General features: G+C 40.2%; 2 protein-coding genes across 6 annotated transcripts; one reads left to right on the forward strand and one right to left on the reverse strand.

Moving 5' to 3' along the window:
• The first annotated feature begins 359 nt into the window (after window positions 1-359).
• Window positions 360-63,143, forward strand: LOC126161420 (KICSTOR subunit 2-like). 5 transcript variants are annotated; one of them, XM_049917217.1, is made up of 10 exons: window positions 412-546; window positions 1,598-1,833; window positions 3,585-3,731; window positions 9,291-9,439; window positions 25,994-26,131; window positions 32,812-32,950; window positions 34,035-34,216; window positions 44,449-44,611; window positions 53,923-54,024; window positions 62,348-63,143. In XM_049917217.1, the coding sequence occupies exons 3-10, from the start codon at window positions 3,633-3,635 to the stop codon at window positions 62,516-62,518; spliced, it is 1,143 nt and encodes a 380-aa protein (XP_049773174.1). In that variant the 5' UTR covers window positions 412-546; window positions 1,598-1,833; window positions 3,585-3,632; the 3' UTR covers window positions 62,519-63,143. The 5 variants fall into 5 exon arrangements, with proteins under 5 accessions (XP_049773172.1, XP_049773173.1, XP_049773175.1 ...); XM_049917219.1 differs by lacking the exons at window positions 412-546; window positions 1,598-1,833 and adding exons at window positions 4,769-4,862; window positions 5,015-5,290 and having other exon boundaries at window positions 3,595-3,731; XM_049917215.1 differs by lacking the exon at window positions 1,598-1,833 and having other exon boundaries at window positions 360-546.
• An 11,692-nt stretch (window positions 63,144-74,835) lies between these two features.
• Window positions 74,836-76,925, reverse strand: LOC126144202 (uncharacterized). The gene is made up of 3 exons (XM_049915477.1): window positions 76,659-76,925; window positions 76,325-76,498; window positions 74,836-75,413 (listed from the first exon to the last, which is right to left on the reverse strand). The coding sequence occupies exons 1-3, from the start codon at window positions 76,896-76,898 to the stop codon at window positions 75,006-75,008; spliced, it is 822 nt and encodes a 273-aa protein (XP_049771434.1). The 5' UTR covers window positions 76,899-76,925; the 3' UTR covers window positions 74,836-75,005.
• Window positions 76,926-127,587: the final 50,662 nt, after the last annotated feature.

Below are 127,587 nucleotides of genomic sequence, written 5' to 3' on the forward strand. Positions count from 1 at the left end.
TCTTATGTACCTATAAATTTTAATCTATAATACATTTATACATGTGAATATATTGTACATTTCATGTGTAGCATGTTGTACAATTGTGTAGACAATAATGATCTTAAGTATCTTTAACAATATGGATGTACTTGTATTGTGTATGAACGCAAAGGATGATATCGATTGCATTTTTAATGCTTAAATATGGATAATAAATAATAGTAAACGGCACCATATGATATCGAAGTCAGCCTCTATTCGTTGTGCGAAAATTTTGTGTAATACGTATTGCTGATGGAAACGTATATTATAAAATACATAGGTTTCGCCCAAATGCTTAATAAACCGTCAGTTGACTATGTCAGGGGGAGGAGTATCTGTGCCTATATTTCACTGATTGTGTTTACTTGAATCAAGTGTCAATGTTGTGTTTATTGTTATGGACGTGTAGATGTGCATGTGTGTGATATTTTTTCCGCGATGACAGACCACCAGGAAGAGTTCTTAAATGACTTTTTTAATAATGTGTCGCAGCTTAATTTTGAAAAGGCCAGGGAGCTAGCGGTGGGCATTATCTTCGCTTTAAGACTCTAGCAAACAAACGTACAGATCAGACGATTTTGTTGCGCAAAATATTTTCCCCGTCTGTGGGTCCCTATGACAAAACGATATGTTCGGCTTTGTTACTCTATACGTCTGATGTAATGTTATTAATATTTGGTTCAAAAATTTGTAATTCTAGGGGTGGCAAATATGATTTCTGTGAGAAAACAGTGTTTCAGTGGTACACTGCATCGAAGATCTCACCAAAAAGCGTCATTTTAGTACGAATTGTTGTGCTGAAGTGTTGAGAACGTGATGTTGACACGTAAAAACTTTACAGATATGTATATGGAGAATTGTTATGAGAGTCAGAAATATAAATCGTAGAAAACCTGCATCTCGGAGATTCGTTAGTTTCATTATCATTCGCTAATCGTAATAACATCCCCATCCTCTTGTTTCGAAACTTGTAGACCCTTTGCTCTTTCCGTTCTTAGACGAAAGTTACACGATAGAAGACTAAAGTATGTTATTATTATAATTCGTTTGGTGTGGCATTGAAAATTTGTAGTAGACCAGATGACAGATATCATGTTTAAGAGTACTTTCCGGCCACCAATATCACACCAGCATAAACTTTCAATAGCACTCAAATTTTTTCCCTATTACTTCCAAATATTGCAAGTAGAGATTCGTCCACAGGGTAAATACGAATAGTCCTACTAGGCAGATAGGTAAAGTGTCCGTCAGATGCAACCAAAATCAGTGATGTCATCCATAAGTGACCATTGAAGATTTTTAAACTACCGTGTCGCTATGTTTATTCATTCGATAACATTTTAATGTTGCTTCTATGTATGTTCCTTGACCCAATATTGATATTTTATGCATAACTGAAACCAGTTAAATACAGAACAGATTAATTCAAGTATCTTTTGTAGATTCAGTCTTTTCAGTATTTACTGTTGAATAGTAGATGTATTGTGACAGCTATTTTGGAAAAGGTTACGTAAAATCCCAGTAGTAGATGAATCTCAAAACGTTTTACACTTTAGTCAGTGTTACATTTCAGGGGCATGGCTTAGCTACTCTTCCAGTTTGAACTTATATTGTCGACACAACTACCGCTCATTGCTTTCCATTGTGTATGGAGTTTTGGACTCTGGAGGACAAGATGCTTGCAGGACATGTCCACATCTCGGAAGCTGGATTTTCGTATTTTTCTGTCTAATGAGAGCCATGCAAGATTGTTGCCATATTATATTGTTGGAGGCAATCACCTGGGGACATACACATTTCCTAGTATAGGTATGTCATTCAGTGGCTGCTGCTGTTATCCAACATTTGTGCCATCCAGAGTTCAGGATGGATGTGTCTCTTATGTATCTCAGGTTTCAAATGTGTTGGGACTTTGGTAAGCTCTTACCGAGCAGCTAGATTACCTTGATTCTCACTGATTTGCCACTGATATCACTGCCACACTTTCTAAATGCCACTAATATGTATACCTTCCTTAGACATCACCTTTCAGTTTGGAGTATTCCGTAATCAGAAACTTGATTCCAAGTAGCCTGTTTTGTGATAATCAGAGTCCAACATGATCACAATCATGTGGTGCCTATACTTGTTGCTGGAATGTTAGTCTTACGAATGCAACAATCATGACATCATCAGTGCAGAAGAAGACCTCATGGAATAGTGTCCATGACTATAATGAACAACAGCCGTTGCAGCACCCCCACACCTGATGCAGAGCACTGTTAACTTGTTGGATAGGACAGCTTCGAAGCGAATGCCACTTTTCATGCTCTTGTACACCCGTTTGACACAGTCAGGGATATCTCATGAAATTCCGTAAAACTTAGAGAGAGTTCTGAAAGTTTCTATGAGGAAGTGAATTGTTCAGTGATGGAAAGAAATATTATGAATTGTTTTGTTACAACTTACCCTGAGATTCTGCTCTGGAAAAAATCAGTTGTGGAATAGCACGAGGAAAAGTGGAAAATGCCATTGAATGATTTTAGTATTTGTTACTTGACAATAGGCTATCTCTAGTGCATGAACTGTCCTCATGAATCATGTTATGAGGGGAAAAAAAGCCTACAGCCTGAGAACCCACAGACAGTAACAATTGTCCATGGGTACTCAGCCTCCTGGTCTGTTTCTCTTTGCATGGTTGTGAGTGCAGTGGAGTGTAACTGTGAATTCATCATTCACACAAAAAGCAAGCTTTTTTTCTAATTTTGTAAAAAAAATACATACAGATCCATATTAGATAACACACATTTTGTAGACCTTGATGGCTGGTTAGTTTAAGTTTTTCACTGGTTTCAATATAAAGTAGCACTTTGCAGAATTTCTTGGACTGTCATGTTTCAAGTCATTTTACTTCCAATATGATGTGTCACTACGAAAGTCTATTGATATTACATTCTAGTGATAATAGTTTGAGGCATGTTCCTGTATGGATTTCTCATGTACTAGAAGTTATTGCCAAATGATAAGACACAGCATTAAATGGATTGATAACCACCAATGACAGTAATAAAGGAAGAGTTTATCATTTTCAGTATCATTTCCAAAGTTTCAAAGTGTAGCTGAGCTTGAAAACAAGGCCATGATGTCATTGTATGGTGGAATTACAGATCATACATGTAATTCTTGTGTAACTTTGAGTTTACTGGTCTACATATAATTTTAGTATCTTTCCCACAGTTAACTGTTTTATGTAATCTCGGCTTCATGAGATATTTACAATCCTACATCTTGTTTCTTCAGGGAATAAACTGGAATAGTGTTTATGTCATTCATAATCTCACTTAACAGCATTGGAAATGATCAACCTATATCTGTGATGACAGTTTATGTAATTAAGCTGTTAACATTGTTTGTGCCCTGTCATTACACTTAAAGGCAATAGTTCTGCAAATAGAAACTTCTTGTTTCTTTGATTTGTTATTCACTATAAGTCTGTTCTCATAATTTCATGTGTTTTCAATATTTCTTTATGATCTTCTTTTTCATGCATTTTCCTCGGCCATTTGTGTTCTTTGATACAGGAAAAAGAACGAGAGATTTCGCGACTTGGGCTAACAGGACCATGGGGAATGCTGCTAACACATTTGTCTCAGGTAGCACTTGCTGAACGTTCCTATGTTGATTTAGGGTTTTTTGTAACAAAAAATAAAGGCTTCCTACGCAAAGATGTAAGTATTTTTGTTAAGGATATCTATTAATGACAAGTAAAATGCAATGTACATATCATTAATATAGATCTCTATTCACCATATAGAAGAGATGTTAGTGCAGACAAGCACAACAGAAAGACTGCTATACATTTGAGATTTCAGCCAAAAGGCCTTCTTGTGAAATAGAACACACACACACACACACACACACACACACACACACACACACACACACACACACACACACACACACACACACACACATTCTTGCAAGCACAACTCACATGGACCTGATCACTTTGTGTGGACACTTATGCTGGGTTTGGTGTCCAGAGACAGTGCTCATGCATGTGCAAGTTGTGCTTGCATGAATATGTGTGTGTTTACTACTTTAGAAGAAGGCCATTTGGCTGAAAAGCTCAAATGTGTAGCTGTCATTCTGTTGTGCCTGTCTGCAACTCAACATCTCCCCTATATGGCGAGAAGCAGTCTATTCTTACATTATTATCATTACTCTATCCTGGATTTTCCATTGTTTGTCAGTGTACAGATCTCTTTACATGAGTAAACACACTTTCATGGCACAGGACTGACTATTGTACAAACATATATACTCACTGTTGAGGGCCCTCTTTAAACTCTCAGTGCTATCGTTACAAATGTACTACATTCCAACACTTTTTTTTTTACATATTTAACTTTACTGGAAAAATACCCAGGAAGTCATTAGTGTATGACATGTGTAAATCAAAGTAATTGCATGTTCTTTTTTTGTTAAAAAGGGACAGAGTTTAAGAAAATTGGAAAGTAATGTAGGTGGTGCATTTTGAAATGAATGTTATAATTAATATTGCCTATATCGAGAAACTGTAGAGGAGATCTAATTTTTTTACAATTTTACGCTGCTACATTATCTGATCCAAAGTTCTATGCGAGTTGTTCAAAAAGTATCTGAGGTTATTTTTTATTGTTGAAACCAACAATGTTATTGGGGTGCTTGTGCACTATTTGTAGGCATACACAGTGGACAAGCCTAATTTTTTTCATGACTGCAGAAACAACCAGTTGCTGGCTAACTGTTGACAAGGGAACACTTGAAGTCAGATTTTGTGTTGTGGGCAAAATCAGTGAAGAGTGGCACACATTCAGGTAGGCTCTCAAAATCCACTGATGAATTCTTATTGACCATATAAATACTCTGGTGATGCAGACAGACAGATCATGACTGGAGTATTTGCAGATGTGGCTAAAATTAGTATTGGATCCATTCATTCCATTTTAACAGAACATTTTGTCCTCAGGAGGATCTTGGCAACATTTATTCTAATGTTGCTAAGAACTGAGCAAAAGCAACTCCGAGCAAGACGTCACTCAGGACCTAACTGAATACTGTGAACAGTGATTCCAAGTTTCTTAATACAGTGATAACTGGTGAAGAGTTCTCGGTTTATGGGTATGATCCAGAAAGAAAGAACTAGTCATTGCAGTGGAAACATCCATCATCCTCGAGACCCAAAAAAGCAACACTGTGAAAATTGTGCTGACCATCTTTTTTGACTACAGTGGTGGGGTTTGTAGTGAGTATGCTCCAGAAAGTACTAATGCCTTCATGAAACAATGAGACACAAACGATCAGGCGCGTGAGCAATGGGCAGTTGGCACCTTTACCACAATAATGCACCCACTCATCGTTCCCAATTAATTCAGAGTCTTTTGACCAAACGCAGCATGGCTGTGGTTAGTCAACCTCCCTATTCCCCACGACCTAGCACCAAGTGACTTCTGGCTTTTCCCTAAACTGGAAAAGTCTTTGAAAGTGACCAGATTTCAGAAAAACGAAGGCATTATCCAAAATTTGATTTGGCAGCTGCACACTATACCAAAAGGGATTTTCCAGTGATGCTTGTAGGTGAATAGTGTCAAATAGTTGTATCTGAATAAAGATAGACTTTATAAATAAAAATAGGATGACCAAATTATGCAATAAATGGCAGAGAACTGTCAAAGTTGCTGTATTAATTTCCTCTATTAGTTGATGACTAGTTTTGAGCCTAAGCTCATTATCAAATCATACAATGAACTATGCAATATCATACATTACAAGAGCCACATGAATTTTCATTGTAGTTACACACACATTTATTATAAAGCATTAAAGTGCTGAACTTCATTCACTTAATGAAAGTTCATGTAGCTGTTGTAATGTATGTTATTGCATAGTTTATTGGATGATTTGATAATGAACTTAGGCTCAAAACTCGTCCTCAAACAATAAAAGAAATTAATATAGCAACTTTGATGGTTCTGTGTAATTTATTGCATAGGTTGGTTAGCCAGAATAGTTGCAGACATCATGCCTTCCAGAATTCTGGAAATTAGTAAAAAGTTGGATAGTTTTTGAACAGCCCTCATTCTAGGCGATTATTTCCACTTATTGTTGGTACCAATGAATGTTGACAGTTATTATAAACACATCTTTTTTGAATATGCAGTTAATAATTGTATGTTTGTGACCTTTTTATTTAGGTTTGGTTTGGTTATAAACTAAAACATTTTAAGAAGTAACTAGGAAGTTCTTCAGATGCACATTTTTCCTCCCAAAAGAACAATCTATAACTGATTTTGGAACTGTTATGTGGAATAATAACACTGTGAGGTGAAAAATGAACATACATTAAGAACAGTGTGTCTGAGCAACATTTTTGTTAATTGGTGAAAACCACCATTGTTTGTAATGATTCAAGATTGATCCCATTAACTTTCATATTTTTGTACAAGCATGGTAGCTTCAAATCAGTTAGACAGAGTACAACCTTAGGTTGTAAAAATGTTATGGATGTCTTGTTCTGTGACCATGCAGCTGTCAAAAAAACATACGAGAAAGTTCATTCAGACAGCACCGTATAATTCAGGTTCCAAGTCTCCAGATGGTGCTGCCTCCAGAAATGAGCCTCAGCAGAACTCCAAATGACAAATTTGTCACTTACTCCCCAAGTGAACAATTGTCTACCTTGATAGTGATTAGCAAATCCTTAACTAGCTGCTCCTTTGTGGCTTCAGTATTGTGATTGGGACTGTGCCATATTATCCTGGTAACAGTCCTGGTTCTATTTTTGCGTGATCAGAAAGGCGGTAAATCTATGGAATGAGGAATCAGCAGTCATTAGGGCTGGAAGAACAAAGAGGCAAGAGTTTTGTCAATGAAGAAAAGTGAAATTAATTAAGGAACAATGAAAGTAATTTAATTTATTTAAAGTTGTGTGGTAAAGGATATTGTACTTGGCATTTACAAAATGATTTCAGTACTGTACAGAGTAAAGGTGTTGAATCTCCAAATAGTGAGACACTGATTGGTCAGTAGGCACATAAACAAAACTGAAAATGTTGTTAAGCATTCAGATGATGTCCTTTTCAGAGCTATGTTGTACTAGCATAGCAGCTTATGTAGGGAAGGAGGTTCTATTGGATGCAGTGGATCAGAGGAGAAAGGAGTTGGAGGGAGGATTGGAGAGAAGGATGACTGACAGCTGGGAGGAAAAGGCAGCAAATGCATGAGATAGAAATGTGGCACCAGTGAACTCATTATAGTGCAGGCAGCAGGAGATACTTATGGTGCACAGTGATGTATATATAGGAGTGGACTGAGGAGAGGCGAGAAAACAGAGGAAGGGGGTAGCTGCTAAGGGAGGAGGGTGGGAATGTAGAACAAGTGAAATGGGCACCATTTGGGCAATGGTGGAGGAGAATGTGAGACATGGGCTAGCAAAGATTGAGACCAGAAGGATTGTGGGTTCAAAGGACATGTTGTAGAGACCATTCCTGTATACATATTTCAGATAAGCTGGTAATTGGGGGGAGGGTGTCCAGATTGTATGGGTCATGAAGTAGTCATTGAAACCAAGCATGTTGTATTGAGTAACTTATTCTGCCTCTGGGTGATCAAATCTGTTTTTGGACACAGTTTGGAAGTGGTCATTTATTCAGGGGAACAGCTATGTCAACATAGAAGACTGCCAAAGTTGCAATATGCTTGGTTGGTGCATAAGAGCAGTCCTGTTTATGTGCCTACCAATCACTTGGCACCTCAACTACCTATATTCCTTTCATTCTTTACATTCTGCTAAGGACTTCCCATTGTCATTTGAAAATGGTTTAGAATCTGAAACCTATGTTGTGTTCTCTTTGTCAGAAAAATTCCTCAGTTTGCAATACTAAAAAGGAACAAATATTGTTTTTATATTACCTGGTATGTGTGTGTCCTTGAAATTCCTTAGCAAACTCACCAGATGGCAGGGCTGTGCTTATGAACACTCAGTGTGCGTTTCTGGCATGTTATTTACGGTTACACAATGGGTACTGATTGTGAGCAAAGAGTGAGCATTAAGTTCTATGTTAACCTTGGGAAAACTCCCAGTGAAATGTGGCTGATGATTAAGCAAGCACTTTCAGAAAGTTGTGTTTTTGAGTGGCACAAAAAGACTCTTGTAGGCAGAGATTCAGTGCAAGATGATCCCAGAGCTGATCTCCCAATCTACCGCACATACCTGTGCAAATGTTGAGCATGTAAGGCAGTTATTGCTAGAAGATCATTAAGTAACTGTGCTTGTGATATCAGAAGAACTTAATTTGAATTGTGATGTGTCTCATAAGATTTTATACAAGGATTTAGGAAAGGGAAACTTAGGATTTAGGAAAGGGAAACTTGATGCAGAACTCGTCCCTCAAGCACTAACAGACAAACAGAAAGAGGAAAGATGAATTTCTTCTGAACTACTGTATAGAGCTAGATGTGACCCCACATTTCTGTCAAAGACTATTCTGGGTATGAAACTTGGTGCCACCTGTATAACTCTCACATAAAGCATCAAAGTGCTTAATGGCGGAGTCCTGGATCACCAGGCTCGGAAAAAGTTGAACAACAACCTTTGAGAATAAAGACAATCTTAATCGTATTCTTTGATTGTAAAGGATTAGTTCACCGCGAGTATGTTCCTCCAGATGAAACAGAGCACCAAACTCTGTACATCAAAGTGTTGAGACATTTGCAACAAGAAATTCGATACTGCCGCCCTGATGTGTGGCATACTCAGGACTGGTTCTTACTGCATGACAATGCAAGAACCCATACTGCTTTATCTGTTACAAAGTATCTGGCCAGAAATTCTGTTATTGCAGTCTCACATCCACCATATTTGCCCAACCTGTTGCCATGCAATTTTCTCTTTTTTCCAAGAGTGAAAAGGCGACTGAAAGGAAAGCTTCATCAAGATATCGCAGAAATCCAATTATCTGTGACAAACGAGCTTACCAGCATCACAGTTGAAAATTCCCTTGCTTCCAAGATCCCCAGAAACGTTGGCAGTTGTGTATAGGTAGCCTAGGACTACTGTGATAGGAGCTAAGATCATTACGTAGTAAGTGCAGTTTTTAATTGTCCTGGAGCTCTTCTGACAAAGAGAGTATTTATTTAGTTTAACATACATCCTAAATGTGGTAGGAAATAAAAAAGCAGATGAAGCAATTTATCATAGAATTGTTCAGTCTTGCATTCTGTCATAACTTTTATTTATTTTTCAGAACTCCCTCAAATCAATGTATGACGGTTTACGTACAGATCTGAGCCGTTTGGAAGAGTTGACGAGATCAAGTGGGCTTGATAAAACTGTGAATACTGTTGCAAATCAGCTGACACAATTTTTAACTGCTCGCATTGAACTAATAGACTTGTATCCTTTTGTTAGACGCTAATTCTAATGAATTTGATGTTTTCTCAGAAGAGAAAAAATGCAACATGATGTTGGTTATTAAGTATGTAAAAGTTAGGAACAATGGAGTGAATGTGATTCACTGCACATGTATTTCTTGTTTCATGTAGAAAGCTGTGGAAACGTTTCACACCTGCTGTTAGTATAATTAACTCTATGCATAAACACCTAAAAAATTCTGAGGTCTTTATTGTAGTCTGATACAACTGTAAGTCAGAAAGTGTAGTGAGAAATGTTAATGTTCACCATTGAGTTATGCTATCTTAAACAATATCTATGACAGATGGGTATCTACTCAACTCTGCTTGCCAATCACCGAAACAGGAACTGGAGTACAGTGGACAGGAACACAAAAGATGTAAATGATTCAGTGGATACTGTCAGCAATACAAAAGATTTCAAGTGCCTAGTGTACTTTGCTTGTGAAAAGGAAACATAAATATTTGTACATTTTGTGAGCTCTATGTCTGTATGTGAGAAATTAGTTTGCTTATCAGTCATGAGAACTTCTTATTAGGCTGTATGTGGTGGCAGTGATAGGTAAGAGTTTATTGGCCTATTGATAGGATAAGAACTGTTGATCATTGTCTCTAATACCTTTTGTCCTGTACTGTGCTACCTATTTTTTTTATTAATTAAACAACATTTTTCTATATGATTGCCTTGTAAAGCCCAGAATCGTGGTACAAAGCAACTTCAGGCAATGTTAAACTGTTTGAACAGACTGTCATAGCAAATACCAATCTAGTAAAAGAAAATCATTCCATCCTCCGTTTCTTAGGTATAACATATGTGGCTACATCATGCAAGTACAGCAAAGAAATATTGGAACTGCAAGAGAGAAGTAAACTACCAGGAACAAAGTCCAATCCTTGGCATTTGACACAAATGTTTACCATTAGCGAATTTCTATTTTCATTAATGTCAAACTTATAAAAGCAGTTCTAAACATTTAGAAGATATAATGCAATAGGTATTAAAAGAGTGACTGACAGGTTATATGCTGTGGTAGTCTATATGAAGACAACAGAAGAAGTTGTATTCAGCAGTTGCTGACCACACTGCTAGGGCACTTTATTAGCCACAGTCACTCAACAGTTTAGCAGTGTGGGTCTAGCAGAAGTCACATCAACCGCACGTTGTCTCTGTTGTTCAGCATAGCTGTGGGTCACTTTATGTGACTGCCAGGAATTTTGATTTTACATACACTATGCTCTGCAGACGATAGTCTTCAGCATTACTCCAAGGACTTGCATTCTTGAGTGTAACTGTTCACACCAGAACCACACATTTCATATTTTGTACATACTGTAAGTCCCCAAAAATGAAATGATTTTCTTAGAAAAATGTTGCCTGTGAATTAATTAGTTGAGGATATGACATACTGGTAATACAGATTGTCATATAGAGCATTAGTAGTCTTTTCCTAGTTATATTTGTTATTGAAAAATTAGGTTAATTTGAGAAATAGACTATAAGTGCTGTCAAAAACAGCAGCAGCTACTGCCAGTCCTCCAGAAGCGAGAAGAAAGGGTATTACATCTCCAGAAGTAACAAGAGTGATAGGTGTTAGAGGCACAAAACAACAACAAAGATATATGCTACAGGTCGAGCAAATTTAATAACAGAGGTTATTACTGTGTGCTCATGTTTCACCACCCCCAGCGCAGCTCACACTTGTCCCATTTCTGCCATTTGACAGCAGCCATTGAGACTGGTTTGGGCGTGTGATGCATATGTTCCACCAGTTCAAAGCAGAAAGCAGTACACATTTTGATCATTGCTGTGATTATTCTTAGTGTTATGTGGTTCTGCTGTTTTTTGGCTGTTGTGGGAGCAGAAGGAGCCCGCCCTCCACTTTCACCCTGGATGAGCTCCAGTGCCGCGCTCACTCAGTTGTGCAGGATATGGTGGCCAATGTACAGTGGTCAGTTTTCGTTCAAAGAGCAGGGCGCATTCATTCTTTTGTTTACAAGGGGAGGACGACAAGCGTTTGCGACCTTTCGGCCGGTCAGAAATGACAGAATTGACGCGCATGCCATGCAGTCTTTCTCAAACAATTTTACAGAAACTGTTCAAAAAAAGAAAAAAAGGGCATTTTTGCTTTACTTGTAGATTTATATGTCAGGTTCATTATGATGTGTCCATTATTTCTTTAACGTCCATAGTTATTGGGATATTTATGTGGAAGTAAGATTCTGCTTGAAATTTGAAAAAGTTTGCAAAGAAAAATAGGTAGCTAACATAGTCTTTCCGCTCCCGGGATTGGAATGACTCCTTACCCTCTCCCTTAAAACCCACATCCTTTCGTCTTTCCCTCTCCTTCCCTCTTTCCTGATGAAGCAATCTTGGGTTTCGAAAGCTTGAAATTTGTGTGTATGTTTGTGTGTTTTTTATTGTGTCTATCTACCAACGCTTTCTCGTTTGGTAAGTCACAGAATCTTTGTTTTTTATATATATTGAATTTTTATTTAGACTTGGTTGGACGTCTCTATCTGTCACCAATCTCAGCAAAACTGATCTGACATAGCACACTCATTTGTGATTGCACCACACCAGTGGTAAAGCCAGAGTGAAATATCCACAGCATTCCTCATATTTCATAAATGGTTTGAGATATGAAAATGAGATTTTGCCAAGTGATAGCACACAAAGAGGAGAATATTTTGCTGTGTGGTTATTATGCATAACTTCTTTATCTACTGTATTATTCCAGTAACTACAGACTTTCCTGATGAAAGAATGTAATTTTTAAGGACCATCGATAGCAGGTGAAATGAGAAATTCTGTGGGTTTGGAACAACATAAGTGAAGTCATTACACATTTATTTTGTACTGAGAATGTGCTTTTTGATAAGATGCTGACATTACTTTTCCTCAGTTCCTCACTTAATAAACCACTGTTTCAGAATTCTCTCTCAATTGCATCTGCACAACACGTTAGTGAGGTGAGACTGTTTAAACTGCTGAGTTTTGGCAAAAGAAGCAAATTTTAAAATGGCAACAATAGTAAAGTGTAGGTTTTACTCAAAATTCCCCACTTGTGACTCTTCTCTGAAAGTTACAAATGCTTTACAAGCAAGGCAAAAATAAATCAGTGCATTTTTGGCAGAATTCTTTTTAGATACTAACCAAAGAAGTAGTGACAAGTCTTTTTGAATGGTCACCATGCAAGTGTGAGTGTGGAGGAGCCACGATTAATATTTACCAAAAATTTGAGTGTAGGTTTCAGTTTAGAATGGCACTTGGCGTTCCAGCACTAGGCATTTCCATCACAGCGATTGTGAGTGACTCCCCACCACTGCTGCTCTCCCCATGCTTCCTCAGCTGACTACACATCTAGCAACCATGGCATTTTGCGTGCACTATACTATATCACTGCATGCAAGTCACGTCCATATGGCTGCAGTTTTCTTCAGTGCTTGAAACATAATCAGGCCAGTTATTTTTTCAGTTTCAGTATACCAAAGCTTGACCCTAGTTTCCCAATTTGCATTTACTGGCTCTGAATATTTCAAATTACATGCTGACACTTTCATATGGAATGGTCTGATATGAGATAAGATGAGCCAGATCAACCGGGTTTGGCTGATATTGCCTACTTGTCGAACCCTTATCTCAGTGAAGCGTGATTTGTTGCAAAAATTTTTTAACTGACAGAAGCAGCTGAGTTTTCACCCACAGATCCAGAAGACATTGTTTTTAAAACATCCTAACCTTATCAATTCCAAATGGTGCCTAGACCCAGCTTGCTCACTCTGGCAGTGCCATCAGATATTACTATCCTGCACAAACTTCTTCCAGTGTCACAATTGTGTAGTGTGCCATTAATGCTGGGCTATCTGTGATGCCTTTGGTTACCAGGACAGCCTTGAAGTTGTCTGTCAAATCATAACAGGGCCCCTTCACTAATGCTGATTGAAGTGGCCACACGGTGGACCTGTTGTAAGCCAGGCCATTATCCACAGTGATACATCACAGTATGTATGCCCCAGGAAAACCGGGAAATCTGAAAAAGGGAATTTTTTCATCTGCAAAAAACCTGAATTTTTTTTAGAATTGCAGTAATTTTCATTGTTTTATTTTTCTGTTAAATTTTTGTTATTTTGAGTGGCAAGAACTGATACTCTAATAAAGAATTTACTTTAGCCCCCATACTGTAGATTAATACTGCTGCAGCAAAACATAAAAGAGAGAACAACGCCAAAATAAAATTTTATTTGCAGAGAAAATGCGCAGTTTACAACAACATAGTGCTCACACAAGCATCTGCCACCAGCAAATTGTGTCAAAAGATTTAGACAAAGACTATGCAGTACCATAACAACAAACTGCTTTCGATGAATGTGGCATCACAGTGTTTACATTTCTAACAGGGTCGTGGCAAAATATTGTGAATGGTGGTTTGAAAAGTGTTACTTCCAAAGTAAATTTCCTTTTATGCAAGATGAATTATGTTACATGTGAGAATGTATGATCAATTTTTTAAATCATTGAGCATTTGATGCCATATTTAAAATTTACTGGCAAATTTGTGTCTGCTGTATCATAAAGGGTAACACACACCAAAAAAAGATCAGGCTTCAAAGATAGTTTTTCATATTTACTTTAACAACATAAGGAGAAGATAGATTGTTACTTAACTGTAAAGATGACACATTAAGTTGCAGACAGGTACAACTAAAAGACACCTACACATTAGATTTTGGCCACAGCCTTCATCAGAAAAGGAACCACACACACACATTCATTCACACAAGGAAGCACACCTCACGCACACATGATTGCCATATCCAGCAGCTCGGACCGGAATGCATTGGTAGGTGATTTGTAAGGGATTCATTGTTTTGTGCATCAATAAGCAGTATGTGATAAATTTGCAGGCATGGAGCACATGGTGAAATTGGTGGTACTAATAGTAAATTTTTGTAGGTCGCATACATTATTATAGTGTTAGTTGCCACAGTTTTTTATGGAAGAGTATGGGTACATTATACACTACAGCAAAGTATGGTGCTTAAGTCAAATAGCACTTCTGGAATGATTTTTGAAATTAAGACTTGTAATTGTTGAATTTGTGAAGGAAAAAGGAAAGCAGGCGTGAAAATTAGAACATTTGTAATGGATTGCAGGCTGCACATTCTCAGTGGACTTGACTGCACATTACCCATAGTAAGATATTGCAAGGTGGGAAACAACTTATTTTTGATTTGGTCCAAATGCATTTAAAAAGCAAATTGGATTGTGGAAGGACAGTTTCTGGGGTGAAACATCGTCCACTTCTCTAAGCCGCTATCATGAAAGAAATGTGAATTTTGAATAATTCAGTGTGGTGTTGAAAGAATTTCAAGAATAGGTTCTTAAAACATTTTGAAGGCACTGGGTGTCTCACATCTTTTGGGCTGTTTTCAGGGTTATTTGCTGTTTTAGTTTACAGCACTCTTGTGTTTGTACAGTTGGAACTGACCTATTTGCAGTGTCATAGCCATTTAAAAAACAAATTCTTTTACGTTAAACCTGTTCAGGGATTCTACATTGTTTTTTGCAGGAAGAACTTCCAAGTCTCCATAATTAGTTTACAAACGTCATACAATGTTTTGGTCGACATATGTGTGTGAACGACTTTTTTTCTATTACGAAGCTAAATAAGTCACCATTATGTGGCAACCTGAATGTTGAAAATCTGCAAAATTCTCTGCGCCCATCTGTATGCCAACAGCTTGTACTAGATATAAATATTTTACTGTGCCTTCAGCGCAACAAAATAATTAAACAATACTGAAAATTGTGACTTGTTCCAGTTTCCCCTGTGCCTCGAACTTTGCAAAATTGACATTGTGATGCAGCTTCCACACCTATGTCTGTACTCTCCAAGCCACCTTGTGGTATGTGGTGGAGGGTACTTCTGTTCCTCCCTTCAGTGTTCCATTTACAAATGTCGTTTGGGAAGAATGATTGTTGGTAAACATCTATATCAGCTCTAATAGCTAAGGTTTTCCTATGGTCATTTCTTGAGATGTATGTGGGAGGAAGTAATGTGTTGCTCGATTCTCCCCTTAACTTATTGTCTCAGAATTTCAATAGTAAACCCATCTGTGATCCACCGTGTGTCTTTTGTAGCATATGGCACTGTAGTTTTTGAGCATCTCTGTAATGCCGTCATACCAACTAAATGATCCCTTTATGACTTGCACCGTTCTTCGTTGGATCTTGTCTACTTCTTCTTTTAATACAATATGGTAAGGGTCTCAGACTGATGAGTAAAGCTCTAGAATCAGTTAAAAAAGTGTTTTGTAAGTGTCCTAACCACAAGAACACATCTAGTAATAATTTGTTACAAAAATACACTTTCCACCGAGTGGCTACATTACTAGTTCAATGATCCTAGTCAAAATGTCAACATGTAGCTCTGGGCTAGGCTGGCTAGGGCTGACTATATAAGTTTGGACCACCCGGTAGAGTGCATGGAGGAGGGGTGGTGTGCGCATCCGTGAATGGTGGCCTGTGATGGTTCTGGTGTCTGCTGACTTCTGTGGCACGCCAGAGACCTTAGAATATGGACAAAAGTGGCCAGAGCGAGGAACGCCCCCCCCGCCCCCTCCCTCCTCCCTCCTTTCCATTAGAGCTTGAGACCACAGGACTCGTGACAGGCACGGTGATGTCCAGCGGTGGTGTGGAAGGTGGAGATGACTCCGCCACAGGCTGAGGCTGTGCAAGAGACGTTGAACTGGTGAGGGGTATGTCAACCAGCTGGAGGGCCACTGGAGCTACTGCTGGGGGCTGCGAAGTTGTAGGCTCATCAGGCGGACACACTGATGTGGGTGGAAGAGGAGGCTGGAACACTGGCAGACAGGTGGCCGACTTAGTGACTGCAGCACCCAACGAAGGTCGTGATGTGGGTGGGATCGACACCCATCCGGACTTGGAGCTGATTTCAATGGCTCTGGATGTCCTAGTCTCCAGTCCAGAGGGTGGAGATGTGGCTGCCATTCTGATGCACGACGACTGCTGGTAACCAGTGGGGGCACTTACAAGAACGACACCCTCCAGGCTTCTGTCCTGGGCAGAAAACTCAGTACAGGGGAATACGATGATGTGCAAGATCCTGTATGGAGCAGGTGGAGCAGCATCCTCAGCTGGCACCATGGAGAATCTCCGTGAGGCAGTGAGAACCGTAGGAGTCATCCAGTAGGCTGTCAGAAGAAACCGTAATGCATCCTTGGCAGAGAAGTCCTGCAGATATTTTTTTTTTTATTTTGGTCTTAAAGGTGTGAACCATGCAGTTGGCTATCCGGTTAGATTTGGGGTGAAAGGGAGGGGAGCAAACATGGCGAATGCCTGACTGTCAGAAAAAAAGAGTAAGTGGGAGACCTTCTACAGAAAAAAAAAAAAAAATTGAGAGCGCCTGAATAGCGACTTCAGTAGCTTCTGAGAAGCTCCGGACCACATATGAGAAACGCGAAAATGCATCAGTGACAATCAGTCAAAACATATTCAGAAGTGGACCCACAAAATCCACATGGATCTGTTCCCAGGGCTGGGTTCGCTGGAAGCCATGGGGAGAGTGGAGCCTTGGGAGCCACCTTTTGACAAGCGCACTGGAGACATGCAGCACTTAAATGCTCCAGCTACCAGTCAACACAGGGCCAGTACACACGTCTCCAAGTCAAGCCTTTGGTGTGGAAAATACCCCAGTTACCCTCACATAACGTCTTTAAGACCTCTGCAGCAAACTTCTGGGAGTAAGCATCCTGGAAGACGCATAGTACATGAATAGGCGTAGGACTCTGTCTAAGACCTAGAGACGATGACGCAAGACAGAGTACAACATATATTTCAAAATTAAGGTCTGTTTGTTCATAAAAAAATAAACTCAGAAAAGGTTTTTATTGATTGTAACATTTTACTACACATCTACTTTACTTTTCCACATAATCGCTATTCACATCTATATATGTTTTGTAACGCTGCACCAGCTTCATTAATCCTTCTGCATAGGAGCCTACCACCTGGGAACTGAACCAGTTGAAAGTACCAGTCTTGAGTTCATTGGCATTTTGGAATTGTTGTCCACCCAACCACTTTTTCGAATGCGAGAAGAGGGAATAGTAGATTAGATTAGATTAGTACTTGTTCCATAGATCATGAGTACGACACTTTGTAATGGTGTGGAACGTGTCAGGTTAATAAAAGGTGTCTATACATGATATTACATCACACAAAATATTACATGACACTTAATATTTTTTTTTTTGAGGGGGGGGGGGGGGGGTTGGGGAAATTACCCACCTACTATATCCAAAAATTCATCTAATGAGTAGAAGGAGTTGCCATTAAGAAATTCTTTTAATTTCCTTTTAAATACTATATGGCTATCTGTCAGACTTCTTTTGATGCTATTAGGTAAGTGACCAAAGACTTTTTTGGCAGCGTAATTTACCCCCTTCTGAGCCAAAGTTAGATTTAACCTTGAGTAGTGAAGATCATCCTTTCTCCTAGTGTTGTAGCCATGTACACTGCTATTACTTTTGAATTCGTTCGGATTGTTAATAACAAATTTCATAAGTGAATATATATATTGTGAGGCTATAGTGAAGATCCCTAGCTCTTTAAATAAGTGTCTGCAGGATGATCTTGGATGAGCTCCAGCAATTATTCTGATTACACGCCTTTGTGCAATGAACACTCTTTTACTCAATGATGAGTTACCCCAGAATATGATGCCATACGAAAGCAGAGAATGAAAATAGGCATGGTAAGCTAATTTACTGAGATGTATATCGCCAAAATTTGCAAAGATCCTAATAGCATAAGTAGGTGAACTCAAACGTTTCTACAGATCCTCAGTGTGTTTTTTCCAGTTCAACCCCTCATCAGTGCACACACCTAGAAATTTTGAGTATTCTACCTTAGCTACCGATTTCTGATCGAAGTCTATATTTATTAATGGTGTCATTCCATTTGCTGTGTGGAACTGTATATACTGCGTTTTGTCAAAGTTTAATGAGAGCCCATTTGCAGAAAACCACTTAATGACTTTCTGAAAAACATCGTTTACAATTTCACCAGTTATTTCTTGTCTGTTCGGTGTGATACCTATACTTGTATCATCGGCAAAAAGTACCAGCTTTGCATCTTCGTGAATATAGAATGGCAAGTCATTAATATATATTAAGAACAGCAGAGGACCCAAGACCGAACCTTGCGGCACCCCGTACTTGATTGTTCCCCAGTTTGAGAAATCACCAGTTTTTTTTGCATATTATGTGAACTGCTTATTTCAACTTTCTGCACTCTTCTAGTTAGGTATGGTTTAAACCATTTGAGCACTGTCCCATTCATACCACAGTACTTGAGCTTATCTAGAAGTATTCCTTGATTTACACAATCAAAAGCCTTTGATAGATCACAAAAAAATCCCAACGGGTGACTTCCGGTTACTCAGAGCATTTAATACACTCCTGGAAATTGAAATAAGTACACCGTGAATTCATTGTCCTAGGAAGGGGAAACTTTATTGACACATTCTTGGGGTCAGATACATCACATGATCACACTGACAGAACCACAGGCACATAGACACAGGCAACAGAGCATGCACAATGTCGGCACTAGTACAGTGTATATCCACCTTTCGCAGCAATGCAGGCTGCTATTCTCCCATGGAGACGATCGTAGAGATGCTGGATGTAGTCCTGTGGAACGGCTTGCCATGCCATTTCCACCTGGCGCCTCAGTTGGACCAGCGTTCGTGCTGGACGTGCAGACCGCGTGAGACGACGCTTCATCCAGTCCCAAACATGCTCAATGGGGGACAGATCCGGAGATCTTGCTGGCCGGGGTAGTTGACTTACACCTTCTAGAGCACGTTGGGTGGCACGGGATACATGCGGACGTGCATTGTCCTGTTGGAACAGCAAGTTCCCTTGCCGGTCTAGGAATGGTAGAACGATGGGTTCGATGACGGTTTGGATGTACCGTGCACTATTCAGTGTCCCCTCGGCGATCACCAGTGGTGTACGGCCAGTGTAGGAGATCGCTCCCCACACCATGATGCCAGGTGTTGGCCCTGTGTGCCTCGGTCGTATGCAGTCCTGATTGTGGCGCTCACCTGCACGGCACCAAACACGCATACGACCATCATTGGCACCAAGGCAGAAGCGACTCTCATCGCTGAAGACGACACGTCTCCATTCGTCCCTCCATTCACGCCTGTCGCGACACCACTGGAGGCGGGCTGCACGATGTTGGGGCGTGAGCGGAAGACGGCCTGACGGTGTGCGGGACCGTAGCCCAGCTTCATGGAGACGGTTGCGAATGGTCCTCGCCGATACCCCAGGAGCAACAGTGTCCCTAATTTGCTGGGAAGTGGCGGTGCGGTTCCTTACGGCACTGCGTAGGATCCTACGGTCTTGGCGTGCATCCGTGCGTCGCTGCGGTCCAGTCCCAGGTCGACGGGCACGTGCACCTTCCGCCGACCACTGGCGACAACATCGATGTACTGTGGAGACCTCACGCCCCACGTGTTGAGCAATTCGGCGGTACGTCCACCCGGCCTCCCGCATGCCCACTATACGCCCTTGCTCAAGTCCGTCAACTGCACATACGGTTCACGTCCACACTGTCGCGGCATGCTACCAGTGTTAAAGACTGCGATGGAGCTCCGTATGCCACGGCAAACTGGCTGACACTGACGGCGGCGGTGCACAAATGCTGCGCAGCTAGCGCCATTCGACGGCCAACACCGCGGTTCCTGGTGTGTCCGCTGTGCCGTGCGTGTGACCATTGCTTGTACAGCCCTCTCGCAGTGTCCGGATCAAGTATGGTGGGTCTGACACACCGGTGTCAATGTGTTCTTTTTTCCATTTCCAGGAGTGTATTTCTTTAGTGAAAGTATATATAGCATACTTAGTGCATGGTCGGCACTGTATGAAGGGTGGTAAAGGTTCCGATTGAAAATCGTCTCCTTGTTTTTGCCCAGCTGTGTGAGGGCATGCATTGTCGTGGAGGAGGATTATGTCAGACGACAGTTTCCCGCAGTGCCAATTTTGGATCATTTGAGTAGCATTTCATGGTATATGTCAGCTGTAATTGCCCCACGGTTCATGAAATCAATCAAAAGGACACCCTTTTCATCCCAAACAATGGTGGCCATTATTTTTTGATTTGAGAATGGAGATAGCTTAAACTTTTTTGGTTTGGATGAACTTGAATAGTGCCACAGCTTTGACTGTTGTTTCAGTTCTGCGTTGGTTATGATATCCATGTCTCGTTGCCCATAACAGTGAGGGAAAACAAATCATCTCCATCTTGTCTATAGTACTTTGAGAGCCGTCATGCATTATGCATTCTTTGCTCTTTGTGCTGATCAGTTAGCATTTTTGGAACCCGCGTCGCGTTCAGTTTATGATATCCTAGATATTCATTCAGGGTGTATACGGCCCGGGACATCCGGGAGATCCGGGAAAAACCCGGGAATTTTTTTATCTGGGACGAATCCGGGAAAAACCCGGGAATTTTTTAGAATTCCGGGATTTTTCATTGTTTTAGATTTCAGTTAAAGTTTTGTAGGTTTGACGTGTAAGATCTGATACGCTGACAAAGAACTTTAGTCCACTACTGCTGAAGAATACGGCAGCAATGAAACATAAATCAGAGAATAACATCAAAATAAAAGTTTAGTTGTATAGAAATGGGCAATTTACACAATGCACAGACCAGCTTGCTGACACCGAAAAGTGTCAAAGGCTTTAGGTCGAAGATTATGCAGTACGTCCGTAACAACTAATGTGCATTCGATGTGCATCACGTCACAGTTCCTTACATTTCTAACAGATCACCAGAAAATATTACGAGTAGTGGCTTGAGATGCGTTACTTACAAAGTAAATTTCCACGCAAGATGATTTATGTTACGTGTGAGAATGTGCAGTGAATTTCTTAAATCACAGGGCGTTATAACTCTCATTCAAAACGTAACACTTTGAGGATCAGCCATTTGAAAAACTGTAGGGTCCAGAAGATAAGTCATTTATGCCACTATTTAAAATTTTACCGGCACATTTGTATTTGATGTGAATTAACGTGTAACACACACTAAAAAAAAAGACCGAGCTTCAAGTTAGTTTTCATACTTAATGTTCTTCTTTCATAGATAAAAAATTATGCAATCGATGGGAAAAAGTGTAATTGACCTTCAAAAAAATGTGCATAATGTGTTACTGAGCAATTTCACAAGTCTCTTCATGCCAGAACACCTCGACTTTTCTACGCAACTGATAATCATTTTGGCACGATTTTAATTGCCAAATTAGAGCCTGTTAGTAGGCGTACGGACTTCCTATCATTGTAGGACTAATAACAGTGGATGCAATTCTCGTTCGTACATACACATCTACTTACGAGTTAACCAGTGTAGAAACGCACTTTGCTGATTTGAGCGAGCTCGGCCTACCTTCGTAACGTACGCGCCGCGGCCTTTCTCGTAGGCCTCGTGCTCTGAATAACTGCCGTCATTCGCTAGCGAGATCACGTGACATGAGCTATGACTGGCTGACAAAAGTGTATCGCTCAACGCAATCTCGATTTTAGAGTTTCGCAAGCTACCGCGCTGTAATTTGTGGAATTTGTGTATATACTTTCGCAATACGAAAATAAACTTTGTGCATATTGTCTCGCATCAAACAACTTTCCAAACGCATTGTTTTTCCTGGATTTCGTTTCCTAAAGTGCTGGTACATCCTCCGCCGGTATAAGACCTTTACGATTCAAAGGACTGATAGGTTTTACAGCTCCGAGGGAAAGCATACTTTTACTTAACACGGATGTATTTTCACCCGCTTTATACGTAATTTCATCCGGGAGAAATTGTGTTTTTAACCGGGAAATCCGGGAAAAATCCGGGAATTTTTTTTCTTGTCCACGTAGACACCCTGTCATTGACAATACAGTAAATTGAGGTTCAAGCAATATTTTGAAATTATCATCCAGAACACAGGTTGTCAGTATTTGGTTCACTTATCAACAGTGTCATCGGTCTGAGTACTTGGCCTGCCACTCTGTGTTCGTTGTGAACATTTGTGCAACAATTTTGAAATTCACATCATCATTTATGAATTTGTTTGTCATTATTATTTCAGGTCCATACACTAGGGATAACTCACTATGGATTTCAACAGCGGAAGATCCTTGTGCCAGCAAAAATGTAATCATGCCGTGCACTTCACTACTGGCAGGATCTGCGATTATTTCAGCCATTGCGATATGCTCTGACCAACTGGCAAATGTCTACTGAATTAAACCAACAATACAGTAGTTTCCTAAAGAATCGGTAGACAGTGCTACATGCATGAAATTTCATTCAGGCATTATATTTTTATTATTTTGAGCTTTTCCTCATTACAGAGGCTTATCTCCGACATAATAATTACTCGGAAATTACTATACAAAGAATAAACTTTCTTAAACTACATTTTCAAAATATTCCTCCAGATGTTTTGATCTTGTGTGTGTCCTCTTCCTCTGCACCCAGTCTCCTCATAGTGTACTGTACATTTTGGAGCCAGGTGGTCATAGGTCGTCGTCTTCTCCTTCTCCCGTCTGGTTCCCACTCCAGTATCAATTTCTGGCTTCCTCCATTCGTCGTACATGCCCGTACCATTGTAATTTCTTGCTATCCATTACGTCTTATATTCTTTCTTTTATTTCCATTCTCCTTATTATTTCAGTGTTCCTTATCTTCTCTTTCCTGGAGAGTCTTGCCGATCTTCTCCAGAAGTCCATTTCTAGAGCCTGTAATTTTTTGATATGCTTCAGGTTAATTGCCAGGTCTCTGTTCCATACAGAACCACACTCTCGAATATAGATTTGTATATTAATTTTTTAGTTCTGCTCATTACATTCTTGCTCCATAAGACTGAGTTAAGCATCCCAATGACCTTCCGTCCGCTACTAATTCTTTTATTGATTTTTGACTCTGATTTTCCTTCAATTTCTAAAATTGATCTCAAATAACAGGAAGTATTTATTTTCTTGATTTTCTTTTCTTCAACGTATAGCTCATCTGAATCATTAGCCAAGTATTCTGTATTTTAGTAATTAATCTTCAAACCCCAAGTTTTGCATGCTACTGCTAGTTGATTGCACATGTAGTTAGCATCCTCCCCATCTTGTGCTACGACTACTTGATCATCAGCAAACAATAAATGATGTAGGTAAACTCCATCTCTTATTTCTAATCCCATACTATTACATTTATGAGACCATGCTCTAAGGCTAATATCTCTATAGGTTTTAAATACTGATGGTGACATGGGACAGGTCTGTAAAAGGCCTTTGCTTGTTTTAAATTTCTGTGAAAGTTTATTACCAACTTTCACTTGGCAAATGGCATTCAGGCATACCAACAGTTAAATATTGGTGGTTGATTCCCAGGGCATCCACCATTGCATACCCCCTCTACCTTCTTCTCCGCAAGGTGTGCGACCAGGTCTTCCCACTGAAGGAACGTCTCAAGTCAACATCATATCTAGCTACTTCATTCCTTGCAGATGCAGATGGCTCGGACAGCCACAGGGGTTTGCACCCAAAACTTTCATTCCAGTACACTCCTTTACTCTTAGGTCAATGAATCTCTGCTTGGCATCTGCTGTTTCTACAGTTTGCTTTATGGCCTCTTGTTGCACATTAGGCTGCTACAGACTGTCATTTCTAAGTATTTTATGGTATTTGCTGTTTCAAGAACTTGGCATTTATAGAGTAATCTTATAGTAGTGGATTTCTTCACGTATTACTGCACACTATGTTACATTTATGAATGTCCAGGTTCAACTGCCTGTCCCTGCACCACTCATCAGTCCTTTTCAGGGCTTCCTGCAATACACTACAGTTTTCTGGGGTTGGTACTTCCTTATAGGCAGCCACATTATCTGCGAATAGCTCTATGGAGCTTCTTATGTTATCTACTAGTTTGTTTATATATATTGTAAATGGTAACAGTGGTATTACACTTTCTTGACAACATTCTTATATTCGTACTACACAATCCCAATCAATCCAGAGAGTCCAGCAGAACTACTCCATGAGCAATAGACAGAAACAGCAATTAGTCTTTTGTGACCAAATGACCACTTGAGTGTCTTATACCATCAGCTGATTCCTTGACACAACTACAGGTCTTGGAACACCTGGTGGGCGATGTTAAAAACCATTCCTCTAGATGTGCCCCTGCTGATTATCTGCACAAATTGAGCCAGTTTCACAGCTAGCAGCAGGAGCTGCATTACCATTGAGAACACATCCAACATTGGTTGCTAGCCCACAACCATTACCAGCCTAGGAGTACTGCCCACCGATCTGGATTGTTGGGAAGGAATCACTGTCCAAGACACCTACAGCTTGTAGGCAAGTATTCTGCTACCTCAACCAACTTTGCCAGTGGAGTGTGCTACTAATGAGGATCTAGTGCCACCATCAAAAGTAGCACCACACCATCCAGTACACCAGCCATACATGACATTCTTTTATCTCTGCCTACTGTGAATATACACACGTTGGCCATGAACTGCATAAGTTTTGTGGCTCCTCGAGTATGGTGGCCAAAGCAGAACAACAGAACCAGTTGCTCTCCACTGCCAATGGCCATGCTACAAGGCCACTTTATAAATGACAGCTGCAGCCAAGTTCAGCAGTTTCGAAGTATCTTGTTATGAAGTTTCCAAGCAATGCCAGAAGTATCAACAACAAAAATATCAAGTCACTGTTTGTATCTCCGACTTATTTTTCAGTTCTGGACATGTGTGTCTGCCTGCAATGTGCAATGCAGCTAAGAGCGTCAGCATTACTCCACAAACTTGAGACTCTGAATTATAACCAACAAAACTGATACTATCAGTGGCTGTATTTTGTAATGCCACAAGTGTTACAAAATTAAGTAGTTATTTGTTGTGTCTCAATTAGTTGGCTTCTTGAAACATCATCAGCCAGAATTGATCATGATTGTGGTGGTCATAATGTTAAGATTTTTTTGAAGATGATGTGAGATTATGGTATCCCACAATGTATTCGACAAAAGCAAAGATCAAAGCAAGTCGTGATTGTTGATCAGTTACAGTTGCAGTATGATTGCAGAAAAAGGATCACGGTTCATGATATATGCATAATGGATGTTCAAAGTATGTTGACAGGTAAGGACAATTCTCTCTTTTATCATTTGTTATGTATCTTTCAATGAGTGGTGTAGTTTTGTGAGCCCAGATGAACAGAAGTGAAGAAAGAGACGCCCAGTTCAAGCTCATTCCCACCAACTCCCTGACCCCCCCCCCCTCTCTCTCTCTCTTTGTGTGTGTGTGTGTGTGTGTGTGTGTGTGTGTGTGTGTGTGTGTGTGGGTGGGTGGGGGGGGGGGTGGCTGGGCGGGCGCACGCGTGCGCATGTGTGTTTTCCGTAGTGGCCTTTATCAGCTTGTGTAGATGAGAACTGTGTTGCTAAGGACACTTTGTTTTCCTTTACGACATGCAGATATGAGAAAATGCAAGTAATGGGAACTGGAAAGCAAATGCAGTATGAAGAGCTTGTCTCCCATATTGAATGTATTGTTGAAAAACATTCTTTGTCATTTCCACATATGGCTCTAACTTCCATCAAAGCTGCTCTCAGGTAAATCTAAGAAAACTTCCCTGGTGAATTGTATCGTAAAGGAGGTTTTAAATTAATTTATATACAGAGCAGATATTGCACCATGATGTCCAAAGGAAACAGTTTTTATTTTTAATACTGTGCTGGTACTTCATGTGACAGTGTAATGTTGTATAAGAAAACAGTTACAACTAAAAGTAAGAGATTAAGCCTTGCAGAATTTGTGAAGTTACCTATGTTAAGAATTTTGTATGAGAAAAAGTCAGTTTCAGGAAGATAGAGACAGATTTATTTTTGTTTCAGTTAATTACAAACTTCCAAATTGTATTTTCTTTTATATTATTTTATTTACTGTAAGCTAGACCTTAAATAGAGAGTAGAAGATCATAGTTAAGTACAGAAGTGAAAACACCATAGACAAAATTAAGTAAGATTTAAAATATGTAGAACTACTCTGCAAATTGCTGTGTTAAAGTGATAAAATATCCAAATCCTAGGGTCAGTGTTCATCTGATAGTATAGTGGATAGTAACGCTTAAGCCATAAGAATCAAAAATGTATTCCTGAAGACCCACACAGATGTTAGAACGAGAATCAGTGCAAGGGGACTGGAGAAATTATAAGATATAAGAGTACGAGGTTTGTCTAAAAAGTATCCAACCTTTGATGTTCCTGTGCCAAATACAGACAATAGTGCAGCGCCACTGTACACAGTAAAGGAACAGACCTTTATGCAGATTACCGATTCTCTCAAAATGACTGAACGTGTTGAACAAAGATACAGCATCAAATTTTGTCAAAAGCTTGGTGATTCTCAAAGTGAAGCAATTTTTAAGATTCAACAGGTGTTTGGAGAAGATGCGATGGGTGTGGTTCAACTGATTCAAAAGTGGCCGCACATCAGCGGAGAGTCACCAGCGTTCTGGCAGGTCCCAAACTGCTCGGAGTGCAGCTGTTATTGAGAGGGTGCAAAATTTGGTGATGGCAGATTGTTGTTTTACCGTGCGGGAGATTGGCCAAGAGGTTGGAGTGAGTAAAGATTCTACACATGCAATTTTGCGTGATGATTTGAACATGCACCGAGTGGCTGCAAAATTCGTGCCCAAGTTATTGTCGCTGGAACAAAAAGACCTCAGTTTTGACGTTGCACAGGACCTTCTGGACATGACCAACACTGATCCTGGGTTGCTGAACACCATGATAACTGGAGATGAGTTATGGGTATACAGGTACGACCCAGAAACGAAAAGACAGTAGTCACAATGGAAGCATCCCGAGTCTCCAAGGCCGAAGGAAGTGCGACAAGTGTGAAGCAAAATCAAGGTGATGCTGACTGTCTTCTTTGATGCCCCTGGGATTGTGCATCACAACTACGCACCGGAAGGAAAAACAGTGACAAAGGAGTACTATCAAGATGTTCTCCGGCGACTACATGACACAGTTCTATGCAAAAGACCAGACATGTGGACGGCGAAAAACTTGCAACTGCATCACAACAACGCCCCCGCACATTCACCCCATTTGATCCAAAATTTCTTGGCCACATATGGAATTAAATCCTTTTGCCAACCTCCCTACTCTCCAAACATGGCTCCTTGCGACTTCTGGTTGTTTCCAAAACTGAAGGCATCACTGAAAGGATCCCGTTTTGAGAGTAGAGAAGAGATAAAAGGGAATGTGATGATGTAGCTAAACACCATTCCAAAAGAAGACTCCAGAGGTATTTCCAGCAGTGGAAGGATCGGTGGGCTAAGTGTGTGCAGGCACAAGGGGCCTACTTTGAAGGGGATTAGGGTCCCAACCCCATCAGGTATTCGAAATATTTTTTCTGGCCAAAGGTCAGATCCTTTTTAGACAGGTCTTGTTTTGGAGATGAATACAGGCAAGAGCAGTTCTGCATATGGTAAATGGCACAGGAGGTTGTTAAGCTGGAACCACCTAACAAAGTAGTGTGCAAGGGAGTAACTGATTTCAATAGCAATACAATGCTAAAATAAAATTTGGTCCATAGTTGACTTACTTTATTTAATTGCTGGGGAACTTACAGTTCATCTCTGTCTTTGGCCACTTCCTTCAATTTTGACCAGTTCATGTCATTTCTACTTGCTTCCCCTTCCACCGGCTTCGTCTGTGTATCTCTGGGCCTGCCTCTCTCCCTTATTCCCTGGGGTTCCATTCCAAAGCCTTCTTCTTGACTGCTCTGCCAGGTTTTCTCGCTGTGGGCCCCATCCATTTTTACTTTCCCTCACTTATTTGGTCTTCTGTACATATCTAGTTGTTTTCCTCTGGAGCTCCTTGTTACTTATTTTTTTGTGGCCTACAGATATTTGTGATGTGCAGGAGACACCTATTTATGAAGTTCTGTAACTGTGTTGTTATATTCTCATCTACTTTCCAACTTTCACTGGTGTATGCAAGAGTAGCCTTCACATTTGTATTAAAAATACAAATTTTTGTTTTGCATGTGATGTTTCTGCTTGACCATGTTGGGTACAATTATATGAAGGCAATATTTGCCCTCATTACGCAGTTCTTCACACCTTCTGTCGTCATACTATCCAGATATAAGAATGAGTTTACTGTCTTCACCTGCTGGTCCCCTCCATATAGAGGCTCTTCCATGTTTCCAGAACTTACTCTCATTTCCTTTGTTTTACCTATATTTATCTTGAAGCCAGCAATCTCTTCTTTTTTCAGAGAACTTAATTTATTTCTCGTATGTGTCAACCCTTGAGTGGTTAAAACTGTCATCTGTGAAGTCCAATTCCTTGACATTTGTGGATTCCCCATTGGATTCCTCTTAGCCTTCATTCTGTGACTTTTCTCATAACTGAGTCAAGCAGAAGTAGAAAAAATGTTTGTGGCAAAATACATAAAACTGTCAGTACCCAGTTGCTACCTCATTTGACTCTGCGAGCTCTGGTGCTATGTTGTATTACTGTGGAACTTTTGCGTGACATATACTGAATGTGACAAAATAAAGGCGTTCTAGAAAGAATTAATTCATTACTTTAGTCTCAAATTATTTCTGAACTGTGTTTCGCACATGCGTGGCCTTTGTCTTGGTCGTCGATAACTGACACTGGTTTCTTCCCTCTCTATAGACAGATGTTCCTTATTGTATGCATATGTTCCTCTTCACTGTCATAAGTCTGACCTGAATTATTATTTGTTACCATTTTTTACTTATGCTTCTTTAGCATAGCTTGAGCTGGGCTAAAATTACAAAAATTCGTGGAAAGGAAGAAAGTTAAAGTAGGATTTAACATTCTGTTGATGACTGGGTTACTAGAGATGGAGCACAAGCTCTGCGGGAAGGGAAATTGGTGATGCCCTTTCAAGGGAACCATCCTGGCATTTGCCTTAAGCAGCTTAGGGAAATTAACCTGAATGGGTATTTGAAACACTGTACTGTCAAATGTGACTAAACTTGGCAGAACATAAATAATGTACCTGAGCTGTCTTGTTGACAAACATACACAGTAAGAGACACACAAATTTAAGGAACACTTTTCCTACTGGCATAGCTCTCTGTTTTCACTCACGTGGTTTCTGTCAGTAAAAGCCTGAAATTGTGTTACATCTTCTTGTCTACATTGCTGGCTATAACAATTTCAATCCAAGGAAGGATAGCAAACAAGCAAATTCTGCTTATTGTGTGTATCAGAACAGTAAGCCGGTGAACCACAGATGATCATGCAGTGTACCCAGTGGCACTCCATACTGTCAAACCAAATGCTGGGCAGCTCTATGATGACGATGAATGCAGCATCGCAACATTCATTCTCCTGAGAGCCTCTGCACACAGATATGTCCAGTAATATCATTGGACCCAAAACTATCAGCACACCTTTTTGCTGTTAACATGCTGACAGTTTGCTTGATTTATTATGTTTTTTCCCTTAATTGCAGTAACTTACACTAAGTATGTTCATTGTTGGTCTCTCCCCTTCACTTCATAAAGAATTTATGTTTACTGTCTGGTGCTTTCATGATGTTGCAATTGAACTGACAACATTGTATTTCCATATACTGCATAGTAAAGCTTAGGATCTCCATTTACTTTTCAGCGTCTTATTCAGGCTCAATAATAAAGCTAAAAATCTTCCACCTCATCTATGTTCACAGCCTGATTTGGTGCTAATTTTACGATCTTTCTTATTCTTTTAACAAGGTAGAACTTGCAGAAGACCAGTCTTAAATTTTTGTTGGCTTGCATTTAATTTCAATTGATACTATATTTCAAGGTGATATAACTGAGCACATTATAGTAAGTATCATATTTTTCAAAATAAATTACAACATTTTCAAGATTTTGAAATGACTGGACTTCAGCAATTGTGCATACAAGAGCTTCAGTGGATTAGATATAACAGCCAGTCAGTGGTCTGAGTTTGAGTTTTGTCAGTTTTTGTGACGAGAATTGCTATTTCTTAATCAAGTAGCTCTTCAATGGGCTTCACAGGGGCTGAGTGCACCCTGCTTTGCCAACACCACTGGCAGACCTAGACAGTCACCCATCCAAATGGTAGCCAAATCCAGCAGTGCTTAACTTCAGTGATCTGATGGGTCTTTATCTGTTGACAACATTCAAGTATCATAAATTCTCCATTGCACTGCTTTTTTAATTAATGGTGGTTTATAATAGCAGGCATGTTTTAGTCAAAATATTAGTGCCTAGCTTATTGTTCACATGTAAATGTTAAATAATTCCTGCACTGTTGTCAACTCCTTAGTTAAAATTGTTATAATCATGAACATTTCCTTCTACTTTTAGCATAATGTCTGTAAATGGTGCTTGCAGTGTACACACTATCCACAGACGACATTTTGAAACATTGTTTTGTAATTTATGAAAACACAGATTTCCTGAAGAAATTTAAACTACCATGCCAATTTCAGAATGTAGTTATAGAATGCATATTCACTTCTGGAGTAGGCTGTGATCTGATCTCCTGTATGCAGAAAAATGGAATGATCCTCTGGATTTTATTCAAATGATCTTTTAACAACTAAAAATGATAAAATTTTGATCTCATATTGATGAATTTAGAAGCAAACATTAATAATAGATAAATAAGTGGATGGATATGTTACGAAAAGGATAGATTGCTACCCACCAAATGGAGGAGATGCTGATTCACAGACAGGCACAACAAATACACTTCTTTACATTTGAGATTTCCACCAAAATCTGTCCTTTTCATAATATAGTCCTTATTCCATCCTGAATTTTTCATTGTTTATATGGATAAAAATGTATATTTTGAAATGAATGTATATGAAAAGGTACATTTTGTCCTAGCATTGAACGAATGAGTAACTGTACTTGTAGTTTGTCTGTAGAAAAACACTAATAAGGTAAAATAAATTTTTGAAGCTGATATAGACCTGTGTACAGTGCCTGCCTAGTTCAGTGAAGTATTGTTGGCTTGCAGGAAACATCAATATTAAACTGCTGTCTGTGCCTCAGCTAAGGCCCCTGGCATACAGTCATGTTCCATTACATAAAATCCATAACAACATTCAAGATAATTTTGAATATTGAAAAAAATACTGACCAACATACCCAACTATGGCGAAATCACATAAAAAATTACACAAACTGAACACAGCAGTACAGCGTTCAGTTCAGATTTCACAGTTGTGTAACAACTGTGAAATTCAAGGTAAGATTAAATGCATTCAGATGAACAGTACACCCTAGTGCCAACAGTATCTGATTGCAGAGCCATAGAGGGCCTCTGAAAGTATGTGTTTCCCTGATTAGGGTGTCTGATTGGGAGTGCCTCACTGCTTTAAGAATAGAAATCCTCTGCCACACATACTTGGCTCTTACTACAAACCTAAATTTTACTGTAGAGAATCTCATGTTTATGTTCCATGTCATCAATCATTCTTAAGCAGTGAGTTAATCTACTTTGGTAGCTGACATCCTCAAACGTGTTAAGCCAGTGTAATAATATTTGAACCTTAGGATTTTGTCTGTGAGTTTTTAGTGTAACACTAGTTTCATTCTCACAATTCCCAGTAGTTATCTTTAGCCTACCAAATCACAGATCATTAAAATTCCGTATTTGTTGTTTGTTCTAGCCATTTTTTTTGTGTAAACCATTCATTAAAATTAACAAAATTGTGCTGTGTAAGTAATAGAAGCAGTAATGGTAACTATTCACCATCTAATTGAGGTATTATTTGCTAACAAAGGCATAAACAAGAGAAAGACATTGATGAGCTTTCGAACAATGTCCTTCCTCAAAGTTAACTAACAAAAAGTGCACACACAAATCTACATTGTCCTGGCTGTCTACACTGTCCAACCATTGAAGCCTGACTGCTGTCAGGGCTTGTAATGGGAAGAACAGATGAGAGGAGTAAGGAGGCAGAGAGGAAAAGGAAGGATAGAGGGAAGGAAGTTGATGGCTGGAAGGAAGAGGCAGCAAGAGATTGGGATATCTATCCCATTCCTTTGTTATCTCTCTCTCCCAGCTGTCGGGTTCGCATCACGGAGCACATTAACTACAGTGCCAAAAAGCTGAACAGTGTTTTAAACCTTGTTTTTGTGCCTGTTATATATGGAGAGCGGTTATCTTAACAACTTCTATTATTGCATCCCACCCAGGACTCTGATATATGTACCAGTACTGTCTACTGCTTTACATTCAACAAGTTTCTTCTGTTCCATATCTGATTATTTACAGTTTGGAGTGTGAAATTCTCGACCATTTGTTGCGTGCCCAAGTTGAAATGCAAATGTGGAGGTTTCTTCAGTCCCTAATGCTACTTCATGGTGCTAATACTCGATTGTTGGCATGGGAAAATAAACTCCAAAACAGAGAGGTGAGTTCCTGGTCACATACCTTAGACCTGCTCAATTCTTTTCTAATGCAGATGAATACTCTGATGTTAAGAATGGAAGAATAAGATATTCACCAATCAAGTGTCGATATTCTTACTATTTTTGTAAAACACAATGCCCAACAGTGTCACCACTCTAAAAGTCTGTCACATATATTAATCACCGTCTCCTCCTCCTCCCCCCCCCCCCCCCCCCCCCTCCTCTCTCTCTCTCACTTTTCATTCTACATATCTGTATAGTTTTGACAACTGCAACAGTATGATACTTCTGAAAATTTGCAAGTTAATATGTAAATATCAGTGCATACTGTACGTTACTTGAAATTTAAGTAAATTCTGGTAAAATTAGGGTGAAATGATAGTGGCTAAATCCATTTGTTTGGGGGAGGAATGTAATGTGACATTGAACACAAAATTTTTCTAAACAATTATCAAATTGCTGCAGAAGGGAATGTGTGTTATGTACCATGCATGGAGGGGATGGTAAATTTGGAGAAAGCTTATTCAATGTATTGCCTTTTTGTTAGCAGTTGTCTGTGAGACAGGAGACAAAAGTGTGCTGTATTTGTTTTAATTTTGATCACATCTATCCCTCTCCCATCCAATTAATTGCTTCCTGATCATAAGCTAAATCTTCATCTTTTGGCATATCACATTTGCTTGTATTCTTTTTATAAACATGTACTGTTTGAATAGTAGTTTCCTTTTCTTTTACATTTAGTTGGTTGGTTGGTTTGGGGGAAGGGACGAAACTGCGAGTTCATCAGTCCCATTGGATTAGGGAAGGATGGGGAAGGAAGCTGTGCCCTTTCAAAGGAATCATCCCGGTATTTGCCTGAAGTGATTTAGACAAATCATGGAAAACTTAAATCAAGGTGGCCGGATGTGGGTTTGAACCGTCATCCTCCCGAATTACATTTGGTGTTCTGTCTTGATTTCTCTCATCGTCAGATTATTTAGTACTATTTCTTGACTTGGTCTTTTAAGTTCAGTTACTTTGGTGTTTGAGATTTTCTCACATTTTGGTGTATACATGTAATAATGAAATGCATTTATTCTTTTTCAGTCAAGGAAACTAGGATTTCTGAAGGCAAATCAACTTCCTGCAGTGTTCCAATGGTGTTTAAAACTGAAAGCTGCTTTTGTATCCAAATTCACTTTATATTTTTTTACAACATTGGTTAAACAGACGTCATTTGCTGACATGAGACAACAGTGTGGTAAACTGTCCTGTGACTATTATCAAAAGTAAGTGCACCTTATGTTTATTTTTATTACTGAAGTATTTTGCAAGCACAAGACCTGATGTATGACTGATAGGTCAGGGTGTATCCTTGTTGTGAGGCCTGCCTGAAACAGGCCAATGAAAGCATGCCCTCACCATGATGTCAGTCATATGATAACCACAAGTAATGCAGGCTTGTAAATGGAACAGAGATTTAATGGCACACACTCACCTCTGTTATGTGAAATTCTGTATTTAATATGAAATATAATAATATGGAACAATGTACAGGGTGATCCAAAAAGACCTTTACAACTTTGGAATTATATAGAAATTTGTTGAGATAACTTACAGAATCAGTAGATGTGTCATTTGTAACAAACAACCTCAAGTGTCAAGGGGCACTTTGGTTCAGTATGAATACCATTTGTGATGCGGTAAACATCCCACTGGTACTCAATTTCTTCCCACACTCAATGCAGCAAATTGGGCACTACCTATGCGTTAGCAGCTCAAATACAATTTTTCAGGTCAGCTAAATTGTTTAGTTGATGAGCAACATACAGTAGAGTTTATTTCATGAAACCAAATCACACAGCAAGCACGCTCCGCAACAGTGAAAGTAATCATTTTGACTGTGCGCTACGCTGGCACTCCTGATAGCAGAGTGGGGCTACTGATGCACTATGTGAATGAAACTTAAGGTTGTTTCATACAAAATGACACATCTACCAAATCTGTAAATTAGCTCAATAAATTTCTATATCATTCCAAAGTTGTACTTTTTGACTCACATTGTGTAAGTCACAATATATCAGTCAACAGAAATGTGTATTTCTAACTTCGCCAGTGCCGGTCCAAAGCCCGGATCCAAAAGAAGGATGGGAAATATGTACTTTATTTCATCCAGTTATGCATGGCACATTATTTCCGCATACAACAGAGCTCACTCCTACAGATGATTCTATATTGTGTGAAGTCACACTGTGCAGGTATCACTGCCATTAAATGGTTTATAAGGAATGCTGTACTTAATTCAAGGGAGCAGTTTAGCAACATAGAGAGAAGCACATGGATTGAAACTATTAAATGATATTATAATTTCAAAAGGAAGAAAGTAAATACGAAAGATGGATTTAGTTTGGACAGAAGTAGAGTAAATTCTCAGGCAAGAAAAATACAAATCCAGTTTATGGAAAGAGCTGTTTGTAGAGCTCAGAAATTTAAATTCTCACACTACACTCTGTGATTAATCATCTCCCATTTGACATCCATCGCTGGATAAAGGCTGTATCAAGACTTCATCTTGCACTACAGGCTTCAGCTACCTGCATCCATGATGCACCTGCAAATTTCAGTCTCATCTGCCCACCTTCCATTAGGTTGTCATTTGAGTCTTTTCTTATCTTGTGGAGTCCACTATAGTTCAGTCAATAAACACCAAAATGGGTTCACAGAATGAAATTTTCACTCTGCAGTGGAGTGTGCACCATACGAAACTTGCTAGCAGATTCAAACTGTGTGCCGGACCGAGACTCGTAATCGGGACCTGTGCCTTTCGCAGGCAAGTGCTCGTACAGCACTCGTCTTCAAAAGGCAAGGGTCTCGAGTTCGAGCCTCGATCCAGCACACAGTTTTAATCTGCCAGGAAGTTTCACCAAAATGGATTGACAGGGGGAAAAATCGTGTAGTCACCAATTTCTGTACAGTGGTAGGGGAGAGAGTCATGAACAGCACACTAAAAATCTGAACCAGCAGAGTGTGAGTGTGGGGGGGTTATGGCAGTGGTGGGTACTTAAAGATCACTTTTTTTATGTTTTTCTCGAATATCGTGAAAACCGTGGCTTCTAGTGAAAATATTTCCCCGTACAAAATTAAAACTGCATTATTCTTTATTCTCTAGGACTAATAGTGTCCACATTGCTAGGGATTGAAAAATCACAGAGTATTAAAAGTAAGTTTTGTTAGTATAAAATTGATGTTTATCATTCAGTGAAGTGTAACAGAACAGATATTAAATATATAATACATCTAAGTGCAGGAGAATGGTATTAAGGATAAACTGTTTTCTAAGGATGTGACTGGTTGGGGGGCTCTTTGGGGAGGAGAGCAGATATGTGAGGAAAGGTTGTGTTTCACACTTCCTTCCTTTGTAAGTCTGCAAACTGGAGAGCAAGCTGGCAATTCCCCACTCTCTCTATCCCACTATATCATAAAAGCCATTACAGGGTGTTTCACCCTTCTGCAACTCACCTTGTGAATCACTGACAATAGTGTGTACAGAGACTACAGGAGGTGGTGTTTATTTTTTACATAGTTTGTTAACCATATATTGAGTGCAGATATATACAGAGTTATAATACTAAAGCAAGGAGAGCATACGGACAGAATCTACATAAATTTATGCAGTCTGTTCCATACTGCTAGAGGGAAGACTGATTCTTAGCCATCCTGTATGGCAGCTGTAGGCAACTTCCCCACCACAAACCCTACTCACTTGTCACTTTACAGACAGACTGTACCTTAGTGGCGTTTCCTGTACAGTTTTCTTATGTAAGAAGGTGAAACTGCTTCACTGAGCTTGTATTTATATAGTGGAGCTATTTTCAGTTTATTAATGTGTAGCTATTTGCAGTTGTTACGTGAGATTTTATGTAAAATATCTTCCTATAAACAATAACAGAGAAGTGCTTAATTTGTAAGTGTAATGTTGTCAGTGACCTGTGTGTAGTGTCGTCGGGAAAGAGACTGGGTAAATGGTAAATGAGGCACCTTGCTACCGTCTGTTGTTGACAACGTATTGCGAAGCCGAGTATCGTGTTGTAGTCACTTAATGATGAATTAATGAGTGACCAGAAAGTTACTATACTTCTATGGTTTTACTACTAGATTGCACAAATCTCCTCAATTCGAGAACAGAGTATTTGACTGTTTTCTGGAGATTGTCTTAAATGGTTAATTATGTCATTTTATGCTCCTAACATGGTCTGTTTTCCTCTTGAATTTCCATATTCTTTTATAAAAATGGAATTTGAATGCCCAGTAAATGCTCCTTTCAGATCACTGGATGCCGGTGGCATCAGTGGCTAGTTCACTGCTCGTACTGTCATAAAGATAATTCACAGTAATGTCTTGTTTAGGAATTTATGTTTCAGAAAATTGGTTACGAATGGTGTGTAGTACAATGCTGCACAAATATATCCATAAAAACTCCTGAAAAAGTGTTCTCGAGTGTTTCAGAGGATGAGAAGATGTGTAAAATGTTACTGTATTGTACTGTCAAATTGCTACCACATCGATGCACAACTTCACTGACTTCATTAAAAATGTGTAGCACTGTGAAGTTAACATTACTTTACCTCCAGATATGCTTTCCCATTGTTACAAGAAAGGATAGCGTCATTTAATGAAATTAAACTGTTAGTGAAAATTGTTGTTTTACCCAGCTTCACATAAATTATTCGGTAGCTCAGTTGTTTGAGTGGTAAACCATCGAATTTTACAAGACGGTGTCCATAAATCACTGTTTTGAATCCAACCTGAAAGAGTATTTTAACTTATTTGTGAAACGACTTTACAGTCCTCTCATTTGAAAACCAAATCACAATTACATAACTTTACTACACCAACCAAAACAGAATATTTTTGTGTTTTTCAAGCTGTTTACATAAGCTTACATTTGCAGTCACTGTTCACACACGTCACATTCAAAAAGATATTTTGTATTTCATGTGATCACATGCTTTTTACTTTATTAGAAACAATGTTTTTTTATCTTTGTAATGTCCAGCTGAGATCCCAATTGTTTAAACTTCATCATCTTGCATAAAGATTTCATCATCTTGCTTCAAACACTAGCGTTAGTTTACACTCACAAACATCAGAGACCTTATGTTGCTGTGCTGTGCTTGCTTTACATCTCTTTGTGTAGAAAACCTCATCATTATACATCTCATTGTATTGTGGGCGTATGATGATATCTTCACTATTAGTAATGCTTTCCAAAAAAGTGAGTTGTTTGTTTGGGAAGTAAATGCATTTATCTTCTGTTGTCCATTTCCCAGACTAAGATTAACGTGAAGTTATATATAATACAACTTGCCATCGAAACAGCTACTACAGACTGTTCTTGCTAACTCCATTTTCGTGTTTCATGTAAAACTTTTAAAAAGGTACGACCCTTTCAGGATTCAAACATTTGACCTCATTATCTGTCGTTAGATGCACCACCCATTGCATCACTGAATACCTTGTCAGACCAGTATTTCTGCTGAGTGTCTTCTATGTAAAAAATCAGAACTGAGGTTTGCCAAGAATAATTTTATTGTACTTTGGGTCATAGCTCATGACTGATAGTTGACAATATAGTTATAATATAGTGACCCATTTGCAAAAGTTCTACAATTCCATGGTTTCTAGTGAGTTTAATGATGTTGCAGGGAACAGGGAAAAGAATGTCTGTCATTGCACATGTTGCCACTCTAAATAGGTGGAGCATAAACACATCAATTTTTGCGAGGTTTCCACACTCAGCATTCACAAAATTCCTTTATGTTATTACTTAAAAATTGTAATTGTGTTTTCCATCACAAAATAGCTGAACTGTTTGCTGAAAAGTAATAAATACCTTGTAACTTCGGCAAACAATCCTATAACGTTTGTATGGCTTCGTCTTACTCCTAGTCATTGACATCACCAGAGCATCAGCCAATAACAGAGCATTTTTAATCATGTGATCAAAGCTTGATATTTAATGATTTGTAAGCTTTAATTACATAAAAATAACATATTTTGTGAGAATATTGATTGTAAATGCCATTTGGATGCTATAATAATTGGAATAACAGCAGTCAGAACCATATTTTTAACACAGGAAAATAACCTATCATTGCACTTGTAAAGTGGACTGCACTGAGTGGGGCCGCTTACCATACGTCCACAGTACGTCTCGCAAGCAGTAATCTGCTGCAATGCATAGCTTGACATATGTTGAAATATCTGAAGAAGTTCCATTTCAGTAAATAACCTACTTCTGTTACAGAGGCAGCCAGTTTAAGACTACGGGCCTCCTCAGATATTGGGTGAGCTGAGGATGGGGGTGATGTATTTTATACATGCCGTGAAAAGTGTTCCAGCCATTGATAGTTGTTGTTGTTGTTGTTGTTGTTGTCATTGTCTTCAGTCCTGAGACGGGTTTGATGCAGCTCTCCATGCTACTCTATCCTGTTCAAGCTTCTTCATCTCCCAGCACTTACTGCAACATACATCCTTCTGAATCTGCTTAGTGTATTCATCTCTTGGTCTCTCTCTACGATTTTTACCCTCCACGCTGCCCTCCAATGCTAAATTTGTGATCCCTTGATGCCTCAGAACATGTCCTACCAACCGGTCCCTTCTTCTTGTCAAGTTGTGCCACAAACTCTTCGTCTCCCCAATTCTATTCAATACCTCCTCATTAGTTATGTGATCTACCCATCTAATCTTCAACATTCTTCTGTAGCACCACATTTCAAAAGCTTCTATTCTCTTCTTGTCCAAACTATTTATTGTCCACGTTTCACTTCCATACATGGCTACACTCCATACAAATACTTTCAGAAACGACTTCCTGACACTTAAATCTATATTCGATGTTAACAAATTTCTTTTCTTCAGAAACGCTTTCCTTCCCATTGCCAGTCTACATTTTATATCCTCTCTACTTTGACCATCATCAGTTATTTTGCTCCTCAAATAGCAAAACTCCTCTACTACTTTAAGTGTCTCATTTCCTAATCTAATTCCCTCAGCATCACCCGACTTAATTCGACTACATTCCATTATCCTCGTTTTGCTTTTGTTGATGTTCATCTTATATCCTCCCTTCAAGACACCATCCATTCCGTTCAACTGCTCTTCCAAGTCCTTTGCTGTCTCTGACAGAATTACAATGTCATCGGCGAACCTGAAAGTTTTTATTTCTTCTCCATGGATTTTAATACCTACTCCGAATTTTTCTTTTGTTTCCTTTACTGCTTGCTCAATATACAGATTGAATAACATTGGGGAGAGGCTACAATCCTGTTTCACTCCCTTCCCAACCTCTGCTTCCCTTTCATGCCCCTCAACTCTTATAACTGCCATCTGGTTTCTGTACAAATTTTAAATAGCCTTTCGCTCCCTGTATTTTACCCGTGCCACCTTCAGAATTTGAAAGAGAGTAGTCAAGTCAACATTGTCAAAAGCTTTCTCTAAGTCTACAAATGCCAGAAACGTAGGTTTGCCTATCCTTAATCTTTCTTCTAAGATAAGTCGTAGGGTCAGTATTGCCTCTCGTGTTCCAAAATATCTACGGAATCCAAACTGATCTTCCCTAAGGTCGGCTTCTACCAGTTTTTCCATTCGTCTGTAAAGAATTCGCGTTAGTATTATGCAGCCGTTACTTATTAAACTGTCAACACCTGCTTTCTTTGGGATTGGAATTATTATATTCTTCTTGAAGTCTTAGGGTATTTCGCCTGTCTCATATATTTTGCTCACCTGGTGGTAGAGTTTTGTCAGGACTGGCTCTCCCAAGGCTGTCAGTAGTTCTAATGGAATGTTGGCTACTCCCAGGGCCTTGTTTCGACTTAGGTCTTTCACTGTTTGGTCAAACTCTTCACACAGTATCATATCTCCCATTTCATCTTCATCTACATCCTCTTCCATTTCCATAATATTGTCCTCAAGTACATCACCCTTGTATAGACCCTCTATATACTCTTTCCACCTTTCTGCTTTCCCTTCTTTGCTTAGAACTGGGTTTCCATCTGAGCTCTTGATATTCATACAAGTGGCTCTCTTTTCTCGAAAGGTCTCTTTAATTTTCTTATAGGCAGTATCTATCTTACCCCTAGTGGGATAAGCCTCTACAGCCTTACATTTGTCCTCTAGCCATCCCTGCTTAGCCATTTTGCACTTCCTGTCAATCTCATTTTTGAGACGTTTGTATTCCTTTTTGCCTGCTTCATTTACTGTGTTTTTACATTTTCTCCTTTCATCAATTAAATTCAATATTTCTTCTGTTACCCAAGGATTTGTACTAGCTCTCTTCTTTTTACCTACTTGATCCTCTGCTGCCTTCACTACTTAATCCCTCAGAGCTACTCATTCTTCTTCTACTGTATATCTTTCCCCCATTCCTGTCAATTGTTCCCTTATGCTCTCCCTGAAACTCTGTACAACTTCTGGTTTAGTCAGCTTATCCAGGTCCCATCTCCTTAAATTCCCTCCTTTTTGCAGTTTCTTCAGTTTTAATCCACAGTTCATAACCAATAGATTGTGGTCAGAGTCCACATCTTCCCCTGGAAATATCTTTTGATTAAGTTATGCTCTGTGCAAAATTCTACCAGGTGGCATCCTCTTTCATTTCTTACCCCCAATCCATATTCACCTACTACATTTCCTTCTCTTCCTTTTCCTACTATCGAATTCCAGTCACCCATGACTATTAAATTTTCATCTCCCTTCACTATCTGAATAATTTCTTTTATCTCATCATACATTTCATCAATTTCTTCATCATCTGCAGAGCTAAGGAGGGAGGTGAATGACCACAATCCAGTGACCCACCTTGCTTCATACTTCTACCCCCCTCCCCCCAATTCCCCTATTAGTGTGAAGCAGTCATTGAAGTGAAACACATTTTGTTGAGCAGCATGTCCAGCAGCTGGGTGGTCCAACTGTCTCTTCGCCACAGTTTGTTGGCGGCAATTCATGCAGACATAAAGCGTGTTGGTTGTCATACCCACATGTTTCTGTTGAACACATCAGACCAGTAACTTAATGATGTAAATTTTCTTTGCATTGATCATTTGTAGGGATGAAATGTTTCATAGGAAGCAGCCTGAAATTAGCTGATGTAATTGTATCCGTTTGCTTAGCGAGTCATTCTTCGTGTTTCTTCGTATGTTAGCTCTCTGAAAAATGACTTTGCTAATGCTTGTTTTATGTAATGAATAGTGTTAATGCTTCTTTTATGTGTATTTTTGTGTTCGTTTGTGTGTCTGTCGACCTGCCAGCACTTTCATACAAAGATGATGTGACTTACCAAATGAAAGTGCTGGCAGGTCGACAGACACACAAACGAACACAAACATACACACAAAATTCAAGCTTTCGCAACGAACTGTTGCCTCATCAGGAAAGAGGGAAGGAGAGGGAAAGACGAAAGGATGTGGGTTTTAAGGGAGAGGGTAAGGAGTCATTCCAGTCCCGGGAGCGGAAAGACTTACCTTAGGGGGAAAAAAGGACGGGTATACACTCGCACACACACACATATCCATCCACACATATACAGACAAAGAGTGTGAACATGCACACCCCCAGGCTGTGGCTAAGCCATATCACCATATCATTTCTTTCAGGGGTGCTAGTTTTGCAGGAGAACTTGTGTGAAGTTTGGAAGGTAGGGGATGTGGTACTGGTAGAAGTAAAGCTGTGATGACGAGTTGTGACGTGTGTTTGGGTAGTTCAGTTGATAGAGCACACTTGCCAATGAAAGGCAAAGGTCCCGATTTCGAGTCTTAGTCAAGCACACAGTTTTAATCTGCCAGGAAGTTTCATATCGGCACACACTCTGTTGCAGAGTGAGAATCTTATTCTGAAACAGTATACATGTTTCCTTTGTACTGATTTAATGTCACAAAAAAGACTGGAAAATCCATGTTTGTAATCAGATTTACTTACTGTGGCACCTCATACTAAGTTAATTATAGCCATACTCAGCTTTTTGCATGTAGATATGCACTAGGGTACGTTATCAGTCAGGTGCTTGTGGCTTTCGTGATGTAGTAGGAGTTAGCTGTGTGTTAATGTTCAGATGTGTGTGAAATCTTATGGGACTTCACTGCTAAGGTCATCAGTCCCTAACATTACTTAAACTAAATTATCCTAAGGACAAACACACACAGCCATGCCCGAGGGAGGACTCGAACCTCCGCCAGGACCAGCCGCACAGTCCTTGACTGCAGCACCTTAGACAGCTCTGCTAATCTCGTGCAGCTGTGGGTTAATGGCGAGTGTCTTGTATGGATAGTACCTTATAAACTTCATTTTGAATAAGTCACTATAGAAGGCACTCCATGGTTTAGTGATTAGAGAAACCAACTGCAGTTGATACTCTGGCCAGTCCTGTCACTCTGTTTCCCATCTATTCATGCCTGTTCATCTCAGTAATGACATACCGGGAGATAGCAGTGACCCAGAGTAGACATATGACTTACATCAAAGTATCACTTTAGTTCTGATTTTCTGAGTGCTCCTCAAACTATATGACAAATCTGAGTACCGGAGAAAGTTGTTTAAAGCAACGAAAGCATCTTTTTCTTCCTACAAAAGCATCATAGGGGCAGATTCATAAAATTCCCAGGTAAAACAGCACAACAGCCAATTAAGTTCTGTTCTGCATACTCATTGAGGTAACAACTTCCTCCACCCCTAGGAGGGGACATTTATATGTACTATGTTGTCATTCACAGTGAGCTGCTTTGCTTGGATTCATTTATTTTGCAGTTTGCAGGTGATAAGGTATGCTTTGTCCACAACTGGTAAGTGGGAAGTAATTCTAAATGCAAGAGAAATTGTGAATGGCTTGATATCCAACTCATTGTAAATGGTGAGGCCCCATCATCAAAATTTTAGAATTGTCTCACTAATTTCTGTGCTGACACTAAGCAAGGGCTCATCCTATAAACACTCCAATGCAAATACAATGGCTTCGTGGTGTAATGCATTCATTATTTGCAAATAAGTAAAGTTAAGTCACTTCAGAGATGATACAGCCATAATCAAGTCAGGACCAAATGAGTACTCTATAAAATTGTGATAGACATGACCTGTCTGTCTTCACTTTTTTTCCAGGCACTACAAGCTCTTCATGACCTTCTGTACTCTTATCTTAAGGTTCCTTAGATGTTACAGCCAGCAGAATTTTGAATTTAAATTGGCACGTGAATCTCACTGAGATGACAGAACTGAGATTGATGCCCTTCACTTACAACTGAAGTCGATATTCACATAGACAGTTTTCTCTCTGAAAACTGCAAAGCTTGTTATTGTAGGTCACTCCTTGAACTTCTGAAGCATTGTTTATATTTGGCAAGTTCTGCATGCTACTCTGTGAGACAACATTTTCTTGTGGAATCCACCAAATAATATCTTCTATAAAAGATCCTAGTTTATGTTATATTTTTCTGTTTTAGTTAAAGCATTAATCATTTTTTATTGAATGTTTCAGAATTCATAATTTCCAGAGGCGTTATGATGCAGCTGCTGTCACACTGTTGTTTGATGCTACAGGTGTGGAAGATTTCAAAGGCTCAGGCTACCATCATCCAAATAAACCTCTTGATCCTCCAACTGGTATTGACTGCTACCAAATAATTTTCAGTCATCCGGCTGTAAGTTAATTGTTTTTTTCTGATATGTTATTTATAATACAGTAGAACATGATTTTTGTCATAGTGTATATTTTTCCTCGCAAATGATTCAGATCCTTGCTATCAAGAACAGCAAATGAGAACTTTTCTGAGCAGCGTGGCTTTCTTACTGTCCTTATACTGACCTCGGTTTACGTAGATTGTATCATTGCTTACTGTCCTTCCTATCCTATCCTGTCTCTGTTTCCCTCTCAATTCACTTATTTTTTTGTTTAGTCTCACTTCTATATATTGCAGCTTTTTTTGCCATCTTACCTTCTCTTGGGTGCTTCTCCTCCATTTACTTCTTCTTTTCCTTTCTTCCACTGCCTTGTCAAAAATTGACACAGTAAGGCGGCTCCTGTGAGCAAATATTCCTTTGTAAAATTAAAACAGCAACAAACCACTGCAGTAGTAAGAATGCAGCATGTTGCAATAGTAATTTTCCATATAAAATCTTCTCATGCTTCCTGTTAATTGTTTAAAATGTCACAAGTTTTCTACCAAATACTCCTGACAGCTGCAGTGCCTCCGGATACACTGAAACTGCAGCTTTGACATTACTGGTGTCCCAGCATCATCATATGTAGCATATGTTGCTTCCACGACCACCCCACCCTCGAAACAAAAAATTTCCTTGACTTTGTGACGGTCACATTATAATCATCTTTGATGATACGATGGCATTCTTTATGAATGTACCTATCTAAGGTTCTTTGGACTCGGTGTTCCATTTCTTTGCAAGTGATTGGTCAAGCTACTTAGGCACTATTTTATATCTTCTTCTTCCCTTTTAACCCTCCAGTGCCCAGTTTCATGATCATTTTGATGGCATTGCAGTGGGTATCCTGTTACGTTAGAGATTAGATGTTCTTTTCGTTCAAATTTCTCCGTAGTGAGTAGATCCTCTGCAATGTGGAATATGTAAGAAAACAAGAATACATAAAAAATATTTACAAAATAAGAACAGATATGCTAACGTGCCTTCCACAGGTCCCAAATGAAATTGCCCTTGTGGATGTGGGAAAAACGACAACAACAACAACTTAAGGAAATTTACATTTAAAAGGATATAAAACTTGTCACCAAATATGGCTTCAGCAGTCACAAACCAGTTTATGGAGAAATGCAAAGATATTGCCTTAGACAGAAATGTGAGAAGTTCCTGGAACATCTTTGTAGCATCAACAGTCACATCCAATTCTCTAGGAAGATAGAAAAAGATGGTACTTGCTCTTCCTCAGTGTCCTCATCTACCTCAAATGCGTGATGCACGCCTTGGTCACAGCAAGTACAGATAGCCATTGCACACTATTCTGTTCTTGCATACTCTCAACCATCATCACCCAGCACAGAAGTGCACTGTGGTATAGATCATGGTACATGTGCAAGAACCAGATCCCAGCACGGAAGTGCACTGTGATATAGATTAGGATACACCATGCAAGAATCAGATCAGCCACTGAAAACTTCCCATTTAGCTGATCTGCTTACACAGTGTCTTCAGGATCAGTGCTACAACAGTCACAAAATTAATTCTGTTCTTGTATCATGGTTCTGACAAGGTGGCAAGGAAAGCACATAATAATGTTGACCCACAAGTGCAGTGAAAGAAACACTGTATTGGTAAACACACAAAAACACACACATATTGGTAAAAACGGTTCATAGCTGAGATGTGAAACAAGAAGTAAGATCCATTTCCGGTAGAATGAAAATGCCCCTCACTGTTGTCCAGCTCTATGTCCTCAGTCGGTGTGCATTCAGTTAGTATACCAGAGGCTAGTCGAGGTTAGTGTCTATCTCGGTCAGTTTCAGGATGGTTGGTGTCTTCGTTGTAGTCATGGGTTGAAGCCTGATCTATGATCTTGGTGGCACTGAAGACTGCTGCTGAAGATGCAACCTATAGATCAGCTGCAGGGGACAGCTGGAGTTGAGCCTGGAGGCATGAATGATGTCAGCTAGTAGCTGTGAGCATCTTAAGTGATCTGATGGAGGGATTTACTTGCGGTGTCATGTGGACGCATGAAACGTAATGTCTTGTGGAGCCTGCTGGAGTCTGGCATGTACACAGAGTGATGAGTTGCTGTTGTCTGATGTGTACATAGAGAGGTGTGTTGCTGTTGTCATCTACCACTCTTTGTAAGCCAGCAGTGTGTATGACCAGAATTGAGATTGTTGTTTGTGTTTGGCTTAGGTGGAGGATGCCTATGGATATGGCAACCTACCAGCCACGGATGTGTCCTTTGGTGGTACTGGTCAGACAACTGTATGGATACTACAGATATCAAGTAGTAAAAATAATAATGACCCCAATGAGAAGCAGTAGCAGAATTTTACATTTCTGCCATTGTATGGCTACATTGGATAAAATTAACCCCCTTCTGAAGGGAGACAAAATTTAATCAGTCTTCATCCATCCATCAAAATTCTGCAAGCTACTGAAATGAGTAAAAGGTGCAACATGTATCAAAATGTGTGGGTAGAAAATCTTACATCAGACAAACAGTGGGAACGATGAAACAGCATCAAAAGGACCGTGAGAACTGTGATCACCTGCACTATCGTAAAAAAATACTATTGTTGAGCATGTTTTGGAAAACATTCACAGGATCAAATTTGATGAGCAGTATTGTGGTCTGCATTAACTGCTTTTGGTATATTGCATCTCTTCTGGCCTGTTTGCATGCCATGACAGATGAGCATTGTCCTGTTTAGAAGTGGCACGACTATTCCGTTGCGTGAGAAGTAACTCCTGAAGATACAGGATGTTAGTGATGTACGATTGTGACATCAGAGTTCCATCAATTGCTACCAGCTATGACCTGAAATCATACCTGATGGCTCCCACCCATGATGCCAGCAGTGACATCATCTCTCTCCAAAACTTTGGAAGGCTGGGATGTCTCCCCAGACTCCACCATACTAACAAATGACAGTCATCTGGGGTAGTACAGAATTGTAAGTCACCACTGAACAGAGTGCAGTACCATTCATCAGCAATCCATGCTTCCCAGTCACTGCACCACTACAAATGTAGCCACTTGTATCGTGGTGTTAATGGCAGACTACATGTGGGACAATAATTCCCTGGCCTGGCTGCTGCTAATCACATACCAGTGGTATGGGATACATGTTGCAGAGAGTCCATTTCTTGTTTCCAGATGGCATGCACAAATTGTAAGGGGTTGCAGTGAGCTTGGTGCACAATATGGCAATCTTCCCTTGTGGTGGCCAGACACACTCGATAGTAACTTTGACGATGAGTATGCCTGTGCGCATGCTTCCATGCACTCCAGCATCAGACCACTGTCACATACGAAGGCCCCACAAATCTGGATAGTGCAAGATTCCACCATATGACCACATGAAGACCCACAGTGTGGCCTCTATCAAGCTGTCAGGTGCTGGTCATGTTGTACTACATGAATAGGTGGCACCTCTGTGTCCTTCACAATGATCACTCAACATTTAACATTGTTCTTACCCCTTCTGTGCCCTACCAGCCTGCTAACAGCACTAAACATGAACAAGACTAATGTGCTCTGGTAAGTGTTCCATTGGCAGAGAGGATTGCAACTCTAATCTTATACATACCTGCCAATGGTGTATACGTGTACAAAGCCAGACAATGGAAAGTACAGGTTGGAATATCAACACTTATCAAAAGGATAGATTGCTACTCACTGTGAAAATGGTATATTGAGTTGCAGATAGGCGCAATGAAAAGACTGTTACATACTGAGCTTTGGGCTGTAGCCTTTGTCAGAAAAGAAAGGAAGACACAAATACATTCACACAAGCAGGTACACCACACGCACTCATGACCACTACTTCTGGCTAGGCTGGCACTGTTGTGTTGAAAGGAAATAGCAGCCCAGAATGAGGCAGGAAGGGGGGAGGGAAAGCAGAGTACTGGTGGGGGGAGAGAAGGGTGCAGTCTGGTCGAGCCAGGGGCCAGAAAGCGGCACCAGGACAGGCCTGTAAGGCACAGCATCGGGAGGCTGTATGAGCGGGGGGGGGGGGGGGGGGGGGGGGGGGACCTGGTAGAGCTGGGAAAGGCTATTGGTTGCATTGGCAGGGAGCAGTGCTCAGTGAGGGTGATAGGATGTGAATTGACAGGAGGTGATAGAACAGAGGGGGTGGAAACTGTCGGGTGAAGCAGGTGGGCACAGTAGGTTAAATGTGAAGCAGTTGTTGGCATGACTGTTTTCACAGGTGGCATGGCCTCTAATGGGATAGGATAAGCCTGTGACCGGACTGGAATAGGAAATGCTGGGTAGCTAAATTGGGCAGGTCTTTCACCTGGGTCTCCTATAGGATATGATCTCTGTCGCAAGGAACTGGGACTGGGAGTGGCACAAGGATGGATTAGGCTGTTGTGTAGGTTGGATGGATAATGGAACACCACTTCAGGAGCAGTTGGAAGGATCTTGGGTAGGATGTCCCTCATTTTAGGACATGATGATAGGTAATCAGAGCACTGACAAAGGATGTGGTTCAGTTATTCCAGCCCAGAGTGGTACTGGATGGTGAAAGGGCGCTCCTTAGTAGCTGGTTCTTGGGGTAACGGGAGGAATGGATGTATGTTGAGATATGGCATGGGAAATCTGTTTGCGGACTACGTTTGGGTATTTGCCTGTCTGTGAAGACCTTTGTGAGGCCTTCAGCATAGTGGGCAAGGGAGTTCTTGTCATTGCATATATGCCATTCTTGGGTAGCCAGGGTGCATGGTAGGGATTTTGTGGTGTGAGGGATGGCAGTTGTCAAGATGTAGGTATAGTTGATACAGTGAGTAGCAATCCATCCTTTTCGTAATTGTTGTGTCCCATGTTACAACATCCAACTGTGTCTTATAGATGTTTCACTTTTTTGTCAGGCAGTGTATTTTTGCTTTGATAATAGTTTGTACAAATTATTCATCTGAGAAACATTGTAGAACCTTAGATATTAAAATATTCTTGACTTGAAGATAATTCACAACACAGATCATTGTCTTATGTTCTCAAATTAGGACCAAGGTGTCCTCAAAGAGTTGAATTTCTTGTATTTATATGGAAATAGAAAATGTTGTAGAGGTGAGCTGTATCGTGATGTATACAAGGAAATACTCATATATTATAAACAAAAGTGAGGAAATCCAACCACTCACCTGCAACTGATTAATGGCAGGTGCATAGACACGTGCAAAAAAAAAAAAAGAAAAAGAAAGAAAGAAAAGGCAACACTCATCTGTTGCTGATTAATGTGTGACACTTGGAAATGTATTATGCTATGTTGAAGCAGCTACAGGTGAATGACCTTTCCTTAATTTTCTTTAGGGCTATTCTGTACGAAGTGGTCAAATTTCACAAAAAGTTCCCACATCACCATCACGGATTTTGTTGAAATTTTGTGTGAACTTTTACTCATGTTCCCAATGAACATTGGTAAAGTTTTACTTTTGCCAATTTAATACACACAGTGATAGAGTAACTTTTTGACTCCATAATTCAGCTATCAACAGCACACCCACGAGTTTTCGGCAGCTGCAGGCATAATATCTCCGGCAGTATTTTCTTGAAAGACACAAAATTAGGCATCTTGCACAACTTAAGTGAAAAACGAAAAAAGGATTTCCTGAGGGATTTGCATGTGCATAATTTGAAGCAAATTCAGCCAAAAAAATACACACTCGAAAAAAATAAGGAGTTGAGCTTTTTATATCTCTGGAAGTAATTGCGGGATATATCTGAAACCTTGCTTGTAATAACTTACTAATACAAGGTCTTAGAATATAAAATTTCATCCTCCTATTGTTTTCCAGTAGTTTACAAACTGTGGACAAAGTTGAAGATGCCAAAAATGGCTATTTTTTATCCACTTTAAAAAAAATTCCTTTAAACAATTTTCATTAAAAAGACCATATTCTAAACCATCCAAAAAACTATTTGGTTTCGCAATGGGAGCATATAAGGCCGTAAATAAGAACAACATGGTTGTGTGCGATGAAAATGGGCCTGTATTCTGCCAGTATTCAAGTTAAATCTGACATCTTTTACTATGTTCTGCAGCTGTTTAGTAATCTGTGGAAGACAATATTAAAAGTCCTGATTACTAGAAAATGAGCTTGATTCAGAAAAACTGCACATAAGCAGTTTTATGCATCTCTACAGCAATCAGGTCCACAAAATTGTTTTTCTAAAAAATGAGATGGTGTGAGGAATGAAGTAAAAAGAATAGTTTTCTCTTTTTGTGTGTCTAATAATCTGAGGTAATCGTTTGTGAAAACTATAATTTTTTTGGGTTCTGTCTTCTCAAAATTTCTTCCCAAACTGTCTCATCAGTGGCATCGCCTGCCTCACAGTGTAGTTCTCATTATAACATTCCATAGCAAGTTCATGAAACCTAAAAGAAAATTCAAGTAGGCTGAAGTAAATATAAGCTTTGGATCCTAAAAGAGACCTCTTCTAGTTTTGGCTTTGACACTTCTATGTATCATCATCTCGGGATCTTGGAATCCTGCAGTAAAGAAATTTACTGGCGGCTGTTGCACAACTACCAGACGTGGCTCCTATGACGCTGGGGATTCTGATTTTCTCGCTTCAAAAGAAACAGTCAGTGGTTAGCCACAGTGGACCAACACAAACAAGACATTTCATGTGTACACTGGTGTTCCGCATTAACTACAAACAATGCTAACACAAAGTACACTTTACCTTAAACCAGAAATAAACTAGCAATCAGTAACATTACACAATAGAAAAACATGCTAATAATTCTCTATAACTTAAATCCATTCCAAAAAATGTAAGGAAGACTCCTGTGAACTTCACCAAAATTTACACTATGTGAGAGTGGTGTAAAATCTACAGACTGTTCCTATGATGTGTGCTGAAGCTGTCATGGAGCAACTTTACTACCACGATCTACATTGTCTTGGTAATGTACAGTTAAATTGTGAGATTTATAACCAGTTTGATTTTGTAGTTATAGCAGTGAAAACAGACTGAAATATGTCATGATGAGTAGTGACACAAGATACCAGTTTCTTGAAACTTTTCAAGTTATTCAGACTTTCTGATTTCCTATCTTCATGACATGTGGTATTGCCTTCCCCAGAGAGTACTAAACAGTTGTAGAACATAATAAAAGATGTCAGATATAACTTGAGTACCAGCGGTAAATGGGCCATTTTCAATGCACCTCCACCTTGTCTTTTTTTTTTAGGGCCTTATATGCTCACATTGCAAAACCAAATATAGTTTTTGGGTGGTTTAGAACAGAGTTTACAGAAGTCTCTTTTTTGTAAAAGTGGGCCAAAAATAGCCATTTTTGGCATTTTTTGAAGTCTTCAACTTTGCTCTCAGTTAGTAAACGATTGGAAATCAGTAGAAGAAGGAAATTTTTTATATTTAGACCTGTTCTTAGTTATCATGTGCAAGGTTTCAGATGTATCCCGCAATGATAGAAAAAACTAACCCCCCCCCCTTCAACTTCAAGTGTCTACTTTTTGATCGACTTTGCTTAAAATTATCCATATGAAAGTTGCTCAGGAAATATTTTTTTCTATTATTTCACTTAAGAGAGCACAAGAAGGTGTACAAGATGACCCAATTTTCTTTCTTTCAAAATCAAATTTCCAGAGATAGTACGTCTCAAAGTTGCCAAAACCTCACAGGTGCACTGTTGTTAGTTACACTATGGTACACTAGTTAATGATTATGAAACTTTATAAGTGTTCATTGCAAACATGTGTGATTGTTCATACAAAATTTCATCAAAATCTGTAGTGGTCATGTGGGACCCTGTAGACGACTTGGCATGAAGTTGAGCCACGATCTGATGCCACAGAGGCATTCTTTTGCCCCATCGAACACTGTCCAGTAATTCCAGCAATGCTTTATTGTTTATGTCTTGTGAAATTCATTTTCATGATCTAACCCCATGGTAAGGACAGCTGCTGCTATTTGCTCCCAAACCTCAACATTTGCTCACACATCTGTTTCACATGGTCCTTTCAACTCAACAAAGTACCAAGTACCTCCCTATAGCCTTGCCACTCATGGACACTACATCTGCAGAGGGCACCGGGAGCTATTGAAATATGCTGATCACCTTGTGAGAATCTTTTTCAGGCAGACCATAAACCCCTCCGTTGGTCCAAACACAGATACTACACCATTTCTTCTTGTGACATCAACAAACCTATCATGAATGTGAACCAGTCACTGACCGGAATTCTTCATATCACCCAGGAATTGAAAACCTCTATGATGTCTTTCATCTGGGCTCCAACTACATCCGTTGTGCTTTGGATTGGGCAATATCCTAACCAAAACGCTACTTTTGTCCTTCAGAGTAATATCCTGGTGCCTATGAAACCTACACATTATCCTGTCCCAGAAACATAGTGTCTCGCTCCAAGTCCTGCAACCCCATATACTAATCTCCTGTGGATTCAGTCTACCCATGAACTTTTCATAGCCATCCCATCTTAGGGCCTCATGTGAAACCTGCCTTGTCATATACCAGCTATGCTGTCACATCCAATCATGGTACTATATGGTTATTGCAACTAAGCAGTTATCTTCCTCCACACTTACTAAACAATGACTGGCTGTAAACTCAACTGCATCTACCCCACAACAGCATTAAATTCAGTAGCTATTTCAGTACTTTCAGCTTGTGCCATTTAATTAGAATTCCTCCTCCTACCCCATGGCTCCCCTCCTCCAACAGTTCTGTAAACTCCTCCAGCATATCCTTCATAATGCCCCCCCCTAGTGTAAACCAATCTCTCTCTCTCTCTCTCTCTCTCTCTCTCTCTCTCTCTCTCTCTCACACACACACACACACACACACTCTCACTCATACACCATTTTCTCTCAGTTTTGTGGTTGTTATGTTTTGCCACTGCCATTGTGGGTCGCCTGTCTCACTTTCTTCTGCCTCTCATTATGCCCCCCCCCCCCCCCACTTCCTTGCTCATATACAAAAAATGACTGGCTAATTTTATTCAGTCTGCCATATTTTTGTAGTTTTTTTTATCAACTACCATAGCAGTAATTCTTTTCAAATTTAGATTTATTCTTCCTTTGTTTGCCCATAGTTGCAGTTATTTAAGGTATTTCTAATCCATCGTTCCTTGTTTAGCATTTTTTAATAGTTGAAAATACAGATTTGAAATATTTCTAATAATTGAGTGATTCACTTTATTGAGCATTGTTTTTCATTGTGGCATCAATTCCAATTTTTATATTTAAAAACATTAACTCCCTCCTTCGCTCAAAATGCATATTGTATGTTCGCAGCAAAAACCTGTAAATTACCTGCCAATTATTGTCAATGTTATACAAGAAAATGCAGCTGAATTGATGGCAATGGATCAAGTGATATATCATTTCTGCCCAAGAGTAAGTAGATACCACTTTTTACTTTATATAAGCAAAAATATTCCCCACGTCTCAGATATTCTCTAGTCTCTTCACCAAAACCATTATAATTGCCTGTTGTATGTGCTTTCCTGGGAGATGGAAGAACCCACTTCCATTTTGATGTTTGTAGCCTAGGAAGGGGCTACTGACATAAAGTTGTTTATTTACAAATCCAACTACTATTTCACTGATAAGAAAACAAATTGTGACACAGTAATGTGTAACCATAGAGAAATCACATAAATTTTATGTATTTCGTATTTTGGTTTATTGTTAGAGGCCTTTCTGTCCCGGCTAATGTAAACATTGAATGAGCTATCATATGAATTAATACATTACAGAATATATTCATTTTATTTGTTCTTGTCAAGAATATTGCTGTCAATATTTTAAAGAATTAAAATATTATTACACATCATCCATGTTGAGAGTACTATCTCTGGTGTATGCATTATAACCGTGTCATATTCAAAAGCCAGGCACTTTCGTATGAAGGAGAAGACATGTACACCATTTTCAGATCGCTGCTACCGACGTGTGCTTTGTAGTGCTTCTTTATAATATCAGCCATAATTGAAAATGCTGCTGCGTTTGGTTACATTCGGCATGTGAAGTCGGGCATTATTGTGGAAAAAAACAACACCTTTTGACAGCTGACCACCAAATTGAACAAAACTTCTTTTTTTATACAGGGTATCCCACTTGAAAGAGGCCCCACAAACATGTGTAGCAATTCTGCTGAAATTGCACCATGTAATTAGTGATGTTTGACATGGCAACACTGCACTCTGCAACATCATTTGGCGCAGCTGTGTTTCCGCAAGTCGCCATGTCTGGAGCCCAGTGTTTAGTGACAATATATCGCTACTCCGTCAAAGAACGCGTGTGTCTTGTGAAACAATATTGGATTACTGGTTTCATTAAGACATGTCAGAAATGGTTGTTGAACAGTTTTGTGGTGACCAGCATATACGTCTAAGTGCTCCATACGAAAGCTATTGAACAAAATTGAGAGCAGTGGAACAGGGTTGGATCTTCAAGACAGGGGATGGCTGCCATTATTCTTAGAAAAAGGACTGTTGTGAAACAACCTGCAAAGTCTGTTCAATGTTTATCTTCAAGAATGTAGAATGCTACAGAGCTGTGAAGAAAGCCTTCATGTATCTATACAGGTTTACAGTTGTTCAGGAACTCATTGTCAATGACAAAGACAAATGCATTATATTTTGCTGTTGCTTTCGGCAATTTATTGTCCAGAGGCCAGGAATATTGCAGTAAACATGGTTCAGCGTTGAGGTGTGGTTCCACCTGGGTGGCTATGTAAACTCTCAGACTACACATTTGTGGTGTAACGAAATTCCACATGCACTGGTCAAGCAACCCCTTCATTCACAAAAGATTGGAGTGTTCTGTGCAATATCACAGCATTGCATCATCGGACCAATTTTTTTCGAGTCTACTGTGACAAATGCATTTTACATCAAAGTGTTTCAGGAATTTGTGAACCAGTTGCACGATGAAGAACTTATCCTCAGCTGGTACCAATGGGTTGGTGCCACACGCCACACATTTCGAGTGACTGGGGCTGAGGTCAAATCATTTTTCTGCAGCAGAGTGTTTTTGAAAGGAATGTGGCCCCCAACGTCACCTGATTTAACACCACCTGACTTATTCCTCTGGGGTGACGTAAAGGGCAAGGTTTACAGGAACACCTTTTTCCAAAGCTGTTTCACAGAGGAAGACCGCACTGCAGTTCCTTCTCTAAATCCTCGCACCAACGAAAAAATGGCTGACATCGAAATAAGTGTCCAAGGAATAGAAAAGCAACTGGAATCACTCAACAGAGGAAAGTCCACTGGACCTGACGGGATACCAATTCGATTCTACACAGAGTACGCGAAAGAACTTGCCCCCCTTCTAACAGCCGTGTACCGCAAGTCTCTAGAGGAACAGAAGATTCCAAATGATTGGAAAAGAGCACAGGTAGTCCCAGTCTTCAAGAAGGGTCGTCGAGCAGATGCGCAAAACTATAGACCTATATCTCTGACGTTGATCTGTTGTAGAATCTTAGAACATGTGTTTTGCTCGAGTATCATGTTGTTTTTGGAAACTCAGAATCTACTATGTAGGAATCAACATGGATTCCGGAAACAGCGATCGTGTGAAACCCAACTCGCTTTATTTGTTCATGTTGTTGTTGTTGTGGTCTTCAGTCCTGAGACTGGTTTGATGCAGCTCTCCATGCTACTCTATCCTGTGCAAGCTTCTTCATCTCCCAGTACCTACTGCAACCTACATCCTTCTGAATCTGCTTAGTGTATTCATCTCTTGGTCTCCCCCTACGATCTTGCCCCTCCACGCTGCCCTCCAAAACTAAATTGGTGATCCCTTGATGCCTCAGAACATGTCCTACCAACCGATCCCTTCTTCTGGTCAAGTTGTGCCACAAACATCTCTTCTCACCAATCCTATTCAATACTTCCTCATTAGTTATGTGATCTACCCATCTAATCTTCAGCATTCTTCTGTAGCACCACATTTCGAAAGCTTCTATTCTCTTCTTGTCCAAACTATTTACCGCCCATGTTTCACTTCCATACATGGCTACACTCCATACAAATACTTTCAGAAATGACTTCCTGACACTTAAATCTATACTCGATGTTAACAAATTTCTCTTCTTCAGAAACGCTTTCCTTGCCATTGCCAGTCTACATTTTATATCCTCTCTACTTCGACCATCATCAGTTATTTTGCTCCCCAAATAGCAAAACTCCATTACTACTTTAAGTGCCTCATTTCCTAATCTAATTCCCTCAGCATCACTGATTTGTTCATGAGACCCAGAAAATATTAGATACAGGCTCCCAGGTAGATGCTATTTTTCTTGACTTTCGGAAGGCGTTCGATACAGTTCCGCACTGTCGCCTGATCAACAAAGTAAGAGCCTACGGAATATCAGACCAGCTGTGTGGCTGGATTGAAGAGTTTTTAGCAAACAGAACACAGCATGTTGTTATCAACGGAGAGACGTCTACAGACATTAAAGTAACCTCTGGCGTGCCACAGGGGAGTGTTATGGGACCATTGCTTTTCACAATATATATAAATGACCTAGTAGATAGTGTCGGAAGTTCCATGCGGCTTTTCGCGGATGATGCTGTAGTATACAGAGAAGTTGCAGCATTAGAAAATTGTAGCGAAATGCAGGAAGATCTGCAGCGGATAGGCACTTGGTGCAGGGAGTGGCAACTGACCCTTAACATAGACAAATGTAATGTATTGCGAATACATAGAAAGAAGGATCCTTTATTGTATGATTATATGATAGCGGAACAAACACTGGTAGCAGTTACTTCTGTAAAATATCTGGGAGTATGCGTGCGGGAAGATTTGAAGTGGAATGATCATATAAAATTAATTGTTGGTAAGGCGGGTACCAGGTTGAGATTCATTGGGAGAGTCCTTAGAAAATGTAGTCCATCAACAAAGGAGGTGGCTTACAAAACCCTCGTTCGACCTATACTTGAGTATTGCTCATCAGTGTGGGATCCGTACCAGATCGGGTTGACGGAGGAGATAGAGAAGATCCAAAGAAGAGCGGCGCGTTTCGTCACAGGGTTATTTGGTAACCGTGATAGCGTTACGGAGATGTTTAACAAACTCAAGTGGCAGACTCTGCAAGAAAGGCGCTCTGCATCGCAGTGTAGCTTGCTCGCCAGGTTTCGAGAGGGTGCGTTTATGGATGAGGTATCGAATATATTGCTTCCCCCTACTTATACCTCCCGAGGAGATCACGAATGTAAAATTAGAGAGATTAGAGCGCGCACTGAGGCTTTCAGACAGTCGTTCTTCCCGCGAACCATACGCGGTTGGAACAGGAAAGGGAGATAATGACAGTGGCACGTAAAGTGCCCTCCGCCACACACCGTTGGGTGGCTTGCGGAGTATAAATGTAGATGTAGATGAACAACCCACAAAACTTGGAAGTTTTATGAGAGAACATCATCTGCAAAATCCAGGCAGCAACATTTGAGAATCTGCAGTGTTGTGTTCACCTGTGTTTACAAGTCTTGGGGGGGGGGGGGGGGGGGGGTTGCTTCCAGCAGCTTTTGTGATTCACCTTTATTTCCCATGAATGAGGTATGGCATTTCATTTCATTTCATTTCCTGATTTTTATGCAAAACCTTTAAGTGTAATTTAAGCAAATGTTTGTTTGTGGGGCCTCTTTTGAGTGGGGCGCCCTATAGTATGTAACACCTACTTGCAGATGCTGTTGTGCAACTAAAATGGAACCTGTGTCATGGCAATGGTGTGCCTATCACTCCAAATACTGGTGATTTAGACCCAATCATTTGGATGAACATATGTTGTGTTGTTTTTTTTTCCATTCTTCTCTTCTTCTTTTTTTTACTGTATGGTTATACGAGGGTCATCCACAAAGTAAGTTCCGTTTCTATTTCTATCCGCGGCAGCGCTACAATCGCAGTTCCAAGCATGCGCGGCAGTTACTCTGACTCAAGGAGAAGACATGTACACCATTTTCGGATTGCTGCTGCCGATGTGTGCTTTGGTAGTGCTTCTTTATAATGTCAGCCGTAATTGAAAATGTCCGCTGCGTGTGAGAATCAGATCTGTGATTCATTTTCTAAATGAAAAGAACCGAAGGAAATTCATCAGCAAATCTGCAAGTTTTACGGACAAAATGCTGTGAGTGATTCATGGTTAGAAGATGGATCAGACTGTTCAGTGAAGGACGTGATCAAGTGCACGATGAAGAATGAAGTGGGACTCCGTCTGTGCTTACTGAACTGGTTCACCACAATTAAAGAGAAGATTAAGCACAACCATAAGTTTACACTCAGTGCCCTTGCCTATGGAAGTTCTGCGAATCTCATGATCACTGATTCATGATATTGTTACTGAAAACTGAAATTTCGAAAACTTTGCTCACGTTGGGTATGCAAAATTCTTACTGAACAACACAATAAACAACAGATGAGCAGTGCACTTTTAGTCACGGCGGATGAAACTTGGGTATCGTACGACACCCCTTAAACAAAATTGCAGTCAGTGGAATGGAGGCACACTTCATCCCCAACGAAGGTTAAGCCAAAGTAAATCTGACACCTCGAAAAGTTGTGTGCACCGCTTTTTGGGACAGAAAAGGCATTTTGATGATTGATTTCTTACCATGAGGCCGAACAATCAATGCACATGGTTACTTCGAGACCATTAAGATAATTGCGCCACACAATGCAGGAACAAGCGCCGAGGATTGCTGTCTCTGGGACGCGTTTAATCATCCTTCGTACAACCGGACCTCGCTCCTGGCAACTTTCATCTCTTCTTACACCTAATGTCTGTTCTTGGTGGTCAGCTGTCAAAAGGTGTTGTTTTTTTCCACAATAATGCCCGACTTCACATGCCGAATGTGACCAAACGCAGCAGCATTTTCAATTACGGCTGATATTATAAAAGAAGCACTACAAAGCACACGTCGGTAGCAGCGATCTGAAAATGGTGTACATGTCTTCTCCTTGAGTCAGAATAACTGCCGCGCATGCTCGGAACTGCAATTGTAGTGCTGCTGCGGATAGAAATAGAAACGGAACTTTCTTTGTGGACAACCCTTGTACAAATTCTTTTGCACTGTTTTGAGTCATGTTTCATCATTTTTCTTGTATTTGTTTCTCAGTCTGGCACACAAGTAACACAGCTGACTGCAGGGACAAGATTATGAATTCTGAGATTTTCCATCATACCTCTTCTTAAGATAAGATTTTTTGAGATTTTTCAATTTTATGATACTTTGTTTAATAAGTGAATAACACCTGGTGTATTTATAGGACAAAATATATTCTGTTGCTCGACCTCTTTCAGTATGACACCAAAGAAAACACATTTCCATGGATTATGTTGAGTTTCCAATATGTCTCATGCGATTCGATATCATTTTTCCCTATCAGTGTTCCACCTCCCATGAAACCACCCCAGATAAAGATTTTTATGGAAAAAGGCTATGTAACACAATATAGTTACTATTTTGCCTTTGGATATCTGATTCTCACAGTCACAACAATATGCTTCACATAAGTGCCTGCAAAACAACAATCCTTTGCAGAGTCTACATAGATTAAAAACATTAATGAAGATGCAGTAATTTTTTTCATTTACTGTGAAGTTCCTTAGGTTTTCTGCTGTGATGTTTTCTGGCTTCATTCATTTGTGATGAATTCAGTTTATCATCTTTAGTCTAAGAAGCAAACAGTGATCTGAAATTTATATGAAAATTTAAGTGTTTTCCAGTAATTTGGGATCAAATATTGGGTAATGTTTTTCCTGATTAATTAATCTGATTTCCATGAGTAGGTTTAGCAACAAGATGATGTCATGGGAGTCCGTCATGACCATAAAAAACTGTCAGGTTTATCTTTGAGTGCTCTTTCCATTGATTAACCGTTTGAGATGATTATTTTAGTGTTTTTGCCCAGCCTACTGGCAGTAGCGTATAGGGTCAGCTGGTAAAGGAATGCATAGTTTCATTAAAATTGCTGTTGTGTAGCATAATTTATCCAAAATTAATTAAATGATTGGGAATTTAATAATAGACTTTTATTATATTTAAATCACACGTGACCCCAACAGAAGAAATCTCAGTGTGTTATACTTTGAAACAATATTCAAAAGAAAGTCATACACTAAGTTCTTTCTCATGAGTTTTCAGTATTTCTCCTACAAGAAGTTACTAAAATGTACACTTATTTCTTCCTTTATCTTCTCACTGGTTTGATAAACAATAAATGCATTGTGTACTGAAATATTCATGAGCTTTATAACCATTTTCATGTAGCACATTACACGTTTTTTTCCCTTCCATTACAAAAGTTTGTAATTTCTAATTTCTTCCAACTCACTATCATTCCAACATAGATCAAAATGGAGCATTTATACAGCTGACTTTTGGTCAGCTTAGTACAGGTTTATAAATGAAAAATCGAATAGAGGTAATGCAGAAGTTGAGTTAATAATCAAAAAGGAAATAAGAATGCGGCTAAGCTCCTACGGACAGCATAGTGAACACATTACATAGCGAAGAAGATCCAACATCCAACCCAATGGTACAACATTATGTGCCCAATAGCTCTGCAGATGAATTCATTAAGGGGTCAAATATTGCACCCTCTGACCCATAGATGACATCTTCCCAAATAATCCTCACTTAGGGATCTGAATGGGAACTATTTGACCTCCAGAATATTTTACCCAAGGGGATGATATCATCATTGAAACATACAACAGAGGCGCATCTCCTTAGGAAATAATAACAGCTGTAGTTTTCCCTTGCTTTCAGCCATTTGCAGTGCCAATAAGGCCATGTTTGCTTATGTTACAAGGCCAGAATAATCAATAATTCAGACTGTTGTCTCGCCAACTTTTGACAAGGCCGCCGTCCTTCTGGTAATCTGTCCTCTATACCAAAATAGTTGCTTATAGAGCATAGGTATCTATCGTTGAGCCATACAAACCACAAACCACTCCACTGCAGCAAGGTTCAAGAGGATTAATAATTACAATAACTACTGTCATTTTGGCCATCTGTGGACCATGATGTTTCAACTCTCTCTCTCTCTCTCTCTCTCTCTTTCTGTGTGTGTGTGTGTGGGGGGGGGGGGGGGGGGGGGAGATCTGAAAGATAGTGAAGTTCCCATTCATTTTTTTGTGTGCCTGTCGATGACTCGACATTTCTACTGTGTCGTGAGCTGTCTCCTTTACTCATAGATTATTTATATTCTGCCATAATGTTCTTACCATATCAGTAATGATATTTAATAGTGGTAAGCAAGTTGATCTAAAATTTTAGTTCCTGTGTGCTCTGCAATTGTAAATCTATAAAAGCAGTTCTCCATTTTTGAGAAGCAGTGAACAAGAAGAATTTTTTGTGGTATAAAAAGGCATACTCATCTAACAATATGGCATATATCAACAGGCTTATCTCAAAAGTCAGGGTAGACATTAACTACACAAATTAGTCATTCCAGAGAACCAGTTTGATACTGACTGGAAACTTTTTGGTGTTCTTGTGAGATTATTATTGAAGATGACAGACAAATACTACCAATAAATGCAGTCTATATGAAAATGGTGCCAAATACCTGTACAGTTGTATAAAATTGACAGTATGAAGACATCTGATGCAAAACTATTTAAAAATGACAAACTGTGTTATTAGCTTCTCTGACATATTTATAATGATTATAAATTTTATATGATTATTATTATTGCTCCTTTATGTTACAGGACAGAACAACATATTTCTTGTCCAGTGTAGATCCCCGAATAACACTGGTTATTATTTTTGACTGTAAGAAAACAGAGAAGGAAACAAACATAACACATTTTATTACAGATATTAGCTCACAACTACGCTGTAATAAAGTATTTGCCAACCTGAAGCCGTCATCAAAATAAAATGAGCACCAATGTATCAGTACAAGTTTTGCATATTGCAACAATGGTGTACTTGGAAGTATGATAATTTGAACAGTTTTTAATTCCAAAGTTACCAGTTTTATGCAGAATATCTTTTGCCTTCAGCAAGTAATTGATGTACCTTTTAATAATAGTTAGTTTTAATAATGTTAATGGCTGTGATAATTGTTTTTACATAATTAAAAGTTTTATTTTACTACAGCAAACATTCTTATCTCTTGCATACTTTTATAAGATTATGTACAAATGTAACGTATTTTATTGCTGGATGTTAGCTTGTAGGTCTGCTCCAATAATTTCTTTGTTAGATTCAAGTCAAGACCACAAATTGAAATGGACACTAACACACATAAGTGGTAAACATTGCACCAGGTTAGATAGAACCAGATGTGTATCCAAAACTGTCCAATGTTGAATGGAACTATTTGTTAAGTCAGTAATCTTCATGTAAAATACTTTTTGAATCTGCATATCACAATTGGTGTATGTTTTAATAGGAATTACTTTTCATATATTGATGGCCGTGGAAAATAACCTTGAGAGATTAAAGTTTTATTTTATTACTATTATGGAATTTGCAGTGTACATATTGGAATAAATCTAAATATAGTTATTTTAAAATTCTTTCTTTGTTTAATCTTTTATTGTTTACTGCAGTAACGCAGACAATTATTTTGTGATACAGCAAGATGATTAACTCTGTTTAAGATAAAAATATGCCAGTCGATAGCTGTGAACAGAAAGCAGGCAGGTATTCTGGTAGGCAAGAAACACACACACACACACACACACACACACACACTGCCTGGGCTATAATGTAGTGACAACATAGCTTTGCAGATTTACAGCATGGTGACCATTATACTTGTTTGTGTGCCTTTTGACCTGTCTTCAGAAAGTGCATTAATTCTATATTTATTATCCATTTATAAAGAGAAACTACCTCTTCAGCATTGCCTTGATAAAAGGCCCAAACTAATACAAATTAAATGTATCAACATTTTTTAAGCCTTTGTAAAAGTCATATAGCTTTTCACTGAATCTTTCTACAACACATACCGGAATTTTGTTAAATCTAACACAACAATTTGGAGAGAGCCGGTTTCATTGTGTGTTCCTAAACCTGACAACTGAAATCTAATGCAACTTCTTTATGTGACCTTCATGGACATTCAGGGACTAAGAGCTCTTATCCACTTAAAGATTGCTAACCAGCCAGTGATATTTTTCATTTTTACTGCTATAAACCTGTATTGTAATCCTCCAAATCAAAATATTCCTGCTCACATGTTGTTATCGCTAGCTGTCATTCTGATGACATAAAAACATTCAGCTTTTTATGTTATAGTTAGTCTTCTCTAGAAAACATAAACCTGCTTTTTCCATCAATGTCAGTTCTTTTATCTTCCTTTTTTTAAGAAGAAATAACACTGTGTCTGCTGACCGAGCCTATTAATAACAGTGTTAGTCTGCTTGGCAGAAAAACCCGAAAAGACAGGAACAACTTGGTCCGACGAGTGGAAAAGAACCTATTCTGAGAGAATTTTCTTTCATTTGTGATAGTTGGAATTTCTGTTAGTTACGTGAGTGTAAAGTGAAAATCTCTCATTCTGGGACAGAGATGGCATTGATATCCAATGAAAATTTGATTTTATTATATTGGCACTTGCAGCACTAGAATTAAAGTCAAGTGTTACTGTGATTCAATGAGTATCTTCTTGATCCAATTGGAGTGTGAAATAACATTTCTAGGATGGCATATCCCACTTCCAAGCTTCTGAGACAATGAAAGATGTTTGTGACATAGTAGTAAGAAAATGTCAATACATCTCAGTGTGGGAGATATACTAATACATGCAGATGGAAGAACTGTTTGAACCTATCACTTCTACAATGCGAGACTGTGAGTGAGCATCTCCACCTTCTGTATGGGGCCGCTTGCTCCTAGGAATCATGCTTTCAGGTTGTTTAGAAGACAAGGAGAAAAAGAGGAAAGGTCATAGCTACAATAGACGCCATGAAAAATTTCTCTAGAATTTGCTTATGTAAAATATACTTTTCTTTATCTTGCACAAGCTACATATGTTTAAGATGCCCACTTAGTGTATGAGGTGGTGCTGTTGTAAAAGAAAGTGTGAATACAGAAATTTTAAAATTCAGTTGTTTACTATACTAAATTTGCTTGGAGGACAATTAACACACTCTTTCAGCACCCATTCACACAGAAGGAGACGAAATTCTGTGAAGATTTGTGGAGCATGGTTGGGTGGACTTGACTAGCAGGTCCACCTCAACAAAAATGAAGAAAAGGTGACTGAAAGAAATCTTATTAAATAAAGCTTCTGATATCAAATGTAGGAGGATTACAGATCATACATAGGAAATGGAGAATACTAAAGCCATGCTAAAAACCATTGTGGTTCTATTTTGATAAGGGGATGTAGGTGAAGGATACAGATTAGTGGTGGTAAAGAAAGAGAGAAGAAGAAGATTTAACTGCAATTTCATCAGAATAATTTAGTAAAACTGTCATTTCCAAGGGACCGATACCAACAATAAACAATAAAGAAGAATAGACATACCCAGTGTAGCACAAAAAATTGAATTATAAGAAGAAAAGTAACTCCAGATACGACCTACTAGAAGAATTTAAAAAAACTGAATGAAAAAGGGAACTTTGAGATTGTACTTTGTTGTCCATAGCAACTTGGACAACAGTAATAGATACGACTGTGTTCAAGTCAAACTAGACATAGAAATGCTAGAAGAGTTCATCATTTGACTAAGAAGATTTCCTGTCTTAGGTCAGGGGGCTACAACTGACTCAGCAGTCCTTGACACCACTAACTACCACAGCCAGTGATCGACGTGATGATGACTCAACTCCATGCAGCATCCATGATGCAGTTCATTGACATGCTGCATCAGCTATGCATTTGCTACTCGTTGGTATTACACTGTTGAGAGCTGTTTTCCTTATCCAGTGATCTCTACTCAGCCCAGAACTGAGATTTCATTTGCTATGTTTGTGTTTAAACTTTCACAAAACTGAAAGGGTGTAGAAGGGTAGCTAAGCAAGTGACATTATTGAAGTACTTTTAAATCTAGATATTAATTTTTTGTTAAAGTTGTGTGCCAGTTTGGACTAGGAAAAATAAGTGGCTTTCATGAAGGCTCAAGTGGAGAAATTAAAAGAATTTGACAATCTGTCTAACAGTATTACAAGCCAAGAACAAGCATTGTCTGATTTTTGACAAGGGGAGGTAGTAGCTAAGAATGTAGATAAAATCTCTGATATAGGAAAGACCTTATTAAAACTACAGACTCAGATAGAAAAACAATGCGACTACAGGAAGTAGGTTCAGGAACAGATTAAAGAGGTAATTGGCAAGATGCAACAAATAAAAAATCGTCAAATCTTGAATTGCAAGTATTCATAGTCAAATCGCAGATATGCAAGGCTGAGTAGAGGTGTTAGAAAAAGGTAGAAAATTGGTGAAACAATTCGTGCCCCAAACACTTGCAATAGTTTGGAGAAGCATCTATAGGAACTAGTGCACCAGAAAGTACAAGGAAAAGTAGACACTATCAGTGTTACACCTAATTCTGTAGACAATATTGAAGAAAATCAAAAATCATTGCAAAAATTGATGTGAAAAATGCAAAGAACTATAGGAGGGCTTGGCAAGAGGTCAATTGCGGGTGACAATGGGATGTCAGGTAATTGACCAGAACTTCAACCCAGAACAGCAATGAAACTTGATGGGGAAGTACACCCTACCTGTTTGTAAAGATACTTCCTAGATCAGTAAACATCGAACTGTGGGCCACAGGCCCCAATCAATTTTCCATGCGATCTTTACATTTTATAATAATATGCATCTAGCAGCTAACAGCTGAATCCAAAATGTCAATAACTGTAAGAGCTTCTTAAAAGTGCAATTTTCATGTTCAATAGCAAACAAAAATACTTAGACATTAATATTATAAGATGTGCTTAGTTTGAATTGACATTCCTGAATTCAGCCATGAGGTAAGTAAAGTAGGCTGCTTATCTCTGGTGCAGAGGGGAAAGTAGCATGGTCACAGCAGTGTTAGAAGTTTTTGTAAGAGGGGAATATTTTGCTGCTTGCCTTCCACTGCTGACAGCTCAGTGGCCTGTCTGCCTCATACCAATCAGCTGCTGTCATATAAATTTCAAACAGAAGTAACGGGGATTCATGAATGTGTATTATAGAGATAGCCTCAGCGATACAGATAGCTGTACCGTAGGTGCAACCACAACGGAGGGGAATCTGTTGAAAGGCCAGGCAAATGCGTGGTTCCTGAAGAGGGGCAGCAGCCTTTTCAGTAGTTGCAGGGGCAACAGTCTGGATGATTGACTGATCTGACCTTGTAACACTAACCAAAACAGCCTTGCTGTGCTGGTACTGCGAACGGCTGAAAATGAGGGGAAACTACAGCTGTAATTTTTCCCGAGGGCATGCAGCTTTACTGTATTGTTAAATGATGATGGCGTCCTCTTGGGTAAAATATTCCGGAGGTAAAATAGTCCCCCATTCGGATCTCCGGGCGGGGACTACTCAAGAGGATGTCATTATCAGGAGAAAGAAAACTAGTGTTCTAAGGATCGGAGCATGGAATGTCAGATCCCTTAATCAGGCAGGTAGGTTAGAAAATTTAAAAAGGGGAATGGATAGGTTAAAGTTAGGTATAGTTGAAATTAGTGAAGTTCGGTGGCAGGCGAATACAGGGTTATAAATACAAAATCAAATAGGGGTGATGCAGGAGTAGTTATAATAATGAATAAAAAAATAGGAGTGCGGGTAAGGTACTACAAACAGCATAGTGAACGCATTATTGTCACCAAGGTAGACACGAAGCCCACGCCTACTATTGTAGTGTAAGATTATATGCCAACTAGCTCTGCAGATGATGATGAAATTGAAGAAATGTATGATGAAATAAAAGAACGTATTCAGATAGTGAAGGAAGACGAAAATTTAATAGTAATGGGTGATTGGAATTCGGTAGTAGGAAAAGGGAGAGAAGGAAACGTAGTAGGTGAATACGGATTGGGGGTGAGGAATGAAAGAGGAAGCCACCTGGTAGAATTTTGCACAGAGCATAACTTTAATCATAGCTAACACTTGGTTCAAGAATCATAAAAGAAGGCTGTACATATGGAAGAAGCCTGGGGATACTGACAGGTTTCGGATAGATTATATAATGGTAAGACAGAGATTTAGGAACCAGGTCTTAAATTGTAAGACATTTCCAGGGGCAGATGTGGACTCTGACCACAATCTATTGGTTATGAACTGTAGATTAAAACTGAAGAAACTGCAAAAAGGTGGGAATTTAAGAAGATGGGACCTGGATAAATTGACTAAACCAGAGGTTGTACAGAGTTTCAGGGAGCATAAGGGAACAATTGACAGGAATGGGGGAAAGAAATACAGTAGAAGAAGAATGGGTAGCTCTGAGGGATGAAGTAGTGAAGGCAGCTGAGGATCAAGTAGGTAAAAAGACGAGGGCCAGTAGAAATCCTTGGGTAACAGAAGAAATATTGAATTTAATTGATGAAAGGAGAAAATATAAAAATGCAGTAAATGAAGCAGGCAAAAAGGAATACGAACATCTCAAAAATGAGATCGACAGAAAGTGCAAAATGGCTAAGCAGAGGTGGCTAGAGGACAAATGTAAGGATGTAGAGGCTTATCTCACTAGGGGTGACATAGATACTGCCTACAGGAAAATTAAAGAGACCTTTGGAGATAAGAGAACCACTTGTATGAACATCAAGAGCTCAGATGGAAACCCAATTGTAAGCAAAGAAGGGAAAGCAGGAAAGGGGAAGGAGTATATAGAGGGTATATACAAGGCCGATGTACTTGAGGACAATACTACGGAAATGGAAGAGGATGTAGATGACTATGAAATGGGATATATGATACTGCGTGAAGAGTTTGACAGAGCACAGAGAGACCTGAGTCGAAACAAGACCCCGGGAGTAGACAACATTACATTAGAACTACCGACAGCCTTGGGAGAGCCAGTCCTGACAAACCTCTACCATCTGGTGAGCAAGATGTATGAGATAGGCGAAATTTCCTCAGACTTCAAGAAGAATATAATTCCAATCTCAAAGAAAGCAGGTGTTGACAGATGTGAAAATTACCGAATTATCAGTTTAATAAGTCACGGCTGCAAAATACTAACGCAAATTCTTTACAGCCGAATGGAAAAACTAGTAGAAACCAACCTCCGGAAAGATCAGTTTGGATTCCGTAGAAATATTGGAACACGTGAGGCAATACTGACCCTACAACTTATCTTAGAAGCTAGATTAAGAAAATGCAAACCTACATTTCTAGCATTTGTAGACTTAGAGAAAGCTTTTGACAATGCTGACTAGAATGCTCTCTTTCAAATTCTGAAGGTGGCAGGGGTAAAATACAGGGAGCAAAAGGCTAGTTACAATTTGTACAGTAACCAGATGGCAGTTATATGAGTCGAGGGACATGAAAGGGAAGCAGTAGTTGGGAAGGGAGTGAGACAGGCTTGTAGCCTATCCCCAATGTTATTCAATCTGTATATTGAGCAAGCAGTGAAGAAAACAAAAGAAAAATTTGGAGTAGGTATTAAAATCCATGGAGAAGAAATAAAAACTTTGAGGTTTGCCGATGACATTGTGATTCTGTCAGAGACGGCAAAGGACTTGGAAGAGCAGTTGAACGGAATGGATAGTGTCCTGAAAGGAGGATATAAGATGAACATCAACAAAAGCAAAACGAGGGTAATGGAATGTAGTCGAAATAAGTCGGGTGATGCTGAGGGAATTAGATTAGGAAATGTGACACTTAAAGTAGTAAAGGAGTTTTGCTATTTGAGGAGCAAAATAACATGATGGTCGTAGTAGATAGGATATAAAATGTAGACTGGCAAAGGCAAGGAAAGCGTTTCTGAAGAAGAGAAATTTGTTAACATCGAATATAGATTTAAGTGTCAGGAAGTCGTTTCTGAAAGTATTTGTATGGAGTGTAGCCATGTATGGAAGTGAAACATGGACGATAAATAGTGTGGACAAGAAGAGAACAGAAGCTTTCGAAATGTGGTGCTACAGAAGAGTGCTGAAGATTAGATGGGTAGATCACATAACTAATGAGGAGGTATTGAATAGGATTGGGGAGAAGAGACGTTTGTGGCACAACTTGACTAGAAGAAGGAACCGGTTGGTAGGGCATGTTCTAAGGCATCAAGGGATTACAAATTTAGCATTGGAGGGCAGCGTGGAGGGTAAAAATCGTAGAGAGAGACCAAGAGATGAATACACTAAGCAGGTTCAGAAGGATGTATGTTGCAGTAAGTACTGGGAGATGATGAAGCTGGAACAGGATAGAGTAGCATTTAGTAAACATTTGCACAATGCATTTAAATATGAATACAACTGCTGTTATTAATCATACACTCACACAGACAGCACAACAGTTCATCAGGCAATTACTGTGTCACTACTTTGGTGTTGCTGAGGGTGGCAGCAATCTGAAACAGAGAAGGACACGAAGTGTTCTGAGTGGTGCTGATTTTTCCAGATTAGTACAGGGGCTGGTGACCAACTTATTACTCCCTCACTATACCTAGTCTATTGAGGGGCTCAGAACATACTAATATGTTCATATTACCAATTAATAATAAGTTTGGTGTGTATGCGGCCAAAGAAGCTGCACTGCAATGTCTATATTGGCTCTTGAGCAAAAAAGTTTGACAATCAGTACTGTAAATCAGTACCTAATAAATGGGACAACTCGAAGAATACAGATTTTACTTCAGTTACGTGATGGGTGAACTGCAGAATGGGGAGCTGCCTATTCAGAGGAATTTGAATCGTGGAATGATTTCAGCAAAAGTTTGAAAGAAAGTACAGTTAAATAAACAAACAGAAAGGAACAGCTGACATTAGAAGTATTAGATCTGAAGTTCATGGGGTAGATATAAGAAGTATACTGAGTGGCACCCCCCCCCCCCCCCCCCCCCCCCCCCCATGAACCATGGACCTTGCCGTTGGTGGGGAGGCTTGCGTGCCTCAGCGATACAGATAGCCGTACCGTAGGTACAACCACAACGGAGGGGTATCTGTTGAGAGGCCAGACAAACGTGTGGTTCCTGAAGAGGGGCAGCAGCCTTTTCAGTAGTTGCAAGGGCAACAGTCTGGATGATTGACTGATCTGGCCTTGTAACAATAACCCAAACGGCCTTGCTGTGTTGGTACTGCGAACGGCTGAAAGCAAGGGGAAACTACGGCCGTAATTTTTCCCGAGAGCATGCAGCTTTACTGTATGATTAAATGATGATGGCGTCCTCTTGGGTAAAATATTCCGGAGGTAAAATAGTCCCCCATTCGGATCTCCGGGTGGGGACTACTCAAGAGGATGTCGTTATCAGGAGAAAGAAAACTGGCGTTCTACGGATCGGAGCGTGGAATGTCAGATCCCTTAATCGGGCAGGTAGGTTAGAAAATTTAAAAAGGGAAATGGATAGATTAAAGTTAGATATAGTGGGAATTAGTGAAGTTCGGTGGCAGGAGGAACAAGACTTCTGGTCAGGTGACTACAGGGTTATAAACACAAAGTCAAATAGGGGTAATTCAGGAGTAGGTTTAATAATGAATAGGAAAATAGGAATGCGGGTAAGCTACTACAAACAGCATAGTGAACGCATTATTGTGGCCAAGATAGATACGAAGCCCACACCTACTACAGTAGTACAAGTTTATATGCCAACCAGCTCTGCAGATGATGGAGAAATTGAAGAAATGTATGATGAAATAAAAGAAATTATTCAGATTGTGAAGGGAGACGAAAATTTAATAGTCATGGGTGACTGGAATTTGTCAGTAGGAAAAGGGAGAGAGGGAAACGTAGTAGGTGAATATGGATTGGGGCTAAGAAATGAAAGAGGAAGCCGCCTGGTAGCATTTTGCACAGAGCACAACTTAATCATAGCTAACACTTGGTTTAAGAATCATGATAGAAGGTTGTATACATGGAAGAACCCTGGAGATACTAAAAGGTATCAGATAGACTATATAATGGTAAGACAGAGATTTAGGAACCAGGTTTTAAATTGTAAGACATTTCCAGGGGCAGATGTGGACTCTGACCACAATCTGTTGGTTATGACCTGTAGATTAAAACTGAAGAAACTGCAAAAAGGTGAGAATTTAAGGAGATGGAACCTGGATAAACTGAAAGAACCAGAGGTTGTACAGAGTTGAAGGGAGAGCATAAGGGAACAATTGACAGGAATGGGGGAAAGAGATACAGTAGAAGAGGAATGGGTAGCTTTGAGGGATGAAGTACTGAAGGCAGCAGAGGATCAAGTAGGTAAAAAGACGAGGGCTAGTAGAAATCCTTGGGTAACAGAAGAAATATTGAATTTAATTGATGAAAGGAGAAAATATAAAAATGCAGTAATTGAAGCAGGCAAAAAGGAATACAAACGTCACAAAAATGAGATCGACAGGAAGTGCAAAATGGCTAAGCAGGGATGGCTAGAGGACAAATGTAAGGATGTAGAGGCTTCTCTCACTAGGGGTAAGATAGATACTGCCTACAGGAAAATTGAGACCTTTGGAGATAAGAGAACCACTTGTATGAACATCAGGAAACCCAGTTCTAAGCAAAGAAGGGAAAGCAGAAAGGTGGAAGGAGTATATAGAGGGTCTATACAAGGGCGATGTACTTGAGGACAATATTATGGAAATGGAAGAGGATGTAGATGAAGATGAAATGGGAGATACGATACTGCGTGAAGAGTTTGACAGAGCACTGAAAGACCTGAGTCGAAACAAGGCCCCCGGAGTAGACAACATTCCATTGGAACTACTGACGGCCTTGGGAGAGCCAGTCCTGACAAAACTCTACCACCTGGTGAGCAAGATGTATGAGACAGGTGAAATACCCTCAGACTTCAAGAAGAATATAATAATTCCAATCCCAAAGAAAGCAGGAGTTGACAGATGTGAAAATTACTGAACAATCAGTTTAATAAGCCACAGCTGCAAAATACTAACACGAATTCTTTACAGACGAATGGAAAAACTAGTAGAAGCCAACCTCGGGGAAGATCAGTTTGGATTCCGTAGAAATACTGGAACACGTGAGGCAATACTGACCTTACGACTTATCTTAGAAGAAAGGTTAAGGAAAGGCAAACCTATGTTTCTAGCATTTGTAGACTTAGAGAAAGCTTTTGACAATGTTGACTGGAATACTCTCTTTCAAATTCTAAAGGTGGCAGGGGTAAAATACAGGGAGCGAAAGGCTATTTACAATTTGTACAGAAAGCAGATGGCAGTTATAAGAGTCGAGGGACATGAAAGGGAAGCAGCGGTGGGGAAGGGAGTAAGACAGGGTTGTAGCCTCTCCCCGATGTTATTCAATCTGTGTATTGAGCAAGCAGTAAAGGAAACAAAAGAAAATTTCGGAGTAGGTATTAAAATCCATGGAGAAAAAATAAAAACTTTGAGGTTTGCCGATGACATTGTAATTCTGTCAGAGACAGCAAAGGACTTGGAAGAGCAGTTGAACGGAATGGATGGTATCTTGAAGGGAGGATATAAGATGAACATCAACAAAAGCAAAACGAGGATAATGGAATGTAGTCGAATTAAGTCGGGTGATGCTGAGGGAATTAGATTAGGAAATGAGACACTTAAAGTAGTAAAGGAGTTTTGCTATTTGGGGAGCAAAATAACTGATGATGGTCGAAGTAGAGAGGATATAAAATGTAGACTGGCAATGGCAAGGAAAGCGTTTCTGAAGAAGAGAAATTTGTTAACATCGAGTATAGATTTAAGTGTCAGGAAGTCATTTCTGAAAGTATTTGTATGGAGTGTAGCCATGTATGGAAGTGAAACATGGGCGGTAAATAGTTTGGACAAGAAGAGAATAGAAGCTTTTGAAATGTGGTGCTACAGAAGAATTCTGAAGATTAGATGGGTAGATCACATAACTAATGAGGAAGTATTGAATAGGATTGGGGAGAAGAGAAGTTTGTGGCACAACTTGACCAGAAGAAGGGATCGGTTGGTAGGACATGTTCTGAGGCATCAAGGGATCACCAATTTAGTATTGGACGGCAGCGTGGAGGGTAAAAATCGTAGGGGGAGACCAAGAGATGAATACACTAAGCAGATTCTGAAGAATGTTGGTTGCAGTAGGTACTGGGAGATGAAGAAGCTTGCACAGGATAGAGTAGCATGGAGAGCTGCATCAAACCAGTCTCAGGACTGAAGACCACAACAACAACAACAACAACTGAGTGGCATCCCACTGAACCAAAATATTTAGGTTGTCTGGTAGAAGAATCACATCTCATAAAAGTATGAGTCCATAAGCTGCCATATTATATTAGGAAAGATATTTAGTATCGGGTGTGGACAAATGTTAATGATTTGTTAACATCAGTTGAAGTCCTGGACACTTTAAATAAGGAAAGAGGTGATTACACACAACAGAAAAATCACATGACATTATTAAGAGTAGCTGTTATCCAAACAAATTCATAAAGAAAAAGGAAAGTAGTTTCTGTGGTGTTAATATTAGAAGTTGGAAAAGCAGAAATGGTGTGCAAAAAACCATGCTGTCCCAAGTTTTTATCCCCAGTACTGCAAGACATCGACGCTAAGGCAGGTATTACACTATCATATTTCTTTGACAAAGATATGATCAAACATTTGTCAAATTTCTTTGACAAAAATCTTTGATGTCGCGCTAAAAAGGGATATTACACTGTAATCACTCCCCCCCCCCACAGTTCAAGAGGGCTGACAACAACAACTTGCTAGCTGCAGCAGTTGCATGTGTGCACATTTGGAAGAGAAGCAGGGGTAAAAAAAGGAAACACACCTGGGTGAAGCCAAGGATTTTACGATGAGACAATAAAAGCACTGAACAAAATTTGTTATGTGAGCTTGTAGTGGAGGACGTCAAGTCATACATAAATTACTTAAGAATGGATGAGCATATATTTCAGTATTTGCTCAGTGAAGTGTATCCTCATATCACAAACTGCAATACTCACTTAAGAACTGCTATATCTGCAGAAGACAGGCTCACAGTAACACTCCAATTCCTTGCTACAGGGGAGAGTTACTCTAGCTTACAGTACAGCTCTCAAATACCACAGTGCACATTAACAAAAATAATACCTGAAATATGTGAAGCAATTTATAAAGCACTAAAGGACCAATATCTGAAGGGAAATAAATGTTCTATACAATTTATGTGCATTAAGAACTATTTTTATTTTAGAATCAAATACCAATTACATTTTGCGTCTGAAAACTACAAAATTAATAGAAATGTATGAAGCTGATGAGGCACTTTACAAAGTGAGGCATCCTGAGTACAAAAACAGATTAAGAAGACTGTAGAGCTACAAAAACTTTATATATATTATTTTACAGCGTATCGTCCTCTTGTATGCCAGCTCTCTGGATGGTAGCCTGGAAACGTCCAGAGGTGGACGGTTGTGGCTGTGGATTTGTCGCATACAGCAAATCCCACCTGTCCATCAGACACTGAATTAACTCTTGCGCAGTGTCTGTTGCAAATGCTTTCCCACCCACATTTTCCATCTCTCGCAGTTTAGCTGTGATGTGGGTGGCAAAGGCACTATACCGGTCTTCTCTGACAGGCTGGGACTTATTTCTGCACATATCAGTGACAGCCTTCAACATTTTGGTGTCCTCCACAGTAACATCGGTTGTAACTTTTCTTCTCTTTGTGGGAGGCCGCTCATGATGCTGGGGCTCACTGCAAGCTACATCAGTCTCTTCTTGAGAAGAATATTGAGCCTGCATTTCATGCTATAAAATATAGAAATTAAAGCCATTAGCTACATACTATGTTACACGTACATAAATCTTATTCACAGGTACCCACAAGCAGAGAAGAGTGGGATCAAATTGCAAATGATTTCAAGAAGTGGAACTGTTATAACACTATAGGAGCAATGGATGGAAAGCATATTCGCATTAAATGCCCACATGTTAGTGGATCTCATTTTTCAATTATAAATCCTTTAACAGTATAATTTTATTTGCCATGGTAGATGCTACCTACAAATTCTTGTATGCTGATGTGGGAACTAATGGGCGTGTTGGTGATGCTGGAGAGTTTTCAAAAAGCAAACTATGAAACTACAGGAGTGTCTCATTGATCGATCTATTCTGAACATTCCTGAAGGTGGAAAGCCTGTCAACACAAACGTTACAACTCCAATGGTTGTACTGGCAGATGATGTTTTTCCTCTGAGTTACAACATTATGAAGTCGTACCCCTTAAAAGGAATCACTAAGGAAGAAAAGGTTTTCAATTACAGACTGTCACAAGGAAGAAGATTAGTGGAAAGCAGCTTAGGCAGTCTTGCCAGTTGTTTCAGAATATTTCTTACTACCATTAATCTGCCTGCAGAAAAAGTTACTACAATTACACTGGCTGCCTGCACACTGCACAACTTGTTAACTGAGAGAAGAAAACACATGTACACTCGTCAGGAAACAGTGTCTGCCATAGCAGCAAGCCGCACTTATCTTGAGTCTCAAAACACTGGGGGCCTACAGCGAATGGTACCAATAGCTTGCCAAGCTGCTTCGGGACGTCCAGTACACGGGAGAGCAGTTAGAAAATACGTTAAAACATTTTACAATGATGCTGGGAAAGTGCCCTGGCAAGGCAATCACATTTCGTTATGTAAAATGTAAACAAATGTACCTACCTCAAACATTTCTTCGAACGTGGGTGTTCCAAGTTCACTGCCACTTTCCCCCTCTACGTTACTCACACTTTCGTCCGCCTCTGTGGCCTTATCGAGAAACTTCAGCAAGTGGAACCAGTACACTTGCGGAGTATAAACAGCCTGTGCACTGGCTCCACTTTTGCTTTCAAGCATCTGCAATAATAGTAATAAAAATAATGTGAACTACTTGTTTGTTACGTAAACATTAATGTGTGTTTCAAGTATCTGCAGTGAACAAATTTATATAAATCATTTGTATGTCATGTAAACATTAGTTGCATAAATAAAATGAAATAAGTATGTCGATACGTACTTTTGCTTTTTCTTGGGAGTAGCTTGAGCGGAGGCCATTAATTTTCTTTTTTATATCTTCCGCCGAGCAACCCGGCCGTATCTCACGGCTAATGACCTCCGCAATATTTTTGTAGCTCTCCAATCTCCTTAATCTATTTTTGTACTCTGGGTGCCTCACGTTGTAAAGCGCCTCATCAGCTTTATACATTTCTATTAATATTTTAGTTGACGGTACACACCAATTGAATTTTGCAGCCATGTTTATAAACACACTACAGAGTACAGATAACAGAACGCTGCAGCGATGCTAGCGCTCCAAGTGGTAACATGTCACATTGCAGTGAACAAAAGACAAGCGACTTTAGTGATCAAATCAGGATCAAATCTACTGTGAGGCCCAGATTAGATCATATTTATTTGACGACAGACGAGATTTGAAAAGTTACATTTTACGCCATCAAATTTCTTTGACCCCAACATGAACCATGGACCTTGCCGTTGGTGGGGAGGCTTGCGTGCCTCAGCGATACAGATAGCCGTACCGTAGGTACAACCACAACGGAGGGGTATCTGTTGAGAGACCAGACAAACGTGTGGTTCCTGAAGAGGGGCAGCAGCCTTTTCAGTAGTTGCAAGGGCAACAGTCTGGATGATTGACTGATCTGGCCTTGTAACAATAACCAAAACGGCCTTGCTGTGCTGGTACTGCGAACGGCTGAAAGCAAGGGGAAACTACGGCCGTAATTTTTCCCGAGGGCATGCAGCTTTACTGTATGGTTAAATGATGATGGCGTCCTCTTGGGTAAAATATTCCGGAGGTAAAATAGTCCCCCATTCGGATCTCCGGGCGGGGACTATTCAAGAGGATGTCGTTATCAGGAGAAAGAAAACTGGCGTTCTACGGATCGGAGCGTGGAATGTCAGATCCCTTAATCGGGCAGGTAGGTTAGAAAATTTAAAAAGGGAAATGGATAGATTAAAGTTAGATATAGTGGGAATTAGTGAAGTTCGGTGGCAGGAGGAACAAGACTTCTGGTCAGGTGACTACAGGGTTATAAACACAAAGTCAAATAGGGGGAATGCAGGAGTAGGTTTAATAGTGAATAGGAATGCGGGTAAGCTACTACAAACAGCATAGTGAACGCATTATTGTGGCCAAGATAGATACGAAGCCCACACCTACTACAGTAGTACAAGTTTATATGCCAACTAGCTCTGCAGATGATGAAGAAATTGAAGAAATGTATGATGAAATAAAAGAAATTATTCAGATTGTGAAGGGAGACGAAAATTTAATAGTCATGGGTGACTGGAATTTGTCAGTAGGAAAAGGGAGAGAAGGAAACGTAGTAGGTGAATATGGATTGGGGCTAAGAAATGAAAGAGGAAGCCGCCTGGTAGAATTTTGCACAGAGCACAACTTAATCATAGCTAACACTTGGTTTAAGAATCATGATAGAAGGTTGTATACATGGAAGAACCCTGGAGATACTAAAAGGTATCAGATAGATTATATAATGGTAAGACAGAGATTTAGGAACCAGGTTTTAAATTGTAAGACATTTCCAGGGGCAGATGTGGACTCTGACCACAATCTATTGGTTATGACCTGTAGATTAAAACTGAAGAAACTGCAAAAAGGTGGGAATTTAAGGAGATGGAACCTGGATAAACTGAAAGAACCAGAGGTTGTACAGAGTTGAAGGGAGAGCATAAGGGAACAATTGACAGGAATGGGGGAAAGAGATACAGTAGAAGAGGAATGGGTAGCTTTGAGGGATGAAGTACTGAAGGCAGCAGAGGATCAAGTAGGTAAAAAGACGAGGGCTAGTAGAAATCCTTGGGTAACAGAAGAAATATTGAATTTAATTGATGAAAGGAGAAAATATAAAAATGCAGTAATTGAAGCAGGCAAAAAGGAATACAAACGTCACAAAAATGAGATCGACAGGAAGTGCAAAATGGCTAAGCAGGGATGGCTAGAGGACAAATGTAAGGATGTAGAGGCTTCTCTCACTAGGGGTAAGATAGATACTGCCTACAGGAAAATTGAGACCTTTGGAGATAAGAGAACCACTTGTATGAACATCAGGAAACCCAGTTCTAAGCAAAGAAGGGAAAGCAGAAAGGTGGAAGGAGTATATAGAGGGTCTATACAAGGGCGATGTACTTGAGGACAATATTATGGAAATGGAAGAGGATGTAGATGAAGATGAAATGGGAGATACGATACTGCGTGAAGAGTTTGACAGAGCACTGAAAGACCTGAGTCGAAACAAGGCCCCCGGAGTAGACAACATTCCATTGGAACTACTGACGGCCTTGGGAGAGCCAGTCCTGACAAAACTCTACCACCTGGTGAGCAAGATGTATGGAACAGGCGAAATACCCTCAGACTTCAAGAAGAATATAATAATTCCAATCCCAAAGAAAGCAGGTGTTGACAGATGTGAAAATTACCGAACAATTAGTTTAATAAGCCACAGCTGTGAAGTACTAACACAAATTCTTTACAGACGAATGGAAAAACTAGTAGAAGCCGACCTCGGGGAAGATCAGTTTGGATTCCGTAGAAATACGACTTATCTTAGAAGAAAGATTAAGGAAAGGCAACCCTACGTTTCTAGCATTTGTAGACATAGAGAAAGCTTTTGATAATGTTGAGTGGAATACTCTCTTTCAAATTCTAAAGGTGGCAGGGGTAAAATACAGGGAGCGAAAGGCTATTTACAACTTGTACACAAACCAGATGGCAGTTATAGGAGTTGAGGGACATGAAAGGGAAGCATTGGTTGGGAAGGGAGTAAGACAGGGTAGTAGCCTCTCCCCGATGTTATTCAATCTCTATATTGAGCAAGCAGTAAAGGAAACAAAAGAAAAGTTCGGAGTAGGTATTAAAATCCATGGAGAAGAAATAAAAACTTTGAGGTTCGCCGATGACATTGTAATTCTGTCAGAGACAGCAAAGGACTTGGAAGAGCAGTTGAACGGAATGGATGGTGTCTTGAAGGGAGGATATAAGATGAACATCAACAAAAGCAAAACGAGGATAATGGAATGTAGTCGAATTAAGTCGGGTGATGCTGAGGGTATTAGATTAGGAAATGGGACACTTAAAGTAGTAAAGGAGTTTTGCTATTTGGGGTGCAAAATAACTGATGATGGACGAAGTAGAGAGGATATAAAATGTAGACTGGCAATGGCAAGGAAAGCGTTTCTGAAGAAGAGAAATTTGTTAACATCGAGTATAGATTTAAGTGTCAGGAAGTCATTTCTGAAAGTATTTGTATGGAGTGTAGCCATGTATGGAAGTGAAACATGGGCGGTAAATAGTTTGGACAAGAAGAGAATAGAAGCTTTTGAAATGTGGTGCTACAGAAGAATGCTGAAGATTAGATGGGTAGATCACATAACTAATGAGGGAGTATTGAATAGGATTGGGGAGAAGTTTGTGGCACAACCTGACCAGAGGAAGGGATCGGTTGGTAGGACATGTTCTGAGGCATCAAGGGATCACCAATTTAGTATTGGAGGGCAGCGTGGAGGGTAAAAGTCATTGGGGGAGACCAAGAAATGAATACACTAAGCAGATTCAGAAGGATGTAGCTTGCAGTAGGTACTGGGAGATGAAGAAGCTTGCACAGGATAGAGTAGCATGGAGAGCTGCATCAAACCAGTCTCAGGACTGAAGACCACAACAACAACAACAACAACAATTTCTTTGACATAAATATTTGACATATCAACTTTGACAAAGAAATTTGATAGTGTAATACTGGCCAAACCATGACTTAGAAAAGGGTAATGATCGTATTATAGTAACGGGAAACAGGGAACATTGTCCTCACCAAAGCCATCCACCCTCAACGCCCCACCCTGCCTCCACAGGCCATCCTTCTCCTTCAAGAGTCCCGCCGCCTCTACCGCTCTTTTCTCCGCACTCGTGACCGGAATACACTTACCCGCCACCAGCAATTACGACACATCCGCAACCTGCTTACTGTGAAGAAACGCCGTGCCTGGCGCCAGACATGTACACAACTCAACACCACGCTCCCCATAAACTCTTCCTAGTATTGGTCTGCTTTCCACCGCCTTACTGGGAACCACCCCACCCCCCAGTACCCTCTCCTCCTTGATGACCCTCCCTTTCCTGACAACCTCAGTAAGGCCAACCACTTTGCCTCTCACCTCTCAGATGTTTTTTCCATCCCAGATGATCCCCACTTTGATTATTCCCTCTTCCCTGACGTCATGGACTGTATGAATACCTCTGTTCCCTTGCTCCTAGCTTCCAGTACTTGGGCCACACACCACCATCTGAACTCAACACTCCCATCACTACACACCACATCAGCCTCACACTCCGCACTAAACGCAACACTGTTCCTGGCAACGACTGCATTACCTACCACCACCTCAAACACTGCCCTCCCTCCTTCCTTTCAGTCCTTGCCACCCTCTACTATGTCATCCTTGCCACTGGCTTCTATCCCGACTTGTGGAAAACCTCCCGTATCCTGTTGTTTTCCAAACCAAACAAGCCTCCATCTGATGCCTCTTCCTATCGTCCAATCTGTCTCACATCGGTGTTCAGCAAGCTCTTGGAATCCATCCCTTCCCAGTGCATCCTTCACCACCTCCGCCAAAACCACCTCCTCCCCAACACCCAATGTGGCTTTCGACCTTCCTTCTCTGCCGATGACCAACTCCTCTGCCTCACTCATCTCCTCTCCCTCCAGCTTAACTCCCGTTGCTCCACCATTTTTGTCTCCCTCGACCTCGAAAAGGCCTACGACCGTGTATGGCATCCCGGTCTCCTGTTTAAACTCCAAACCTACGCCCTTCCTATCAACTACATCCGTCTGATGGCCTCCTTCCTCTCCCGCCGCCCCTCCTATGTTACCATCCATAATGCCAATTCCCACACCTTCTACCCCTCTGCAGGTGTGCCCCAGGGCTCTGTCCTCTCCCCTCTCCTCTACCTCCTGTACACGGCAGATATGCCCCAACCCCCCCCCCCCCCCTCCTCCAGTACACCTCTTGCAATATGCCGATGACACCGCATTCCTCGCCCTCGCTCCTACCCTCCAACGGTCCCAACGCCTTCTTCAGAATCACCTTGACCTTTTTGCTGCATGTTGTCACCAGTGGCTCTTGAAAACCAATCCTTCCAAGACCCAGGCAATCATTTTAGGTCGTACCACTCGCTCCTTCCGGCTCCTGGATTTCTCCCTTACTGTCTGCACCTGTCCTGTCCGCCTCACCCCCACCCTCACCTACCTTAGCCTCACCATTGACCGTCACCTCACCTGGATCCCTCATCTCCGCTCCATCCAATCCATAGCCCACAACTGCCTCCAACTCCTCAAACTCCTCTCTGGCCGGACATGGGGGATGCACTCCTCTACCATCCTCCACACCTACAAATCCTTAATCCGTCCCATCCTCTGTTCTGCCAGTCCCCCCTGGATATCTGCCCCCGCCCCCCTCCCAAATTCTATAAGTCCCTCCAGATCCTTGAGCATCATGCACTCCGCCTCGCCTTCCGTATTTGCCTCCCGTCCCCCCCCCCCCCCCCCCCCGTGGATCCTCTATGACCTCATTCCTTTCCCCCATCTGCTCCTATTCCTTGAACATATCCGCATCCTCTACACCTCCTGCCGCCTTGATCCCCCTCACCCCCTGGTTGCTCCTCTCCTCTCCCATCCCTGCCACCTGCCACGTCTTCGCTGTTGTGTCACCCCTACCCTCCATCTCTACCCCCTTCATCCTCTTTCCCAAGGTGGCTTCAATCAACTCCCCCTCCTGGATGATGCCCTCTCTCCCTCCATTTATCCCTCCTACCAACTCTGATCCTCACTCCCCCTCCTTTCCTCTGTCTTTTTCCTGGGCTCCCTCTCTCCCCCCCCCCCCCATCCCTCCTCTTTTTTCACCACCTCCCCTCTCTCTGCCCCCTTCTCTCCCCCGAGTCCTTTTGCATTTCCCTCCTCTGCCTTTTCTCATTCCCTCTCACGTCTGCCCTGCCCCTCTCCCCCCTTATGAGTCCTCTCCCTCCTTGGTTCCCCTCCCCCCCTTTTCTGTTTTATCCTCTCCTCCCTCCTGGTTTCTCCCCCTCCTCCAGGTCCCCCTCCCCCCATCTGTCCTTGGCTCGGGAGTGTCATCTTTGTGCCGCCATCTTCGTGCAGTGTTTTACAGTGAGTGTTCCATGTTGTGTGTCTTTTGGGAAGTGTTGCGAACGGCCATCATACTGTTGCTGGGTGTGATTTTTTATCTCTTGCGAACAGAAACCAGACTGTCGCCATGTTTTTTTAATTGTGTGTCTACTATGTTACTTGTCTGATTCCTGTGTATATTATTAACATTGCCAACCTCTTTGCTTTCTGTTTTAACTTTCCACATTTTTCCGCCATTTTACACTTTAAGTCACCATTTTATCGCCTGTTTTTCTTGTTTCTTTTCTTCTTCCGTTTTTTAAAAAAGTCTGTAGGTTGTAAAACAGCGTACTAAACTGCTGTCAGCCCGCCCCCTTCGGGGGGGGGGGGGGGGGAAAGGGAACATTGTGGAACACGAACCACAATCCAGGATATAATGATACAAACATAGGGTCATATGCAGAGAACCTGACTGCTTCCATACAGACTATTCATACAAGGGAGTGGTTATTGGAGGAAGATAAGGTGTTAAAGCAAGAACAAACAAAATCTGTACTTGTAGAAAACATGGGGAAAGAAAATAGACATTTACAGTGGCTCAGGGAGTGGTGTACCATTGGTATCCCAGGAATTTTTGGAGACAATCATAAATAAGAATCTGGTCCTATATCACCAGTGACAGGAGACTTATTTTGTTGGAATAACCAGAAATAAAGGAAGGTTAAATAAAGAAGATACAAGGTTACCCGTAGATATAAATAAGTTTAAGCTCATGCAAACCTTAACGGTGGTATCTAATGTAAATTTGCAAATACTGCTGGCATAATTGGTTACTAACATATAAGGTAAACTAGACTATGATGCTAAAGTATTGTACTGGAAAAATGGAGATTCCAATTATAGTGAACCTAGTAAGATGAATTACCAAACAAATAAGCAAAATGTGTTATTGGATAACATGCATTCAGTTACTACTGGTCAAGTAGTCAGCAGAGAGGAATCAGTAATGAACTTTGAGGAATAGAATGAATAGATATGAATTAAAGCTTACGAATATAGCCTTTTAATTTTAGGACAAAGGCATGAATTTTATAAGATCTTATTAAAGTCTAGCAGTATATTCTCTGATAAACCAGAAGTAACTGGCGAATATATTTTCCAATTTAAAATAAAATATAATGAACCCATAACCTGTTCCCATAAGTTTGAGACCTGTAGTAAAAAAAAGAGAATAAGATGGTAGAAAATAGAATAGTAGAAAAAAGTTTAAATGTGTACAACAATTCCTTATTAGTAGTAAGAAAAGCTACAGAGTGGTGTGCTTGGTATTAGATGCACAAACACTTAATAAGTATGTATAAACAGAGAAGGCCAGACCTGTATGTGTGGACAAGTTGTTAGACAAATATGAAGAGGGAAGATATTTTAGCTCATTGGATTTGGCTGCCAGGTAACGGCAGGTAAACTTGCAGAAGTATACTGCAGTTTCATTTGGGGAGAAGCCATATCAATTTTTGAGTATTGTCTTTCGGATAAAGTATCCGAGACTCAGTGTTCGTACAAGCAGTGGATGAAGCTTTAGGTAAAGAGTTATTTGTAGATGATATTTTACTAGTGTCATAGACATGGGTGGAGCACTGCATACTGTTAACCAAAACTACAAAAAATTCCATGGAAGAGGCATTACCACCAAATTCTCAAAGTCACATTTCAGGAACTCAAGTCCTTTGGGCATTTTATAGGAATACACAATATAATATCAGATCCAGAGCAATTAAGGTCAATCAAGGACTGTACAGAACCAAAATATGTGAAACAGTTATGTTCTTAACTAAAATTGGTCAGATTTTACCATCACTGTATACAAGATCACACTATGAAATTTCCTAGGCTATTATTGTTATTAAAGCAGAGGTCGAAGCAGGTATGGAATGCAAGGATACTGGAGGATTTTTACAATTTCAAACGAGCTTTAGTGAATGCACCAATGTTAAAACACCCAATAGTGTATGAACCATTAAAAATGTTTCTGATTATGGTGTGGTATGTGAAATGTCCCAGGGTGAATTGTACCCCAATTTATGAAAATGTAACACTGTCGCCTTTGCAGGTGGAAGTTTAAATAAGCATGATCTGAAATACACAACAAGTAAGAAGTAGCTGTTAGCTATTGTATGGAGCATACAAAAATTTCAAATGTTAATTAGGGGTTGTAAGATAACCATAGACAGGGTGGTCCACTGATCATGACCAGGCCAAATATCTCACGAAATAAGCATCAAACGAAAAAACTACAAAGAACAAAACTTGTCTAGCTTGAAGGGGGAAACCAGATGGCGCTATGGTTGGCCCACTAGATGGCACTGACGTAGGTCAAACGGATATCAACAGCGTTTTTTTAAATAGGAATCCCCCTTTTTTATTACATATTCACGTAGTACGTAAAGAAATATGAATGTTTTAGTTGGACCACTGTTTTCACTTTGTGATAGATGGCGCTGTAATAGTCACAAACATATGGCTCACAATTTTAGACGAACAGCTGGTAACAGGTAGTTTTTTTAAATTAAAATACAGAACATAGATACGTTTGAACATTTTATTTCGGTTTTTACAATGTGACATATGTACCTTTGTGAACTTATCATTTCTGAGAACGCAAGCTGTTACAGCGTGATTACCTGTAAATATCATGTTAATGCAATACATGCTCAAAATGATGTCCGTCAACCTCAATGCATTTGGCAATATGTGTAACGACATTCCTCTCAACAGCGAGTAGTTCGCCTTCCGTAATGTTCGCAAATGCAGTGACAATGTGCTGACTCAAGTTGTCAGGCATTGTCGGTGGATCACGATAGTGAATATCCTTCAACTTTCCCAACAGAAAGAAATCCGTAGATGTCAGATCCGGTGAACATGCAGGCCATGGTATGGTGCTTCGATGACCAATCCCCCTGTCATTAAATACGCTATTCAATACCGCTTCAACTGCATGCGAGCTATGTGCCAGACATCCATCATGTTGGGAGTACATTGCCATTCTGTCATGCAGTGAAACATCCTGTAGTAACATCGGTACAACATTACGTAGGAAATCAGCATACATTGCACCATTTAGATTGCCATCGATAAAATGGGGGCCAACTATCCTTCCTCCCATAATGCTGCACCATATATTAACCCACCAAGGTCGCTGATGTTCCACTTGTTCCAGCCATCATGGATTTTCCTTTGCCCAATAGTGCATATTATGCCGGTTTACGTGCAAAAAATCTGTCATTGTTCCATAATTTCTCTTGTGCCCAGTAGCCGAACTGTACAAGACGTTCAAAGTCGTCACCATGCAATTCCTTGTGCATAGAAATATGGTACGGGTGCAATCAATGTTGATGTAGCATTCTCAACACCGACATTTTTGAGATTCTCGATTCTTGCACAATTTGTCTGCTACTGATATGCTGATTAGCCATGGCAGCAGCTAAAACACCTACTTGGGCATCATCATTTGTTGCAGGTCACATGGTTGATGTTTCACATGTGGCTGAACACTTCCTGTTTCCTTAAATAACGTAACTATCTGGCGAACAGTCCGGACACTTGGATGATGCCATCCAAGATACTGAGCAGCATACATAGCACACGCCCGCTGGGCATTTTGATCACAATAGCCATACATCAACACGATATCAACCTTTTCCTCAATTGGTAAATGGTCCATTTTAAAACAGGTAATGTATCATGAAGCAAACACTGTCCGCACTGGTGCAATGTTATGTGATACCACATACATATACATTTGTGGCTATTACAGTGCCATCTATCACAAAGCGAAAAAAGTGGTCCAACTAAAACATTCATATTTCTTTACATACTACACGAATATGTAATAAAAAATGGGGGTTCCTATTTAAAAAAAAATGCAGTTGATATCCATTTGACCTATGGCAGCACCATCTAGTGGGTACCATAGTGCTATCTGGTTTCCCCCTTCAAGCTAGAGGAGTTTTGTTCTTTGTTGTTTTTTCATTTGACGCTTATTTTGTGAGCTATTTGGCCCGGTCACTATCAATAGACCACCCTGTATATGGATCATCTGGCAGTAGCATTCCTTATAGAAATTAGGTTATTCCATAACCAATTAATGTGATGGATATTATTCCTCCAGGAATATCAAATAGAGATTAACTACATAAAATAGTCACAAAATAAAGTACTAGATGCACTGTTATGATTACCATTGGACCTGAGTGACTTGACTAGAATTGAGAGACCAGGTGTTATTTTCACAATAATTTTTTTAGTTTCAAGTTCCACAAATAACAACAAAAGGAAGTTAGCAATAAGAATAAAGCATTCTGCAAGGATATATGAATATTTTAGAGAAAAGCTACAACAATGTGGGCAAAGAATGTTACTATCAGAAAAAAACATGTCTGTGGACAATAGGAGAAGGTGCTTTGTTCTGCAGATTACGAGAGAATAAATTCACTTGCAAGTTGCATTTTCCACAAACAGTAGAAAGAGATTTAATATGGCTTATCCATAAAGGATGTGGACATTTTGGAATATGTAAATGTATTCAACATACAAATTCAATTCAATTCAATTTATTAGCGTCCTTGTAGTACGTCATCGAAATGACATAGGACTTGTCAATAAACATTACAATTTAAAATACATATACATGAAAATTTGTAATTGAATTTACTTGTCACTTAGACATTATCTTAAGAATCTAAGTAGAGAAGTGGGAAAGGTATTGAAAACCTATGAAGTATGTCAAAGGGTGAAGATCATAACATTAAAGCGCCATGCAATCGGTACCCAGTAATACTGAAAGTTCTACATGATCTACCTGTAGCAGAGTTTCATGGCCAATTGCCTAAATGTAGAGAAGACATAACATACATTCTTGTTCTTATTGAATGTTGGTTGAATTATGTAAATCTGTATCCAATTAAACAAGCAAATATGGATACCATAATGAACTGCTTAAAAGAATACTTTACAGATACAGTGAAACCCCCACAATTACTAACAGGTCACAGTTCATGAGGAATAGTTTTAAAGAGTTTCTAGCATGGGAAGGTGTTAAACACATATCTATTTCAAAACATCACCCACAATTGAATCTTGTGAGCAAGTAATGAAAGAAACTGGACGTTTTTGCAGAACCAGCTACATGGGTTCAGATGATTCCATAGTTTCAAGTGATCATAAATGAACTACCACTACCACTACGGGACTGTCTCCTGTCGAAGTGAGGAATAAAACTTTCATTGGGGAGCCCCTATTAAAATTAATTAAATTCTCGCCTATAGGAAAGGTAGAAACAGAGGAATTGTGAAGATAGTCAGTAATAGTTTGCACAAGCAAGTAGATATCAGAGTGAAAAGAGACAATGAAAATGTGAATGTGCCCTTATTCTATACTGATAAATTTTGAAGTTCCCAGGGGAACCTGCACTCTAAGGGTATTCAACAGTTTGATGTCAATTGGGTTTACCGAGTTAACTGTTTCAGTATTTTCTGTTGAGTTTTCCTCTAAACAATTCCTTGCCTTTTCGTTGTTCTGTTATCTTTCAGCTGACTTTATCTCTTACTGTACTATGTTATATTTAGTTAAAAAGTCACACTTATGTTTGTTTAAAAATGTGTTAGAATGAAACGAACCCTTACCTTTTTATAAAGATTAAATAGTGGTGCTTAGCCACACACAAAAGTAATAAAATGTAGCAACTGATTTGTACAAGCTATATTTAGAGAGGTGGTTTCATATGTTTTGTACATGGGATTTCCTACGTTAACTTCTTTCCTCTTATAAATAATGACTGACTTTCTTATATCTTTTATAGTGGAGGTTAGGTACTATAAGTCACCAAGTACATAAGTAATTATGACAAAGATTAAATATTTTATCTAATCACATACATACATACTTACTTATGACAGTGGCGAGATACTGTAAGTAAGCAAAGATGTAAGGAACTGATGAGTAGGACTAAGTTACATTCTTCTTCCCCTGGTGTTCCAGTGAAGAATCTGACTAGGAGGAAGTCCTGGGGGAGTGAGATGGGAATCTGTCATCTTTATTTCTTTAATCCTAGCACACTTATTCTTACCTTTCATTTCGTTCTTCTTCAGTAGGAGTACCGGTCCTGTTTTATTCATATGTTTCTATCGCTGAAACCCTTCTTTTATCCATACCACATAATGGTAATTACAACCAGTTTTCAAAGGACAGCTGAGAGATAATGCATGTGATGAAGGGTAGCACATGTAAGACACAATGACACAGTCAACATATATATTAAAAACACACTATATTTGTTTTGACATATTATGATGTTACTACATTCTACTAAAACAATCAGTTGTCTAAAATATGGTAACAAAAGTAACAAACTATATGTAATACCAGCACAGAGGTACTAAATGAAAAGAACAGTAGGTTGTCATTGTTGTCTTCAAACCGAAGACTGGTTTGATGCAGCTCACCATGCCACTCTGTCCTGTGCAAGCCGCTTCATCTTCGAATAACTACTGCAACTTACATTCTTCTGAATCTGCTTACTGTATTCATGTCTTGGTCCCCCTCTATGATTTTTACCCCCCTCCCCCTTCCCCCCACCACTCGCCTCCAATACTAAACTGAAGATCTCTTGATGTAGCAGAATGTGTCTTATCAACCGATCCTTTCTTCTAGTCAGGTTTTGCCACAAATTTCTTTTCTACCCAATTCTGTTCAGTACCTCCTAATTAGTTACGTGAGCTGCCCATCTAATCTTCAGCATTCTTCTGTAGCACCACATTTCAAAAGCTCCTATTCTCTTTTTGTCCAACTGTTTATCGACCATGTTCAGAAAAGACTTCTTGCAACTTAAATCAATATTTGGTGTTAGAAAATTTCTCTTCCTTAGAAATGCTTTCATTTCCATTGCCATTCTAAATTTTATATCCCCTCCACTTTGGCCATCATCAGTTATTTTGCTGCCCAAATAGCAAAACTCATCTACTGCTTTCAGAGTCTCGTTTCCTAATCTAATTTCCTTAGCATCACCTGATTTAATTTAGCTACATTCCATTATCCTATTTTTTTGCTTTTGTTCATGTTCATCATCTTATATCTTCCTTTCTAGATACTATCCATTCCATTCAACTGCTCTTCTAGCTCCTTAGCTGTCACTGACAGAATTACAATGTCATCAACAAACCTCAAAGTTTTTATTTCTTCTCCCTGACCTTTTATGACTACTCCAAATTTTTCTTTTGTTTCCTTCAGTGTCTACTCAGTGTATAGATTGAATAACATTGGGATGGGCTACAACCATGTCTCACTCCATCTCAACAAATGCTTCCCTTTCATGGCCCTGGGCTCTTATAACTGCCATCTAATTTCTGTACAAATTGTAACTAGCCTTTCACTCCTTGTATTTTACTCCTCCCCCACCCTTCAAGATTTCAAAGAGAGATTCCAGTCACTTAGTCAAAAGCTTTCTCTAAGACTGTAAATGCTACAGATAAAGGATTGCCTTTCCTTAAATCTCAAACAGGCACGCCATTTTTCAGAAAACAAGTGGGTACATGGTGCACAATGTACACATGTGAAGGATAGCTGTCTTTATGTTACCAAAGTAAATATGTATGAGCAGAATCACAGTTTAATGTTAGTTTATTTATATGACAATAAAATAAACTTACATAATATGAGCTAAAGCACTGTTTAATTAAACAATAGTGAAATAAACCTTGATTGTATCACTCTATGCTCATGGACAGGGAATTACCCTCAGAAATGACCCACCCAAAGCGTTAAACAGTGCACCTGTATCAGATCCCAGCCAACTGCTTTTTCAATTGCTAATTATCTTGTGACAATGGCCTCATTGTGGGATTGTGCTGCTAGCTCATAATCTGAGTCATTTTTTTTGCATGGATCATAAATTTTTCTCACCTAACTCGCCATTTATTTTTTACTGTTGCTGATCACTTTGATATATGACAACACAATATATCATTGTGTCAGCTGAAGCAATAATGAAAGAATAGTCATGGGCTCACAACTGCATAGTGACAATAGAATGATGCAAACCCCCTCCCCACCAAGGGGCTCACCGCTCTTTGGTGAGTATGTGTTTGGCAACCATGGGGCAATATTATCTCTTGTACTGTGCTCTTTCTCCCTGCACTGCTCTTTCCCTGTATTGCACTTTCCCTGTACTATTTTTTCCTCATTTTGCTCCTTCCCTGTTTAGCTTTTTCCTGTTCAATTTTTTTCCCTGTTCCACTCTTTCCTTGTTCCTCTCTTTCCTTGCTCCTTTCTTACCTTGTTCCTTACCTTCGTTGTTCCACTCTTTCCTCGTTCCTTTCTTTCCTTGTTCCTTTCTTTCCTTGTTGCTTTCTTTCCTTGTTCTGCTCTTTCCTTGTTCTGCTCTCTTTTTCCTCCGCTGTGGCGTTTGAGGCCATTCTTTCTTTCCTCCTTTCCTTCTTATCTTTTCTTCTCCTCCCTGTTTGTGCCTGATGGCCACCCACGCGTTTGATGTGTCGCAGGAGACTGGGTAACAGGTAATTCCCAGCCCCGGGTTTGCATGTAGGGCCCACATGTACCCCCGGTACAGGCCAGGCCCAGGGAGGGGTGCTTGCCTGAGCTGTTACCTTCCTCCTCTGCCAACTGGTCCCTCTCTCTGTCATTCAGGAGGTGTGACCTAAGGTGAGGACAATCACCTAAGGCAGAGGGCTCCCCTTTGGAGGGCCCCTGGCTGGAAGAAGCTTGCCATCAGAGACGCTGACAATCATGGGGGACTTCTTCCCAATGACTGACTTTCCTTCTGTTTCTCATAAAAGAAAGTGGAATGAGGCTCCTGCTTCAGTGTCTCTTCCTGTTGCACCTTGATATCTAGTAGTCTCACGTTTAGACAAAAACCAGACTTTTGCTACTGTTAACCCCTTTGTTATACAGAAAGGCGTGGATGGCATCGCCGGCCCTGTGAATTCATGCTCTCATCTCCACAATGGTACTCTCCTTTTGGAAATTAATAGTGCTTTCCAGGCCCAGAAACTACTCAAGGCCCAAATCCTGCACAAATATCCCATAAAAGTGGAGGCTCACAAGACACCTTACTCGTCCTGCGGTATTATCTACACCCGGCTGTTGGACGGTTTGATGGAGGATGAAATAACTAATTATCTGTCAGATTAGGGCATTACTGATGTTCATCGAGTTATGAAGAAGGAAGCTGCCGATTTGGTGCCCACTCGCACATTGTTCCTGTTCCACCAGCTCAGTCATACCAGCACGTCATGTAAAAACACAGCCAAATGTGTCACTTGAAGCAGGGATTCACACATGGGCACCTGTCCACCTCCTTCCCCTCGCTGAGTTAATTGTCATGGAGAACATGCTGCTTCTTCTCATTCTTGTCCCATCTATCAAGACGAGCGGGCTGTTCAGGAGATAAGGGTGAAGGAGAAGATACCTTTTCCTGTTGCCTGGAAACTGTTGGCGAGCTATAAACCGAATATTCCTTTGTCTGAAAGCTACAGCACCGTGTTAGCCTCTCCTCATCCCACGAAAAACATGGTTATGCAAACTTGTGACTTACAGTTCAGTTTGATGGTGGTAAAGTCGCCTTGCCTTCAAGCTGACATTTCCTGGGCTGTCGATTGTGCTACCCGTTCTTCACCCTCACCAGCGAAGACAGTTGCAACACAGCCAGCGACCCGTCAATTCAAAAAGGATTATTCCTGGGAAGATTTCTTGCGTACCACGAGTTCGCAGCCGTCTGGCTCTTCTGCCAATCGCCAAAAGCCAAAACAATCGTCCAAAGGCAAACAGTCTTCCCCCTCTCTGACTCGTCGGCCGTCCTTGACTCGTCAGTCCTTTTAAACTGACCGACACCAGGGAAGGTCCGTTGATCCTGCTGAGTTGACAGACGAAGATCCCCCACATCCCCCACCTATGGATTCCAGTGGCCATCCTCCCTCAACAGCTTGCCCTAAGCGGCTGTCGAGGTGAGTGTTTCTTCTTCATTCTCCTGTGTTCCTAAATTTTATCGCCCTTTTACAATGGAATATCTGTGGCCTTCGGTCTAACAGGGTGGACCTCCAGCTGCTCCTGTGATCGCAATGTCTGCTTGTAGTCAGTCTCCAAGAAACCAAGCTATGTCCTCAAGACCATTTTGCTCTTTCCCATTTTACTTTGCTATGGATGGACCTTCCCCATACAGTGGGGATTCCTGGTCATGGTGGGGTCACGCTGCTTCTCCGAGATGATGTTTGTCATCGTCCTATCTCCTTGCACACCCACCTGCAAACAGTTGCTGCCTGTGTTTTCCTTCCCGAATTTACTTTTTCCCTCTGCACCATTTATATCCCTTCGTCTTCTGCTGTCACTACAGCAGACCTGATGCAGCTTGTTGCTGAGCTTCCTCCACCCTTTCTGTTCCTTGGTGACACCAATGCCCATCATCCTCTTTGGGGCTCGCCTGTCGCCTGCCTGAGAGGTTCTCTTTTAGCGGATCTTCTGAATCATCCTAATCTTGTGTGCCTTAACACCAGTGAAGCCACGTTTCTCTCTGATTCCACGCACACTTATTCCCACTAAGACCTCTTGATCTGCTCTGCCCAGCTCGCTTGACGTCTCGAGTGGTGTGCTCTTTCCAATAATTACTCGAGTGATCACTTCCCTTTTGTGACTCGCCTGTACCATCATGCCCTGCCATAGCGGCCTGCTCATTGGAAATTCTCTCTTGCTGACTGGCGGCTATATTCCTCCTTGGCAGTCTTTGACGAACAGCCATTTCCCAGCTGTGATGACCAGGTCGAGCACCTCGTGGACATTATTCTCTCAGCTGCCGACTCCTCTATCCCTCATACTACTATTTCTCCCTGTCAGGTCCTGGTCCCTTGGTGGACTGTGGAGTCCGCAAATGCGATTCGTGCCCGACAACGTGCACTTAGTGTCTTTCACCGTCATCCTACGTTAATGAACTGTATCCGCTACAAGCAACTATGTGCGCAGTACCATCGCACTATTAAGGAAAGCAAGAAAGCATGCTGGGTTTCCTTCGCCAGTTCGTTCAACAGATTTACTCCATCCTCTCTTGTTTGGGGTGGCCTGTGCCGGCTTTCCGGCACTACTGCCCACTCCCTGATTCCTGGTCTGACTGTGGCGAGAAACATCATAGTCGACCCTGTCGATGTTTACAATGCTTTGGGCTAGTACTTTGCGGAGGTTTCAAGCTCCACCCACTACCATCCTGCCTTCCTTCCTCAGAAACAGGTGGAGGAGGCTGGTGAAATCTCTTTTCTCTCTTTGAATCGAAAATGCTACAATACTCCTTTTACTATGAGGGAGCTTGAGCGTGCTCTCTCCTCATCCAGGTCCTCTGCTCCTGGGCCTGATACAATCCCCGTCCTCATGCTGCAGACTCTTCCTCCTGTGGGAAAATGCTTTCTCCTCGATACTTACAACCGTATTTGGACTGATGGTGTATTTTGCACGCGTTGGCTTGAAGCTACTATTGTTCCCCTACCTAAGCCTGGTAAAGAGAAATCTCTTCCTTCCAGCTATCTCCCAATTTCCCTTACCAGCAGCATTTGTAAGGTGATGGAATGCATGATCAGTGGTCGATTAGTGTGGTGGCTGGAGTCCTACCATCATCTCACTAGTGTTCAGTGTGGGTTCTGAAAGCGCCGCTCAGTGGTTGATCATCTCGTCACCCTGTTGACATTCGTCATGAATAATTTTCTGCAGAAGCGACAAACAGTGGCCGTTTTCTTTGATTTGGAGAAAGCCTATGATACCTGTTGGCGGACAGGCATTCTACGTACTATGCACACGTGGGGCCTTCGTGGTCATCTTCCCACTTTCATCCGGGAATTTTTAACAGACTGAGTTTTCTGGGTACATGTGGGTTCCTCCTTATCCCACACCTTTTCACAGGAGAACGTGGTGCCTCAGGGCTCCGTACTGAGTGTCGTCCTCTTTGCCATAGCCATCAACCCAATTATGGACTGCCTTCCAGCTGGCATTTCCGGCTCTCTTTTCGTTGACAACTTTGCTATTTATTGCAGCTCCCAGCAGACATGTCTCCTTCAATGCTGTCTTTAGTATTGTCTGGACCATCTCTATTCATGGAGTGTCACAAATGGTTTCCACTTTTCTGCTACCAAATCCGTTTGTTTCAACTTCTGGCGGTACAAGGAGTTTCTTCCACTGTCCTTGTGACTGGGCCAAAATGCTTTCCCGTTCATGGATGCAATGAAGTTCTTAGGTCTTACATTCAATAGGAAACTCAGTTGGTCTCCCTACATGTCCTACCTGGCTGCACGCTGCACCCGGTCCCTCAATGTCCTTCGTGTATTGAGTGGTACCTCTTGGGGAGCTGACCAGACTGTCCTCCTTCACTTCTATTGATCTCTTGTCACTCCAAGTTGGATTATGGATGCACTGTCTACTCCTCTGCACAGCCACCTATCTTGCGCCATCTAAATACAATACACCATTTTGAGATCTGTCTCGCCACTGGTGCCTTCTGTACTAGGTCAGCTGAGAGTCTCTACGCAGAATCTGGTGAACTACCACTGTTCTACCAGCGCGACATCCTACTCAGTAGGTATGCATGTTGGCTTTCTTCCATGCCAGGCCACCCAACCCTTGACCCTTTTTTTGATGACATTCTTGACCACCAATACAAGATGTACATTTCTCTTCTAGGGCCTCCAAGTGCCCGCTTTCGTCATCTGCTTCAACAGCTGCAGTTCACACTTCCTGCCACTTTCTGAATGGGGGAGAGCCCTTCACCACCTTGGTTTCAGACACTGCTTTCTGTTCATTTTGACCTCAGCTCATTCCCAAAGGATTTGACTCCTGAGCTGACCTATCACTGCAAATTGCTCGAACTTCACTCACAACTTGCCGATAGCATATTTTTGTACACTGATGGTTCCAAGTCTGCCCACAGTGTTGGTTGTGTTTTTGTCGTTGGGGCTGATAAGTTTCAATACCGGCTTCTTGACCAGTACACAATTTTTATAGCAGAGTTTTTTGCCCTCTATCAGGCTGTACACTACATCAGGAGGCACCAGCTCACTCGCTGTGTGATCTGCTCTGACTCCCTCAGTGCCCTTCAGAGTCTGGATGTCCTGATCCAGCCCACCCCATCGTTCGACAGATCCAGGACTGCCTCCATTTGTTCCCGGATGGGGGAGACCTAGTGATGCTCATGTGGGTTCCTGGCCATGTTGGTGTGCCTGGGAATGACGTTGCTTATACTGCAGTCCATCTTGGTTGGTCCGCCACCTACTCTGTTCCCTTGCAAGATATTTGTACTTTTCTCTATTGGCGTGTCACATCACTTTGGCATGACCATTGGTGCTCCCTTCATGGGAACAAACTCAGAGAAGTCAAACCTCTCCCAACAGCCTGGTCGACTTCCTCCTGGCCATCTCACTGTGAGGAAGTAATATTAGCTGGGTTGTGAATAGGGCACTGCAGCTTTAGTTACCGCCACTTGTTGAGTGGTGACCCTGCACCCAGCTGCCCTTTCTGTAGACAGCCATTAACAGTCAGATATTTCCTGATCCTCTGCCCATATTTTAGCCACTTACGTCTCAGGGTCTGCCTGCCGCCCACTTTGCCGGACATTTTAGTGGATGACGTGCAAGCTGTGGCTCACGTTGTAGTTTTTAAAATGCAGTAATATGACAAAAGAGATTTGATTTCTACCTGGTGACTCCAGTGTCTTGTCGACATCTTTTAGATACTCTTCCGTAATGTGTTGACATTTTAGATCTGTTTTTTCCTTCCTTTCTGTATTGGACCTCACAATGATTTTTTACCCTCGTGGTCCCAGCATTCTACGGTTCTCTACTGGGTGCTTAACACCTTAGTTGTTTTGCGCCCTAAAACCCCAAACAAACAAAAAAGATGCAAAACACTTTTAGTTGTGGCTGTGTGCACTTTATACGTAGGTGCACCCACTCAAGAATGAAAGCACAGGTGTGAATGTAAATTTTTAGGAGCATGGAAATGTAAATATATAGTGACCAGGAAGGGTTGAAAGGTTAAGGAGCAACATCTTTGTATAAATGAATGGGAAAAAAAGGGTAGGATGATTTGTATATTGGCAAGTGTTTGTGATGCAGTGGGCCCAAGATAATAAGTGTATTGGAGATTAAATGTAGGTGGACCCATGGAAGGGATGGCCAATGCCTAGGTCAGGTGAATGCACAGATGGAATGACCTGAGCCAGATTACAGGAGGTGATTTTGTAAAGGGACATTTGCATTTTAAATGGAAAGGTGATAAGAAGGAGGTGGTCTGTTCCTGTTCAAGAAGGGTTATCCAAACTAGTACAATGTAAAGAGACATACCTTGTAGGTGCCAAAGTAAAACAGCTGCTTTTCCATGCATGCTTGATTCTATAAATGTCTGAGAATTGCAATTAGCAGTCAATGGTTGAATTTACAGATCAGCACATAGCTCCTTGGGTGCATAAAGTAAGGAAGGTAGATAGCCTATGCTTAAATACTTATTAAGTCACAGCAAAGTAGTAGTGGCTGCCTCTGTTGCGTAAAAGAGACACAATATATGGCCATCAATATAAGGTGACAAGACAAAGGAAGCTTGGGAACTATTTTACATATAAAGTATTAAGTAAAATGGAGATGATATCTAATGTGAAGAGGAAGTAATTCACAAAACTTACATGAGAGGAAGTTAATGAAATGGGAATATGTTTCATAAATGATTATGGTACCTACAGGGGAACTGTATAGCAAATTTGCTAAACAAATTTCTGGGGATACTCAACTTACAGTGTAAAGGTTTTTAGAATGCAAAAAAGAGCTTAAAGAATAATTTGGTGTCTTAAAAAGATGGAGTCCTGTAAATCCCATTTTACTGAGCTTGGTGTTCTAAATGTTCCAAGTTTATTCATGTATGAAACTATCTTGTTCACTAGGGACTACCTCCTGAAAACAGGCAAACTGCTACAGAACAAAAGTGTACACAACTATAGTACCAGAAGGTAATCAAATACACATAAAAAATATCACAGAACAGCCACCTATCAGAGGAACATAATTAACATTGGTGTAATACTACACAATAAGATACCAGAGGAAATAAAAAATACTACTCATCCAATATTTAAAGCTAAACTAAAGGAATTTCTAATAAAGCACTGTTTCTATTCTGTCAGAGAATTTCTGAATACGTAACAAAATTAATTGTAGTAGGTACCTAATTTTAATTGCTAATGCTATGTATTATTGTAACTTATCTTTGACCTGCCCAATATCAATTGTACAATTTGTGCTATATGATAAAACTGGACCAATAAAAAATCAAATCAAATCAAACATGAAACTCCAGACATTTTAAGAGTGTGATGATTAAATAAGAAAAATAGTCCATTATCACAGTGAAATATAAAGTATATAAAAAGGCATAAAGTAAAGTAGAAGATAACTTTAAGATAATAGGACTAAAATGGAGAACAAAGCTCTAGTAGATTCTTGAAAAGAAAATTAAACTATATTGAAATGATTATAATCATGTATGCAGAGAAGTGTTAATTGATAATGTAGGTTTCATGATTTATATGAAATAATGCTATCCACAATGCATAAGATAAATGAAAAAGTGTTCTGTAAACAAGATCCCAATTAATATGAACAGAAACAAAAGTTATAGTGGTGGGCATTGAGAGGGAAGAGCTAATCTCTTATGTGCTTCATAGTTATGGAATAAAAGCTTAAGTTGGTCCAACTTTAAGAACAAAGGAAGCTTGGGAACTATTTTACACGTAAACCCTCTTGTTAGTGTGACAGTATTAAGTAAAATGGAGATGATATCTAAAGTGAAGAGGAAGTAATTCACAAAACTTACATGGGAGGAAGTTAATGAAATGGGAATATGTTTCATAAATGATTATGGTACCTACAGAGGAAATGTACAGCAAATTTGCTAAAAAAATAGTAAACATGAAACTTAATTGTAAATAATTTGATTGTTAACATCACAATTTTGCAAATGATTGTAATGAGTTGTTTAAGACATCTTTCATCTTAGCGGGGGAATATGAAGATTGTCATGAACTTTTTGGATGGTGCGTCCTGCTTCCAACCTTCCATGACAATAAAAGATGTTCATGACATTTAGTAGCAAGTGTTGGGACAACCCACTGTGAAAGATATTGTTTGTATGTGTACAGATGGGAGAATGGGTTGAACTATGTGCGTGGTGAGCAGTGTTATTGAGAGGAAAAATGGATTTTAAATTTTACATCTTAATTGTCTATCACATCAGATACGGCACTGTCTCTTCAGTGAGAACAGGGGCTGAGGCTGGGTTGACATAGTACCAAACATTTTGTGTAACACCCATGCTGAGTCCATGTGAAGATCATTCCACAGGAGTTTTGCTGACTAGGGACGATATGTCGTGTACCACCGACAGAGGGATGTCCACTGAAGCACACTCTGCCCACCAGTAGGAGGACTGGGGACTGTCATATGGAGTGTGCCAGAAGGGATAGTAAGAATGCATTGGTATTGAGAAAGCTCTCTTGCCTGCCAGCTCAGTCCGAGACCGGATATGTCCACTAGTTCCTCCTTTTTGGGGCACAATTTTACTATTGCAGCCTCTTGTTGCTGTAGTTATCTTGAGTTCTGTGTACCCCTTAGGCATTGAATTTTGGAGAAATAAAACCTCAACTGGAAACAGTCTTTTCTTTTGAATATTTTCTACTAACACCACTAGTCACCTCACGTCTCACTCATTTTCCCATCCTGACCAAGCCAAACATGTACAAAGGGATGTAAGCTGAAGACAAGTTATCTCACTGTTATGCTGACAAGTTTTCTTTGGGGATTACTGCCACTGTAATTTGAGGGATACCAGCTTGCGGAGCCTGTTAGCCTGGTAGTTACCATGTAATCTGGTCCATTATAGAAAACTTCAACATCCTGTTTGTGCTTGGAAGAGCATATTGTGCGCATGCCGTGAGTCAACATTTATGGTGAGCACCATCAACACATTAGGCCATAGACAGCCCCTTTGCTGCATGGGCCACATGAGCGCACTCTCTGGACTGTGCCACACTGCTGCTACAGCCTTGGAGATGCTGAGATGCTGTGTGCACATTCTGGTGCATGCTGTCAACCACACTGTGTCTTTGTAGCCACAGAATCTTGTTGCACCGCCGCAGATCCATGTCACCTCACCACTGCATACAGATGCTGCCACCACTGTCCTTGTCATCTCAAAGCCTGGCACTGCTGTACTGCTGGTTTGTCAACTCCACCACCTTTGCCACTGTCTCCAGTGATGCGGGATGTTAATGTGTCACTCACTACAATGCATCTTTACTTTTCTTCACCATCTGCACTGCTATCCCCCACTGTGGGAACTCTTCGCTGCTTAATCTAGAATTACTTACTGTTGAAACCCTTCTTTTGTAACATTGTTGTCCTACAGAAATCTTGGCCTTAATATTGTAACCGTACCTGTTACGCATTCATGTACTTTGCCAGAGAAGCAAAAAACAGCTTCTCCACCCATTGTTGCTTCAAATGATGAGGTAAATTGTCTTGTGCTCTTACAAATGCAGCTTATTCAAATGGCACTTACGAAACTAGAGTTACAGAGACAGCTTGATGAAGCTTTATGTGAGCCCCACTGAGAAACCTTGCAGGTGTCAGTACAGACTGCAGCAAACTCTTCCAAAGCCACTGTAGTGGCTCCTATCAAACATGTGCCTAATGTTGCGAGTATGCTCCCTGCTGTTACTTTTGCACCTTCAGTTTCTGGAAAACTAGGAGAAAATATCATCATGCTCCTCCTAAATGTCCATGATGTAGGGAAAACATATTCCTGGACTGACAGTTTTAAATGTATTGAAACTTTCTGGCAATGCATGGATGTATATGGAGTCAATTGATGTATTACATGACACAGTCACTTTTGATATCATGGCGAATGGGTTAGCGAATGCAACTCTGATGAGCAGGGTGTCAGTTATTACTGTAATTGGTTATTGACACTCTCAAAGAAGAACAGAGAAAATTTTGAAGTATTTGTTGATCGCATCAGAACTGTATTTTGCTGCAGTTATGCCTTAGGCAAGAATCAAACCTGTAATGATGTGTTAATCAAAGAGGCCGAAGTCAGACTGATTGATATATTTATGTGGGGAATTAATCCACAGATGAGGAGTGAGGTAAAAGTAGCCCCCCCACCTCTCTGCATGAGGCAATTTGCTTAGCATTAATATGTGAAGAAGCAGGGTGGTTCATTTAGAAACCCGCTCACAGTCATGAATCACACCAAGTTTTTGTTAATGATAGCAGTGGTGCAGAAAGCCAGATCACACTGCAGAGCATTGTTGCACACCTTTTTGCACAAAATGCCACATGATTGGGCATCCAAGCTACAAATGTTCACAAGGGACGAAGTTTTCCTCAGAGGGCTTCTCCACAAAATTACGGAAGAAATAGGAGGCTTCAGTGAAACAATACACAATAGAGAATGAGTGAGGGGCAGGCCCTGCCACCCACACTCCCCCCCCCACCTGCCAGTCAGAACTATGAATCCAGTCAAGAAGGGAAGGACTAATGAGGTTATGGGTTTAGTACTAGAAGGTAAAATCAGACTGGAGACTTTCCCTAAGTTAGTACATAACGGAGTTCAAATTAGTGTTTTATTTATGTCCCAAAATGACAAGTGTGCGCTCAGGCCACCATGGTACAATATTAGTGGCTTAGGTTAGGAGATAATAATACTGGCTGGAACTTGTTCTGTTGATCTGCAGATTGACAGGGGAAAAAAAAGGTTTGACATGGAAGAAGTGAGGAGATGAAAACGAGATTTTGATTTTATTTTAGGGAATGATTTCCTACACTGTTTTCAGGTGGTGATAGGTTACAAGATATGAACTGTTCAATTCAGTGAGGCAACTCACTGTTTTGGCAGTAAGCGTGCATCTCAGTCACTAGAAACTTGTGGTATGAGGCCTCTTCCACAAGCCCAATAGAACCATGTACATGGGCTTTAAAAATTAACACCCATATCAGAATCAATGGAGGTATGGGAAAAGTTCTCTGGATTGATGTGAAAACATGAATACCACTGGGATCAGACTTTCTGGTCAATCTGCTCAGCCAGAAGAACATTCTTGACTGGTTGCCAACCCATGTTAAGAGAAGCATAAGTAACCAGACGTTTTAAGAAAATAGTGTATAGTACCAGTTTATGTTGAGGATATTGAGATTCCACAGAGAATGGTATTGGTAAGTGGAGAAGAGAAACAGCAGTTCAAATAAAAAACAGTTTAAGCAAAGTAACAGGAAGAATTTGGTAGTGAGAAACATTGTTGAAGTTACACCTGCATTATGGAAGTAGTTGTGAGAGAAGTTGGTGCATGTGCATAAGTCAAATTACAATCTTTAGTGCCCAGTTCTGGAGGAATATGCATGGCTGTTCAAGGAACAGCAGAATTTGCCAGCAACTGGCCTTGTACAGCATGGAATTTTCATGGGAGACACTAGACCGATTGCTCAGAAATCATATAGAGTACCATTTCATTTACAATCTGTTGTTGAAGAAGCTATTCAACCTTCTGGAAACACATGGTTGTCACCTGTAGTCATGGTCCCAAAAAAATCATTGAATGGAAAGAAGTCCTTTCGTGAGTGTGACGATATGAGAGTAGTAAACAAAGTCACTACCCCTGACATGTACTCTCTACCGCATATCGACAAAACATTGAACTGATTAAGGAATTGTAAGTATTTTACCACATTTGACATGCACTCTGGGTGACAACCTTTTGTGAATCCTGCTGAATTACGTGAGTTTCTCCATATGCCTTTTGGTCTAAGGAATATACCTGACACTTCTCAAAGATTTGCTGCCTTACTCTTGAGAGATTTGAAGCCTACTATGTGTCTCGTGTGTCTGGATGACATAATAATTTTTTCAAGGACAATTGAGGAACACAGAAAGAGATTAGGGACTGTGTTGTCTAGGTTGCTAAATGCACACCTAAATTTGAAGATGAGAAGTGTTCATTTGCTAAGTAATAGGTCCAGTACCTGGGATATGTTATTATTGAAGATGGAGTTAAGCCATAGGTTGGCAAAAGCTGTAGACAATTTTCCAATACCTACAAACTTTAAAGAGTTGCAGTCATTTCTGTGACTAGCAAGTTTTTATCATGATTCTGTGGAGGACTATCCTATGATAGCCAAGCCACTGACAAAGTTGTTAACGGTGGGTGTTGAACTTGAGTGGACAGAGGAATGACATAGCTATGCAAAAAATTAACTATGTTTCAATGATTTCACCTTTGTTAATCTACCCAGATTTTGAAAAACCATTTATTCTTTCCATGGATGCATCTGGTTACACTGTGGGTGAAATTCTTTCCCAGGAATACAATGACGAAGAAAGACATATAGGTTTCATCTCTAGGCAGATGAATGTAGCTGAGATCAATTATAGCATTACTGAGAAAGAGTTTTGGTTCTTAAGTTTGGAGTTAATTATTTTAAGTGGTATCTGTAGGGATGCAAGTTCACTGTGGTCTCTGACCACACCACTCTCGTGTGGATGTTAAGTTTAAAGGACCCCAGTACTCACTTAACTTGATGGGCATCAAAGCTATCAGAGTATGATGACACAGTATGTCTTAAGCCAGGCTGTCTCCATCGGAATGCAGATGGGTTAAGCCAAAAGGTCAGAATTGTTCAGATAGGTGATGTTTCAAAAATTGTTTAATTTGAGCACAGAGAGTGCCATTTGAGGAACAAAATCCCTTTACAAACCCTTCCAGAAGCTAAAAAAAAAATTCAGACTGTCACATTAGACCCAAAATAATAAGTACATCTTGTCTATTCTTCCTCACTTTTCTTGGCATTTAATTCTAGTGCCACTCGTACATATGGTAGAAAGGCTACCATTTTATCTTTTCACGCAGTTCTTAGTGACATTCATAAAATTTATTATCATGAGCTGGTTGAATAACACTCATTCAGGAAAACAAGGTACTGAGCTTTAACATTGTTTCTGCTGACATATAGCAAGCTTGGCACTGTACCACCACACCATTAATTATTCATTCTCAGTCAATCTATACACAGCTAAGCAATGACCTACTTGGCACACTAGAACATCGAGAAAATAAGATTATATTGTTGAATCAGTATGTTTCATTAACTGAATAAGCAGACAGTCACATCCAAATAGCAACATCAGTTAAGAAGACTTACATTTAACTGAAGTATCATCACTGGAAAAACTAATACTGTTTAAAGTAATTGCATTTGTTCAGATTAGTTAGGAAGCCAATTCTGAAGTAGGTGACATATCTACCAACCAGTTTACACATATTTAATGAGTTGTTTTGCAAGGCATTAGTCTTGATCAAATTTTTCGCACTCAGTAATCCATGTCTTTGCAATAATAGGAACCTATTTCTGAAATAAGGAGTCAACCAAGGTAAGTTTATTTTTGCTGGTGCTGATAGATGTAGTACAGTACTACAAGGAATATTACAAGAAATATGTGTTCACACTATGCACCCATGGATTATCTAGAGAATGCCATAATTTTATCCTGTTAAGACACAGAAACCTAGTTAAAAGCTGCAAATATCAATAAATTTCATAAGGGATGGCACACAGTTATGTCACACTGAGTTGGAATTTGTAATGTGCAGGTTATGCTCTTCTCCACTGCATGGCAACCATCATGAAGAGTGCGAATATCATGTGGAATGTAGCGAGTCCTGCCGCAACAGATGGTGTGCACCATCGTTCAGCCATGCCCCAAGCCTGCACATGTGTGACTGTGAGGAACAGAAATCATGATGCAGCCTTCAGCTCGATCTGTTGACCATTTCTAATACTATCACCTGATAGGAAAAACAAGATTTTGATCCCATTATATTTTCATCCTAATATTCTTCTTCAAAAATAATGGAAAGGGCACAGTAAAATGTGAAGATTTAATGGTGAACTGATCCCTCATTTAGAGTAATGTCTGACATATAGGCATCAAATTAATACCTCTACCACTGTCATGTATAAACAAGATTATTCATAGCTGGAACGTTTAGTGCTCTTTTGAGACTTTCTTGTAAGCCTTTTGCATAATAACATCCCCTAACCATGGCTCTTTGAAAAGATTTCATTGGGTTCCACAAGTAATTTGATTTTGCCATTTAATTCTCAGGAACTAATACTGTGGTCAATTTGGCTGTTGGCTAAACATAATTTGGTGTGCCCTACTAAGACACCTGACTGACACACCTCCAGTTGGCTTGGATTGTTTTATTTATCATCATGGCGTAGCTGGTTAATGGAGGTCCATATGTGAGCAAGTGCTCTGCTACTATGTGCATCTTTCTGATTTGCCCACTACGAGGAAGATAAGCGAAACAATCCAAACCACCCATGAAATTGTTGACCCTTAACAGCATTGTAAATAAAATTATGATTATGATGTCATCTTATTCAAGCTACAGTCTGAACAATCCTTATTACTGTCTACCATCCTTTATTTTGCAATCAGACCAAGGCGAAATACATTGTTTATTTATTAGTTCCATACTAAAACTCTTAACTTCTAGAAGTAATTTTGTGTATTTGACTTACAAAGCCACTGAGGCTATCAATTTGCAACTCCAAAATTACTAAATAATGATTGATTATCTTTCTATATTAGCATACACAGGAATCCCATGTATGACTCCTGTATGTACCACAAATCATATAGGTGCTGATGTTGTTGTTGTGGTCTTCAGTCCTGAGACTGGTTTGATGCAGCTCTCCATGCTACTCTATCCTGTGCAAGCTTCTTCATCTCCCAGTACCTACTGCAACACTCATTCTTCTGAATCTGCTTAGTGTATTCATCTCTTGGTCTACCTCTACAATTTTTACTCTCCACACTGCCCTCCAATACTAAATTGGTGATCCATTGATGCCTCAGAACATGTCCTACCAACTGACCCTTCTTCTAGTCCAGTTGTGCCACAAACTTCTCTTCTCCCCAATCCTATTCAATACTTCCTCATTAGTTATGTGATCTACCCATCTAATCTTCAGCATTCTTCTGTAGCACCACATTTCGAAAGCTTCTATTCTCTTCTTCCTGACACTTAAATCTATACTCGATGTTAACAAATTTCTCTTTTTCAGAAACACTTTCCTTGCCATTGCCAGTCTACATTTTATATCCTCTCTACTTTGACCATCATTAGTTATTTTGCTCCCCAAATAGCAAAACTCCTTTACTACTTTAACTGTCTCATTTCCTAATCTAATTCCCTCAGCATCACCCGACTTAATTCGACTACATTCCATATCCTCGTTTTGCTTTTGTTGATGTTCATCTTATATCCTCTTTTCCAGACACTGCCCATTCTGTTCAACTGCTTTCCCAGTCCTTTGCAGTCTCTGAAAGAATCACAATGTCATCGGCGAACCTCAAAGTTTTTATTTCTTCTCCATGGATTTTAATACCTACTCCAAATTTTTCTTTTGTTTCCTTTACTGCTTGCTCAATATACAGATTGAATAACATCAGGGAGAGGCTACAGCCCTGTCTCACTCCTTTCCCAACCACTGCTTCCCTTTCATGTCCCTCAACTCTTATAACTGCCATCTGGTTCCTGTACAAATTGTAAATAGCATTTTGCTCCCTGTATTTTACCCCTGCCACCTTCAGAATTTGAAAGAGAGTATTCCAGTCAACATTGTCAAAAGCTTTATCTAAGTCTACAAATGCCAGAAACGTAGGTTTACCTTTCCTTAATCTATCTTCTAAGATAAGTCGTAGGGTCAGTATTGCCTCACGTGTTCCAACATTTCTATGGAATCCAAACTGATCTTCCCCGAGGTTGGCTTCTACCAGTTTTTCCATTCATCTGTAAAGAATTCGTGTTAGTATTTTGCTGCCGTGTCTTATTAAACTGGTAGTTTGGTAATTTTCACAGCTGTCAACACCTGCTTTCTTTGGGATTGGAATTATTATATTTTTCTTGAAGTATGAGGGTATTTCACCTGTCTCATACATCTTGCTCACTAGATGGTAGAGTTTTGTCAGGACTGGCTCTCCCAAGGCTGTCAGTAGTTCCAATGGAATGTTGGCTAACCCAGGGCCTTGTATCAACTGAGGTCTTTCAGTGCTCTGTCAAACTCTTCATGCAGTATCGTATCTCCCATTTCATCTTCATCTACATCCTCTTCCATTTCCATAATATTGTCTTCAAGTGCATCGCCCTTGTACAGACCCTCTATATACTCCTTCCACCTTTCTGCTTTCACTTCTTTGTGTAGAACTGGGTTTCCATCTGAGCTCTTGATATTCATACAAGTGGTTCTCTTTTCTCCAAAGGTCTCTTTAATTTTCCTTTAGGTAGTATCTATCGTACTCCTAGTGAGATAAGCCTCTAGATTCTTACATTTGTCCTCTAACCATCCCTGCATAGCCATTTTGCACTTCCTGTCAATCTCATTTTTGAGACGTTGTATTCTTTTTTGCCTGCTTCATTTACTGCATTTTTATATTTTCTCCTTTTACCAATTAAATTCAATACCTCTTCTGTTACCCAAGGATTTCTACTAGCCTTCGTCTTCTTACCTACTTGATTCTCTGCTGCCTTCACTACTTCATCCCTCAGAGCTACCCATTCTTCTTCTACTGTATTTCTTTCCCCCATTCCTGTCAATTATTCCCTTATGCTCTCCCTGAAACTCTCTACAACTTCAGTTTATCCAGGTCCCATCTTCTTAAATTCCCACCTTTTTGCAGTTTCTTCAGTTTTAATCTACAGTTCATAACCAATAGATTGTGGTCAGAGTCCGCATCTGCCCCTGGAACTGTCTTACAATTTAAAATGTGGTTCCTAAATCTCTGTCTTACCATTATATAATCTATCTGAAACCTTCTAGTATCTCCAGGCTTCTTCCATGTATACAACCTTCTTTCATGTTTCTTGAACCAAGTGTTAGTTATGATAAAGTTATGCTCTGTGCAAAATTCTACCAGACGGCTTCCTCTTTCATTTCTTACCCCCAATCCATATTCACCTACTTCTTTTCCTTCTCTTTCTTTTCCTACTATCGAATTCCAGTCACCCATGACTATTAAATTTTCGTCTCCCTTCACTATATGAATAATATGTTTTATCTCATCATACATTTCATCAATTTCTTTCTCATCTGCAGAGCTAGGTGGCATATAAACTTGTACTACTGTAGTAGGAATGGGCTTCATGTCTATTCTTGCCACAATAATGCATTTACTACACTGTAGTAGCTTACTCGCACTCCTATTTTTTTTTATCCATTATTAAACCTACTCCTCCATTACCCCTATTTGATTTTGTATTTATAGCCCTGTATTCACCTGACCAAAAGTCTTGTTCCTCCTGCCACCAAACTTCACTAATTCCCACTAAATATAACTTTAACCTATCCATTTCCCTTTTTAAATTTTCTAACCTACCTGCCTGATTAAGGGATCTGACATTCCACACTCTGATCCGTAGAATGCCAGTTTTCTTTCTCCTGATAACGACATCCTCTTGAGTAGTCCCTGTCCCGAGATCCGAATGGGGGACTATTTTACCTCTGGAATATTTCACCCAAGAGGACGCCATCATCATCTAACCATACAGTAAAGCTGCATGCCCTTGGGAAAAATTATGGCTGTAGTTTCCCCTTGCTTTCAGCCGTTCGCAGTACTGGCACAGCAAGGCCGTTTTGGTTAGTGTTACAAGGCCAGATCAGTTAATCATCCAGACTGTTGCTCCTGCATGTACCAAAAAGGCTGCTGCCCCTCTTCAGGAACCACATGTTAGTCTGGCCTCTCAACAGATACCCCTCCATTGTGGTTGCACCTATGGTAGGGCTATCTGTATCGCTGGAGCACACAAGCCTCCCCACCAACGCAAAGTCCATGGTTCATGTGGATGGAGGGGGGGGGGGGTATAGGTGCTGATGCCACCTAATAAAATGGAATATTGCTGCATACTAGTTGTGAATGTTCTTTATAACAGCTGCCTGTGGAGCTGAAGAAACACACTGCCACAAGCCACCTGGGCAGATGCGTGACTCTGTCCTGCTGAGATGGCACATACCAAGTGCCAATAAGCAGCACACTGTACCATGGGCCAGCTGCTATAGAGTATATTAATGACCCAGCACAATCAACTTTAAAAACGTTGCTGATATAAGCCATTGTATACTATTTAACATGCAAGTAGTGCAACATTTCTTCTCAGTGTGCTTACCGCTAATGACCTTTAAGTACCTACTCTGGATTTACTGGTACTGAGCCTGTAGTTAGCCTGCCCCCTCCCTGCTAAATTACACAGTCCCTACTGGATAATCAGGTTGGGTAAATCGACCTTTTGAACAAAAGGACACAAGTACAACACACTGGAAAAATGTATTCGGAGACATTGACTATTTTTAGCAATCAAACACAGTACCAAAGCTTTTACAAATTTTTGATAATTAGCACTTGTATCCCAACACACTGGGGATACTCTTAATTTGTATATTTTGCCCTATTACATCATATAATATGGCATTAGAAGACTGCAAACACTGAGGATGAATCATATGCACACGTAAACCCAATAGTGAAATGCTGACTGTTATATTATTATTATTAGTACCTTGATACACACTACACTTGAACACAAACTAGATATTCATGAGCCAAGCTATTTTGATTAATTCACCCAAAGACAAGACACAACTTATATATTTTGCACCAAGACAATCCAGTGCTAGTTTAAGAAGCCAATTGCATATTATGTTTATTACTGAGCTCTAATTATTTGTAGCACTGGTGTGAAACTTCTGATCTACGCAGGCAAGTTCATCACCAAAGGACTGTTGATGCTGCCAATGGGACTTGTCAATCCAGCATAGCCGTTAGTTATAGATGCAGGTAAGTTGAGCACAAATGACTGAAGTGTGAAAATGCACAAGGACTCACATTTGAAATAGAGGCATCTGTCCTGGTAACATTTATGCAATCCAGCATAGCCGTTAGTTATAGATGCAGGTAAGTTGAGCACAAATGACTGAAGTGTGAAAATGCACAAGGACTCACATTTGAAATAGAGGCATCTGTCCTGGTAACATTTATGCAATCCAGCATAGCCGTTAGTTATAGATGCAGGTAAGTTGAGCACAAATGACTGAAGTGTGAAAATGCACAAGGACTCACATTTGAAATAGAGGCATCTGTCCTGGTAACATTTATGACAATAGGAGATCCCATAAGGAAGTATATCAGAGAGCTGGTAACAGTTTAAAAAAGATACAAGGAAACAGTTTTTCTTTACTAACAAGTCTCAAGAAGCAGTGGTAATGTGCATTGTAAAGATGGCAATCAGTACCCCCATAGGAGACAGACATTTTCAAAAGTACCTTCACATGTTCAAGAGTTAGAGAAATAAAAAAATAAGAGAAAATTGCTCCAGAATTAACAATGGAAGAGCTGACTATGTCCACTGCTGCTCTAGCTGCTAATAATGATTGTTGCATTTAGCTTAAGGTTATTGAGGTCCACCTTGCTATTTTTGCATTTGCATATATTAGATTTTGTAATTTTCTTCAATAAAGAGTGACAGTTTTCCCCCACCTCTGTGCTTGGGTGTAGACTTAATTGCATTTTGTGTCATTTGCATACTGATAATTAATTGAAGGAATCACCTTAATACAGCTAGGTATTTTGATAAAAATAGATAGCATGTATCAATTCTTAGTAGTTCGTTTATACATAACATTGTTAGGAAAAGCTTACTTCTAACATTAACGTCACTTCCACTGCTGTGACTGTGTCAGTGATTTACTATTTTCTGTTGTGGAAGTGTATGCCTTGTTGGGTGGTTGGATTTGAAAGTGAACACGTTCACCCAACACAAATTGCTATATTGCCCTTTGATTTGGGTGAAAGCAGCAATTCCAAGTGAGCACGAGTTAGCATAGGTTATTTCCACAAGAACTGGCAGTAGTTAACTGTGACAAGGAAAGTCTGTGATGAGTGATCCCATTAATAACATTATTGCACTAGAGGGACAATATGGGATATATCAATGTACCATAACATCATCAAGGACAATGATGCACGATACTGAGGGAATGATCAATCTTGGTGACACAGTGTTTGCTGATTGACATGTGAGGGAACATTGATTTGTCCGGTGATGAACTGAACTGTACTTTTGATAACGTGGTTTCTTGTACTACTGACAAGGCATGGTGTGTGCGCTGTATCCATTCTGTTGATGTAAACCCTGTGGGCACCAGTAGCTGCATGCTGCTGCAGTAAGTTTTTGAATTACACCTCAGTATTTCTTACCCTTTTGGTGAGTTACCAACTCTATTCTGCACTTTCTTCTTCTGTTGAAGAGTGGCCAGCCCAGGGTAATCTGGACTGAGTCACTCCGGCAGTACTGAATCTATCTGATCTTTTCCATCCAATAACAATGAAGTATTGCTCCTCCTTTGCTGCAGTATTCCATACTTAATTTTACCATTGTTTATCATGAGGCATGGCCAACATCTCAGTCTTTCAACCAAGAAAACAACTGATGTTTTGAAGTACCAAACAGTGTATCGATTGTCTGTCAGTAAGTGGTTGTGCAATTCTAGGGAGAAAACCCTTTCATTGAGGCCCACAATATGCCTCTGACACACACACTCTGTCCATTATCTACACACGGAGTGTGTTATGTGGTCTTCAGTCACACACTAGAGTGCTGTGTTCATGCGCACCACATAATGTATTCACACACACTCAGTGTGACACATTTTCCCCCTTAATTAATTTTGATACCGTGAATGTTAAAAGGCACATTGCTGCTGTACAATGGAGTACACCTTTGTGAGATCCCCTATAAAACTGATGGCAGTATGAAGTGGGAGTGTGCAACGTGTCAAAATTTATCTTGTGTTAAATCAGTATTACTAATAGGTGTCACCTCATCTCATTATCAAAACATTTGCTGTTATGAAAAGAAAAGTGTGTGCATGGGTTGTTTGGAAAGTGTTCTTATATGTATTTTTGTAAAATGTTGTAGAAATTGTCGCCTGAAAATACCTGAGAAGCAGAATCTGGTCAAAGCCAGCAAGTTTATTATGCATGGACAACTGCAGAGTTGCAGCTTGTGGCAAACAATAACATCTATGGCACAACTGGCCACTGCAAGACTCCAACAACAGCCACAAAGAAAAACCAACTATTGCTAAAAGAATTAACATGCTATGTTTGTTCATCGTTAGTGGTTCTTGGCTTATCCCATAAGAAATTTGGTTAAATTTTGTTGGTTGGTATGTGGACTAAGATCAGTCCGAATCAGGGTTAGAGTTTGGAGTGTTTGAGTTAAATGCTACAGTCAAAGATTAGATGGCAAAAAGTCTGCAACATTATAAAAAGCAAAAATATAAATTCCCAAGGAAATAGGAATATTAGTTCAGAGTTGTTAATTTCAAAATAGAGAAATTATTTCATATTTCTTAAGTTAAAAAGGAGAGAAATTTCCAGAATGAGATTTTCACTCTGCATCAGAGTGTGCAGTGATATGAAACTTCCTGCCAGAAGTTTCAAGTTTCAGGAGAGAAATTATTTCCAGGATTTCATTTAAAGGGAAAGAAAATTAATTCTTGAAAGAAAGATAATTTACTCATTTCTGATAGGGTGCGAATTTTAGAATGTATTAATATATTGGTATTCAAGCTATGCAATGATACTGTTGAGGCATGGCTGCTATCACAGACATAAGTCTGTGGTTGCTACTTACAGAAGTTATCTATGATTAATAACATCAATTAAACAAGAGCATAAATTATATCTCTGAAAGTTTGGCAAAAAATAAATACTATTTAAACGTGCAGGCAAGTACACTTCCATTAGCTGGTTCTACTTAATTTGGTTGTGGTTTTGAATTGAGAAGATATTTATATGGTATTGTCAAACACGACAGTTTGTATTTTTTAATAAAAGAGTTGAACATTTCTGGTAAGCTCTTGTTTAGTGGGTTGTGTTGTCATGTAGTAGAGTTATGCGCTGAAAGCTGTGAGTGATGAGGTCGAGTATCAGATTTTCTGTCCAATGTATAATATAGAGCATAGCACGTGCTATTGAAGATGAGACCATCTTTGGTGGTAGTTATTCTTATGAACTTTGTAAATCTTTTGATAATCAGATAGATACACTGAAGAGTCAAAGAAAGTGGTACACCTGCCTAATATCATACAGAGCCCCCATGAGCACACAGAAGATGTCTGAAGTAGTGTTGGAGATACCTGACACCATGAATCCCGCAGGGCTGTCCAAAAATCCATAAGAATATGAGAGGGTGGAGACCTCTTCTGAAAATCATGCTGCAAGGGATCCCAGAGATGCTCAATAATGTTCATGTCTGGGGAGCTTGGTGGCCAGCAGGTTAAACTCAGAAGAGTATTATTGGAGCCAATCTGTAGCAATTCCAGATGTGTGGGATGTTGAATTGTCCTGATGGAATTGCCCAAATCCATCAGAATGCACAATTGACATGAATGGATGCAGGTGACTAGATAGGATGCTTACGTACATGTCACCTGTCAGAGTCATATCTAGACATATCAGGGGTCCCATATCACTCCAACTGCACACACCCACACCACTACATAGCTTCCACCAGCCGGAACAGTCCCCCACTGACATGCAGGATCCATGGTTTCATGAGGTTTTCTTGATACCCATACACATCCATCCACTCAATACAATTTGAACGAGACTCATCTGACCAAGCAACATGTTTCCAGTCATCAACAGTCCAATGTCAGTGTTGATGGGCCCAGGTGAGGTGTAAAGCTCTGTGTCATGCTATCATCAAGGGTACACGAGTGAGCCTTCTGCTCTAAAAGCCCATATCAATGATGCTTTGTTGAATGGTTCAAATGCTGACATTGTTGATGGCCCAGCATTGAAAGCTGCAGCAATCTGCAGAAGTGTTGTGCTTCTGTCATGTCAAATGATTCTCTTCAGACATCATTGGTCCTGTTCTGGCAGGAAAAAGATCCAGCTGCAGCGATGTGGAGATTTGATGTTTTACTGGATACCTGATATTCACGGTACACTCGTAAAATGGTCATACAGGAAAATCCCCACTTCATCGCTACCTCAGAGATCCTGTGTCCCATCGCTCGTGCACTGAGTAATAACACCACATTCAGACTCACTTAAATCTTGATAAACTGCACCAGGCACGTGTTGTCTTATACAGGTGTTGCTGACCACAGCACGATATTCTGCCTGTTTACATATCTCTGTATTTGATTACACATGTCTATATCAGTTTCTTTGGCACTTCAGTGTACATTCAGTAAACTAGATAAAAAGTCAGTAGTGTCATATCTCAATGAGGAACTTGTAACTTCCAGCCCAGGGAAGGAGCATACAGAGGAACTCTGGCTCAAGTTTAAAAGAACAGTTGTCCATGCAATGGATAGATATATACCCAGTAGAACAGTTCATAATGGAAGGGAATCTCCATGGTGTACATTTACTGCAAAGAAACTTCTAAAGAAACAAAGATTACTGCATAATAGGTGTAAAAGAAAGCATAGGGCTATAGATAGAGTGATGCGGAATGAAACACGTTTGGCTGTCAAGAGAGCAATGCGTGATGCCTTATGCTGTATCTGCAGTAGCAGAGACAAAATGCAGATGACAATTCCTCAATCTATTTTTATTGGGATAAACCAATAAACAACATTGCTGATGTTGATGTAGTAGTCGAAACAAAACACAATTCAAGCAAGAAACAAAATATGGGTCCTACTTCGGATCTCATAACGGAGGTATAAAAAAATAAAATGTTTTCCTTACAAGTCTCTCACTTGAGAGAGTCTGCCAAATAAAGACAAACAAAACTACTAGATAATGGTTGGCACAGTATTACCACAATGGTGTCCAGAGAGGCCAGGCCACCATTACATGTCACTCTTGAGTCACATTCCGAAGCTACCACTCCTGATGATCTGGGACTAACAGCAGACGTGGCACACGGATGTTGTGGCTGGGATGGCAGGTCCCTACAAGTCCGAGCAGCATGCCAAACTGCCTTCTGGCCAGTGGTGGATTGGCTTATAAGGCCAGTTGGCAGATGGATCTTGTGGGACTATTTTCTATCATGTGAGTGGCATATGACAGTAGTCCACTTGTCAATCGTGACCTATGGTCAATCCGCAGTGCTCAGGTAGCAGGCCCTAGCAGCCGTTGGCTGAGACACAAGACTGTGTTTTCATCTCAAACAGTGGCCTCAGTCATTCCATAAACATCTGCTCTGCTTTCACACTGTAATGAAGGCATACTGCATCTCTGCCAGTGTGCCAGTGTCGAAGATGGATGGAATGGATGCTGCAGTCCTCTCCCACCACTGAGGGATGAGGTGAAGGCTCAGCTTGACATCAGGGCCCAGATCAACTGGTAACAGTAACTCCAGGGTGGCAGCAGGTGCTGGATCCCCTTCCATAGGCATAGCGGCAGGAGCAGGAGGATTCACCTGGTGTGCTGCAGGTGGCGGTATACAGCAGAAACAGCACATCATGAGCTGAGCTGGTTGCTGTGCTTCTGGCACATCATGCCATCTTTGAGGGTGACACTCACCATGTCATGGCTGAGGAGCTTGGAGATCGTGGCTGGGACCCACCAGGGATGGTTTCTTGTGAAGACCATCAACAAACTGGATCCTGCAGCAAAAAATGAGAGTGGCCAATCATTGAGGGCGGTCATTAAGTTTTTCTGCTGAGGATAATCCATCCTGGACTGTGGAAAGGAAAATGTAAGGGAGATGTCCAGAGTATACTACTGATGCAGTTTGGCCAACTGTGTCTTAAATGTGTGGACAAATCTCTCTGCCTAACCACTGGATGCAGGATGAAATGGCACTATGGACCAACTGTGTGGCAGAGGTAGCACAGAAGGAAGTGAATTCAGCAGATATAAATCGAGGGCCATTGTAGGTCACAATTATTTCCGGAAGTCCCTCACATGTGGGAGAGAGCATGAGTGGTACTTGTTATCAATGTGGAGGAATGCAGGAGACATATGGGGGCAATATGCCGGCATCCAAAAGGATGAGCCAGGAGGAATCAAGAAATGGGCCTGCAAAATTCAGGTGTCAGCAGGACCCAGAGGAAGCAGTTGGACACCAAGGGAATAGGCAATGATGGCGCACTGATTGTTGCCTTTCACATGTGGTACATGATGTCACCACATAGGTGATGGTGGCAAATATCCCTCTCCAGTAAACACGTTGCTGGTCAAGGCATTTCATGTGACTGATACTCCAACGTCCGACAAACAAGACCTCCAATACCCACTGGTGCAGGGAGGGCAGGAGCACAACCCACCAGCGATCATTATTCTTCAAGATGAGGATACCATCTCTGACAAATAAGTCATTGTGCTGGTGGTAGTAAGCTTGTTCCTCTGGCTGTGTAAGCTGATGACAATAACATGGCCACCCTTGCTGAATGTGGTGCATGATTGTTCAAAGTGTTGGGTCATCCACCATTGGAGCTTGGCATCCAGTGATAACATAGATACTGTAATGGCAGCAGTGTCATCCAAGTGGAAACAGGTAACTGGGTTGGTACCAAACTCTGGGTCGGCCCCCACCAGGAGACGAGAGCAAATCTGCATTGACTTGTAGAGCCGTGACCCGGTATCGAGTGTCATATGTATACTCTGCGAGGAACAATGCTCAGCATTGGAGGTGGTGAGCACTCCTCATAGGGATGGCTGAAGTGGCACCGAACTAACCCATGAACAATGTGAAGCGGCAGCCACAGATGGAGTTGTGAGACTTCTTAAATCCGAAAGTGATGGCTAAGGCTTCCTTCTTGATTTGGCTATAATTGCGTTGTCCAGGTGGGAGAGTTTTGGAGACAAAGGCAAATGGGCATCCAATGCTGTCAACAATGTGAGGCAAGATGGTCCCCAATCCATAGTCTGACACATCTGCAGCCAAGGTGAGAGTTTTGGAGGGGCATAAAGCACACTGGTTTAAGGAGGGCTGATTTGAGACACTGAAATGCCTGATCACAAGCTGGAGACCATTCCCACAGCGTATTTTTGCGAAGAGATTAGATTAGATTCAGTTTTCGTTCCATAGACCCAAAAAATGAGATGAGTGTGGAAGTAGTTCTGCCAGAGCTGCAGCGTGGAGAATAAAACCCCTGTAGTAATTCAACTCTCCAAGGACAGACTTGAGCTGCGAAGTCTCCTTTGGGGGTGGAAGCTGCTATATAGCCCCGAGATATTGTGACATTGGACAAATGCCACACCACTCAAGACATGCCTGAGGTATGTTACCTGAGGCACAAAAAAGAGACACTTGTCCTCCAAATAACGTTGAAAAATGGCTGGGGAACTTGCTACGCTGAAAAGAAACTGGTTGTAATGGAAAAGTCCAAAAGGGTTACTGATGACCAGGAGAGAATTCGATTTCTTGTCCAAAGGTAGCTGGAGGTAGGCATCATGAAGATCAATCTTGGCAAATATTTTTCTGCCCACCATTTTTACGGAATGTCCTCAACTTTTGGTATGGGGTAGGCGTCAATAACGGATTGCACATTGACAGTGGCTGTAAAATCCCCATATACTCAAAGAGACTGGTTTGGCTTCTCAACGATGATGGTGGGTGAAGCCCAGTGACTACGGTGCACTGGCATCAGGGCTCCTTCATCTTCCAGGTGACGAAGCTCCAGATGCAGCTTATTGCAGAGTGTGAACGGTACTGGACGAGCTTTGTGGAACTTCAGAACTGCCGAGCGGAGGAGTTCGATAAGGGCTTCGAAGCCAGAGACCTCTGGAGAGATGTCGGAAAATGTCTGAGAATGAGTCCAGAAGCTCCTGCAATTGATTGTCTGAAGACTATGTCTTGACAGCAGGTGTGGAATCATGTATCTCGAGCCCCAGAAAATGGAAGAGATTCGTCCCTGATAAGCTGGTGGCCTTGGAGGCAGCAAGGACCAAAATCCATGCTGACCCATCATGCATGAGTCATTGGATCTGTGCCAAGAACCACTCCTTTAGCTGGATGATGTCATTGCTGTAACTCTTCAGGGGCGTTGTGAATAGATGGAAAGGCAGCAATCCCAACTAGTGGTGCGAGCCCCCATCAATGATAGTGGCTGTGGACCCAAAATTAGAGGGGTGTCATTTACCTGCACTTTCAGAGTGATAGTGCCATTGTGTGCCAAAAAAACTGACTGTACGAAACAAACTGGCAGAATTTGGTTTGACTCATCTCCTACAGATTCTGGAACATCTATTGTAGTGTGGTCCACAACCATCAATGTTGATTACTGGCAGACTTTGGCCAAATGACCCTGCATCCCACAGGCTGAGCAGTTCACCCTCTGGAATTGACAATCTTGTTGTTGACGCATAACAAAACATTGACTAAATGAAGGCAAACATTGATTTTGTGGCTGAAAGTGGGGACAAAGGACCTGGTCGGAAGGGGCAGCCACAGCCCCTGTGGAGGGTCCCTGTTGCTGATGTTGTTGTTGCGATGTGCAGCTGCATGGCATGCAGGCAGCGAAGACCTTAGCTGGTGATTGGAGTGTGGCAAATGATCGAAGTGACTGTCAAATAATCGATAAACAATTTTCCAAGGAGGAATCTTTCAGTTTCGAAAGATCTGTTCACAGGGAGTGATTTTGGGCATGGACAAGAATCATGTCCTGAATGAGTGCTGAATCATATGACTGCTTGCAATGCGGCTTCCCACAGAAGAACCACCAGTCACTGGAAGGATCTTGAAGAGCTACAGTGCATTTCCTGCAAGACTGTGTTGGGAGTTTTTGGCAACAGAAGAACTTGCACTGTCATTATTTTAAACATAGCTGCGTAACAGCAACGGTTCCACGTAATTAGATTAAAAACAGCCGACCAGTTGCAAAGGATAAAGTAATCTTTACCTAGGTTTCGATAGATTTAAATCTATCTTCTTCAGAAGGCGGCAGTATTACATTAACGTGGAGTGATATGTCATTGCCACTTTTACAAACATCTCCATAGCTCCATTAGTCCAAATAAAATATAGCCCTGAGAATAGGATTTGTCAGATAAATAAAATTAAGTACATGGAAGTTGGAGAGCGCATAAGTTGCTGGTCGGCTGTTTTTAATCTAATTAACTTGCACTGCGCTGTCGCAATGTGTACCTGTGAGACAAAATAATCCAACAGGCTTGCTGATCGTGCCTCATAGGAGAGAGTATGAGGCTCCTTGTTTGGATGTAATTGATTCAATAGATGAAAAATTTCAGGGCCACATTGGCAAGGAAAAATGTGTGACATTGTACGTCACTAGTGACATTATGTGCAATGAAATGTTGTTCCAAACAGGCTACATAGTTTTTCCATGGCTCAATGCTTTGTCAAACTTGGCAAACGCTGGGGGTGTTGCACAGAACCCTATCGGAGAGGACTCTGAGTACGACCTATGTGCCGAAACCTCCAAGGATGGGAAGGACATTGCCTGTAACTGCAGGATAATGAGCTCACTTGTCTGTTGCATGCGTTCTAAGAGTGCTATGACTCATACTGAAGGTTCATCGTAAACTAGGATTCTGTCTGTCACAGAGAAAAACAACCTGAAAAAAATGCATGAATATAAAAAAAAGAACCTCCTTGTCACCATTGCTGTGTCAGCAGTTGTTGTTGCTGTCGTCTTCAGTCCTGAGACTGGTCTGATGCAGCTCTCCATGCTACTCTATCCTGTGCAAGCTTCTTCATCTGCCAGTACTTACTGCAACCTACATCCTTCTGAATCTGCTTAGTGCATTCATCTCTTGGTCTCCCTCTACGATTTTTACCCTCCACGCTGCCCTCCAATGCTAAATTTGTGATCCCTTGATGCCTCAGAACATGCCCTACCATCCGGTCCCTTCTTCTAGTCAAGTTGTGCCACAAACTCCTCTTCTCCCCAATGCTATTCAATACGTTCTCATTAATTATGTGATCTACCCATCTAATCTTCAGCATTCTTCTGTAGCACCACATATCGAAAGCTTCTATTCTCTTCTTGTCCAAACTATTTATCGTCCATGTTTCACTTCCATACATGGCTATACTCCATACAAATACTTTCAGAAACGACTTCCTGACACTTACATCTATACTCGATGTTAACAAATTTCTCATTTTCAGAAACGCTTTCCTTGCCATTGCCAGTCTACATTTTATATCCTCTCTACTTTGACCATCATTAGCTATTTTGCTCCCCAAATAGCAAAACTCCTTTACTACTTTAAGTGCCTATTTCCTAATCTAATTACCTCAGCATCACCCGAGTTAACTCGACTACATTCCATTATCCTCGTTTTGCTTTTGTTGATGTTCATCTTATATCCTCCTTTCAAGACACTGTCCATTCCGTTCAACTGCTCTTCCAAGTCCTTTGCTGTCTCTGACAGAATTACAATGTCGTTGGCGAACCTCAAAGTTTTTATTTCTTCTCTATGGACTTTAATACCTACTCCGAATTTTTTTTTTTTTTGTTTCCTTTACTGCTTGCTCAATATACAGATTGAATAACATCGGGGACAGGCTACAACCCTGTCTCACTCCCTTCCCAACCACTGCTTCCCTTTCATGCCGCTCGACTCTTATAACTGCAATCTGGTTTCTGTACAAATTGTAAATAGCCTTTCGCCCCCTGTATTTTACCCCTGCCACCTTTAGAAACTGATAGAGAGTATTCCAGTCAACATTGTCAAAAGCTTTCTCTAAGTCTACAAATGCTAGAAATGTAGGTTTGCCTTTCGTTAATCTATTTTCTAAGATAAGTCATAGGGTCAGTATTGCCACACGTGTTCCAACATTTCTGCGGAATCCAAACTGATCTTCGCCGAGGTCGGCTTCTACAAGTTTTTCCATTTGTCTGTAAAGAATTCGCATTAGTATATTGCAGCAGTGACTTATTAAACTGATAATTTGGTAATTTTCACATTTGTCAACACCTGCTTTCTTTGGGATTGGAATTATTATATTCTTCTTGAAGTCTGAGGGTATTTCGCCTGTCTCATACATCTTGCTCACCAGATGGTAGAGTTTTGTGAGGACTGGCTCTCCCACGGCCATCAGTAGTTCCAATGGAATGGTGTCTACTCCTGGGGCCTTGTTTCGACTCAGGTCTTTCAGTGCTCTGTCAAACTCTTCACGCAGTATCGTATCTCCCATTTCATCTTCATCTACATCCTCTTCCATTTCCATAATATTGTTCACAAGTACATCACCCTTGTATAGACCCTCTATATACTCCTTCCACCTTTCTGCTTTCCCTTCTTTGCTTAGAACTGGGTTTCCATCTGAGCTCTTGATATTCATATAAGTGGTTCTCTTTTCTCCAAAGGTCTCTTTAATTGTTCTGTATGCAGTATCTATCTTACCCCTAATGAGATAAGCCTCTACATCCTTACATTTGTCCTCTAGCCATCCCTGCTTAGCCATTTTACCCTTCCTGTCGATCTCATTTTTGATACGTTTGTATTCCCTTTTGCCTGCTTCATTTACTGCGTTTTTATATTTTCTTCTTTCATCAATTAAATTCAATACCTCTTCTGTTACCCAAGGATTTCTACTAGCCTTCATCTTTTTACCTACTTGATCCTCTGGTGCCTTCACTACTTCATCCCTCAGAGCTACCCATTCTTCTTCTACTGTATTTCTTTCCCCCATTCCTGTCAATTGTTCCCTTATGCTGTCCCTAAAACTCTGTACAACCTCTGGTTTAGTCAGTTTATCCAGGTCCCATCTCCTTAAATTCTCACCATTTTGCAGTTTCTTCAGTTTTAATCTACAGTTCATGACCAATAGATTGTGGTCAGAGTCCACATCTGCCCCTGGAAATGTCTTACAATTTAAAACCTGATTCCTAAATCTCTGTCTTACCATTATATAATCTATCTGATACCTTCTAGTATCTCCAGGATTCTTCCACCTAAACAACCTTCTTTTATGATTCTTGACCAAGTGTTAGCTATGATTAAGTTATGCTCTGTGCAAAATTCTCCCAGATAGCTTCCTCTTTCATTTCTCTCCCCCAATCCATATTCACCCACTATGTTTCCTTCTCTCCCAGCAGTAGCAGAGAAAAAACATGAATGAAGTAGAAGTAAAACTTTATTGTCTTATTACATACAATTTCAAGCCATTGACTTAAAAGTACAAGAGACTCATCAAAACACAAAAACTAGTTTACAATTTTCCTTATAATATCAGTAATATAATATACAGTACTGAATAATTACTTAATTAATCAGTTAATTTTTCTTCAAAAGAAACAAACTTTTAACATTATCAGTCCTAAGTATTTGCTCTCTCCTGCTCAAATTTTCAGGTTCTCATTTATGAATTCTTCTACTGTATAGTAACATTTTTGTGCTAGTTTCTCATATAAGGATATCTTCAGTGTTTCTAAATTTATGCTGAGCAATTCTCTTCCTTTTACTTTGTTATAAATTTTCATACCTATATAATGTGGAGCATAAAGTTTTGAACATTGTGTGGGCAGCATAAAATTCTTTTGATTTCTGGTGTTGTAGTCATGTTGAAAATGATTTGCTACCAATAAATCAGGGTTGCTATGTACAAACATAATCAGCTCATATAGTATAGTGAGGGAACACTTAGTATACTCAGATTTTTTAAGAATGGGCGACATGATTTTCTTCGCCCTACATTGTACATATTTCTGATGATGGATTTCTGAAGTTTTAGTATTCGACACATGGTTTGAGGCACCCTAAAATACAATTCAATACCTTATTACTGACTCAAAGTAGCTGTGATATACTACTTTTCTTTTGCCCATACTGGTAGCATTGTACAATATTTTCATTGCATATGCTAGGCTATTTAATTTATTTGCAAGGTATTGTATGTGTGACCCCCATGGTAGATTTTCATCTAGTTGCATTCCTAGGAATTTCATACACCTAGCTTCCTGCAAATTCTGGTTTCTGTGACCAACCTGAATATCATTTAATTTTGCATGTTTTGTTTTAAATTGCATTAACTGAGTCTTTTTCATGTTTAATTTTAACCCGTTTAAATCAAACCAGGTATCTAAGTTTTCTAGAGTATTTAATACAGTTTGTGGAATTTGACCTGTAATGTTACTTTCAATGATTAAATATGTGTCATCTGCAAATAAAACTGAGTGACACTCAATATTTAGTGGCAGATCATTTATGTACAACAAAAACAGAATGGGACGTAAGACAGAACCTTGGGGTACTCCTTGTGAAATGGTTTTCCATTCTGGAGTATAAGTTCCTCTCTCTGATGTTATAACCACTCTTTGTCTTTGGTGAGTTAGATAGGATTTAAACCATTCTAATACCATGCCCCTAATTCCATACTTCTCCAGTTTACAAAGTAGCAAGGAGTGATTCATAAAAAATTCTTGTGGCATGCAGTGAGTTGTCTAGCGATGAGCTAATTTTATCATCAAAATTATTTATAGCAAATATTGTGATTTTGCCTTTTTGAAATCCATACTGATTTTTTGAAATTATTTTAAATTTTTCTATGAATTTTTGAATTTGTATGGTGACTACCTTCTCAAATATTTTTTACAGTGATGGAAGAAGAGAGTTGACAATAGTTTCCCATGTGTTCTTTTGTGCCTTTTTTGAATAGTGGCTTAACTACTGCATATGTCAGTGTTCCTGGAAAATAACCTTCTTGAAGGGACTGGTTAACTATTGTAGTTAGTGGCTGCGCAATTATTTTAGAGACTGTTTTTAATACTTTTGTTGGTATCCCATCCTATCCTGCTGATGTTTTACTTTTTAATGACACTATCACATTTTCTATATCTTGTACTGTATTTTTTTGTAAAGGTACTGAAAAATTCACCATCAAGTTGTCCACTGTTGAAGAAATTTACTATGTCTGGATACTCTACTACATTGACATTAGATTTGTACACTCAAATTTTTATTCCTTCAGTAATCCACTTTACTTTATTTCCTACTTTTTCATGATGTACAGTAGGGGGGAAAGTTTCATTAAAAATGAGCAGGAATTTTTCCAGAAAAGTAGCAAAATTTTCAGAGCATGAAATACTATGACCTAAGGACCACTCCACCTTATTTAATCTATGATAGAATAAGTTTATATTTTCTTTGCTGAAATGGCGTTTTTTGTGCAAGGTTCTATTGTTTTTGGTAACTCCATAAACAGAGTGCAATGATTAGAAAGTCCTAAATCTAAACAAAACTTATTTGCCTCATTATAAGTGTAATTGGTTAAAATATTATCTATACATGTTGCAGACACTTCGTTTACTTGAGTGAAATCAGTGAAATTTGCACTGAAGCCTGATGTTTGAATCATATCAATGAATTTTGTTGAGTTATTGGCTTCATTGGCTAGATCTATGTTGAAATCAGTGGTTATTATGATTCTTTTCTTGGTTTCTTTTTGAAGTTTTTGCAATAGACACTGGAATTTCGACAAAAAATGTTTCGTAATTTCTGCGCCCGGAATTCTGTACATAGATAAAATTACAATATTTTGTGCTAACTCTATGCAGCAGCTTTCAAATACACATTCTTCATTAACGGAATCGAAATAGAGTCTTGCTTTATGTTCCATTGATCTTTCCACTAGTATGCACAATCCTTCTGCAAAAGCTGCTGGCAACATAAAAATTATCAAGGTTATTTAAGATTTTGATACTATCCATTGTAAGTCAGTGTTCATTCAAGCATACAATCTTGATATTTGGTATTTCCAACAAAATGATTTGCAAGTCGTTAAGTTTAGTTCATCTGCCATTTGTGTAATTTGAACATAATCCGTTTATGTTCAAGTGCAATAAGAGCGTATTGTTACCTTTTTGAATATTCCTAATGGTGTCTGGTTTGAAACGCTGTTTGTGTATTTTCGTTTCAACTTTCTGAATCTTTTTGTTGGGAAAAACCAATAAATAACATTGCTGATGTTGACAGAGTAGTTAAAACAAAACACAATTTAAGCAAGAAATAAAGTATGGATCTCATTTTGGATCTTGTAATAGAAGAACAACAAAATAAAATGTTTTCCTCACAAGCCTCTCACTCGAGAAGGTCCACCAAAAATAGATGGAAACGAAACTACCAGAGAGTGGTCAGCACAGCATTACCACAAAGTTGTCCAGGGAGACCAGACCACTGGAACACGACACTCTTGAGTTGCAGTCCAAAGCTACCTCTCCTGACAATCTGGGACTACCAGTAGACGAGGCAATGATGCAGGTGGACAAGAAGGATGCTGCACCTTCAATGACTACCGTAGCTAATATTGTCAAGTAATCCTTCACAGAACACAAACAAATTCTGGTTGTATGTGTAAAGGCTGTTAGTAGCACCAAACTTAGTGTCCAATCCCTACTGAATGAGACAGGAACTGAAATTTGGGTAGCATAGCAAAAGCTGGAATGCTTAACTCCACTTTCAAATGTTGCTGTACATAAGAAACCCCTGGAGAATTGCCCAAATTTAATCCTTGTACCACTGAAAATATGAGTGAAATCACTATTAGTATCAGTGATGTAGAGAAACAGTTGAAATCATTAAAACTGAACAAAACTCTGGGGCCGAAGAAATCCCTGACAGAGCTTATATTGAATTTGCAGCTGCATTAGCCCCACTTCTAACATAATCCATCATATGTCCCTTGAACAAAAAACTAATGTAATGCTCCAAAATTTGTGTTGTGTTAAAGTGGCATTCCAAGTATGTGTTGTCTCATCTTGTTATCAAAATTTGCTGTTATGAAAAGAAATGAGGGTGTAATGATTCATTTAGAAAGCGTTTTTATATGTGTTATAGTCAAATATTGTAGAGATTGTCGCCTGAAAATATCTGAGCAGCAGAATCATATCAAAGTCAGCAAGTTTACTATGCATGGATGACTGCATAGTTGCCATCTGGATTTGCTCACATGTACCACGCAGTGCCATTTGGTCACACTCGACAATTATCCGCTGTCTTATTACCACGCACCTCCTTAGTAGAATACCAATTACACTTTGTACATACCACAACATTTTACACTAAAAAGTCATTACATTTTGTTCAGAGGAAATAATTTAGCTTTATTGCTGTAATTCTGTACCTAAGGGTACAGGAAACTGAATTTCTGGTTGCTCAGGATTAGAACACCACTCTAACGGATTCCCATGCTACACCTGGTATACATTTTGCTGAACTACTTGCATCAGCCTCCTGCCTGTCTCCTAGCTGCTGTTAGGAACTATACCCTATTGTCTAACAGTACACCCAATCCTGTAGGTGAGCTTGCTTGGACTTTTCCATTACTTGCCACTCTGAGTCAGCACTTTTTGCCATCTGATCATTTTTGCTGACCAAATGCATTGGTTGTAAGACAAGCAATTTCAGGTATCAGATTACACCTACTTGCACATTAATGCCAACTCATGTGATTTGTAAGCATTCAGAAATGCACACTACCTCATATTTCCCCCTCTTTTCGGCTTCTGAGTTCATGCAAAGCATTATCATTACAATGTTGTATGTGGTTTATTCCATCATCTGTTGTCCAAGTTCACCATTTCACGCTGTCACATTCCACATAGCACTCTTCAGTAGTTCATTAAATAACATACACATAACTAGCTAACAATGTTCTTCCTTTTGCCAGTTATTTTACAGGAAGTAAATCTTTTGTGTTATAAGCTGATTAACTGAAATGAAATGATCGTATGGCATTGTTGGCCGGGAGGCCCCATCGGCGAAGTTCAGCCGCCGTATTGCAAGTCCTTTTTAGTTGACACCACTTTGGTGACTTGCGAGTCAATGATGATGAAATGATGATGAAGAACACACAACACCCAGTCATCACGAGGCAGAGAAAATCCCTGACCCTGCCAGGAATCGAACCCAGGACCCCGTGCGCCAGAAGCGAGAACGCTACCAGAAGACCACGAGCTGAAACAGTGCTAGAACTTATTATCCTAATATAACACAGTAGTGTGAATTATTGTAGGCATCCAGGTTAGTATCAAATGGTGCTGCTACTAAAACATCATAAATGGGTACCATTGCACTCTCATCAGTTGCTGCTGATCCTTACCAAGGAGTGCTGTATTGTGTTCACTTAACTCACTAGTGCTGCAAGTGCCCCCACCTTTCCAAAACACCTAGCATCATTGGGTTTAATGTTAGAGCATTTGGATAATGTGCTGTACACCCATCACCATGTCAGCATAGTGGATGTCTTGGACTAGGCCATTTTAAGAGCAGAGGAAGAACTACATCAAATTACGAATCAATTAATGGTGTGTGAAACATTGTTGCAAAGGTCAGGCCAAAGTGGAATGCTTCCTATCTTATGAGACATTACAGAGTAGCTTATTACCATCCAGGAACAGCAGCAAAGCATTTCAGACGCCATGCTACTGCAACACACCAAGTGATCTCGGTTCAAGGCAGGTGGCGCTGTGCTGGAAATAATATTCAGAACCCCCAATCAAGCTGATGCTGGTTGATGGGATAAAAATCTTCAACAATTCACTTCTTTCACTCCCAATACCATGAAACCCTTATACACTAACATGTGCAGCTCTTGCATATCAAGGAAACTCTTATGTCTACCACCAGACAAATTTGTAGTGTAGCTACTGAATTAATACAACAACATGTGGAACTGAGGGATTCAATCCACTATAAATAGGTTACTAGGCACCA

Source organism: Schistocerca cancellata, chromosome 2 (assembly GCF_023864275.1).
Source record: "Schistocerca cancellata isolate TAMUIC-IGC-003103 chromosome 2, iqSchCanc2.1, whole genome shotgun sequence".
Lineage (NCBI taxonomy): Eukaryota > Metazoa > Arthropoda > Insecta > Orthoptera > Acrididae > Schistocerca > Schistocerca cancellata.

Excerpts from the sequence above, each read along its gene's own strand:
- LOC126161420 (XM_049917215.1), top strand. The coding sequence starts at position 463 with ATGACAGACCACCAGGAAGAGTTCTTAAATGACTTTTTTAATAATGTG. Across the intron at positions 3,732-9,290 it reads AAGGCTTCCTACGCAAAGAT|AACTCCCTCAAATCAATGTA; the intron begins GTAAGTATTTTT and ends TTTATTTTTCAG. Across the intron at positions 44,612-53,922 it reads TAATTTTCAGTCATCCGGCT|CAAAAACCTGTAAATTACCT; the intron begins GTAAGTTAATTG and ends GTATGTTCGCAG.
- LOC126144202 (XM_049915477.1), bottom strand. The coding sequence starts at position 76,898 with ATGGCTGCAAAATTCAATTGGTGTGTACCGTCAACTAAAATATTAATA. Across the intron at positions 76,499-76,658 it reads ACTCCCAAGAAAAAGCAAAA|ATGCTTGAAAGCAAAAGTGG; the intron begins GTACGTATCGAC and ends CTATTATTGCAG. Across the intron at positions 75,414-76,324 it reads CGTTCGAAGAAATGTTTGAG|CATGAAATGCAGGCTCAATA; the intron begins GTAGGTACATTT and ends TATATTTTATAG.